The 123,783-nt window shown below is 36.5% G+C and overlaps 1 protein-coding gene across 3 annotated transcripts; it reads left to right on the top strand.

Annotated features, from left to right (window-relative positions):
* The first annotated feature begins 3,580 nt into the window (after positions 1-3,580).
* On the top strand, positions 3,581-90,586 carry Calcrl (calcitonin receptor like receptor). Of its 3 annotated transcripts, XM_034496374.2 has the most exons (16): positions 3,628-3,996; positions 20,306-20,373; positions 47,806-47,896; positions 48,062-48,181; positions 49,569-49,655; positions 51,591-51,720; positions 53,648-53,758; positions 54,023-54,135; positions 55,525-55,616; positions 72,837-72,963; positions 74,616-74,769; positions 76,202-76,262; positions 76,343-76,409; positions 81,576-81,794; positions 82,505-82,546; positions 87,483-90,586. In XM_034496374.2, exons 5-16 carry the CDS (start codon positions 49,602-49,604, stop codon positions 87,705-87,707), a joined length of 1,395 nt encoding a protein of 464 aa, XP_034352265.1. In that variant the 5' UTR covers positions 3,628-3,996; positions 20,306-20,373; positions 47,806-47,896; positions 48,062-48,181; positions 49,569-49,601; the 3' UTR covers positions 87,708-90,586. The 3 variants fall into 3 exon arrangements, with proteins under 3 accessions (XP_034352266.1, XP_034352265.1, XP_076785079.1); XM_034496375.2 differs by lacking the exon at positions 20,306-20,373 and having other exon boundaries at positions 3,581-3,996; XM_076928964.1 differs by lacking the exons at positions 3,628-3,996; positions 20,306-20,373 and adding an exon at positions 24,808-24,827 and having other exon boundaries at positions 87,483-87,853.
* The last annotated feature ends 33,197 nt before the right edge of the window (positions 90,587-123,783 follow it).

The raw sequence follows: 123,783 nt of genomic DNA, 5'->3' as shown, positions 1-123,783 counted from the left end.
GACATAACAGGAGTCAGGCTTTTTGAATAGATAAATATTTGGTCAATTCTGATAAAATTTGACTCTCTCGGGGAAACACATTATGAAACACTATAAGAAATGCTACAGGCTCATGAAATCACTTTATTATGGTGTGGATGAGAGGCTTAGATTGCTCACTTCAAATTCACATTTTTCACTTGTAAAAATCTTATGCACAGCAAAACTTATTAGAACATTATTATTTACCTTTGATAGATAATTTGGGTAAATGTAGTGGAAATTTGTCCTTTAGCTTTAGTAATGGCATATTCATTCTCAGGAGACGTGGCATTGGGCAGAAATTGTTTTACCAAATGCGATTAATTATCCTTTGCTTTGGAAAAACTCCTAACAACAGTTACTAGGTAAAATAGTACAATATGAAGTCAACTTATTTCCTTAATAAATTTTCTTTTTGGTGTAAGTGTATAAGAATTATGTGTTTCTCAAATAGTAAATTCTTATAAGAGATGGAGTACATTAACTTTGTAATTACATTAATTATTTAAAAATAAACAACAAATTTTTCATGATTAAAAACACAAAAAAATTGCTATTTCAGAATATTGTAACTGAACTTTTTCCCAAAGTAATTTTTAAAATACTTTCTTTGATGACTCTGGCACATTTACTAGGAATGGACTATCTATACCATGTTCCATGTGATAGTGTTTTGTTTTGGTTGTTTTTAAAGATCCGTGTTTCTAGGCAGTAGCTATAGAAACTCAAGTGGTCAGGTTAGTCAGTAGAAACCTAAATTTGTCACACATGATTTTGGATTTTTGTCTAACTTGTGAATATAAGACTTTGATTTAGCATCCTCCTGATTAATTGCCTTGTGGGGCAAGGCCCATTTCATTAGGAGAACCCATCGCTTCATTTAGAGACTTTGGCACCTTTGAGCCACATAAAGGACCACAATAGAGGGTATAAGTCCTGCGGTAAAATTTTAAAGTGGACAAATGTCACTGTTCCTCAAAATGACTTTCATGTATGCATCATGCCTCACTTTACAGAAACACAGACTTTGCATGGGAGCACTCTGAATGGGGGCACTCTGCATGGGGGCACTCAGAATGGGGACACTCTGTATGGGAGCACTGTGAATGGGGGGCATTATACATGGTTTATGTCCTGTGTGATTATACTGGCAGTATTCTTGTAATATTGTTCACTCTCCTTTAAACGGTCAAAACAGAGGACACTTCTTATTTAGTTTTAATTTCCTGAAAAAGAACTATTTTTAGTGTTCATCTGAAAATACAAACTTGATCACCACTAATCAAATAATTTTAACTAGCTTCAGTGTGTTCTGGGGAAAGATTACAATATAAAACACATGTAGACTATATAAGACTGAATGACTGTACTAACAATACCCCATTGACTCAGAATCCCCTAATTGATTTCTGGAATTAGTTTCATTTAGCTTTGCCATAGCCACCCAAACATTTGTGTCATACTAAAGCACACACTTGAGACGTTTCCTCAATCTTTTTACTCGTTCCTACATATTGCAACATAGTCTAGCTTCCCAGAAGTTCTCATAGCATGTATTAATATAGTGTGTATTCCTATTTTTCATGTTCATAAAATGGTAACTTTCAATGATCTTATTTGGAAGTATGTGTCCTTTTCTTTCTAAGAAAGGCATATATATTATATTAACAAGAATTATCTAGACTCTTCATGGACCACAGCCATAAGCCTATGTGTCCAACCAATAATTTATTCTAAATATTACAGGTTGTATTAAATTTTCTGTTTACAACAGCACCAGTGTATCTATCATACAGGAGAATTATGGCCGGGACTTGTGGTTTTTCAGGCATCATTTTAAAGAAAGAATTCCTATACTTACTAAGACTCTGCTATGTTTGAACAAATCCAATGAGTGAATCAAAAATGTTAATGTTTTAGTACTTACTGGAAATGTATGTAGCTTTGTATACACTAGTCTGTGTCTCAGAGGTCAGATAGTCTTAGAAACGGATATATGGACATATACAATGATCATTTGGAAGTTAAAATCTAGTATTTGTCTTGCCTGAACTTTAAGCTGTAAACATCATACCTAAAAGTTCTGTCAAGATTGTCCCAGCAAGTATAAGCGTCTGCACTGGGACATGATAGTCTCTGCTGCTTTCCTCATGGGTCCCTGTGCAGCATGTGACTCCACATCAGAACTCTGTAGTTTCACTCAAAAATGTTTTTGCTGTTTTTCTGATTAATGGGTTATTATTTTAGGAGGCAGTAGTGATTTACAGTGTTGACTTTTCACCTCATGAGCTGAAGGAAACAGCACAGGAAAATATAATTCAACAGTTCCCTATAGAAAGCAAAACTAGTGTTTACAAAGTAACTTCCCAGTTTACCACCGACTCTTAAAACTACATTGTGTAATTCAGCTTCTTACATAGAGTTTCCATTTTTAATTGAGATTGATTGAGATTGTCAATTATGTCCCATATTTTTATACAGATACATCCTATTCTATATACATTTACAGCATTAAAGATTCTGTAATACATTCCTCCACAGATCAAGATAGTAAACGTTGAAAAACAGGGCTCTGCCTTTCAGGAACATGATACTTGGATCTGCATCCCGTGTCTTTACTGCCATTGCGCATCTGCAGGGACTCTGAGCTCCTCTTTGCTACTTGGTAGTAGTAGCTTATGTATTAGTCTGTGCCTCCGAGCCAAAGCAGCAAGATTACAGTGGCTAATTAGAATTGCTTGGTCTTTAGCGTATCTTACCATTTTCTAAATGTTACAAAATATGTTGATTCAAAGTTTAAACAATGTAAAGACATTCAGATATTATTTTATCCATCTTTTCCAGTTTGTATGTGAGAAATTTGATACAAAGATCATGTGACTTTTAGTGTGTCTTGCTTCAGGAGTTATGATTATTGCCAAATCTCATAATTTATCATATTATATAAAGCTAACAAGTATATTTCACATTTATAGGCTTTTTCCCCCTGATTATACTCAATAATTTCTTATATTGATGATACAATTATGTTTAGAGGTAAACTTTTTTTAAAAATTGAAGTTCATTTAATGTATAGATTTTATTTTATAGTATCACATTTCCTTGAAGGTTATTTTGAGACACAAATACTATAATGTTTAGATTATATACAGTGACATAATTACATCAGATATTTAAAAGTATGCACAATGATTTCACACTCTATATGCAATCCGGCTTTATAGTACATACAACTAAGGAACTCTTAGAAAGGACAGCACAAAGCCACTTCATCTTCTTATGCAAAATTAGTTGTGGAGTTGGATCACATATTAGTGCTCAAAATTGAGTCCGAAGTAATTCAGATGCTCAAACTTCCATGCACTTTTAAGGAGAAAGATGTGACTGATAAATTGTTCCTGGTTGTTCTGTGAACTCTAACTCAACACACACCCACACCCACACCCCTAACTCCTTTGATTCTTTTACACTTAGATTGCCTTCAAATCACAGGCAGCAAGTTCTAACAGAACTCAGTCTAGGTGAAAGCCCGCCAGCTTTTGCTGGTAACAATGTGTTCATACAGCAGAGGATCTCTGTCTGTTCAGGCTGCTTCTTGCTCTTGTCAGAGTGAGAAGGGAGTTGCTGCTTCTTTCCTGGGGTAAGCTATTTGAGAAAGAAAGTAACCTAACACTAAGTGCAGGCGGGGCAGGGTGATGTAACAGGAAGCTGTGATGTTTCCCTTCTGCTGCTGATCGCTTACAATCTGACAACACTCCCCATCTACCCAGAACAAGCCCTCTCTTCGCAGCGGTGCACTTCTGCCTTAGGACCATCAGGCTCTGTTGCCTGAACCTCACGCTGCCTGCAGGACCACATTGCAAAGCTCTGAGTCTTCCACATCTCATCTTCGGGGAACTCTTCTGCGGTATCTCAGAAAATCAAACTCCCTCCTGAGACTATTCACACAGAATTTCCTTAGGAGCTGTGCCGGGGGTAAGTGTATTATTCAAAAGAAACATGTATTCTCAGCACAATTCTTAGGTAGTTCGACAATGTTTCTAACAAGACTTTAGTAAGTGGCATTGAAATAACATTGAAACCGCTTCATTTATTCTACATAGAGATACTAGAGAGTCTTATTCCAGAATGCATACAAAATCTAGTACTAGTGCATAAGAGTATTTATAGTGATAGTTTAGAAATTGAATTTACCAACTAATAACGACATGAATGGGCTATAAGGCAAGTTTTTGAACAAATACCTTAATCAGAAACAATGCCCTTTAAAGTTAGTTCTACTACTAGCTCAAGTCCTGACAGCTGGAAAACATTTGCACCCCAGGAAGGGTCTTTAAATTTTCCACATAATCAGTATTCTAAGGAAAGGATGGCAGAAGACTCACAGGGTCCCAGAGCCTTCCTGTGTGGCTGAACACAAATCAGGATTAAGAAGAAAAGCCACCGGCTTGGACTTCTATTTGCTTTTCTCTTCTTTTGACACTTACATCTCTAACTAGGGAACCAATGGAATTTTCATTGTTCTTTGTTGCTAGAGTTGTGTAAATAATCCCTTTTTGGTTTTCCTTTGTTTTTGTTGTTGTTTGTTTGTTTTGGGTTGTTTTTGGGAGGTGTCCCTGAACTGTTTCCAATGTATTAAGATCATGGGTGTCTTACAAATAAGGTAAGAATAAAACAAAAAACAAACCAAAACAAACAAACAATCCAACCAACAACCAACCAACCAAAAACTCCTCAACTGCCCAGGGTTTAGAAAATGTAGTAATTTCTGCATTACTTCATAATTTTTAAACTCTTAAGCTTAGAGTTGTGTTACTTCAACTATCCTGGAAACTTGCGGGGGAAGAGTGTGAAAGGAGTGTCTATAAATACATAAACAGAGACACGATAAGCAAGTGGATTAGCTCATTAAGCAGAGGAATTAAATTAGATTTTCTATGATGATGCTGAGATAAAGCATCTGCAGTGCTCTCTTGCCACAGTACAGACTGTCCTGAGAATTTAAGGAGCTAGTGCCTACTTAACAAGTGGTGGCTAGAGCCGCTTCACAAATTATTGCAAAGTAATGTAAGACATCAGCTTTGGATTCAAATTGTGCTTATTAGCATAATTTATTAAATTCTATGTTTTCTTACTTACGTGACATTATAAACTACAAGATGCATTTCAATGTTAGCATTCTGAGCTCAGTCTCCAGTAGTCTGGCAAATAAACAGTATATTACAAACTCATCCTGAGTAACTCCTCAGTGATTTTTTTTGGGGGGGCTCAGTTTTCACATGTTTTTTCAATGTAATGGAAACATTAATTTGTACACTTGTAATTTTTAAAAGCTTTGTAGCTGATTTATGTTTTCATTTTTTTCAAAAGATTATACCACTGAGTTCCCTGATGTGTAAAAATGGACCAGGTGTTTTTAAGATATGACTTGTTACAAATAGTCATTAGGTAACCGGAGAAAGAAGTGAAATCAACACATTAAATAACCCAATGTCATATATAGGAACAGAAATTAAAAAAGCATTATTTTAAGCCAGATTATTTTCTCAAATTAAGTATTATATTAATAAACTATTGTAAATTAGTACTTCACAAACTCTTCTGATTTTTATTGAATTAATGTTCCAAAGCATATAATCATCTTGTATAATTTATTTTAATAACCTCATCTATGTTAATAGCATCATTTAAAACAATCCAAAAGTCATAGCAGAAAAATGCCAGGCAATGAATATTGATGGTCATTAAGTAAAAAATTATCTGAGTTAATAACAAGAACATTAAAATAAGAATTTATATCATTCTACAGTAAATGTGGCTTTAAAATGAGTAAAATGAGTAAAATGAGTAAACAGTGTCTGAGAATCAAACCATGGTTTTATCCACAGCATTAGTTTAACTTTACAGGCAATATTTCCTTGTAGCATCAAAAAAAAAAAAAAAAAATCAATGGGTATTGTCTTAGGCAAGTTCTAAATATGTTAATTAAAAGCACAGAATTTACAATAGTCATGACCCCACGTGATCTGAAATACGTTTTACCTAAAATGTTCTATTTGTAACTCGATATATTTAGATAGCTATTTGGAGCCAGCACAATAATAACATGTTATCAGTTTTATCTCTGCTTACTTTTTGATAGTAACTATTTATTCAGAGTTGTTTTGAAATTTTGTAGATAAATTAATACAATTACCTTTAGAGTATCAAAAACCAATTCACTAAACAAAATGCATTTCATGCTTTATGGGCAACTTTGATTGAACCTAGTCAAGTTAATTCTGCTTTTAAGAGGTACAATGATGTCATCTTTCCAGGATACAAATATAGTCCAAGAAGCTAATTCCTTGTCTTTGTTTGGGATCTAGAAAAACTTCTAAAGCTTTAACATAAATTACATCTTACAATAGTGTTAATAGAAGATAGGAGGTCAAGACGGCAGTACAACTTCACTCGGACTTATTTTGAATTTTAGAACTCACCACTGAAGGTGAGTAACTGGTACCCAACTGATGTGAGAACAGACATTTCGGATGCAGTTTTGGAGTCGTCTGTGGATGAACTCTACACACATATTTTTTTTCTTGAATGTAATCTTTTTTTTAAACCAATGAAGTACACTACAGTATTAAATTATTTATAAATCTCATTAAGTATGTAGGAGTATTCTGATGCAATTGTGTAGAGACAAAACTTTGTGATACTACAAGTAAGATCTGCATACTAACTAGGTTTGCCAGTCATTTCCTATGAAACATTTCCATTTGCTCTCATGGAAATTCTCTTCCTGCCTAAAATCTTTCGTTAATGGCAGTTGCACAAACTCCAAGTACTTAGTTTGCCCATTTTAATTTTTGGTAACTGGAGAAAGAAGTGGAAACAATATGTTAAATAACTCAGTGCTTTTGTTTGTTTTAAATTTGTGTATAATTTTGGATATGTATGATCATAGTTGAATGTTAACTGGAACAATAGGTGGAATAGGTGGAATACAATTAATTGTAAAATTTGGTGAATTTATGCTTCAGGAACAATGAAAAACATGTGAATATAAGTCATAATAATATCATAATATTTATTTGACAAAAGGGTATTTTGTATTCCATTGCAATTCTTAGGAAAGCAGAAATTTCTCAATAAATCCAGGTGATTGGTTTAAGTCAAATAATCTCAATACTTTTAAAATTAATTCAGTTTTTAAATTAATAAGTTATTTTAGGGAAAAGAAAAATTTTAATTTCTAAAGTTAACTGAGTTAGGATTTCCTAGTTTGCTAGAATTATTATCATGTGATAAGTTATACACCCCCCACACCCCCCCCCACACACCCACACATACACCCACACACACACTCATAAAAAAAAAACATGTTTAGTTCATCTACACACTGGACTTGAAAACTCCACCCACAGAAATGTTTGTTCTCTCGTCAGCTGGGTACCAGTTACTCATCTTCAATTTAAATTCTAAAATTCAAAATAAGTCAAGAGTTAAATTTGTTTTTTTTCAAGACAGGGTTTCTCTGTATAGCCCTGGATGTTCAGGAACTCATCTGTAAATCAGGCTGGCTTTGAACTCACAGAGATCCACCCGCCTCTGCCTCCAAAGTACTGGGATTAAAGGCATGAACTACTACCACCCACTGACAAAGTATATTTGTACAGAACACATTTCTTTCATTTTTTTTCAGTTGGCTTCTTTATGTAAACATTGTGTTATGCAACATGAAACACATTAATATATTGTTTGAAAATATGGTCAAAATAGTGTATTGAGGTTTTTAAAAGTAAAGGATTTAATCAAATTGATACATGGTTTTAATAAAATAATGTGACATTTTTAGCCTGCTAGCCAATTAAAAGGACAAAACATTAAGCTCACCCAAAACAATACAAGCACAAGTAAAACAAATAATAAATTAATCAATTGCTTCATAATCTTATGATATTGAAATTATAACTATTTAATTGCAGTCTTTGGATGAAACCTATTTTTAAGAGAAATGCTTTTCCCTTTAAACTACACCATTGAAAAAAAACCCTGAAAGAAGCTACTTGTGTAGAGCATACACTGTAAAGAAACTATGACTATGACCATGTTTGCTCCTTCAAGAACTTAATTTCAATGAAGTTTGTATTTTAAAAACCTCTGCAAACACACCCTGATATGCTTTATTAAATAAGGAAAAATAATTTAATTGCTTTAGACATTCGTCTATTTTGTGTACCCACATGTAGCCTACAACATCCACATGTGAATTTAAAGTTTACCATTTACTCATTCTTTTCCATCATTTATAAATTTTAAGTGATAACCACACTGCTCTGTAATGTTTAGTGCAAAGTATGTGAGAAAGTATGAACAGATCATGTTTAGCAGAATATTTGGATACAAGTAGATGCTCAAGAAATTTCACAAATCATCTGGTTTTCTTGAAATCCAGCTGAAGTCATAATGTGCATCTCTACACAGGCTAATTCTTAAAACCAACATGTGGGCAATGAGAATATAGCTTACCTGTATTATGGGGCATAAGCAAGTATAGTTTACAACGATAGTATTCAAAGAGATTATTATTCTGCTTTCCCGTAGCATGCAGCAGAGCCAAATCTTAGTTACCCTGTCTACATTAACTTAGAACATAGCAAGGCGTGATGGTTTGTATGTGTAATTCTAGCACTCTTGAAGCTGGGGCAGGAGGTTTACCCAGGTAAGAGTCCATCTTGGGAAGATTGCCCCAGGTTAGAGGCCAGCTTGGGCTAACTAGTAGGCTCTAGTGAATAGTGTGAATTGAGGGTGAGATGCTGTCTAAAATAAAAATAAATTAATAAACAAATAGCTGTCAAGAGTGTCAAGAAAATTTGAGTTGTGGCTACTATAACATCCATAGTAACTTAAAATAAAAAAGTTATTGTGGATGACCCAGTAAACTCAATTTATGTAACTAGAAGTCTTTTTGGTTATTTAGGTTTTTAGACTGTCTTGTAATAGATATTTCTAATTACTTTTTAATGGTAAGCACATGTTTTCTTATGTATTAAAATCCCTCAAGAAGTCCTGTACAACAAGATGGAAAACACATTCTTGTTTTGAAAGATTTGAAGATAATTTGTTGTAAGAGTTTGATTTTGAGTATTTGTGAATTCTGGCCCTCTTGAGAATGTAGTAAAAGCTGAAGAATGCCATTCACAGAAACACATTTCTAAAAAATGCATTTGTAAGGAGTTCCTAGTCCCTCCTGTCTGATGGAGCATGGGTCTCCTCTGCAGAGGGGTTTCCCCATTTGCTTTGCTATCCAAATTAAAATCTGCTGTCACGGTGGCACACTTTGAGGCAGACATCTTCCTTCTTAATCTTCACATCATGGCTTAATCCCACAGGGAACACCTCTGTTATAACACATTTGACTATATAGTTATTTCTTTTAAGATATTAGGATGAACCTGCATGGCATTAACAGTAGAATTAAATAGGAATCTTCACTGCTGAAGTGTGAAAGGTCGGAGCTGTTCAGAATACCCTAACACAGGCACATGCAATGAGAGCGGTGTGGAATCCATTAGATTCCTTATTTTAGAGCGGTTACCTTCTCATGTTTCATCTACAGCCCAGAGCTGTCCAGATTAATGTGTGGATACAAAAAATACCTGACATGTCAAACTCTGATATTTTAGACAGCACCACACTTAGACAACTTGCCATTATTGACATCAGAATAGACTGAGTTCACACCTCTACCCGAGATATTTGGCTGTTGTCCAGAACAGAGGCCCTGTGCCAGGTGTCTTTAAAACTAGCATAGGGCTTTCCACATGATAAGGCCTTCTTAAGTTGAGAACCACGTTGACAACCCTTTGTTAATTTTGATATATTTTATTTGTATTGAATTTTGTTCTTTAGTAATACGTACTATGATTAAATGCCACATCACTATATTATAATCATTATAAGACTTAAAATGTGGAATATAGAATAGTATAATCATATGGAAAGTATATAACTAAGGAAAATAATATGAGAAATTGAGTTAACTAAAAATGAGACAAATGTTAAGATAATTTGAAGGCTCCAACACTGTTGAAATCTTACTATTTGAACAGACCTTATTTGAAAGCCTTCCCCTTCAAATTACTGATGTCAGTTTGCAAAGTTTTATTCTTAAGAAAATTAATCTCTTTAATTGCATCTATTTCTTTTAAAAATAAAATCAGTATTTTCATATTTAGAAACTCATATTCCATCCAACCTAGTTCTAGGACTATATGCATTAGTTCAAATTGCACATAATATAATTACCAGGTTTTATATTAGAGTTTGGCAACTTTTAAAAAGAATACCCATTAAATGTATAGTTTTCAAATGGATGCTAAGAGTCAATTTCAGAACTTCAATATTTTAAAGATCATGTTTTCCAACCCGTTCAGAGTACATGAACTTGTGAAGTTGCAGACCTGAGCACATTTTTAAAACTTACTTTAATGGACTCTTCCTAATTCAGAGATAGCCAACAGCACCCAAAGCTGTGTGTCTTCAGAAGGCTTTATGAGGTCTAGAGATTGTTTATGCTTGGAAGAAGGGCAGCTAGGTCTGTACACTCTGCAAACACATTAGTTATGAAAGCTCTACCCTACTCCTCATTACCCATGGGCACAGGATTCTTAGCATACAGACCTTAGAGTTCCTTCTTCCCTTTGTGGCGCTCCTCAGCTCTAGAAAATGGACTTCATGCCAAGACCTCTGGTACGAATCAACAAAAATTTAAGAAAGATAAGTATGACATCTAACTTTCTGTATGTTCCTTTTAATGAACATAAATGTTCTCCTCCCAGATATCAACATGTCAAAGTCCCTCACCTCCCTGTGGTATGACTGATGGTAGACATTTTGTGTGAGCTCTGCTCAAGTCACTGCTTTAAACCAACTAAATCCTTAGCCTACTACTGTCCTCTCATGCTTGCCAGCTATGTAGTATGGACTGGTCTTTTCCTATACTATCAAGCACCTTGCAACAAACAATTTATTGTAATGTACATTGCTATGCATGGCTTTCAATTTTGTGTATTCCTCTAACGTGTTCCTTCCTCATGTATATTTCACTAGTGTTCTTAAAAACTCTTCTAGAAATGCCTGTATGTCACGGCTCCTTAAAGTTGCTCCATGAAGGATTAAATGAATGGATTTTCTGAGCTGCTCTCCACATCACAGAACACTGTAAATTCACTTCATAGTTTTAGATGCTGGAGCTTCAATTCTGAACGTGTTAGAATTTCTGCATATATTTAAAAAGAAAAATGTCCAGAAACCAATGACTACCTTTATTATTCTTAGGTTAATCTAACATTTATCCCTACACTGTCTTTGTGAGGGAAAATAAACTGGTGAAGATGCTTTCTGTGATGAGTTTGGTGTTCAGGTTTCACTTGAATTCCAAGGAATGGCCCTTCCAACTAGTTAAATGAGAACGGAGCCCAGTATTTTGACAAAGTGTTGAAGCCTTTCCACAAGAGGCCAAACAATGGCTGAACTGGCAGAATTATTGTTGAAACTGGCAAACTTGCCAGCTGTTGGCTCCCGACAAAGCCTTACTCCATTACTTACTGCCTTTCTGGACAATGGAGCTAGGTCATGTACAAAAGCAAAAAGCTTTAGCACTGGAGATGAAAGAAAGCCAATCAAGCATTTGAAAAATCACGTGTGGGAGAAAGCAAATTTAGTTTAGCAGCAAAGGGTTTAATAGGCATTGAGTTATATGCCTGTTATTTGTGAACTGTTAATCTTTTAAACACTGATCAACAAGTATTAAATAAAAACTCTAATTCTCAATGCCCTTCATATGTGTACAGTTTTGTAGGTTTATTGAAGTTAATGTCAAAGCACTATTTTATAAACTCAGAATAGGCATTTATATGTACAGAAATAGACTCTGATGCGCGTGTGCGCGCGCACACACACACACACACACACACACACACACACACACACGGACTAAATAAAATGTTAATTTGTCACAATGCTCCATGTTAGACTTTCACCAAATATATTGTTTTTTGAGCTGATATAATTCACAAGTTACAAAGATACAACCAATCTTTTGTAATTTAGATTTCTCATTTGCTTGAGAGTCAGAGAGCTAACCATTCATTCATGAAGAAATAGCACAGTGGCATTTACTGAGGGCAGATATTTATATAATTCATAAATACAAAATTTGTGGAGGAAAAAGAGTGATGCCCATTATATTCAAATATAGACAACATATATTCAGAGCATAATGAATGGAAATATGCCCCGCAGTTCATGGTTCACCTTTGTTATCTAGTAGCAATAGTGGTTAGAGTTTTAAACCTTAAGTGATTAACTGCACTGGACTCCTTATGCTCTGCACTGATTAGGCACTGCTAAAAATCAAAGTTAAAAAGACTTCTTGTTGCTATTCTTTTCTATCATTTAATTCTAAACTTTCTGACTGCATTTTCACATCGCCATGATCAAGTACTGTATTTATAATTAAATTATCAAGTGAAGGGAAAAATCAGGTTCTTTTACACTTTAATCTTCACTAATGTGTTTCTAAGAATGTCCAGATCTCTGCTTGCTTTTATTTTGTAGTTTTAGTGCATATAAGACAATGCAATACCATGCAACATATTTTCTTCATTCTGGGTAGCACATGCCAGGAAATAGTAAAATAATCTGGCATAAATAATATTTTAAAAAGATAAAATTGCAATAATTTCTAACAAGTGGATTATATTAAACTGTACAAAAGGTACTTAAAAATCAATTAACCACAGGAAAAGAAATACTTTAAAGATATTACAAGTCACTTTTTAGTCCAACATTGATTAATTTCTCAATTTGGAGAGCCACTTCACTTTCTCAAGCCAGCACCAATCTTTACAGGAACAAATAAGTTTCCCATGTACTCATGTTCAGAACACTGTATTGAAATAATTCTTTCATCTAGATTCAACAGAGGCAACAAATACTTATGAAAGTCTCTAATAGAATATTACTTTTAGGTTGAATATAGTCTATTAAAATATTTAATACTGAATTACACCTGTGAAATTTGCTGTACATTTTAATAGTTCAATAATTACTGCAATTTGCAATTCATTGCATAGAGAAATTTTGGTACAGCGTAAAGTGGATGGTAAATCATATGGCATAGCACGTTTTGACTCTTCTTTATGCTGGACTCCCTTGACTTTCTAAAGCATCTCCTCTGCAGGAGGTTGGTAGTAGTATCAGTGTCTAAATAACTGCCTACAAAGAGAAACAGCATCTGGATCAATTTTGTAATTCATGATGTTACCTACAAACAAGTGTTATTTACAATTTTTGATAAGAATAATTTCAACTAACTCCTGTTGGGAACTAGTCACTTCAGAAAGCTATAGAAAAGCTTTAATATATATAATAGTTTGGTTAAATATTTTAAAACCCACAAACATTTAATAGAACCTAAAGTGTTTCGCTCTTGAGGAAATCCAGGACACTACACTTGCTACAAGTAGCAAAGTAAACGATGAGGCTGGAGACTTGTGTAGAGGTTCATGAAATTAGACACAAAAGGAGCAAAATTAAAGAGGGAAGTGTAAAAGTCACTTTTATTTTCTCAGATGGAAGGATGAAAGGATGGATGAGAGCTGTACCCAGTTGTGAGAACACACGGCTTGGGCTGAGCCCAGAGCATCTCCTTCTCTGTTCTAACTATCCCTAGGCCTAGGCCTGGAAGCTTCTAGCCTCCATACAATTTAACCTTCTAAGCTGACCAGTTCAAACTGGCTTCTCTTGGCTTCTCACTGGATTGCTTTTCTTGGCCTCAAATTAATTCTAGCAATTTGTTCTAAATCTTGTTTCCTTTTCATTCTCTGGCTCATTCTGTCTGTACCTGTGACCAGTCTCTGTAAAACTGTCCTGCTAAAAGTGTACCCTGAACCCTTCATGCTGCCCTATTAAGTTGCCTCTCTTTATTTTGATGTTCTCTTAAGTACTTCAACTTTCTGTGTTGAGTGTTGGGCATATCCTATCTCTGACTCATTCTGTTAAATCTTTCTCTGATTCATCACTTTGTCTACCCCTCAGTTAGATGTTACTTTCAAACATGGCTGCTTTCTTCTACAATAACCTTATCTTCAGTGTTTGGGATTAAAAATACATACTAAGGACATGTCTGTATCCCAGCCAGTGGGATTAAAGTCATGTCATTCTAGTTGAAATGCACAGACCTAGAAGGGCTTTGGATGTGATCCCTTGCCACAGCAGCCTTGTTGCTGGATTAAAATTCTTCTACAGGGAAGCACTAATCAGAACATTTCGCATAAATTAACAATAATTATTAAAGACTAAGTGAAGTCTGATATAAAATCAAGTTAAGAATAAAATTTGAAAGTAAAAGGAACTTTTATAGACAGGAAAAACATTAAATGAATTCAGCAGGTTGAATTTATACATTTAAATGTATATGTATAGTGTGTGTATGTGTGTGTGTGTAACAATATTAATGAAAGAATAAGAGGTCATGAATTTGAGAATGATTGGAAGAAAATGTGAAAGGAGTTGGAGGAAGAAAAGTGAAGGGGAAATGATGTAAATTCAGTATTAATATAAACTTCTCAAAAACTAAATAAATTGATCAAAAAAAAAAAAAAAAAAAGAAAGAAGTATTGAATTAAAGGAGCAAAATAATGGGATAAACTGAGAGGCTAGACCAGAAGATAAACTAGCTCATAAAACATATTTTAGTTGCCAGAATGATTATGAAATAAAAATCCAATCTCAAAGCACATCACTTAAGACAGGGAAATGTGAGATACATAGCCATGGATGACAGACGCTACCAAGAGTACTTTTTTAAAGTTAGTAAACAAGCATTATTTCTTGGTCTAAAATTGTGTTGGAAAAAACCCCTTTGTTTTATGTTTTTGTATACTTGGGGTCAAGTCTAAGTGTTACTGCCTCAGATAAGTGCTGAGCAGTGTCTATTAGGTTGTGAAAAGCACATAGATTTACTGTCTTTTTGTTCAAGGGATTGAACTCAACTGATCAAGATGACAGCTGTATTTCCAAGTGGTGGTGTCACAGAGTCTAAACTGTTGACACTGTCTAGTCTCTAAGGATAGTTTCTGAATAGATATCTCAGAACCTGGACTTTCTTAGTCATCACACTGGAAACATCAGGGCTATTTGGTACAATTCAAGTCCTTTTCACTAAGTCTATCAGACAATATGAGGTGGTTCAACTCAGCCAGACATAATGCTTAAGTTTCCTACTGTGCTCTGAAATTGTTCTGTTTACCGGCATCCTGCAGATTGTGAGAATATACTGTAAGAATATATTAGGTTCGAACTTACAGTAACAGCACATAAGGGCAAACAAGTCACATATGTAAGTGGTCATCTTTTTAAAAAAACACTCTAAGCTTTCACATCTAAATGCCAAAAATATTTCCAAAGATATGTACATATAAGACTTTCTTTTTTAAGCCTTGGCTATGAATAAGTAGCATTGTTACTCAGAGGCACATTTTCCTTCTATGAATCACTGTAATTTAGAACTCTGAAAAACTTGCTATTAATTTAAATTATAACTTTTCTATTTTCACTGGACTCAGAGGTAAAAACGCAGACATACATACACAGGTGCACACACACAGAGATAGGCATATGAAGGGACATACACACGCATGCACATATACATACATGCACATTCCTATGCACACACATACACAAGAAAGCACACATTAACTCAAGGGCTTTTCTTTTGTTTGCCATTTTTTAAACAAAATAAAATACAATAAAATAAAACAAAACAATCACATCGAAGTTGGATAAGGCAATCTAACAGAAGAAAAAGAGCCCCAAGAGAAGGCACAAGAATTAGAGACCCACTTGCTCACACACTTAGAAGTCCCATAAAAGTATTAAACTAAAAGCTATAATATATACACAGAGGACCCTAGTGCAAACCTGTGCAGGTCCTGTGCTTGCTGCTTCAGTCTTTGTGTGCATATGAACTTTGCTCAGTTGATATAGTGGGCCTCGCTCTCCTGGCGTTCTCCATCTCCTCTGTCTCTTACACTCGTTCTGCCTCTTCTGCAGGGCTCTCTCAGCTCTGAGGCCAGGGATTTGATAAAAACATCTCATTTAGAGCTGTGTCTTCCAAGGATACTCTCTCTGCATAATGTCTGGCTGTGGTCCTCTGTATTTGTCCATCTGCAGGAGGAAGTGTCTCTGACGGTGGTTGAATAAGCACTGATCTGAGTATGGCACAATATCTTTAGGAGTCATTTTATTGTTACTTTGTTCTTTTTGAATCTTTATTGTTACATTTTTGACCAGTAGTATTTGGTTTTACCCAAGGTCTCCGGGGATACCTAGTCTCTGGTTCTTGGTTACACAAGCATTATCAAGTATGGGTTCTTTCTTGTGGGGTGGGTCTTAAGTCAGACAGGGTTAACCAAACATTGGCTGGTTAGATGTAAGGGTTTCTCATCATTGTTAACCTAAAATTCTATCACTAGTTTCCTAGAAGACTCAGAGTATGAAGTAGATTTTAAAAAAATCAGATGGCTAGAATTCAGAGAAGTAAATTAAAGTCATTAAATTTGTTTTTATAACAATACTTATGAGCTCTCATGAATATTATAATATTTTGACTGTAAAAGGAAGAAAAAAATTCAATTTGTACTATGAGAGTCAAAGCCATTCCCCTCTGTATTCTTGCCATACATGTTTTGATTCAAAGATTCTGTTTTGATTCAAAGTTTCAAAATACACAATTCTAAGCAGTCACTACACCAACATTCTATACCATTTTCTTTTTAAACTTTTGTCTCACTTGCAGATTGTATCTATCATAAATATCCAGTTTATACATCTTCTCCCCCCCCCCCCCCCCCCCCCCCCCCGAGACAAGGTTTCTCTGTGTAGCCCTGGCTGTCCTGGAACTCACTCCGTAGACCAGGCTGGCCTAGAACTCAGAGATTCACTTGCCTCTGCCTCTCAAGCACTGGGATTAAAGGTGTTTGCCACCACTGCCTGGCTAATAAATTTCCCATTTAAGTAAACATCCTCTTACTAGAGCCTGGTTTGTTTGAACATCAAGTTCCTGCATCACTGACTCATACATATAGTCCTACCTGTAAACTGTTTCCTTATACTAGGCTTTAGACATCTAGAGATAACTTACCCAGGCATAACCTTTTACGTAATATATTATTTAGTTTTACTGTTGCAATTTTTCTGTTATAAAAGTGCACTCATGTTTTCTGTGGCAAATGTTTCATTCACATAGCATTGTAGTTTTTGTGACACATTACTGTTAGAGTCTGTTGTGTGATATATTATTTAACACTACTGCAGTATTCCATTGCATGAATGTATCAGAATGTACTTATTCTTTCTTCTGCTGCGGAATATTAGAATTGCTTCTAACATTTGACTTTTACAAGCCACAAAGTTATAAACTGTCCCCTACATATCTCCTCATAAACTGCATGGATTTGTTTTTTTTTAGAGAAAAGATTTATAAGACATATTTCTAAGCAACCCATTATAGTGACCCAATTTAAATTCTCACAAACTGTAAATTAGATACTTATTGCACTATAGCCTTTCTAAAACTGTGTATTGTTGTCTAACATCCTAATTTTTGCCACTCTGGAGGGTGTAACACAATATCTCATTGTGGTTTTGATTTACATCTCTTTGGTCATGAATCATAGTGAATTTGCTTGTTAAAATAATAAAAATTTTCCTCTTAAACATTTGTTTTGAATTAGGTAATAATTAGTTGATTTAGAGAAACTGTGACTAATCCACTTTATGTGGACCATCTATCATGATTTTTCTCTATTATCTATCTATCTATCTATCTATCTATCTATCTATCTATCTTCTATCTATTAACTCATCTATCAATCATTGGTTGATATATCATTTATCCTCTATCTGAGTTTTATTAACTATTGAAAATAAGTTAATAATAATAATATAATATGAATAATAACAAATAATATGAATAGAGTGTATCTCTTTCCTTACTGTTGCAATATTAACTTCTTATTCATTAAAACATCATGACAGGCACTGGGGTTTGTATTTTTCACGTAAGGTGTACGTTCATTTCTCTTTAGTTTAGTTAATATCTTCATATTAGTATCAAAACATTGACTTAAATAATGGAAACATTTCATGATGAAAGCTTATTTGCTGTGTGTACATGCTGCATTTCTTTTCTGTGTTCTCAAGATTTAGGTCATTTTAATTCCATTGACCAATCAATTTAGACATCATGCTACTGAACAAAATTAGTTTTTTATTTTTATCTAGCTGTTTTATATTTTCAGGAGGTTTGTGTAATAATACTTTTTGTACTTCATATTGGATATTAACTTACTTTTACTACACTATTTGATACTATATGTATTAATAGCTATCATATAAAATGAAAGTAAGTTTGAAAGCACTGGCTGTTCTTCCAGAAGACTCAGGTTCAATTCCCAGCACCCATATGATAACTCAACCATCTGTAACTCCTGCTCTTGAGCCTCCAAGGGCACTACACAGACACATGATACATATACAACTGACAAAATGCCTATTCATTTAAATAAATAAATATTAAAATGAAAGTATGTACATGGCAACATATACACCATAATTATGTTTATATATGTAAGATATTTATCAACCAAAATTAACTGCATATTTAAATTCAAGATAACCAGGGTAATTAGTTTTATGACCTAACTACTCAAGGGTTTAAAATACTCTTCCATGGTCACTTTGACTGGGATAAAAAAATATGAAAATTTTAGAATTATACTGAGAAAAAAAACCCCCACTAACGTTCCTCAGCTGTTTCTATTTCCAGTGGCCTTTTCTAATAAGTTGGGAAAATATTCAAAATAAACTTCAACTTTGAACCTGCTGAATTCCATGTGGGTGCCAAGAAAGCCTGAGGCTGAAGAGTTTTATTTTTTTTTCAAAAGCATTTTTAGAAAAATCCCCATTCTAGATTTAGACAGCATCGGTTCACATCTAAATAAATCTTAATATAACCAGATCTTGATCCTAATAAAAGCAAAGTTAGATTACAATTATACAGAAATTATGGAAGCATAAGTTTTTCTTAACTATAGAGTAGTATAACAAGATAATTAAAGTAAGATTTTGCTAACAAAATACTTTATTGCTTTTTAAAAAATAGTCTTCTTAATATGATTGAATGTTCACATAAGTTTTTGCCTTGACTTTATAGATATCCTTGACAATAGCTTAGATGACCATTAAAGCATAACAGTAGGTGAATAGATCACAAGGGCAAGATCAACAACATTTCTCAGATCACAATGGGAGGTAGACACATTACAGAACACAAACTTGACATCTTTGAAGTTCAGTAAATTTTAATGCAGTAAATTTTAATGTAAAGCAGTGAAAAATATATAATGATTTCATCTTACTCTCAACATTCACTCTGCCTGGAAAGATGTATACAAGCCAACATCACGTTTAGTTTATTTAGCAGTAGAGTCAAATTCATTTCTGACCCTATATGTCTCTGGGTTCCTCTTAGACCGGCTCTGAGACTACCCTTGTTTTCAATCCTTCCACCCTGACAACGCTAACCTTCTACCCATACCTTGAACCAGCCAAGTCATTCATGTCCCAGAACCATTATCAAGCCATCAATCTAGGACCAACCTCTCCCTAGGGCAGTCATAGCAGCCTCCCTCTGTCACCAACTACATCAACACCACCTCCTTGGAGACTTTTCTGGATAGCCACAGCCTTCTCTTTATACTTCATTTATTTGCTTTATTTTTCTTTGCTGCACTTATTACCGCTGGACTTTTACCTATCTAACTGTTGGTAAGCTTTCTTCTCAATAGCTCTAGCAGGCAGGGACTATGGTATCCTTAACTTATAGAGCAAAGCTACACTTATGCAGACGCTACCTCTTTCTAGTGCTAAGATCTCAAGCAATAGGAAACACCTGGCTCCATGTTTTGTCCCTCAGTGACCCTGTTATAAGGACATGTTGCCATGCTACAAAAACAAAAACAGTTTTTTTCCTTATTTCTGGGCTAGTTTAATGGTAACCTAAATGTGACAGATGTATCTCCTCTGAACTTCCTTTCAAACCCACCATTTAAAATGAGGATTTTAACAGAAAACCACACCAGTATATGCTTTAAAGTTAAGTTTTGTACAATTCCACTTTCCACTTACAATGTTACCAAATTCACAGGAATCTTCTTTTGTCATCCAGGGCCCTATGATGATACACCAACATCTTGTGCTACCAACTGTCAAAACTTTGGATGGTCTAACACTCAGGTATTGCATATATTTCAACAAAATATACAAACTAACATCTTGGGTTAGCAATAAAGTTAAGGGTATTAAGAATGCATTAAGTATAGGGACAAGAATTCCACAGAAGACTGCACAGTTTACTTCTGAATAAGAACCTTGAGTGGCAACCCAATAAACAACCAGAAAAGGTGGAATTGTATACACCTATCAACTTAAAATTATTTTCTTAGGACATTGCAAACTAGATTTAACCCTATAATTGTGTGTCTTTGGCTAGATGGTTAGGAATATTAAGTTAACTTTGAATGTGTCATATTTTTATTGTAGTGATTAAATTTAAATATATCATTTAATATATGTATATTACATTGATCTAGAGATGATTTTTAAATATAATATAGTTAGGTTATTCATTTGAACTAAATGTATGCTTTCTATAGGATTCTTTGTTTTCTTAGCCACATAATTACTGTTACATTGTATCTATGAATGAGGTGAGATAAAAGTTACTTATAATTAGAATATACAAGGTACCTTAATTATAAATAAAAGAACAGAAATATAGGAAATTGGGCTGTTTCACTATTTTGCAGTATTCCAGGTACTATTTTTAGGAATCCTTAGAAAACATTGAATTCTATTCTGTCAAAGAACAGCAAACATTATAGGTATTGGTGCATCCAAAAAGACACATGTGTTCAGCCATTACAGTGCTATGGCAAATAAAACAACTATGCATCTATTTGTTACACCTGATGGTCCCCATAGTATTTAATTAGATTTTCTTACCCTAACTTACTTTTGGTAAGGCTGAAGGGCTTTTAATAATTCAAAAATGATTTCCCTATTAAGGTACAGTAAGCATACTGAAAGTAAAAATATGCTATCTTAAATCCAAAGGTTTGTAAGACAGTTCCTTTTTTTCTGTTTTTGAGCTGTGCATTTCTTAAAAAAGAATGCCCAATCTTCATTGCTAGGCCCCAAAATAGACCATGTGTAATTGTTCTTTGTTCCACTGCCTATCTTTGGGAACTCATGAGTGCCCTGTCCCTTTATGTGTCAGCTTCCTCTGTACCCTGCATTTCAGATGACTCAGTGTTCCTCACAGCAAAGTCTGAACGCTCCAAATGCCAACATGTATGTGACAGCTGCCTCTGTCTTCCTGATATTATCTATGTGATATGAAGCCAAATCACTTCAAATCAAGTCTCCAATTTTACTTCACAAAGATATGTAGGGAAGAACCTATAACAGAAGATTTTTTTTTTAATAGAAAATAACTGGCTTTGGCTTCCCAATGTGTGTATCATAATTTGATATTGGGGAATATTATATACTATTTTAGAATATCATTCCAATGTGAAAATTATAGCATGTATTTAGTAGTTTGGAAGAAATGCAATGAAAGACCCAGATTTAAACTGATATCTCTTCAGTTGCCTTATCCCATATGATTTATTGAACATGGACAAGACAGTGTGTGAGAGAGAGAGAGAGAGAGAGAGAGAGAGAGAGAGAGAGAGAGAGATGCTAAATGTGCCTTTCTAATTATTTTTATTTTAATAATTAAGTTTAAGGTGCAAATAAGTTTAAATTCCAGCAATAAATAGATTAAAAAAATTATCCCTGTGGCGATGAAACATGTAACTAAAAGTAGGAATTGACTTCCATTCATCTGTTTGTATCAATGATGGTTTCATTTTGTCTAATAAAATAGGCCAGAGCTGAGACCAAGGAGACATGATGCCTGGTTTTAGCTGTGCCACTGTTATGGAACATACAGCAATTCATGAACTCCCTTGGCTCCCATGTTCTAAGTCTGTAAAGCAAGCAGATGATGCTGCAACATTTTCAAGTCCACCCCCAGTTCTGAGAATCTGGCTTATCTGATTAAAATGCTTTGACCTAAAGATGAGCTGAAAAAGCCCTCAGCATATGCATATCTCTCTAATAACAACATGGCCAGCTTCTGGTCTTCCAGCTTTAAGCATTTTGGCATGGTTAATCCACACAGTCACTCGGCACACTCTACAGCTTGACTAATGAGAGGTAGGAGGGGATGAAGAACAAACTCTCTGAGTACATTGTACTTTGAGCGGGATCTAATAATAGCTATCACTGATGTTTAATAATCTTGCTCAAAGCTCTTTGAGACACAAAGTGGTAAAAATATCAATGTTCTAATACTTTTCTATTTTCTAAGACTATTTCACATTTGAATCTTTAACAAATTAGAATTGAATCTAAGCTATTTTCCCACAAATTTAAGATACATGTTTCACACAGCTTCGTTACTTTATCCTGAGCATACTGACTAAAAATTCAGTTCAATAATTACTACAAAATTATAGTAACCAAGTTGTTTAGATTTTAGCTTCCATTTGCCTTTTAATATGAACACTAGAACTATCTGTTAATTCCATTATACTTAATGTTATTTTGAAGATCAGTAGCATTTTTAAACAATCTTGGTCTTGGAAATATGAATATAAATATTGGTTAATAATATATATTTTATTATTGTTTTATTTCCTATCTGGCTTTCATTAATCTTTTAGTCAAAGCATGTTGGTTACCTTTTATCAACTATAGCAATTTTGACCAAATATTTTCTTCTAAACTGTGCTGTAGTGAATACAATAAAATATAACTTTATTTATTTATTTATTTATTTATTTATTTATTTATATTTATTTATTTTGATGCTGGTTGTTGAACTCAGGATCTCACACATCTTAGGAACAGGCTGTACAAGAGCTACATACCTGCCTATCTATAATTCATGGATATCTATTAGAGTTATAACTCTGTTAGTTATTCACTTTCAGCCAGCTTTTTCTGCTGTGCTATCTTTATGTCTTTTAAAGGTTATCCAGTTTTTGCCTAATTCATCTCTTCAGTTGTAGATACATTCAGCATGTTACATTAATGTATAGTATGTTTAAAAATATTTTTACTGGCCAGTAAGGACACATGCAACACACATGCTTCTGTTCAAATGAGCAAGTTTCTACTTTAAACATATGAGAAATTTCTAGAACCTATGAAGAAACAAAGGGTATGTTTATAAAAGGGGCAGAGCTGTTCACTACATTTTTTTGCAGGAAGTTCCTGCTGTGGCTAAATGCTCTCTACTTTCTTAGACTATTATAGATATCTCACAAAGGAAAACCAAAGACAAATATTGGCAGCTGTTTATGTGCTGAATCTAAAACCTCCATCCAATGAAAAACAGACTTTGGATGTAAAGGAAAGTAAAACTATGACTCAATCAGCCTGCAGATGGAACTGCCAAGCCCTCGTTCCTGGGTTACATTCACAGTGATAGTTTGGAAAGGTCTATTTCATTGCAATCAGATCATTTTTATATTCCAGTCTATTATTATTATCTGGTATTATACACTATTTTAGATTTTAAGAAATGTCTATGAGTGTTTTATTTGCATATATATGAACCACATGCATGCCTGGTGTCCAGGAATCTCAGAAGAGAGTATTGGATCCAGTAAAACTTGAATTACAGATAGTTATGAGCCACTATGTGAGTTTTGGGAACTGAATCCAAGTCCTTTTCAGAAGCAACAAGTGATCTTAATCATTAATCCATCTTTCTAGCTCCCTAATATTCTGTCTTTTATGGTAAAATTCATATATAGACAAACATACAAACACATACACATATATATTCATACACACACATACAGTTATTTGAACTTAGGCTTAATAGTAAAATAAGTGCTATCAATTCACTCTAAAATAGGCATACATTTCATGAGACTTTCCCAGTCTTGTTCAAATTTGGGTTGATATCCAACCAAACAGAAAAATTACCCAAGCCTAAATATCACATTTCATTTATTCTGGGTATTGGTGTTACTTTATTTGTTGTTTTTTATTTGTGTTTTGTTCTTTATTTCTGCCATGTTCCTTTAAGTATATCATTGGAACATTAGTTTCTCTCTCTACACACACACACACAAACACACACACACACACACACACACACACACATATAGTATATTATATATATTAGTTTTTAAGAAAATTTCCTTGACACAGCTTTAAATCCATGTGATTCTATAAAATAAATGCACTTTATTTCAGATACAATAAAAAGGTATAACCTCAGTTCAAAAAGAACTTTTTTCTTCAACATTAGTCAATAATCATGCGTGACAAACATATTAATTTAAAATCAACATTTGTCAATAATCATGTGTGACAAACATTAATTTAAAATCTTTCTTAAAGCTGTGCATGGTAGTATATAACTGTTATCCCTACACTTTGGTAGCAGGGTCAAGGGAATCTAAATTCACAGACATCCTGGACTATACAGTGAGACCTTGCTACAAGCAAGCAAGCAAGCAAGCAAGCAAGCAAGCAAGCAAGCAAGCAAGCAAGCAAACAAGACCAACTAGTCTGTTTTCTGCTCATATGTGTGTGCCTGTGTTTATCTGTGCATGCATATGCAGGTATGTAGGACCGAAGACAACACTGAGTATTGTTCCTTAAGAAGCTTCTATCTTGTTTTATGAGACAGGATTTCTCATTAGCCTGGAGTTTACCTTGCAAGGATTTTGATTAGTTGGCTAGTGAGCCCCATACCTAAGCAATGCGCTACCATGCCTTCTTTTTCATGTAGGTTCTGGGGATCAAATTCAGGTTATCATGCTTTGAAGACACAACTTTACATGCCTACTTGAGCTATCTTCAAATCCTCAAACAGGTCTTATTTAAGAGAGAGAATATTCATCATTACTCAAAGTGTATTTGAATAGATCAAAATCTGTTCCCAGGTAAAGCCAAGTTAGCTAATTGAAGGACAGATCATAATCACTTTGTAGGGAGACTTTGGCTACTAGCAGCTCTGTGTCAATGAGTATAAGGAATTTAGTGCAACATTGTTACATTACAAAATGTTCTTCTAGTAGATTCCTTGGAGAATAATAGCACATTACTCCCAGTAGTTGATTAGTTATCATTCTATGGATGGAACATTGGGAAACTTGGTCTGCTGAAAACGTCAGAATCAAATGTTTTTGACCACTGTAAAAAGTAATGACTTTCATTTATGAAACACCTGACCTTTCAACTTTAGTCATAATTCCTGTTTACATTTCAACACTTTACTTTCTGTCTGCTTCCTTTTCATATATGTCACTGTAACTGTGTTAACTAGAGTCAATAAAGATAGAATTAGACTCATATATTTAATTACATTTAGTACTAAGATAGTATGCAAGTGAAAATACAGAGTTAGGGTTAGTGACCCAGCTCTGTAATCTTAGCTATTCTACCTGAAGGATGAGGCAGGAGACTTTCAAGCTTATGGGGCCATGTCACTTATTATGACTCCATCTCAGACTAAAAGACAGAAGAGAAAAACTGGAGGTAGAGTTCGGTGGTAGGACTCTTGCCCAGGATGCTCAAAGCCTTAGTTTTAACCCTAGTAAAACTATAAAAAAAATAGGCAACAGGAAGTATTCTCTGCCTTTTTACACGGTACTGCTCTATATCATTCAAATATTGTAGATATTTATAATCAGAAATGAGTAGGACAGAATGTTTCACATAATTTTTACTTATAAGCTAACCATTTTTAAATTTTATATCATTGCAGTTTTATAAATTGACAAATATGTAATTTTAGGTATGTACAATGTGAAATCTGGAAGCACATATACATCATAGGACTACTAAATCCAGCCAGTTAGTGCGTGAATCTTGTTACACCGTTACTTTTTTGTGGTGGGGACACTGCTGGCGTTTTTCAAGGATTCCTTATATCACCATTAATTACAATCAGCATGCTACTCAATCAGTGCATGAACTCATTTCTTATCTGTAACTAATTTTGTGCCCTGGACCACTGTCTCCCAAATCACCAACTTAATCAACTTCATAATATCTCTGGGGTCCGCAATTTACTATCCAGGTATGTAAGATCAACTCTTTTAAATTCCACATGACGGAGGCCATATTGTATTTCTCATTCTGTGCCTGGCTCATTTCTCTCAGTATAACATCCTTTGGGTTCATCGATGTCTTTCCACATAAAGAAACTTCCTTTTTCATGGCTGGATGATGCACCACATCACCCAGCCACAAATGATGAGGTAATGTGTGTACAGCACATTACCCCAGCCATTCAACAATTAGAGTACACTTAATTTGGTTCCATATCTCGGTTATAAATACTGTTGCAGATTTCATGTCCATAGAACATACCCAAAAGAATTATAGCTGGGTCCTAGAAGAGTTCTATCTTTTTAATTTATTATTTTTTAATTGGTTATTTTATGCATTTACATTTCAAATGTCATCCCCTTTCCCAGTTTCCCCTCCAAAACCCCCTATCACATTTCCTTCTCCCTGTTTTTATGAGGATTCTCCCCCTCCCATCCACCCACTCCCACCTCACCACCTTGGCATTCCCCTACACTGGGGAATCTAGCTTTCACAGGATCAAGGGCCTCTCCTCCTATTGATGCCGACAATACCATCCTCTGATACATATATAGCTAGAGCCATGGGTCCCTTCATTTGTATTCTTTGGTTGGTGGTTTAGTCCATGGGAGCTATGGGGGGTCTGGTTGGTTTATATTGTTGTTCTTTCTACCAGGTTGAAAACCCCTTCAGCTCCTTCAGTCCTTTCCCTAATTCCTCCATTGGGGTCCCTGTGCTCAGATCAATGGTTGACTGTGAGCATCTGCCTTTGTTGGGCTCTGGCAGAGCCTCTCAGGAGACAGCTGTATCAGGTTCCAGTTAGCAAGCACTTCTTGGCATCCACAATAGTGTTTGGGTTTGGTGTTTGTATATGGGATGGATCCCCAGGTGGGGCAGTCTCTGGATGGCCTTTCCTTCAGTCTCTGCTCCACACTTTGTCCCCATATTTCCTTTAGACAAGAGCCATTCTGGGTTAAAAATTTGGAGATGAGTGGGTGGCCCCATCCCCTAACCAGGGGTCTTGCCTAATCCCTGGATATTGTCTCTACAGGTTCTCTCTCCCCTTTGTTGGGAATTTCAGCTAATCTCATCCATGTTGGGTCCTGGGAACCTCTTGCTTTCCTGGCATCTAGGACTTGTGGCTACCCCCAGTTCCCCATTCCCCATTGCTACACACCTCTGTTCAATTTCCTGACCCTCTGTATATCATCCTATCTCCTCCCATACCTGACCCTGTCCCCCTTTCCCCTCCTGTCTTCCTCTTATGTCCCTCCCACCCTCTATGTTTCATATGTATTTTGTTCCCTCTTCTAAGAATGACTGAAGCATTCACATTTTGGTCTTTTTTTTGAGCTTCATATGGTCTGTGAATTGTATCTTTAGTATTCGGAGCTTTTGGGCTAATATTCACTTATCAGTGAGTGCATACCATGTGTGTTCTTTTGTGACTGTGTCACCTCATTCAGGATGATATTTTCTAGTTCCATCCATTTGCCTAAGAATTTCATGAAATCATTGTTCTTATTAGCTTCATTGTGTAAATGTACCATATTTTCATTACACAGTGAAGTAGTACTTCATTGTGTAAATGCATCATATTCTCTGTTGAGGGACATCTGGGTTCTTCCCAGCTTCTGGCTATTATAAATAAGGCTGCTATGAACATAGTGGAGCATATGTCCTTGTTATATGTTGGAGCATCTTCTGGGTATATGCCCAGGAGTGGTATAGCTGGTTCCTCAGGTAGTACTATGTTCAATTTTCTGAGGAACCGTCAGACTGATTTCCAGAGTGGTTGTACCAGCTTGCAATTCCACCAACAATGGAGGAGTGTTCTTCTTTCTCTACATCCTCACCAGTATCTGCTGTCATCTGAGTTTTTGATCTTAGACATTCTGACTGGTATGAAGGTTGTTTTGATTTCCGTTTCTCTGATGACTAAGGATGTTGAACATTTCTTTAGGTGCTTCTTGGCCATTCAATATTCCTCAGTTGAGAATTTGTTTAGGTCTGCACTCCATTTTTAATAGGGTTATTTGGTTCTCTGGAGCCTACACTGGGCAAGGGTTTCTTTTTCACCATGCTGACACATCCTTTCTCATTTTTCATGGATTTCATCGTAACTATTCTAACCAATGGGAAGTGATACCACGGGGGAAAGATTAGGGAAACACTGATTAAAGGATAAAAGATTCTGTGCATCTAGGGTGTCGTCACAGTATGGGGAGTACAGTTAATGACAATATATTTTCTTGACATATCAAACATTCAAATTCTCTTTTAGTCAATATTTTATAAAAACAAAACCTCAGAGTTTAGAATTCCTTTGTGGCTGAAAGAAAACAATGTCAGAGACACAGCAAGTTTCCTGCCATAGACATCCTGAGATGCTGATACAGCATGCAGGATGTCTTCGTGCAATTCAGGTCTGTATTTTTTCCCTCTGATTATTCAGAAAGATTTATTTCTGTTTTGCTTCTCAAGATTTTCAAGGCATTTTGCCTTCGTTTTTATTGTTGTTTTATTTTGCTTGGTACTCATAGTCTATGTCTACATTTGCTTGCTCATGTGCACAGTGATCTGAGTCTGCTCACTGTTCTCCAGGGTACCATTAAAAAGCTTTTGTTGAAAAGTTCAGTGACACACATTGCCAGCTTAAGTCCTTAGTCAGTGTCTCAACCTTTAGAAGACATTCATCTACGTTTGTCCAGAATAGAAATCTCTTCTCTTCTGTATCCAGTATTCCATCAGTTTATGAGTTCACACTCGGATGGATGCCACACATCAAAAATCTCTTTTTCACATGCTGCACTAGGACTTTGCAGCTTCATGCTTTGCCCCAAGCCTGTGACCTGTGATATTAATCAAAGAGTATTTACACAGTGCCATTTTCTATTTTTAATTAAACAAACTAGTTAATCAGTACAAATAAAAGAGGTTCAATCCCTAGATGTATGTGAACAAAAGTGTGACGGGGATAGATTATCTTAGCTGCAGGCAGAAAATGTCTTTAGCCAATTGCACATATGTAGTTTGTTTGTTTGTTTGTTTTTTTAGCTAGCTCTTTATTTGGTTTTTCGGAGACAGACTCTCTCCTTTTTGCCCTGGCTTTCCTGGAACTCTCTTGGTAAATCAGGCTGACCTCAAACTCAGAGACTTGCCTGCTTCTGCCTCCCAATGTGCTGTGATTAAATGTGTGTTCCTCCCCTCTCCAGCAGTATTATCTATTTTATAATGATAAAAATAGTTTTCTCATTCTCTTATAAGGTAGGTTGCTGATAATTATGTTTTTTTCCAAAACAGGATAGATTTCAAATAAGATGCTTTTTGACATGACTGTGATCTACATAGAGATATTAGCAGTAGGTTTAAAATTTGCTCACATTTATAGTCTTGTTATTTAAAGTTACTACTGGGTAAAACAGTTGAGTAGTATTGAGAAATCCAGAAAATTTCTTGAGCAAAAGTATATATTAATTGATTTTGTTAAGCAAGTACAATTATACAACTTTCCTATACTCAAAGAAAGATGGGAAAATTTTCTTCTCATAGGCAAACTTTGCATATAAATTATATAAATCAACTGGATAACACTATTCTTTCAGTTGAGATATGCTTTCCATTCTTCCTGCTGGGTTGGAGCAAGTAACCATATTCATTTTCCTCATAGTGATGGCTAACATTCACTGAATGCTTACCCTTTGCTAGAAAATGGTTTCAGTCCACTAGATGCTGGTCTTTTATTTTGTGACCACATGAGTATTATATAGAGCATGACATCATTATTCACATTTTACTTATGTAAGCACTGAGTTTAGAAGAGTTAAATATCTTTCCTAAGTTACAAGGACATGTACAGAAGTTTATATGATTAATCAACACAATTCATCTTCAGCCAATGTCTGCACTGTATCTGGTGCCAATTTCCAGTCCTTGCAAATATCCAATTCCTCCAGATCCAGGTGCTGGCAAAGCAACTTTGACTTACCCTCACTGGTATTTCATTGCTACTGAGACACAAATCACAGTTTTCTCTCTGTGTGTGTCCATCCTTTGTTGTGTTGTGAGGACCATCAACACATCAAGGTAGGGGCAGAATAAAAGGAGTATTTAAAGATCAGTCCGTTAACTATTAAAAACTGCAAATGGTATAATAATTTATATTATCATCTGGAGTGTTCCAAACCCACTTTTATCTTTTTGCTATGCTGATAAGAATGATTTAAATATTGTTAGAGTCTAACAACTTTCTTTTGCTTTCCTCCTGTGAGAAGATGGACAAGTGCAATCAAACTAACTGTTAAAAAGGAAACCCACCATCCATAGGGAGAGCAACAGTCAGACAAGCACAGAACCTCACTCGCAGGCTGAAAGCATCACACAATAATCACAGTAATATGACAACGTGCCTTGCTCCTGTTTTAGGACTTTGTTCATTTCGTTTCTTCTATTTGGAATCTGTTCTCTCTCCTAATTTTTCAATCCTCTATGTATTCTTCTTGGCCAAGTTGTTCCAGTCATCTTAGAGACCCACAAACAGAAAACCTTAGAATGATCAGTCTTTTTTTAATCACAGACTAAGAACAGGAGTCCCTTCTTGCCGTTGTTTTCCGTTTCCATGGTTTCAGTTATCCAGAGACAACAGAAATGGAACATTGCAAAGAAAAATTTTAACATTTTACACTTGTGCAGCTGCTCTGAGTAGCATGATGGAATCTTGGCTCTGTGCCATCTAACTCAGGATTTTAATCCTCCCTTTGTCCAGCATATCATACTACATATGTGCCTGGGCCTTGGGGCACATTCATCTGTTTAGGAGCTGCCATGCTTATCAGGACAGAAGTCACAGCAGTCACTGCTTCTGTTTGAGTTTTGCTTTATTTTACCTAAGTTCCTCAAAGCACAGGAGTAGCGATTCTGCCAATCAATTTTATTGCAGTATTTTGCTATAATTTTTTTCCATATTCTGTGTTATTAACTACTTTGATCTTATTTTCATTAACCATGAATTAAACTTTATCAAAGTTATGTATAGGTATGAGAAAAATCTACTGGTAGTATAGGACTGCACCCCAGGCAGATAGAACTATTGCCATTAAATGTTTACTATGTTTAATTTGCCTTCTGTGCTAGATATTACAAACTCTCAGAGAGCAAGGTACACATAACACATATACGAGCTATAGTCATGCTAATCGATAGAAAATAATCATTAAAAGTAGTTATATGGAGAATTACCTATTGAAACTTACCAAGTAACAAATACTAACTATGAAACAATACTTAATTTACCCACTTTATTTTACATTAAGCTTGAGGGTATGGAGGCTTGAATCAAACACATTCTTATCTTTGGATGCCTAAGTTATTAAGAGAAAGAATACTTAGAAAATAGATAGAAGAAAAGTTACACATTCTAAGTAGCTTAGAGAAGTGGGCCAATATATGGAGCTGCATGGCTACAGCCCAATAATCTACCATGCTAGGGGTAGGGACTCAAGGAAGAAAAGTACAGCTTCTCATTAAAGGAAAAATCATATCGTGTATCTCTTTAGCATGGCTTAGGGAACGCACTTCCCCAGGGTGGGTGGTCTCTTGACCAGGTGATTGACCCTTCCCAAATAGGATATTAGGTTTCATCAAACCAGAGATACGATTCTCTTGACTAGAACTTTTTTCCTTAAATAGATATAATAATAATAATAATAATAATAATAATAATAATAATAGATATAGTAATAGACCTTTATTGCTATTCTAACATACATGAGTGATATTCAACTTAATAGTAATTGCAATGTTTTTCTTTACCCTTCTCTTCCCCTTCTCTCTCTCCTTTCCTCCCTCCCTCCCTCTCTCCCTTCTTTCTTTTCTCCTTTTCTTCTTTTTCAGTGTATATACCCATGACAGTATTAGGACTGAAATCTTGTTTGCCTGCTAAACCTGTGTTCCATGAATTTACCCAAATTCCTTTATATATCTACTGTGTTTAGTATAATATTGACATTACACAATAGTAAACTATTGTAGCCAAGTTTGTCTCAATTGTATTAAGATTACCTATGCTGGAGTGTAGCATTAATTTGTTAAACTGCTTTGTGTTCCCCATGGGTCATGCTCCCAGCCACGCACCAGAGCCCTCTGGATTCATGAATGAAACACACACACACACACACACACACACACACACACACACACACAAAGGCAGAACAGTTCTAATACTTCCCACTGCTAGCAATCACTCCCTCCGGTACTCCTGAGTTAACATCTTTTGAAATCTGTATTTTATCTCTGTTACCCCAAACACAACTGGGGAGATGGCCACTATCCCTGATTCTCACAGGTCTTTAGGTCCGGTCTTTCTTCTTCCCTGTCATGGTGATTTCTCCTCCTTCCTCTCTTCCAGTTTGTAGACCTGCAAATCCAAAGGTCCCGCCTTAGTCTACCTGCCTAACCATTGGCTGTTGGATCTTTATTGACTGATCAAAAACCAATTGGGGACAAGAACCTTCAGCTTTTGGACACTGGTTTTGGGAGCCACATTAATTCAAAGCATTAGAATCAATCCCCAACACCATAGTCTGGGGAGAATTCTCTCACTGGGTAAGAGCACTTGGTGTTTAAGCAAAAGACTGAATTTTGATCCCCAGTGTTCATATAAGAAGCCAGGTATGGCTGTACATCCTTGGAATCCCTGTATGATAAGGAATAGAGACAGGAGGAACACTGGGTCTTGCTGCTTCCAGGCTAGTGGAAGATCTGTTGTCAAAGGAGTAAGGCAGAAAATGTCAGAGCGCACACATGCACACACATCATACACACAAAAACCCACTGCCTGGGAAATCATTTTCTTAAGGTAATTTTAATGTAGTACTCTCAGTACTTGTAGGGCTGTCTGAGTTCAAGAAGTGAAAAAGGCATAATTTCTGAAAGGAGAAAAAAATAGCCAAATATGCACTATAAAGGAACTTCTGCTCTTTAAATTTTTATCAGTAATTAAAGTTGATAATTACTTCAAACACCATTCTTTTATCAAACACCAGAATAAAAATCAATAGATTCCTCATTTAGTTTTCTTTCTCTAAAAATCTTTAGAATGCTACATTAGGAAATAGGAAGATACTATTTAACGATATCACACATTACAAAGTCTGAAATCCCACATCTACAGTGCTGCTATGCCCAAAGCAAAAATACTTACCGATGTCCACCAGGGTCATGGGTCCTTAACCTGTCCCCCTGTAAGTCTCTGGCTCTACCTTCTACTCTCTGCCTATAGAGTTCTTTTCCTATGAACTGTGGGGATAATATTCTCTTCCAAATCAGCAAACTTTAATCTTAGCTCAAACTTGGTATTTGCTTCTTCAAGGGTCCTACTTGGCTTAATCAATCCTGTATTCCACTGCCTCCAAGCCTTCCAATATCTCCGTGGTTTCCATAACCAGTGTTTCAAAAGGAGAGAGTAGTCAGATTATTACTTTGTTTCCATACGTCCAAGCTCACCAGAACTGTTGTCCTTTCCTCTGTACCAGTTTTTAAAGCTGGCTCAGGTAGTCTTTCCTAATGCTGCTCTGAATCTTATTTATTTATTTTTTTCTAGTCTAATTGTCTTTTGTATAGTCAACACCCTTATTCACATACATCCCCATTATTATTATAAGACACTGATGTCAGTCTTATCTAAAAATAGAACCCTACTCCACAAGTCCTCCCACACCTACCACTAAATGTCTTTCTTCTCCTTTTCAAAAGCCAAACTCTTCAGGAGGATTTTTCTTCAAGGAGGATTTTTCTTTCTAGTCGTCATCTTTCCTCACACCTAACCCTGCTGTAACCGACTTTTAAGGAACAATCATAAACCAAATAATTTCTCTTTTCTGGAACCAGATGTTTGCAGGTGTTACAGGGCACAGACCAGAGTCTGCAGCAAGTTTTCTGATTCTGAGTTCAGTGTAGTCTTACCTGCCTTCACAGTCCGTCTCACAGCGCCCTCTCCTTTGCCCTCTGCCCCACACCCTTCTGATAGGAGCCATTGCTTTTGTGTTTCTTAACAACCATCCTCCAACTGCAGATGTCTAGTGAAATACTACTTCCTCTGAGAAATCATCCCTTGAGGCACCGTATGAGGTCATCTCCTCCCTTCATAAGACTTCATTTGTAACTTTAAATTTGTGCTTCAAATTTATACTGCCTCTGTAGGACAACTTATGAAGAACTTTTATCTCTTTTCAATTCTTGTTATATTTCTCATATCTTGTCCTCTATCAGGCGCCTTCCTAATACTTGAGGAAGGAAACTCAGAAAATACATATTTTCATATAGATGATAGATTCCAGCATCCCCTTTATTGGTCCAGAGAGACATCCTTACTCTCCACCAAGGTTGTTCCTGAGTCACAATAAACAAGCCCTCGAAGCTGACTCAGAAGACTGAGGAAAAACTCACTTGTGTTGTAAACACTTTCCCAGGGAGATCAAGGCAATTATCCATCATTATTGGGCAAACAGGGTCAATTTAAGGCATTCACATGTAAAACATCCCTTCACAAAACCACTCAGCCCCGTGACAGCCTTGGGAGAAAGATGGTGATGCCAAGGACTCCAGACCTTTGAGCAAGAACACTTGCTGGCATTTTTGTGCTCTGAAGTCATTTACTTATAAATCCCATAAACACGATTGCTATTTTTTTATAACAAATAAATATAATACTTCCACAAATTGCTTTGAATACTGTTTAGAATATAAAGAGAAAATTCAATTAAAATGATAAGAGGGAAAAATAAAACCTGTGTCTTCAGTTATCAGAGGAATATACTTACCTCCTTTAACTTTTATGGTGATTAAATTACTTCTTTTACTAAAAGGTTATGGGTTACTTTCTAAACCATGCAAATTTATATATGCCTATCAATATAATAATAAAAAAATCTGGATTATCCCAAGAGTCAAAACAAAAACAGTTGCAGCAGGCAGGTTTTTTTTTTTTTTTTTTTTTTTTTTTTTTTGTTGTTTGTTTTTCTGTGTTTTTTTTTTTTTTTTTGTTTTTTTTTTTTTTGTTTTTTTTTTTTTTTTTTTTTTTTTTTTTTTTTTTTTTTTTTCTACAGTGGCAGAACACTTGGCCAGCACACATGAATCCCCGAACTTAATCCCAAACACTAAAAAGTAACGACAATAAAACTGGTATGATTCTTGTATTGAACATCTTTGAGTCTTATCACAAGTCTCGATTTTTCAATAACGCTTCAAGTAATCTTTAAAATATAAAGCAAATCTCCTTCAGAACATTTATTAAGGCCTTGGGAAGATAAATCTCACACTAGTTATAAAACAAAGGTCCAAAATTACTTTTCTACATCTGCCAACAAAAAAATTGTGTTATGTATTAAATTGTAACTTTTGTCTCCTGTAGCCTCCTTGTTTCTAGTTTAAACTTTTATATTCAATGTTTTTGCATATACACACACTTTGTTTATAATAATGTGATTATCAATAGATTTTACTTGGAACAATAGACTTGAAAAAGAGTCAATGACCATTAAGAATCAGGTACCATATCCTAGTCTGAATTAAAGAGGAAGGAAAATGGAGCCCATCAAATGAGAGATGGCACTGCTTACAGACTAAATACATAATTGTCCGATAACAGCCATTAGGACAGCACACAAAGGTAGGATCATTAGGAAATCTTTTGTACCATGCTCAAAATGCCTTAGGACCACATCTGTCATCTGTTCTAGATGCCATCTGTCTCCACTGTAATCCCTGGGTTTGGTTAAAATTAGAATCTGGGTTTCTTCATAGTCTAATGATTTTTTATTTTTTTCACACAACTAGTTACTTAGATGAGTGTCTTTGCAAAAGACAGCTGTAATGTCAGAGTTCCACATATTTATCCAAACCTCATCTCAGTACTTACTTTATTCCCAATAATTACTTTTCTCATTTTTTTTATTTTAAAATTGAGGTTTTTCTACTATGATATGAAAGTCAGTATTAGTATAGGCTTAGGACTAATAGGAAAAATGTGTCTCTAGAGGTTTGAAGTTTGAAGGTATGCTACAGATGAATAGAAAAAGACAGTTAAAAATTTTTCATACTTTTTTCATTTGATTGTCATGATTTATTTATTTCTCTTACTGAAAATAGCTTTTTGTCACACAATAGATCCTAATTCCAGTTACCCCTCCCTCTACTCCTCCCAGTCCCTCCTCATCTTCCTTTGGATCCACCCCTTTCTGTTTCTCAATAGAAAAGAAGCAGGTTGCCAGGATTTACTTTGTCTACTAAGTTTTTATGTTCTTCAAAGGTATGAGAAAATACTTTCTTTAGCAAGTGTATTGCTTTTTCTTATTTATTTTACAAATTAACAAGGTGAAACATCTTAGTAATTCATGTATATGTATAAATACAACTATACACACAGAAAACATACACAAAAGTCAGCAAGCTGTATCCTTTTTCAAATAGTTATCTTTTTAATACCAATGAGAACATGACAATAATTACTTTGAAAACAAATAGGTAAAAATTAATAAATTAATTATGGTTAAAGGCTAGTTTCCCAATAGTCCTTGCTGTTTCAAAAACTCTTGTCTCATTCATTTCCTTACTGGAAATTCCCTTTCATCTTGCAAAATCAGAATCCTCCACAATTTTCCTAGGCAAGTCTATTCCACAGAGAATATGTTTACAGCATAAATTGATTATTTTCTGTCATATTGTGTTTTCCTACAAATAATTTTCACAAATCAATCAAACATATACTATGATATTATGGAACAAGAAATTATTGGAATATTCCAGAACTTAAAAAGTCATCTCAAATGATACATTAAGCAATGCTTTTATTCTCATTAGGTTCTTCTGCCCCAAATTGGATATTAGTAGGGTCTGGTGTGAAGCTTTGACAAGACATTCCACAAATGGGGTGAAAAGTCTTATCTGCTTCACAGCCACCCACTGGCATCATGTAATAGGAATACAGGCAGCATTAGAATATCTACAATGATGAAAGCACACACACACACACACACACACACACACACACACACACACACACACACACACACCTGTGTACAGACTCATGCATACCTTAAATAGTACAGGTAAGAACATAAAAACAGCAATCTAAGTTATTCCCCAATTCTCAATGACAGAGGAACCCAATAGACATTCTTTTAAGTGAACCATTTTCCTTGCACCTCTTTACACTGATATTTCTCCAGCTAAAAACCTCCCATTATTTACAGACCACATTATCTGTCACTTCCACTTTCACTGGCTCGACTCTTTATCCAGGAATGGATGAAGCTAACAAAAAACAAGAGTCGATAGTGCACACTCAGAAGGCCTCTTTCAGTCTGTTGTGACAGTGTGAACGAATCCCCTTCTTTATATACTATCCTTTGGCAGAGAGAGAGAGAGAGAGAGAGAGAGAGAGAGAGAGACATACACAGAGTCACAGAGAAAGAGACAGAGACACTTGGGCATTACTATTTAACACTGCTCTTAGAGGACAGGGCTAACATGTATTTTTAAAGGCACCAACAGACAAAGTGAAGAGCAGCCGAGTCATGCACATACAGCCAAGTCATTTGATTGGAAACAAATGACTCAGACACAGCTCTCTCTCATCTCCACTCATTGTTGAATGTTGTACATCCCACCGTCTTCAGGGGCCCACAAAGTTTACTTTACAAAAGGCTGAGAGAGTTTGTACTGTTAAATATTCATAATTTATTTGACTTAATATTACAAGTCTTGTAACTGTGACCAGTTACAGAATGAGCCAGGATATACTGTTCTGCTCTGGGGAGAGCCCACCACTTGCTGTACAGGGTGCCTGTTCCAGGCACTGTGTTCAGCTGGTGATTATGGAGGTTGCCCCTGTGATTCCACTAGGTACTCATGATGCATGCGCTTGCTACTCCTGTCTTACAACTGCAGAAGCCTAGAGAGATGCTGCAGACTACTCTGCCTTTGTCCCCTGCCAGCAAACGTCCCTGTAGGTATACAGAACACTAGGCCTTCTACATGGAATCTGTACTCTCTGCCCTGTTGTTCACTTCTAGTGTATGCCTGATAGCCCTCCCTTCAAATACAAGACTTGTAGTGTTATTTCTAATTGTTTTTTTAAAATGCCAAATTGCCGTACTGTCTAAATAATCATTTTGACTCCTGCCCCAAAATGCCTCATAGGATTTCCCGGGCATGGCCACCACCAAAACATGGGTTAGATAGTGTTTATCTTTTGCTTATTTTCATCTATTTCCTTTTGAGATTGCCATTGTTCTGTAGTTTAGAAAGGCTTTTGTCAAGGAAACTGTGTGCGAGGAAGACAGACACGTAGCTGCTGACATATGCCGCCTTGCAGTTAGAGATGTTATCTACAAAGCAGCAGAGTCTTTCGAAACAGCTGAGGCAGATTCAGTCTATTCGTGGATATGTTTACATGCTTTTCAGAAACAACAAAAGATATTTAAAAAGAGATAAAGTGAAAAAGAGACTTAGTATGTATATTCAGAAGTACCAAGTGCCCAAAAAACCGGTTCTGGAGATTTGCATCCATTTCTTTATTGAAGACTGTATTTTCCATGCTGGTCTTCACTTCCTGGGTTTAAGAGCTCATCCCTATTCGGCCTCAAGGTGCGGAGTCTAAAAATAGCACTTCATTTTTTTTCTCTCTTAGGGTGTTTAAATGTTTACAAACAAGCTTTATTTTCTGTTTTGATTTTTTTCATTTGGAGCAAACCCTACTTGGGTATGCAGACTTTTTACTAGATACCTTGATTGAAAGCAGGGCTGTTGGGAAGGTGTTGCATCCGTTTCTTCCGGATAGTTTTTGTTTTGGGTAGAACACACCATGGGAAGATTCCCAGAAAGGGCTGGAGGCTTTGAGTTTAGGAAACATTTCAGTGATGTTAAGGCCTATTAAACCCTGTCAAGCGTGACAGGGCAGGGTTTTTTTTTTTTTTTTTTTTTTTTTTTTTTCCCTTTAACACATCCTGGTCCACTTAGAGCTGAGAGTCAGAAAAAGTGCTTGGCACAACGGTTTAGCAGGAAAGAAAGCTATTTTAAAAGTCTTTTGGGAACATGTTTGTGCAACAGGAAAAAACATACAATTGGGTTGATAATAGCAGCTCGTAAAGGTTAGAGCCACTGAAATGGGTTTGCCATCTTCACAGGGAACGTGTTGTTCCGCAGCGGCGGTTCTCACTTAAGCACAGCTTAATTCAGCAAGAAACCCCTTCCTGCTGGCTTCTTTTACACTGGAAAATCTATTTTTAAATCACAACCCAGACATAATCCCAGGAATTGATCATTAAATTAAGTAGTATTTGGGATGTGCAAAATTACAACAGCTCACAGGGTATCGTGAGAGCCTGTCCAGCTGATGCCGAGAGCTTCACATCCAGGTGTCCGCTGGTGAATTTTCTGAGTATCCTAAGTTCCTCACAGTGCCCTGTATCTCCAGTCACATTGCCTGGCTCGCTCCTGCTTCCTTGCCCTTGTGTTTCTAGGTCTTTATCCCTAGAAAGCTGGATGTTTTACACTCATACATATGCTTGCTGACTTTGAATTCATTACCAGTGCTTCTCGATCTTCCTAAATGCTGCGACCCCTTTAATACAGTTCCTCCTGTTGTGGTGACCCCCAACCATAGTGCTCATTGATCATCTGTCAGATCTTTGGCCATTTTTAAAAACTGAGGTTTTATTATCATTGTTATTATTATCATGTAGTAAAATTTCTTTTTTGTATTAAAGATCCTTTACCAAACATGTGATTTGCAAATATATCCCTCTGTGTTGGGTTGCCTTTTCATTCTCTTTTCCTTTGTGTGTGTGAGCATGTGTGTGTGTGTGTGTGTGTGAGTGTGAGTGTATATGTTTGTATGAGTGTGTATGTGTATGTGTGTGTGAGTGTATAAATATGTGAGTGTGTGTGTGTCTGTGTATATGTTAGGACTTTTCTCATTCTGGGTCACTCTTCTACCACTGAGATGCCCTCAGACCCTCACTTCCACATTGGCACCATTTGTCCGTAAGCATATATAATTTTGATGCAGTCAATCTACTTTTGTCATTGTGACTTGTACTTTTGATGACACATCTATAAAAGTATTTCCTAAATTATGGTGACAAAATGGCCTTAAATACTTTCCTTGGAGAGTTAGTTTTACCTTTTGAGTTGGATATTAACACATTCCACAGACACACTTTAAGTATTGATCATCTGAGAACAATCACTTGATAGATCCATAGGACTTAAAAGTGTTAGCTAAGAATTATTACCAGGGTGTAGAATATATTAGGCAAGGAATGATAACCTTTTACTTTGGTTTAAAAAAATCCTTTTGTATCTAGATTATATGATGGAAAGAAATGCAGTCACCTCATTTGGTAGGAATTTCATGCTAGTCAACCATAGCATGAAATGCGAAGCTTTCTTATTCTAAAATCTGTGAAATTTCTACTATAACATTCCTTCAAAATGTTTAGAAAACAAATCAAAACTTAAAATTCAATTTTGTATTCACATTGATGAGGAATTTTAGAATTGTAATGGACTTTAAATATGCCAGATTCAAGGTTTCCGATAATGCCATGGACTTCTCTACAGTGGGTGGTGCTTAGCTGACTGTCTCTACTTGGCTCCGTACTTTACATACTATAAAAGGCTGCATAGGAATGTTCTGATACCATGCCCTGCCTATTGTGCAGCTCCAGTCGAAAGATGTGCCATTCTGAGAATCCTACTAGAAGGAAGGATTCTGACTGTGTAACTCTGACTGTAGAACCTATGCTTCACACAGCCTAAATCAGAGGTTTTGCTTGTCTGACCAGAGTTCAGTCACATCTTACTTCAATTAATTCTTTCCACATCAGATGTTGAGTGCATCCCACAAGCACAGAGCTACATTTTCAAAGCTTCTTTCCACCTTTTACTAATCGGGCCGATATTGGCCACTTGCCTTTTCAAATAAAAAGAGTGTGGCTAAAATTACCGGAAAATGGCTAATTATGCCCACAATGGAAAAATTATTCCCATGAGTAAATACTCCAGAGTATAAAATGAAATCCCAAACCCAATCACAAATGAATCTCTCTAGCAGCTATTTAGTCTGGAATGCTCATTAGATAAGCAAGTCATCCACTGAAGTTCTTTGGCCCATGTTCTAGCACAGTGTCATTGAAGGCCATTCCAGCACAGTAGAATAAGGCTCCATATCCACCTTACTTTTAAAGTTAGAGAGTGTCATCATATATACAATGTCACTACTATTTCAATATACGGTATACAAAAATTGGCTAGAACTTCAGTTTATATAGCTCTTATCCAGCCCAATGCTCCATTTTAATTGTCAAATTCAAACGTAAGAGTCTTGAACTATTAGCAATTGGAGACCCACGGAGAATATTCTTAAGACACTAAAAACAAATAGACAAAACCAGTGTCAGGGGATTTGTTTTAAGGTTTTATGGACATATACCTTTTAAAAATGATTTATTTACTTAACTCTGTCTGTCTGTCTGTGTGAGTTTATGATTCTCACTTGCATGAAGGTGCCCAAAGAGGCTGAAGGGCACTAGATACCCTGGAACTAGAGTTAACAGGTGTTTGTGAGCTGCCTGATGTGGGTGCTGGAAACCAAACCTAGGAGCGCTGCAAGAAGAGGAAGTGTTCATTTAGAAAATAAAATTATGAATTATTTGATCAATATAATACATTTGGATCATATTCAGCTTTCTTCTTCAATCTCCTTTCAGATCCACCCCATCTCCCTGCCCGTTCAACTTCTTTCTCTGTTTTTCTCCCTGTCTCTGTAACCTCTTCCCTTCCTCCTTCCCCACCTTCCTGTCTCCCTATTGAGTCTAATTGATATTTTTCAAATACTCTTGAGTATGGGGCCAACCCTCAGAGTGAGGTCAACCTAACAGGGCCTATAAGGAAACCCTTTCTTCTTCCAGAAGCTGTCAATTGCCAAGAACTACCGAGATAGTGGTGAAACTTCTTGCCCAACTCCCCCTATTCCATTCTGGGGTTCTGTTAGCTTGAGCATGTGTAGGTCTTCTCCATGCTGTCACAATCACCGTGAAGTCATGTGGCTAACTGCCATGTTTGCTGATAGTCACCCCTTCTGGCTCTTGCAGTTTTCCTGCTTGCTCTTTCTTGACAATCCCTCAGGCTTCACGGTAGGGTTGTGATATAAGTACTGTATTCAAGGTTGAGTTTTCCAATCTCTCATCCTCTGCTTGTTGACTAATTGTGGGTCTGTATAATAATTGTCATTTATTGCAAAAAGAGTTCTTATAAGGACTGAGAGATACACTAATACATGGTTCTAAAGATAAGAACTTGGCGTGGTGGTGCAGTTTATTACTGTGTCCATTTAGCAGATTAATAATATTATTATTATTTCCTAGACAGTCATGAAATTTTAGCCCAATTTGGTACCAGGCAAGAGTTTGTCACTACTGTACCAGTGGGCATGTTTTGCCAGGACAGTCATTCTTGTAGCTCACAGGGTTCACAGCTGGTAAGGTTGATAATTTTGTTTCTTTTATGCTGATGTGACTTCCAGAGCTATGCAGTGATCGTGAAGCTTCCATGTCAGCAGCAGATTGATTTCTCTGTGTTCCGTCACTCGGGAATGTGCTGTGCTCATCAGCAAGGTCTTGCCATCATATTCGGAGGGTAATCAAGAACAATGACAATAGGCTGTTAAAGTCTTTGGTGCGATCCTTTGAGATCCCACAAACTTTTCTATTGGATTTGTTGCAACACCATATAGGCTATCTTGGGCCAGGTTCAGTTGTAGGCATTTTCGTGTCCTGACAAATCATGTATATATATATATATAGTCTTAATACTATGTAGGCTAATATATATATTATTTATATATATATTATTTATATATATTAGCCTACATATATATATGTTTTACATATATATGTTTTACATATATATAGTCTTAATACTATATTTTATATCTAATAGTCTTAATACTATATAATATAATATATATTAACCTACATAGTATTAAGACTATATATATATATATATATATATATATTTATAGTCTTACATAAATATATATGAACAAAGCATAAAATTATCCTGCAATAAGCCATGAGGAGAGTCCTCTTCAAAATTCATGAACTTTATGGAGACAGAAAAGGTTATTTCATAAGCGAACACATGGTAGGTTTAAAAATTCAAATCAGAAGGGTACATTATATAATGTAGTGACTGGCTACCCCGCTGTGTTTCAAGTAACTTCTGTTTTTATTTATTTTGTTGTTTAGCACTGAGAGTCAAACCTAGTGTCTTGCACAAGCTTGGCAAGTTTCCTCTTACTTACCTAATCTCTTCAACCCTAGACATCTGAGTTTTAAAACATATTTGCACTTGAAGACACTTTTTGTTTCTCAAAGTTCTTTCTGCGATGAAATAAATTTACTTGAAAATTTGATGGTTGGTGAGGAGAGTGAGTAAAGTATTTAGAAATGGGAAGGTATTTGTTCGACTTGCATTTAAGGAAGTCTGCTTTGAAAGAGAACCGAATTTTCCAGCCTTCTTTAACTTTGAGAAGGGAAAAGAAACCATTCATTCACAAACAATCCTTGAGACCGTGAGCTAGAATGAGGAAATGTGAGCGAGTCCTTCCGGCGCCATTGCAGTTACAGACTCAGTTGAGAGTAAAAACTTCAAACCTGACAAATGTCTTTCAAACAATCCACAGGGCACTTGGGGACTCTACCCGCAGACTTCACTGCTTACATCGAACCCCCTTCAGTGACTTGCTCTCTCCCCAAATCTGAAAAAGAAAACTACTTGACTCTGTTTCACAATGACTCCAGTTGTCAGTAAATAATTTAAGATCTGAAAGATCATTTGCTTAAGAGTGCTAGTTGATTAATATGGAATGCATTTTAATAAAAACATGCATTTAAATGGGTTAGGTGTAAATAAACACTTGCAGAGATGAGTCAGTCAGAAGAAGTGTGCAAAGGATCCATTTCAAAAAAAAGGGGGGGGGGAGGATACAGTAAATGGACTTCCCCTGGGTATCATCTTAAAAACTGCATCTACCAATACGAGACACAACCTAGGCTGATTTTTCACTTACATTTGCCATGGTGCTATCTAGTTACCCGCCCATGGTCCATCTGTGACTAACCTAAAAGATCCATGGCAAAAAGAGTGATTACGCCACTGTCCCAGCCGTTGCTTGTGACCATTGTCAGGGAACCTCAGATAAGAGCTTGTCAGAGCAGGTGACAGCCATGAATTGAATCATCCCATAGACTGGATACTGTTAAGTCTTGTGGAGAAAACAAGTGTTGGCTATGTGATGGATGACTATCGCACTAACTTGCTGCCATGATCTGGACAAAGACAGGGGTGATTTACCTGCTCCACTGGTTGGGAATGAGGTACTCAAGTGGAAAGCACCACCTTATCCCTAGGAACATGTTTTCTAGATCACTAAGGGGTGGCGTGATGAGGGAAAGCTATACAGTGGAGCCATTGCATTGAGAATATTTCTTTGGTTATTGTGGCCAAGATGACTTGGCAACCACTAAGATAAATCTCAGTAACATGCATTTTTAGACCTCTGAATTTGAAACCTAGTAGATAACAACAAAAATAAGAGCAGTGTCGGGTAGAATGTTGTGTTTGGGGAATTGCCAAACATGATTTTGAAGCACTTTGCCTTGAAGGGTTTAGCCCCAGGACATAATGAAGGAAATTTTATCTCACCTTGTGTGTAAATCATCAAATCACTGTTTTGCTAAGTCAGTTTGTTTTCCAAACAGAATAATATTTATTTATATTCTGATTCATATATATTTTTACATACATACAGATGACTACGAACTGGTCATCTTTTAAACATAGTTCCCAATGTTTTAAATTTGCTTAATCTAGATGCAGTTCAAACTTAGTAGGCTATTGCCTGTTTGACATCCTGGCTTCTGCAGTTTTGAAGACTAAATAGCATTCATGATCTTATTTTGTAAGGAAGTAGAGGTGCTCATATAAGTACTTTAACATTAGAATTTTATTGTCAATATAGATTAGTGGTTCTCAACTCTCCTAATGTTGCAACCCTTTAATAAAGTTCCTCATGTTTTGGTAACCCCCCAACTTTTCCTATATAATTATTTCATTGCTACTTCATAATTGTAATTGTGCTACTGTTGTGAATCATAATGTAAACACCTGATATGCAGGATATATGATGGGGCCATATGTCAGATATATACAGGTTGAGGACCATTGGTATAGCCTCACAATAAAAAGCCTTCTAAAATAAGAAATAATAATTGCTATTTAGGGTAAAAATTCTTGAGAGTAACTTTGGTTTTCTAAAATATTTCACTGGTTAATTCATTCATTATTTATGTATTCAGTAAATATTTATGAGCTTCCAGTCAGAAAAATACACAGATGACTCAGCTGTGGTTTCTGTCTTTGAAGAACCATACCAGTAAAAGAAAGAGAATAGGAAATTTACAGTAAGAATACACTACAAGAGATTATTGAAAAATAGATTAAACTTTTATCTCAGAGGACTTTTTGCAAGTGTAGTATTCTAAATTTATATAAATAAAACAACTCAATTATATTATTCAATGTTCCAATTATCCTAGATAAATGAAAAGTAGTATGATGTCTGAGAACAAATTATAAACAAATAAGCCATGAACATCTAAAAATTATTCTACACTTAAATATAATTTATTTTAAACCTTTTCTGATTGTCCAGATAATCAATTTAAATTCAACTATAAATAATATATAACTGTAGACATTTGAAGCCTGTCATATGGTTATTTGGGTTGAGATGACTATGGTTGCTTGTACATATCCTATTGTATGTGTGTTTATGTGGTGGGGGAAGGCACTTGCGTGGTGTATGTTTGGAGACTGGAGGACTATTAGCAATGGATTATTCTTGCATTTTCCCTTGTGGGTCATCATGTCATCTGGATTGATGGGAAGCATTTTTTACCTTTTCAGCCATGATTCTGGCCTTTTTTAACTTTAAAGAAAAAGATTCTTTAATACTTAATTACTTAAGATACTATGTAACTACCAAAAATAGAGGTTTGCAAATATAATTTTTACTTATAATTTATTGACTTATAATTCTACTTACAATTTAAATATTAAGCAGAAAAATGAATAGTCTTTCTATGGTTTGAATGATAAAAATGATGCAAAATTAATCATTATGAATAATATGACACTGGTTGAACTAATGAGGTAAAAGTAAGGTATATTCACCCAAGTAGAGAGATACAGTATCTACGAAGTTAGGTTCATATTAATCTAACACATTAATATTGACATCTTGCTTTTATGTCAGGTAATAACAGCCATACAGTAAGGCTGGAAGCAGGTCATAGGTCAAACTGCCAGGGCTCCAATGAATTATTAACTCACTAACAATTCCAGGAAACCTGGAGTGCTCCGTACTGTTCCCAACTCCAGATGAAACGTTACTTTGTGGTAGATGTTACACTGCTATAATTTCACCTTACTTAACCAACATCCGAATAAGTTATCATTGCCATGATAAGAAGAGCTTTGAAAAAAACCTACATGGATCTCTGCCTTTCTGTAATACCATGCATATATCCCTCTCCCCCCAGAAAACTGCTTTCTTCTGTTTTTTCAATTTTCTTTTAATTTTTTATTGATTCTGAATGATAATTGAAGTTTCACTGACAAGATTAGAAAATCACACCCACTGCCTTAAAGTTTAATGATTGACAGCACTTATAAAACCACACCAAGATAGGAATGAATACAGAAAAATCTACTCAAGTTATAAATACCTAAAGAAAATGCATTAACAAACCAATAAAAAAACAGGTAAATTCATATTCACGACAGATTTTTTTTGATTATGCTCTTTTGACACAGGGTTTCACTGGATAGCCCTGTTTGGCTTCAAACTTCTTGTGTTAGCAGGTTGGCCTTGAGCTCCGAGAAGTCTGCTTGCCTCTGCCTCCAGAATCCTGGGATTAAAGGCATGTGCCATTAGGTCTGGGAATATTTTTCTTGCGAATATAACTACTTTGAAAATTATTACTCATAGAAAATATGAAAATTTCTAGACCAATTGTGTTTTTCTATAATCTATAATTTATATTGAAAACTTTTATGCAGTGACTAACATAATCATTTTGTAAACAAAGTTTAAAAGTCAGGTTAAAGACTGTCCTTTTGGGGTTGGGGATTTAGCTCAGTGGTAGAGTGCTTGCCTAGCAAGCACAAGGCCCTGGGCAAGGTCCTCAGCTCTAAAAATAATAATAATAAAAAAAGACTATCCTTTTCATATTATTTCTGTAGTTCATTAAAAATTAGAATAGCTCAAGAATGTCTAATTTAAGTAGAGGTATTATATAGAAAATTTCAGTTTTTTATGGAAATAATTTTGTCTTGTTAACATCATATTAAATTATTTTAAATCGATCTATATTTTAGGTCATGACCCTTGTAATTAAGAAATTCTCGAAGACAATATTGAGCATGATTCAGGAGAAAATGTGATTTGAGTCTGGAGACAATTGTGCATGTAAGTATTTGAAAATAGGATTTTCCAGGGGTGAAATGTAATTAACAACTAAAATAACAACTTGTTAATTTCTAAACTGCAGAAGATTTGCTTCATAATTTTCAATCTAGCACACTATTTTTTTTTTTAAGTTGTGAGATTAATAGAGTCCTTCCTGATTTTCAGGTACTTTTCCTTAAGAACTTAAAAAAGAAATCCAGGGTTGTGGGTCACTGATTGATAGAAGAGAAACAATATTCAGAAGATTGCTTATTACTGTCAAGAACAGCTGCTGGAGCTACCTAGGTGAGTCACTGCGGGAGACCAGTGGAGCACATTCAATCCAGTGAGAGAGCATGCTCTCAGTGCCTGTCATCAAAAAACAGAAAACCTGGGGTCATGTGGAAAGGGGCTTTCTAATTTTATTCTGAAAATAGTTATGGCTTCTTTTCTAACAGAATTCCAACCAAGTTCATTGTTTAGTGGTAAATATCTACTGCAGATTGTTTTGTTTCCTTTGAAAAGTCATTGTTACATGCTAATTTAAATGTGTATTATGTTTAGTGGCTATATCATGATAACCCAGATGTATAAAACTAGTGTATTAGGGTATATTAGGAAGTAAGCTTTAGGGACATCAGTCCCACAGAGTGTTTCTTAGTTTTCAGCTGGCAGGTGGTGTTTGAGAGGCCATTTTAACCAGCTTAGAATGTAATCTAATAATATATATAAATATATATTTGTTCATCCCCAGTCTTATCTCAACAATGTAGAAGACTTTGAGAATCTTTTTATTTCCTAATTAGTTTTTATATTAATTACTTTTCTTATGGTTTTAACAAAATATCTGTCAGGAAACAAAGGTAAAGGAAGAGGATTTATCTTTGCTCACAATTTAAAGGTTTAGGCCGCGTTGTCAAAGAAAGCAGCAGCAGAACAGATTTGAGTCATGTGTTCACTCTGGGTCTACAGGAAGCAGGCTGCAATGACTGCTCCCATTCAGCTTAGTCTTTCTTATTGAGTTCATGAGCCCAGCCCACAGAATGTTGCTGTCCACAGTTAAGGTCTTCTCATATCAACTAACTCACTCAGATGATCCCTCAAGGTCATGCCCAGAGACTAACTTAATATGGATAATTCCTCACAGATGTGTCTCCTAGGTGATTCAAAATCTGTTCACTGATAATCAGTATTTTAATACAAATTTAATCACAATTTTTTTTATAGTGAAGAATTGAAAGGACATTTTTATGTTGTCTGAATGTTAATTCTCAAACAATTGGCCTGAGAATAATTTCTTTCCTTAAATTGAAGTCAGAAAGTTACAGATAAGTACTTAAAAAATAAACATAAATTATATATATATATGAAATGTGAAAGATAGTCATATAAAGTTATTTATGTTTATAGTTAAATAACTGTATTCCAACTATGGTAGAGGCAAAGAAACCAAGTTACTTTCTAGTCACTCAAAAATACATGTGTCAAATGTTTTATTTGTAAGTCAAATTAAACTAGATTGTATTTCACTAAATTCCGTTATACCTTAAGCCATGATTTTGTCAATATTTGTAACACATTTGACTACTATACAAATTTTTAGAATTAGTATAGAATTATAACAGATATTTTATTTAGAAGAATATGTTAATTTCATGAGTATTAAACTTTATTTCTTTCATTTTTATTATAGCTTGAACATACAGCACATTTCATTTGGACTCTAATGATGGATAAAAAGCATATACTATGTTTTCTGTTTCTCTTGCCTCTTAATATGGTAAGCATTCACCTTACATATTTATTTCATTAGTTACGACTATGCTTTACTTACATCATGCATCTAATTGGTAAAAGTTAACAAATACAAGTTAAAGTAGTTATGAGATTAGTAAGTTGATTTTATTTCTATATCCAATTTTAACATGGCAACAATCCACTTCCTTTTAGTTTTTTTTTTTTATACTTTGAATTTTTATAACCAATATGGTTTGTTGGGTCCTTGGAAGGAGGTTGGGATATCAGTGGATTCAAACGTGCAAAACTCAAAAGTGGTAAAGTTGGAAAATACTGGAATGACACTTTATAGTTAGTACAAACACACACAGCACATAAAATATGTTTACAGAGACACATAGATTCAGAATTATCTTGGAAAAGATTATATTCTAGTCTTCAAAATTTTTCATTTGGTTCACTGATTGGCATTTATCGATTGAAAATAACTAGGAGACACGTACTGCATTTTGTATTGGTTTACTCATTCATTAATAAATCACTCATTTAAATTGATCCTGATGCTAAATTTGGGGCAAGTATGTCTCCATATGTATGTGCGCATCTGTGTGTATCTCTCCATGCATGTGTCAGAGATGTGACGCCAGAGGCAAAGCCAGAGGATTAACAAAGCCCAAAGAGCTACATACCTCATAGTTTACTTCTTATTTGCAGTTTTGTTTCTCTTCATCTGTTTCTCTGCATTGAATTAAAGCAGTCAACGTTGTTCTTCTCTTTATATATACAAGAAACCCAGAGACATAATCTCCTCTAATTCTGTGCGCCAGCAAAGAATGTTCCTGTGGTGTTTCCAAGCAAAACCCTCAAAAAGATTCAAACAAAGGAATTAAAAAAAAAAAAGTACTGAAAACTTAAATGAACAAAAAAAGCAATATTCTATTTCTGTGAATATATGCACTGGAAAACACTTTCGAGTCTAGAAGCTGTCCAACATCTGCACATACAAGATGTTATCTTGGATAACTGACTAGACTTCAAAGACAGAACTGCTTCTTCAGCTAACAGCCCCTGTTAGGTGTGCCAGCAAGGTACATGGGTCACCACAAGCTCTCTGCAGGCAACACTGTACCATTTTACCAATTAGCATAGCGTAATATAAAAAACTGTGGCCCCTTCCCTTGAATTCATTCATGGACAGTGTGTAAATATATTTGGAAGTATTAATTCTAACAAAACGTTCTCAGAAAAAATGGTTTTATGTGTTTTTTTTTCTTCTAATATTGTCCTGGGATAGGCACAATGCTTGTTTAGCTTACATGAGGCACTAGGTTCAACCCCCAACATTAAAGAATAAAATCAAATGACTTAAAAATCGTTTTGCTGTTCTAGAATTTCATTTATTACTTCACAGGGTGACTGCTTTCTAAATATGTCAGGAAATTCAAGCCTACCAGAAAATAACAGTCAGTATTAATGCTAATTAGGCAATGTGATGGCACCTAGTGAGGAAATTATTATTTTGATATTACAAATGTCTGATTATTTTCGATGTGGTCAGTACTTTCTGATAACTGGATGCCATTTTCTACTGTTTTATGATATAAGAGAGAGTCTTAGAAGTAGTGGCACATAGCTTACCGACATTCAAAGGGCAGGTAAACCATCAGGGGACTCCCGATACTACTGCATTTTCGAACACATGTTTAGGCTGTGTTGTCAGCAAGTACCACACAGGCTTTGGGAGCCAGTGAAGCCTGTCAGTGCTGTCATTGGCAGCACTCCGAAGGCTGTTTGAAACCAGACACAGTAAGAGTTTAGCCTATGGAAATTGGCAAAGACTAAGTATTGGGGTGGGGTGGGGGGGGCGTACCTCGTGAGAATCATTTTGTATCCACGCACCACTGCTCTTGATGTTTTCCACCAGGTTTCTAATAAAGATTCCCACCATTCTAAAGCCTTTGTTGCTTTACTTCCTTAGGCTCTTGTCTCAGCAGAGTCGGAAGAAGGCGGGAACCAAACAGAGTTGGGAGTCACGAGAAACAAGATCATGACGGCTCAATATGAATGTTACCAGAAGATTATGCAGGATCCCATTCAACAAGCAGAAGGTTGCTGCAACTAACACTAGATGCACTTCATACGTATTTAAAAGAAAACTATCTATGCGGGTTCTTACATCTACTCATAAAAATTAATGAGTTGCTTGTTTTCTGGTTTATGTACAAATTTTATTATGTATTTGTGAAATGTGTTTTATGACATGACCCAACTTATTCTTCTTAGTAAAATTTAACAAATTACTTCATCCACTGAAGTTTTCAGAATGATTCTTTAGAAGGTGTAAAAATGTTCAAGATACTAACAGATATTAATATTAAAACAAGACAGGTCAATAATTATTTACCATCAGTTCATGTAATTTATAAATTTATCTTTTAATAAACTACTTTGCTTAGTGGAACTTGCCTGTGATTGCATACCAATTCTGTGTTAACTGGCATCATTTTATTTCATATTATTTTAAAACTTTTGAACTAACCCATTGCTAATGATCTAGATAAAGGTTTAAGTACTAAAAAATAATGTTGAACAATAGAAAAATATTTTCATAGTAAAACAATTCTGTGCTAAAAATAGTTCAGGATCACTGCTTATTTTATCTCAGATCTTCACAATGTGTTTTGCAATTTGTAAAAAATACTTTAATGTAGACTAAATACCTTAAAAAAAAGTGTTTCTGAAATCCATCTGAGTGAAGATACCTATCTTATTCTGACACCAGAGAACACAACTCTAAAACCAGATATTGTGATGCATCTCGCTACTCACGTTGAAGTGTACTTACACACAGACTTTTATAATGGCAACTGGCACATGTATGATTTCTGAAGCAATAAGAATGTTCTTCTATAAATCACAAAATTTATTTTACCAGTCATGTATGATGGGAAACATTTTAAATTTATTTAAGATAACAGGAAAGAAAGCTGTAGTTGTCTTAGTTGTTGTTGTTGTTTTTTTTTAAATATTTGTAATTATTTAGGGTTTTCAGATACCAGAATTATTATGGTTCCAATCTTGGGTCACAAGATGTTGTACAGATACATGATTATTAACAAATTTTTCATGCAGTAATGTTCTACTTAATTTTGATGACTTATAGATTGTTATAGATTTTTGATTAGATATTTTAAAACATTGATGAGTTAATTTTGTTATACATATATTATAATATGCAATATATATATAATATATTGCAAAAGCTTCTTTATTCTCACACTGATGAAAACATACAATAATTACACTTAAAATGTTAAAATAGTAATATTGACTAGAAGGTATTTGTTTCAGAAAATGCTCAAATACTTTAAGAATCCAGTTTCTGGCCTGCAGCACTGGCAAACAACTTTAGTCCTAGCACTTGAGAAGCAAAGGCAGGTTGATCTCTTTGAGTTTAAGGTTAGCTTGCTCTACAGAGTGAATTCCAAGCCAGGGCTACACAAAGAAACCCTGTCTTGAAAAAGCAAACAAAAGCAAACAGACAGACAGACGGACAGACAGACAGACAAAAATCCAAAAGATAGATAGATAGATAGATAGATAGATAGATAGATAGATAGAGAAAGAGAGACAAAGAAAGAAAGAAAGAAAGGAAGAAAGAAAGAAAGAAAAAAGATTTCTAAAATAAAATAAGCTTCACAAAAATTAAGTACAGGGTCACTAATTAACCACTGCCTCACGGTTAAATACAATCACCAAAGGTAGCCTGATTTATTGAACAATTGCTTTGAGGAAATCAAACTGAATCTGATATTTATGCAGAGTCATTTCTTAGTTTTATTTGAGTATCATTAATAATTCTTAATAGTTGTTGTAGTGATTACTTAGTGACAAAAATCGAGCAACTGTGGCTTTCATACATCTTCATTTCCAGGAGACTTCTTTATACCAAGGCACTGAGAAGCCTTCCTGAAGAGTTTATTCATGGGTAGCCACAGAGACTTGCTGACCCTTCATTTCTATTTCCCCTCTAAGGCCTTTACTGCAATAGAACCTGGGATGGATGGTTATGTTGGAATGATGTTGCAGCGGGGACCGAGTCGATGCAGTACTGCCCTGATTACTTTCAGGATTTTGATCCTTCAGGTAGATACTGGAATTTAATCACAGACCTTATTGAAATCTGTAGAGTGAACATTGTTATTTAATATTTATAAATGTTATTAAGTAGCAAATACAGGTTATTAAATGCATGTGGAACTTATTACAAAAGTAGTCTTGAAAGATCTGCAGTATATAACTATCCTAGTTTTAACTCTCTACTTCTGAATTCATTTAACCAAAGGTAAAAAAAATTGAACAGAAACTGTAAGTTTGTTAAATTCTTTTTTTTTCTTTTTATTATTAAAGAGAAGGTTACAAAGATCTGTGACCAAGACGGACACTGGTTTCGACATCCAGATAGTAATAGAACATGGACCAACTACACCCTATGTAATAACAGCACGCATGAGAAAGTGAAGGTATGTAACAATCGGAAGCTGAAATTTGACTTACCTTTTAAAATCAGAGCAATGCAGTATCGAGAAAAATAAGTCAGTGTTTCATTCCACAGCAAAACTATTTCCTAATATCATTTGAGAAGAACAATGAAATAAAAATTCTGTGGAAAAGCTGCTATTAATTCTGTCATTACACTAGGGAAGTAACCCTGTTAGGTAACTGTATTTACAAGTCAATGCCTCAGAATCGGCGTTTCAGATTTTCCAAAGAAAATATAACTTAAAACTGTAATATAAGAGAAAACTTTCATTCTTAGTGAAATTCTAGAATTACCTCAAAAATTGTCCTTAGGCAAACAGGATATGCTCCGTGGGGTCTAACCCCCCACCTGCTCCTCAGAAGAAGGTGCCCATCCTAACTGGCTGTGCATGCTCCTGCTTTGAAACTTAAAGTTAAAGCCATGGTTAAGGACAATATTCACGGAGTAAAGCTTGATTGAGATATTTTTATGTGTTTTCAGTTGTGTGTGTATATGATTAAAAGGGTGAACACTGATATGTGCTTCCTGTTTTGGCACTTTATCTGCCTCATGGCCATGGACAAGAAAACCCTCTTGTGCTAAACATGTGTACTTTCTTCCAGTGGCTAGGATAGTGCAATCACTCAAACCACAAGCTATCACTGTGTTGTATATCATGTGTGCTCTGCCTATTTAGAGGGGTTTAAGTTATCAACCCAAACCCAAACCCAAACCCAAACCCAAACCCAAACCCAAACCCAAACCCAAACCCAAACCCAAACCCAAACCCAACCAATCAACCATATAACCAAGTAAACAAGCAGGCAAGCAAGCAAACAAACAACCAAATAAACAAAACCTCTATAAATGGCATGTTAAAAGAAAATAGAAAAAGAAAGAAAGCAAAAACTAAGAGAATGTTAAAATACATTTATATAGATCAAAGGATCTTTTAAGTTTCCATATTAAGATCTGTCTCTGAGCCTCAGATTTGTGAAAAGAATTAGAAAACCTCAATAGGTAAAGAAAACCTTATCAGGTATTTAATTTTGAGCAAACCAAATCATTGAGTATTATTTGATTTTGAATATATAATGCTGTCCAGTATAAACTAGATAAATAAATGCATCACCTTAAAGATTCAATGTAACTTCTGATTTCTTAAATAAAAGAATGTATGGCTTATAAGTTTTTAATAACATTTGGTAAATTTGTAGAGATGTTTTTATTTACATATTTTTAAATATTTATTGGTTTCAAGCAAGTGATTGTAAATCTATCTACATGTGCTTTTAAAAGTAGAATTTATTAATTTGAATTTTATCTAAGTATATATGTAGATTTTAGATACATGGTTCATTCCATTTTTCTTCTTATCACACAATTATAGACAGCACTGAATCTGTTCTACCTAACTATAATTGGGCATGGATTATCTATTGCGTCTCTGATCATCTCTCTCATCATATTTTTTTACTTCAAGTAAGTACATTTAAATCTTTTTTAATTTGACAACTGTGGTGAATTCAGATTATGTGCATATTGAGCTCATGTGTGGACAAAATATACAAAATATAAGTAACAATATTAAGTTTAATAGTTAAAGTAAACTGGAGTATTTTTAATTTAATTTTATGAAATAGGTAGGATATGAATGGGCTAGTTTAATCCTAATTCTATAAAATTATTAGGTATATAAAATTAAAGTATGCGCTTTGATCATGTTGATTTAGGGAGCCTTATTCTCTTGCTATCCTCCATCACCTCTGGCTCTTAAACTCTTTTAGCTTCCTCTTAACTAGGGTTTTCTGAGTCCTGAAGGGAGGGATTTCATGGAGACATCCCATTTATGGCTTAGTGTTCCAAGTTCTCATTCTCTGCATAAAGTCTGGCTGTGAGTCTTATATTTGTTCCAATCTGTTGCAAGAAGAAGCTTCTCTGATAATGGTGAAGCAAGGCAATGATCTATGTGTATTACAGAACGTCATTAGGAGTCATATTATTGCTACTTTTTTTTTTTTTTTTTTTTAAATAGAACAGTTTAAGAACATTTGGTTTTGCCTTAGGTCCCTGGGCTATCTACTCTCAGGTTCTTGGTCACCTAGGTTGTGTCAGGTATGAGCTGCATCTCATGAAGTAGGCCTTAAGTTGAATCAGATATTGGTTGGTTATGCCCAGTCTTTGTACCACCATACCATGCATACCATGCAGGCAGGGATAGCATTGTAGACCAAGTGGCTGGTCTGGTATTTAATTTTCTCTTTTGGTAACATGCTGAGTGCTTTCCTGTGCCAAAGATGTTAGAGCATAGGGGCGAAGATTCTATGTAGGCACTTTATTGACTTGTTTATGTTCAATGAGTTGTGCAGATGTTGTATCCAACAATGAGGTCTTGCTGCCAGGTTGTGGAGAGCAATCTGTAGTCTTGGCAACAGCCTGGATTGTTTGGCGTTCCCATGAGACCCTTTTGGCCAACAACTCAATTATATGTAATCAGTCCCAGCACTGGAAACCTCATTTGGAGGCAAGAGATGGCTAGATGGGACTGCCTCCTCTATTCCTTGGGAACTTGATTTAGATCACCTTGTTATGTGTATATGTTTTAGGAAGTTTCTACTGCATCAGGTTTCCTTAATTGTCTCTCCTCATATTCCCTTCCTCTTCCCTTTTCCCTTCCCAAACACATTTGATCCTCCCATTCCAGCACCCCATTTGTCCAGAACTCTGTATTTTTTTTCCCTTTTCTAGTGAGATTTATTCCCACTCCTTCATGTCCCTCTTACTCTATAGCTAATCTCTGGTTTTATGAATTGTTGCTTGGTTATCCTTGACTTAACCAGCTAATATCCATATATAAGTGAATACACATCACATTTGTCTTTCTCAGTCTGGGAGTCCTCACTCAGAATGATGTTTTTCTAGTTCCATCCATTTACCTGCAAATTTCATGATTTTATTTAATTTTTAATCCATTATGTAGATGTACCACATTTTCTTTATTCATTCTTCTGTTGAGAGATACCTAGGTTGTTTCCACTTTCTGACTCTTATCAACTCAGCATCATTGAACATATCTGAGCACTAAATGTCTCTGGGATAGGATAAAACAGCCTTTGGACATATGTCCAAGAGTGATAAGGCTGGATCTTGGTGTAGATTGAGTCCCATCTTCCTGAGGAACTGCCACACTGATTTCCATAATGGCTGAACTTCTGATATATATATATATGTGTGTGTGTGTGTGTGTGTGTGTGTGTGTGTGTGTATGTGCTGTGCACCATGGGCAAGTCTGGTATGCATAGGGGCCAGAGGAGGCATTAGATCCCCTGGAACTACAGTTACAGACAGTTGTGAGCCTTTATGTGGAACTGGGAATTTAACCTGATTCTCTACAAGAGTAACCAATTCTCTTAGCCACTGATGCATCTCTCCAGTCCCAGTTTTTTCAATATATTTTTAGTTTTATTATGCAAACATTTTATATTTTTCAAAGCCTTGCAATTTCTTGGTCAAAGATATCCGTTTTTATGCTTCTTGAACTACATCAATTTAAAACTCTCCCCAAAGCAATATTCTCAGAATGAATTCATAACAATTCCAAACCTAAGATAGGTTTCTTAGGAACTAACCCATCTTCACTGATGATGTCACAATAAGCTCAGTTGCATTTGTCAGAAACTTAGTAATAATTTGAGAGTCCATTCTCCCTTTTATTTCTCCTTATAGTCCTTTTAATATCCATACCAAATCCAGTTTTTATCATGTCTGACACCATTCCTACTAAGTATGTTCTATGTAACTTTAAAAATTATTATTATTTCTTATCGGGGACTCATTGTGTAGCCACTGCTAGTCTGAAACTGTGTGTAGACTTGGCTAGTTTTGGATTCACTGAGATCCGTCTGCCTCTGCCTCCCTCATGCTGGGGTTGAAGGTGTGCACCACACCCAGCTGCTATTCTAATGGTTTTTTAAAAATCAGTTTCCTTTATTCAGCTGCTGACAATCTTTAAAAAACTGCATCAAATGCAGAACTTATTGGTTATTCTCTGCTTCAAAACATTAGAGTGCTTTTTTCTGCACCTTACCTGAACATAAAAGTATTAATGAATCTTGCTTACTGTCTTCTCTGCCTCCCTAGCCTGGTTAAATGCTTCATATCTGGGAATTTTACTTGATCATTTTCTCAGTGGACTCTTCCTGAATTCCTTACTGAAGCTGTAATTAATTACAGTGGACATAGTGTAAGCATTTGAAAGCATTTGAGAGATAATGATATCTTTAAATTAAAAACCATTCCAGCTGAGACTCTTCAGATTAAATTGTCTCTATTTTTTTTAATGTAATAAGCCAAAACATCCAAGGGCATTAAGTTTCTGAAGGCGATAAAGTTAATGGCAATTACATTGCATTCCAAAACCAGTAGTAAGAAAGAAAACAATGGTCTCCTGGAATTCTAGGCCATATGCCCTCATGCAATTTTGATTTAGCAAAGATGTCAGTAAAGTACCCAACAAGTGAAAAGCAAAGTTAATACTACTTACTCATGTGAAAAAAAAAATCCAAGAGTTAATAAAATAAATGCTCGCTGGGCTTATGAGGCAAGTGGAGCTGCCAAGGCAAACAATACTGAAGCCAAACTGGACCAGGAAAAGTATAGTATTAGTCTAAATCTCTAATCAGACGGCTCATTCATTCAGTTCTCAATGGAGAAACACTGTCATAATAAATAGGTTATCAAGAAGGTTGGGAAATTAAGGGAAACAATAGCTATGTTGACCAAATCACAACAGTACAAAGAATGTTGTCATAAAGGATTAGGCTACACAGAGATAGGAGCATAATATCTTAAGTACGAATAATTATAATTAGGAATAGAGTTTGTACAGTAACAAAGAGAGGAAATAGGTGGTTTAATTAAAAAACCCCTTAACAGCTAAACAAAATGTAGTGAACACCTACTTCTTTTTTTGTTTACTTCTTTTTTAAAATTTTTATTAGATATTTTATTTACATTTCAGATGCCATCACCTTCCCCACCCACCCCCAGAAAACCCCTATCCCATGCCCCCTTTTCCTTTTTGCTTTTATACACTTTTTAAAAATGTTAATCAAAGGCTTTATAAGTTTGGTAATGCTCAATCAGAAGTGTAACCCAATACCCAACCTAGATATATCAACTAATTGCCTCTTTCCACCTACAGACAAATTACTGTGCAGAAAAGGACACACTTGCAAATAGTCGACTGATTATATCTGCCTAGACAGAGTAATCAGCCCTTAATAATTCTGCAGCACTAAGGTCTGTCAGATGATCCTGGGTCAGAAGGCTGAAGATCAGATGCTCCAACGTTTTGTAGTATAGTGAGTGTCCAGGTGTTCAGCGGTTTCTATAAATTGGCTAAGTTTTAGAAGCTATGCTTTGTGCTTCCCATAATTATAGTTAACTCAGTCATTCTGGATTTCTGAAGGGGTTGAAAACTTATAGTCTCATAGCTAATCCCGGCTATTTACGTTGAGAGAAAAGATCTGAGTGGATGGTTTTCAGCTGACATTCATTCTAAAGCCAAGAAAAAAGCCAGGTTCAGAACTAAGTGCTTTAGTTAGGAGAAATGACAGAGGTTCTGGTTAGTCAACAAAATGATGGACTGGGTATTAGGACTATCTTGTACCTCACTGGTACAAATTGGCATAATTATGCTCTAATTGTATTTTGATAGAAAAGTTTTATTTTAACAGGAAGGGTGATATGTAGGAGGAGCAAAGGTGGGAGGGGTACCAAGAGGAAGAGAAGGAGTAAGGAGAGGAGGAGAAGGAGAGGAGAAGCTAGGTGATGAGAGAGAGAAAGAGAGAGAAAGAGGGGGGATATGGAGGCAGATGTTCACGTGTCTCCACCAAAGAACACCTAGTTCCTTTTTTTCTTCAATGAATCATAAAGAATTTTATCTTAAAATAGCTTTTTTGTATACATGTTATCATTTATAAAAGATAAAGGGCAAATTTGCACGCTAATGAGATGCATGTGCTTCCTTATTTTTGCCTAAAGGATTAAACTTTGACTGAATATTTGATCCAGCAGGATGCAGAGCACCGTTAGTGTCTTTTTTTTAATTAAAAAAATTTTTTTAAATTTTTTTTTTATTGGATATTTTATTTACATTTCAGATGCCATCCCCTTTCCCCATTTCCCTTCCCTAGAAAACCCCTATCCCATACCCCTTTCTCCTTTTTGCTTTTATACATTTTTTTTAATGTCAACCAAAGGCTTTATAAGTTTGGTAATGCTCAATATCAATCAGAAATGTAACCTAATACCCAACCTAGATATATCAACTATCTTTGACTGGCGGAGACATGTGAATATCCTCCTCCATGTCTGCCCCCCCCCCCTCTCATTGCCTAGCTCCTCCTCTCCTTCTCCTCCTCCTCTCCTTCCTCCTCCTCTCTGTACTCCTCCCACCTTAGCTCCTCCTTCATATCACCCTTCCTGTTAAAACTTTTCTCAAAATACAGTTAGAGCATAACTATACAAATTTGTGTCAGTAAGGTGCAAGATAGACCTAATACCCAGTCCATCATTTTGTTGACTAAGCAGAACGAACACCTAGTTCTTAAGAGACCTAATTGTCACTTAGACAGAAACCATATATTAACCCATCAAGAATATTGACATGGTGGATCAGAGAAATGACTCAGTGAGTAAAGTGCTCTCTACATAAGTATGGGGTCTTGAGTTTGGATCTTCAGCATCCATGCAAAGAGGTGGGAGCAGGAAACTGGTGCCTCCAATCCCAGTGCTGGAGAGATAAAGAACTCTATGGTCCTGCTGGCCAGACAATCTAGCCAAATTGGCAAGCTCCGGGTTCAAAGGAACATACTGCTTTAAAAAGTAAATTAGAGAATGTTTGAGGACAATGTCTAGTGTCAACCTGTAGCCTCCACATGCACAAACACATGTACACGTTCCCACGCAATCACAACATGCTGAGCACAGTCATACATATAAGAGAATATTATAGCCAGTTGCTCTTATTTTGGGTTCATAGCTGGAACTGAGGAATGACAGTGCTCTTTCAAAGCCTGAGAGTCTATGAGAGGAGAAGAAAATTTGTAATGGGAATTAGTATGAGTTGTTTGAGTTAAAATATGTAACAGAAGCTGGTAGTTGTGAAAATATTTTTGTGCAAAAGAAATTTATTAGGTAACTATCATTGATATGAATTTGAAAGAATTTCGGGCTTAGTGTTTTGATGTCTTTACTTATATCTGTTTTATTCTAAAAGCAAACATCATTCAACTGATATTTAAAGTTTAAGACTTAGAAACTCAAAAGTATCTATGGAAATCACTTTTTCAAAGCTTAACTCATATATTTATTGAAAATATATTAGTTTCAAAGATACAATAGGCAGAAACAAACCTTGTTCTCAAAGAGGTCAGAAATTTTGTATTGCCTCTAATTCTGTTCTAATGCTTTGTAAAGAAGTAGTTCATTATGTTAAGTCATAAAAGATATGTATGTATGTATGTGCATATATATAGCGTTATAAATATAACCCCTTGAGTTTAAATAATTAGGACTAGAGTTTGGATAATAAAAAATGAGAAGAATCCAGGCATTGGTAGTGCACTCCTTTAATTCCAGCACTTGAGAGTCAGAGGTAGGCAGGTCTCTGAGTTCAAGAAGAAATTATGTGGCTAATTAAAAAAAATTTAGGAAAAAGGACAATTGAAACATTAAAGATCAATATGTAATAAATACAAGTACTTGACATTTGCTAAAATTTTTTCTCTTAAAAATAATAATACATGTAGTGTGGGCTGGGAAAGACACCCAGAAGCCTGCCAGCCACGTGGCCCACCTGCATCAGGAGGCACTGCAGTGTGCAAGTATGTGGTGGACAGATGGGAGAGAAAGAGAAGCAGACATGCTTAATCATTGTGCAGAGAGGTGGAACTGGAGACTCGAGCATGGAGAGGAACTGCCAGATGGGAGTAGTCTGCCCTGCCACCTGAGGCCCTGGTGAAGTTATAGCTTGTGCTGACACTGAGGGTCATGTCAGAGTCTGTGACCATGCAGAAGTAAGGGTCTGTGTTAATTTCCATGAATCATATTACTACTAAAGACATCTTGGTCTGGGCTGCTGCCTGGACCATGCTGATGTCCAAGGGCTGTGCAGAGCTAGCCTGACCTCTCACTGGCTAAGGCATTCTGAATGGCTGGCCCACCTCCTGTCAGTTGCAGCACTTTAGAAAGGGCCCTGAACTTTGCATAGGCAGCATAGTAGAGCTGAACGTGGTGATGGGATTGGTGGTGACCCAGCCTGAAGGACATGAGCACAAGAGAGCTGGCCCTGTCATTCCTCTGCTGTGAGGTGGCGTGGGTGATGGAGAGATGCCCTACCCCTCACCTTGACTCTTGTTACCTGTAGCAAGCAAGAGAGTTGGTCCGAGGTCATGAGGGTGGGAGAACTGTCCCTGCCCCTCAGTGGCTGTAGCTCTCAGAAGAGCAGACCCTGCACCTTGCCTGGGAAGCACAGTAGAGCTAGCCCTGGTGGCAAAGGCTTGGGCAAGGTGGTCTGTGGGTGTGAGAATGAAAGGACTGGCCCAACCTTTCTCTGGCTGCAGCATTGGTTGAGCTAGACAGGGTAGTGTTGGAGACTTCGTCCTGGGTGTGTGACTGTGGGAAAGCTGGTAAGTTGGCCAACTCAGCTATCATCCAGGTTCAAATCCAGTGCTTTGAGTTGGCCCACCCCAACATCTACCTCAGGTATGAAATGCTGGAGTAAGTGAAAGGGCCAATCCTGCAGATCCAAAGCTGCAGGATCTCGATGACACAGGGTACAACAGGTTATCTGAGAGGAGCCCCAGTGAGGATAATGTACTGACAGTGTGTATCAGAAGCCAGAGGTCTCGAACCAGACCAATGACTCATTGCAATGAGCATTTGCAAGTAAAGATGTGTGGACAAAAGGGTGACATATGATGACACACTTCAGTTTCCACTGCAAGATAGTTTTTATGTTTCTTTTTTTTTGGGGGGGGGTAGAGAGGTTGCAGAGTTGAAAGATGGATATGAAGGGATGGGGAGATGAGTGGGATTGGGGTACATAATGTGGATCTCACAAAGAATCAATAAAAATTTTTTTAAAATTATATAATGTATATAATTAAAATCTTGTTAAATCAAATGAATCATCTAACAATTTAAGAAATTTGATTCTTGGCCTCTATAAAAATATTAAAAGACTGCAAATAGTTACTTTGCTTATATCTAATCTTTATACTAAAATTATAACGAACTGTTTATTTACTGGACTTTATTAAAAATTATCAAGCATCTTTTAATTGTGAGTTAGTATTACAGGCACACATTTGTATCTGGATATAATTTTAACAAATGGAGCAAGACTGTTTAAAAGCATGGACTATATTTTAATCTTTATATCAATGCTAATAGTATGCTCTTCGTCCAATTCTGGTTTTAAGTAAGCTCAACTTTTTAAAAAGTGAGCCATTGTAGACCTTTGTGTAACAAAACTTTTCCTGGGGAGACACTTCATATACATCTACTCACCCCCAGATACAGAGCTCATGACAGAGCAAAGTATGGATACCACTGAAGTCAACTTGGTGAACCAATGAGTTTTTATTGAAGTTACAGAAATATGGGTGAGGAGTTACTGACAGGAGCAGAAATGACTGACAAACAGCTGCTTCACCAAGGACTACATCAATATATGTGACAACCCACAAAGCTGGGAACCTGGAGCACATTGCACAGCTTTTTGGCAGCTTGGCAGGTTGTAGAGTTTCCCTTCCAGGTGCCTCATTTGATCTAAACCTCTTCCATGTAGTTGGGCTGGTTTCTGATTTTTCCAAGTACTGGGTATGATCTCAGAGTCTTCTTTGCATCTTGTTTTCTCTGAAGGTCTTTGAAATTTAGTTTCAACTAGTCTGAGAGGAACTCTTTTTGTTGCTTAAGCTGTCATGGAGGGGGCCTAGTGAACATGGTGAGTTTCATGGACTTCCTGAGGCCTTTCTAGTTGTTTACCTTTCTGCTTGAGGAGCTTCCCTGCAAGGTGGAATGTTTCTTGTAGTAAACTGTTACACATCATAGACTCACACAGTACCTGGCATTTATGAACTGTTCAGAAGCCAATGAGTTACTAATTAACTTGGAAACACAGACTAACTACATTTGTGTAATTACCCAGCATTGTCCACGTGTTATAATCAAGCAACTTTTAAAAGTATTAATGCAGGGCTACAAAGACCTGTAGGAACATGAAGGAAGAAAGGATCCATCTGACTCACCAGTCAGGGATTTGTGATATGATATTGCCACTGAAAAGTATGTTTCTTTGATGAACGGAATTTCAAAAGGTAGAAATTGTAAACCTGAAGGAATAAGATATTGTTTAGGCTAATTCCTTCCTTCATTTACTTATTTTCCAATAAAGAATTAACTTTCCTTGGTTCTTCTCAATCTATGATCTGTCTGTTTGACTTAGCTATTTCCTTTGATTTGAACATTCTTGAATTATAGTTTGAATGGAAAGAAACAAAATGAAACAAAACAAAAATAATTTTCTTTTGTTATTAAATAGGGTTTGTGTAAAATATGACAAAAGCTCAAGTAAGACAAGCAGAAACCATTTTCTTTGTTTCGGTTCTTCACGCACTCTAAGCCTTGGAATGGTATCTTGTACAAAAATTGACACTCAATAAACATTTGATGGATGAAGACATAAAGGCTCTGCAGTTTCCATCAAGGACTGACTTGTCTGTACCTTAACTTTAACTTCTGACAAATTCCTTGAGGTTTTCTAGTCTTTATTTTCTCCATCAAGAAAGAAAGCAATTAGACCAGGACTCTAAATTCTGATCTGTATAAGTATCCAAAGAAAATAAGATGGCAGACTGTAGATAGAAAAAAAAATGGGTACCTCAGAAATTCCTAGGTTTAAATGCTGCATGAAGCATGTTCATTGACCGTCAAGGATGATAGAAATTATTAGTTTCATGCCAAATAACCTGGAAACAATTTCTAGAGGAGCTGATGTTTTAGACAAAATCACTGTGTGGGAGAAAAATCCAGCAACATTTTCTTTGTGCCTCTTAACCCAGTTCCTTATATTGCAGCCTTCTTCAGTTAGTCTTTGGTAGAGGAAGCTCTCTTCCCCACTTTGGTAATCAAGGATCACTGACCCACCCTCATAAAAACCCAGAACTATACACAATGTTGATTTAGGATACTGTTTGTTATTTTTTGTTTAGAAAGGGAAGACAACGGTCCTCTACTCATCCATGCTTTAAATTAGAAACAGAGAACATGAAATACTGTTCACCAGATAGATTTGTTTTATATTAGAGCCAATTAAAGTAAAAAGTCAGAGCAAGAGAATAAAAGAAAGAACAGAAAGGGAGGGGGGAGAGACAGAGCCATAACTTTGGGGTTTTCCAAGCCCTTGGAGGCAATGACTTACTCATAATAATCTTTAGAAAAACAAAGCAGAACTCTCTAGATAAAAAAAAATAAATAAACTTTACTGGAATTAGTTACAAATTATGTTTTAATTACTGTGCAAAAGCTGAAAGCATAGCAAACTTGCCTTTTACTTTCAACTCAGATAAAAGGCTTGCACATAAAAGGGAGCATGCAGCATCTATCTGACTTGTCAGGGAAAACGCAGGTCTTTTTTTTTTTTTTTTTTTTTCAATTTTTTTCAATTTGCTTTGATTTCTTGAAAGAACATCTCTGCTGAAATTTTAGATTCTAATTTTAACTTCTTTTAAAGCAAGCTGCGTAGTTTCAAGCAGGTAGAAATGATCCTTCTAGGTTATTGACATGAGTTCCAAATAAAATACAGCAGGAAAAAAAAAAGATCCCATTGTGAGTGAGCATTCTCAACATAGCGAGATAGCCTTGCAGTGTTCACGCATGTGCTCATGTGGTTTGTCCATATATGTTTCAGGGTGAGTGACCCAAGTTCTTAACTTTGTTCCCAGATTCATATAAATATTTTCAGTCAGTGTCGTGAACTTCTGTTTTATTTGTCTGCACATTTCTCTTGAATTAAAGCGGGCATCGTTTTTTCCTTATAGCCATTATATTCCTACAAAAAATTATATACGATTCGGCCTTTAAGATACCTGAAAATCACAGGAATCCTATGTTGAGTCTTGTTTTACATACAAATTTGTCTGATAAACTTGGCTGGGAATCCAGAACCATCACTTAAATGTGGCCCAGTTAAGGACTTTTGACCTTGCCTTTGATCTGTACAGGAGTTTGACCAGAGCTGAGTTCACAGTCATCTAGAGTTACGTGACTGATGCCTGTCAAAGCCCACCTACCACATCTTTGTTTTCTAAACTCTTGTGATCTAATCATTTGTTTGCAAGTTTTATGTATTTAGGTTAACTGATGTCATATGTTTGCACCCTATTCTTCCTCTTGCTTAACAATGCATATTGTTTACCTAAATATGTTACTCTTAGTATTATTTATCAATTCATACTCAATTTATCTCCAAGTCATAGTTTAATCAGGGTTTTGAAAAAATGTGTTCCTTATATTGAATGTTGTGTGAGTTAAAACCAATTACATAACATAATATGAGTCAGGGTTGCAAAAAAATCTTAAAAATATATACTAAATTATGTAATAAGATTGCATTTCTACACTAGAGTAGTAAGATTTGGATAAGGGCAAAGTAGGGCAAGAAGCAGTGAATTGTGCTCAATAAAAACAATTTCAACTCTAAGATAACTGTTGCTAGTGGCTAACTGAGAAGAGTCTCATGTGTGAAAACAAGCAAATAACCATTAGAAAATTGGGATTCTTTTAGGAAATAGTTGTATGATTTGAAGCTACATATTTATGTTAAGAATATATTGATGTTTTATAAATATTAACTTCTTTATAAATATATTTTATGTAGTTTTTTGAAAAAGTAAACCAAAGGGTTATTTAATTGTGTCTAAATTAGAATGATACAGAATTATTTTAACTAAGTTGGTAAACCATTGCTTGGCATAGAACTATACAGTTATTTAAATGCATTAAAATTTTGTAGTTCAAAGAGAACATATAATAAAAGTAATTTTATCCCAGAAGTGAATATATGTTGTGGTCTGGTTTTGTAGTCTTGCAGACATAAATAATTTATTTTCTTAATCCGTGCACACAGATGTGACTATGTATGAGGAACTCAAAGTAAACCCTCCTTAGAATTGTACCATCATTTTAGAAGTTAGGAAACACAAAGCCTTTGAGAGACTAGATACTGTACTACTACTCTAGTTGGTGATTACTCAGATGTCAAAAACTAAGATGTTAAAGAAGATGAGGTTAATTAAAAAAGTAGAGTATATATATATATATGTGTGTGTGTATTATATATATATGTGTGTGTAATATATATATATATATATATGTGTGTGTGTGTGTGTGTGTGTGTGTGTATATAGTTTTCCATTAGAAAGCAGAAAAATAAAAATAACAATTGAGCAAAATTTTCCAGGATAAAGGAAATATTTTGTAAATTGATCTCTTTAATTTTCTTTACCTGTGCAAGGGTGCACTGTTGCCTTATGCTATCACTCTCTGGTCCTCCACCTCCTTCTCCTCCTCCACCTCCTTTTCCTCCCCCAACTCTTCCTCCTCTTCCTTCTCCTCCTCCTTTTCAGAACATCAACTCATGACTAAGGACATCTTCTCTACCTAAAATCTATGTCTCTGCTATTGTCTCTTGGTTGGGCCAGTCCTGAGTATGCCATTTAACTTTGGCCACAATCTTAATTTTTTAAAGAAGAGCACAAATATTAAGAATGACATCAGTTAATGTGTCTATTTGCTTCCCACTGTGATATAAATAACCTCTTATGCTTTTGCTCTGAGCAGTTCACAACTGTTTCCCCAGAATCTAGAAAGAGTGGCCAACAGATAAACAACAAATAGTTACTAATTGGATATAAAGTAAATAAAACTCATTGCTTCCTCCAAACTTTCTGGTTCAATAGGTCATCTACTACATGGATGTCCTTGAATAACTTTCTTCAATTTTATTAAAAGATAATGATATTTTAAGAGGTTGTTAAGATAATGACTCTAGTTTGCTTATGTACATGCCTGGGATCTATTACAAACTCACTAAACTGTGACTTTATTGCTACTGATTTTGCCTCTAAAATGTCTTTGCTTATTTCCGGAATGCAAGAAATACAAACATTCAAAAGAATGTTTTCTCTCCTGATGATTTCTTGCCCATTAGCAGGCAAGGGAAAGTACTTGTATGACAGTTCACAGATTGGAAGATCCTGGCTAGCCACATGAAAACACTGCTCTCTGTGTAGCCTGAACATCACTGAAGAGGCAGCCCTGATAAGCAAGGATGTGGAAGGAAGGAGATGATGGACGAGGGCCAACTCCAGGCAGGAATTTTTATTAAGCATTCTATGAAAATAGACACACATCTTTCAATGAATCTAGATGATCACAAGTAACCTCGTTAGAGATCGTCTACTCCTGACACACACACACACACACACACACACACACACACACACACCCCAAAAACCCAGACTTTCTGATCAGCATAAATTAATTCAATAGACAAATGATCAAAATATAGTCTATCCTTTTAGTGTATTCATTGTTTTCTGTCTATTATCTTTGCTAGTGCTCAGATTGGTATGAGTTGTCATATCAAATACATGACCAATGCTTTAAAAGGAGGTGATCTGAGCCCTCAGTAATTAGACAAACTGGAATGAGAAAGCAATGCCCTGCAGGCAAGGCCACAGTTGTACCACTGTGTCCCATCCATCTTTACTTTATGCTGATCATTATTAATACTGAGAAAAGTAGGTTAAAATTTTCTTTTCACCCAGCAAATCCAAATGGAAAATTAACGCAAGATCTTTGATCACATTGTCTACCAAATTTTGAAGATGGAACAGCAAAGTTGGATTGCCATGGTAGTGAACACAGTGGTTTGGAGATTTGTAGAGACAGGATGGAATTCCCTGGGAAGGTAGTTTAGGATGTTTGACCAATTGACATTTCACCGCATTGAAATATCTTCTGAATGTTCAATTCCTGTGGTTGTAGCAAAAACATACTTGACCAAGAGCTAGACTCATCAGAGCCGAAGGAGCCTCAATTGAGAGAAGATCAAGCTGCAAGGCATTTTAAAATTTAATGATCAGTAGGGGGAGGGCCCAGTCCACTGCAGTTGGTGCTGTCCCTGGGCTGGTGGTCCTGGTATTTATAAGAGTGCAGGCTGAACAAGCCATGGGAAACAAGCCAGTAAGCAGCACTCCTCCATGACCTCTGCATCAGCCCCTGCCTCCAGGTTTCTTCCCTGCTTGAGTTCCTGTCCTGACTTTGGTGATAAATAGCAGTGTGGAAGTATGAACTGAAAAACAAACAAACAAACAAACAAACAAAAAAACAAACCCTTTACTCTCCAGCTTGCTTTTTGGTCATGGAGTTTCATTACATCAATAGAAACTAACCAAACACAAACTGTTGTACTATTAAACCAGTTTTCTTTCTTTCTTTCTTTCTTTCTTTCTTTCTTTCTTTCTTTCTTTCTTTCTTTTCATATTTTTTCTTTTATTGGATATTTTCTTTATTTACATTTCAAAGGTTATCTCCTTTTTCTGTTTCCTGTTTCTCTTCTGGAAACCCCTATCCCATTTCTCCTTCCCTTGCTTCTATGATGGTATCCCTTAACCCTCCTACCCACTCCAGTCTCCCCGCCCTGGCATTCCCCTACACTGAGGCATTGAGCCTTCATAGGACCAAGAGCCTCTCCTCTCACTGATGCCTGACAAGGCCATTCTCTGCTACATATGTAGCTGGAGCCATGGGTTCCTCCATGTGTACTCTTTGGTTGGTGGTTTAGTCCCTGGGAGTTCTGGAGGGTCTGGTCTGTTGATATTGTTGTTCTTCCTATGGGGTTGCAAACCTCTTCAGCTCCTTCGGTCCTTTCTCTAACTTCTCCATTGGTGAGATAGAATTTAATGCTATTTATTTGTGTACAAAAAACTATTGACTGTGTAATTAAAATTAATCATGTGCTAGTGGTGCTAAAAAACAATAAATAGCATCAATAAGTGTTTCCCAGAGGTTAGAGGTTGTACTACACATGTCATGGTTTGTCACACATAAGCTTCAAGGTTTGATATGATGACCCCTCTATCATAGGTGAGGGATATGAGGATTAGATGCTACAAACTTGCTCAAATGCACACTGCAAGGATGAGCTCGGGTTTCAGAAACCTCGTCAGAACTGTGTGTGCTGACTCAATTGCTACCTGTTAAAGTTGTTCCAATAGACAGCTGAAATCACATGTTAGAATGATACTATTGGCACACTTGCACCAATTACCTATATAGCTCTGTTTACAAAAACGGCATCTTGAAATGATTTCTAAAATAGTTACCAGAAAAGAATATGGAATGGAAACAATCCAGACTCCCCAAACACATTTTCTGTCCTGTGGTTATGCTGTAGTCTCCAGGACAAATTTTATATGTATATATCTCAACATTTTAGCATGTTTCTTTAAGCAAAGCATTGATTTGCTTAATAATTGTATTTAAAAAGTCTCACAAGTTGATTTTTTATCTGCACCAATCTACTTACATGATTAATGACTATGTTTAGAAGGAAACAATACGAATCACTGTATAAATCTATGTCCTTTTGTTTCCACGAGCCTGAAAGAAGCTGTATCTCAGATAACATCTGTCTACACGTGTTTAATCTGTGCAGTGCTTAGAGGCAGAAATGAAAGAAATTAAAGCAATAGGCCAAAGTATTAGACAGCTGGGTATATTGTCACAACATACAGTGAGCTGATCTGACAGTGATCTACTTTATTGTAACAGTTTTAAGAGCTCAGCTGAATAGCAGGACCGCTAATGAAGACAGCTTTGGCTTCAGTTGTGTACATTGATATAACTACAATCATATTAGTTACTGTAAGAAGGAATTAAGTAGCCCTGTTCTATTTATTGTTAACAATCTTCATTGTTAATAATCAAAATCATGTTACTGCTATGCCATTGTATAGAAAATAGGCCAGCCTTTCAATGTTGCATGTCATTTTATTGAAAAAAAAAAAAAAAAGGCCTGTCTCTCAGTGTTAAATTGCTTTAAATGGCAAGAATAATGTACTCTTTAAAATTCTCAAAAATTCTCGTTTTCTGTGGAATATCATCAATACTCTGTAGGCCAGACTTTACCCGAGCCTTCCTCTAATTCCTCTCACGCCCTGTGAAATCAAGTCAAGTTCACTGACTGAACTATGAAACCAGGAGTTGTAATTCTTTCTATGTTGATGGATTGCAGATGGCTGCAAACACCTGCTATTAAACGACTGTCTCAACTACATCCAATGGTTATTTTTAGAGCTTTCACATCCATTAAACTTTTCTAAGTCTTCACTAATAGCACCGAGCACACACTGGCAATCTGTAATCATTAGTTTGGGTTATTTTGACTTCCTCATTCTTTAAAAAAGTGTAGCTTGTATATAGAATCTCAGAGCTACAGACATTTCAGAAGGCAAATGGTCTGAACTGTGTTTTTAAACATGGAAAACATTGATTTCCCCATTCTAATTCTAAATTTCAGCACACTCTGATTTTCTTAAGGTAAAGGAAAGTGAAAAACTGTACCTCAATTTTTCAAAGTAGAAATCTTGGGATTTGTGTAGGATGGTTTCTCTAGAAAGACTATCTGAGTTAGTTTTACTAGAATGCACATGAGGTTTTATTTTCTGCAATGCAGTGATGTATCACGCATTTCTACCCATGTGTTTAACATTGCCAGTCAGCAGTTGGCCTCAAGTAGGTTTCATTTTATCATTTTTCTCTGGAATCCCAAATAAAACCGTGTTCAATTGCTTCACGAACGAAACTGTGTTGGGATGTTCACTTGAATAGGGGTAAGGAAGTCATGCACTAAAAATCTAAGAGTGACTGAGGATTAAATCTGAGAAGCTCATTCATTCAATGGCAATGACATCATTCTGAAATCTACTATGTATGACCTCCCCGGGCCAGGTCTTTTTTGTTTTATATAAATGGTAAAAGGTCAGCTTCTTTTTATATCTCGAAGACATCTGGATCAATCAGAAAAACAGTGATTTCTAATTTTCATCCATGTAGCTAGTATAAAGGCAATTATATATTTCCCGTGACTGGTCGATATAAGTATAGTCATTATCAGTTCAACAAACGTGTCTGGACTGTTTAAACAAAGCAGACTGGGTAGTTTAGTTAGGGGCAATTTACCTGTGTGGGAGTCTTAGGTAAACTGAAGTATTCAAGTTCGTCGTTGGCATGGTTTTGATTATGTAGCTTCACCGAATCTCAACCGCCTCTTGCAGCATAGATTAGATATTAATTGTGTTCAGAATTAAAGAGAAATTAATGTAGAGTTTGCTCAGGCAAGTTCCCCAACCCCCCATCCTCATATTTCTGTGAAAGCAACTCATTTCCATCCGGTCTTTTCCCCAATTAAAATTTTTATCAACTGAAAATTATAGATAAACAAATTAAGGTTTCCAAAGTTAGAACGACCTCTATGAATTGAAAGCGTACTTTATTTGAAATTACGTTTAATTAAAATGTAGAAACATTTTTATAATATCAACACATTGTATTTCTTTTGCCTTCTAGGAGCCTAAGTTGCCAACGAATTACATTGCACAAAAACCTGTTCTTTTCATTTGTTTGTAATTCGATTGTAACAATCATTCACCTCACGGCAGTGGCTAACAACCAGGCCTTAGTGGCCACAAATCCTGTAAGTAAAACATAGTTGTACCTTTGAAGATTAGCAGGAAGAGACATGGGTTGGGGGTGGTTTTTGATATAGAATATGTGAATCATTAAATAAATGTATATGTAAACATACAGAAAGCATAGCTATGTTGCAGTCTAAAAAGGTAAATTTTCTTCAATAGTTCCAAAGCTTCAGTTCATGTCATGGCTATGGACTCCTGATGCTGACGGCCCATAAGACTATGACTAGACAATGTTTAACCCAAAGCAGTCTTTGCATCTGAGTACTTAAAGAAAAGATATATGTAATGGGAAACTTAAATAATGTTTGCTATCAGGCTTACATTAAAAATTATTAAAATCAGTAAGATAAGGATTTACATACTATGTATGTACAGTAATGTTAAACTCCATTAACATAAAGTTAGTGTTCTACCAATCATTGCTTCAAGAAGCACCAATACATTTTTCTTCCTGTAAGCCATAGTTTAAAAATATATGTTAAAATTTATATGTATATAAATTATCCATGATGTAAACTATACTTGGATTCAAATATATGTATATATAAAAGAAATCTTCACACTTTTAGAATCAGCTACTTTGACATTGTGGCAAGACCTTCAGTTTTGGATATGGATGTGGGGTGTGTGTGTGTGTGTGTGTGTGTATGTGTGTGGTGTGTTTGTGTGTGTTCTTGAGAACAAGTTGTGTTTTCTGAATTATGTTATCTAGTTACTGAAATCAGAGAAGGAAAGGGATTTCCACCAAATGGGTTAATAAATAACACGTTTGTATGTGCTTTATGCATATTTCCAGGGTAATTTACAAAGTTCTAAAGTTTCTCTCATTGTTTGCACATGTGCTTCCTGGTGGTTTGATCTTGCTTGTTCTTCTCTCTAAAGTCATCGAGGGAGGAAACAGGCCAGAATATAATTAGCACTATGAAACACGGGCTGGCATTCTGCCATTTAAGAATGAATTTTTCTTGGAGAATCTGTTTTGCTGAAACAGACACACAGCAAGTTTCTGACTCTTATGTAACCAGAAACACAAGGATATATATCTAATAGACAAAGTATACATTAAAGTATAGTGAATTTACTATTTGGAAAAAAGTATTTTCCGATTATGTTAACAGTGCCCTCCACAGAAATATTTTTTTCTGAGGTATATTTTTTTCTCCAATACATAGGTTCATTGGAGAATTACTTAGTAAATTTTATTTATTTATGCTTGTGGGGTGAGGGATACAAAACTTACTAAGGATTAATACATGTTTAATTAAGTACTGATAAGACTACCAAAGTTTTTCTGACAGAAAACCAGAATCAAAACTGATGTACGCTGGTGTATGTATCTACTGTTTATATTTAATCTAAATAAATATAAATAATAATTTGAACTCATTAGAAAAACAGATACCCAGTAAGCAGAGGGAAATTTTTTTTGTTTGGAATATCACATGATTCTTATGAACTAAGAGAGCACATAGTTAATAACTTTAGAAACATCGTGGGATGAGTGTTCAAAAGAACACTGTGTAACCCAGATTCCCTAGTGTGCACGTTTTTGTATGTGGGACAAGAAAATCCCATGGTTTCTGAAATAAACTAGATGACTTGCTTCCTATGTGGATTTCCTAAACTAAGAAACCACTGTTCCCCCTCACAGGTGAGCTGCAAAGTGTTTCAGTTCATTCATCTTTACCTGATGGGCTGTAACTACTTTTGGATGCTCTGTGAAGGCATTTACCTGCACACACTCATTGTGGTGGCTGTGTTTGCGGAGAAGCAGCACTTGATGTGGTATTATTTTCTTGGCTGGGGTAGGTGCCATTGTCATTACCTGCTTATTTATCTGATTAAGAAGGTTTTTTGCTTGTAGGCCACACAACTTATTACCAATCATTCTTTCCTTATTGCCATATATTGAAATATGCAAAGTGTCACAAGCTCACGGTTTCTCTAGTCTCATTTTGATTAATAATGTGTTAGTGTTTTTATATTTTGATATTCCAATGACAAGCTCATTCTAGATGAATGTATAGTGACTAGAGCAAAAGAATTAAGTTTACAAATTAAGGATCTAGTCTCTGGACTCTTCTGAATGTCCTCTCTTCTTTTCATGTGTAAAATGAAGACATGGTGTTAAATAGCTTTGAAGTTCCAACAAAACAAAACAAAACAAAACAAAACAAAACAAAACAAAACAAACAAAACAAAACAAAACACCTCTATGAGATCCCCCTCTCATTCTTTCTCTCTTGCTTTTCTTTCTTTTCTTTTTTGCTTTTGAGACAGGGTCTTTTTGGCTTAGAACTTGCTATGTAGATCAGAAAGGTTTGAAATCACAGAGATTTGTCTACATCTTCCTCCCGAGAACTGGAATTGGAGATGTGTGTTGTCATATCCAGCCCTGTTGAGATCTCCTTAAACTGTCATCTTATGGTCAAAATTTGGGGTGTCAATAATTGAACATAAGTATGAAAAAAAAATCTACTTCTTTTTACACTGTCTTGGCATAGTGTAACTCGCAAAACAAGCTATGAAAAATACTCTGTGTTTCTTAAGGTCATTGGATTGGTGTATGTGAATATGATACATAGTAAATGAATTTAGTAGAACTGACTTCCAGGGATAAAACAGAAATTTAATTTCTTTATTATCCATCAAATGAAGCTGTAGATATTGCAATAGATTTAAGAACTATGTAGATACGTATACATATTGTATTGTCAGTGCATTCTGATTGTCTCTATGAAACATGTCTTCACTTCAGTTCTTTCAAGATCTTATTTAAAAGCCTCATTGCATGCAGAAATCTTGGTATAAGGAACATATTTTTCTTTTTTTTCTTCAGAAAATGGCTTACTGTGAATCTGTCTTCTACCATAGAAATAATTATCAGTCTCAATATTTCCCAACATTTGACATTAAATATTAGTCAATTTCATCCCACGGAAATTATATGAATTAAAAAATTCTGCCAAGGATTGTGACTTAGGCAGCACAGAATGGATTAATCTCTGGAATCTTACTGATCCAAAATGATATGTGATATTCACACTTGGTAGTTTGGTCACACTTACCTCTTGACTGTACATATGCAATTACACAGTAAGCATAGGCATAGTTAGTTTTGGCTACTAAGTTATCTCTTCTTTCTTTTCTTTTTGTTTCTCTTTTTGATTTTTCTTCTTTGAAAATCCCTTTCAATAAGGAAAATGACCCATTCATTTGGTTTTGCTTTATTTGTAGGGTTCCCCCTGGTTCCTGCCTGCATCCACGCCATTGCCAGAAGCTTGTATTACAATGACAAGTAAGACATTTTCCATTTGTGACTCCCATTAGAACTAAGTGAAATGAAAATCTTTCAAATATCTTCACTTTATCCCCTAGTTGCTGGATCAGCTCAGACACTCATCTCCTCTACATTATCCATGGTCCGATCTGTGCTGCTTTACTGGTATGTAACTAAAACTCTCAGCTTCTCACTGTTGCTCTGATTTCCTGAATCTCCTCTCCAACCTCACTCAGGGTTGTTGCGCTGCTTCATTGAATCAGGTTCAGTAAAGGTGTTACATTTGCACAGGAAAGGTAAATTGCTAATTTGCAAGAGGTGGCAAAGCATCGGAGACCAAGGGTGAGAAGCTGCTTTTGTAGCTGAACTTAAAGTGAGGTCAAAACGGTTAGAACAGAGTTAGACAACTGCTAAGAGCAATGCAGCAGAAGCTCCCCTGGCTTTCGCTAGTGGAAAACAGTTGGTGCTCAAGTCACAGCCAGGCAGAGGGGAAGAAGAAGCAGAAACAAATGCTCAGACTTTTCTCTCTTCCTGTCTCTGATTTCTTAGTTCCTCTTCCTAGCCAAATACAGTAAATGTCAGAGTGTCAGAGTCTGACTCCTGACACCATGGGTGCTGCCTTCTGCACAAGGAGCAGAACACAGGATTGCTCTAGTAAGAAACTGCAACGCACCTATGCAAGAGTAACGGGCCAGTGAAGAAACAACTTTGTTTTGAAAAAGTATCTCTTATGTATTCTGTAATTACAACAATCACCATTTTATATGAGTGTAGCAACTGGGCATCTTTGAATGTGGTTGTGTTATTAGAAAGTTTGTAATTCCTCTTTTGGGTTCTTAGTCTCCTAACTCAAATATAGGAAAAGACACTAACAAAACAAAAACAAAACAAAATAAAGGACAATGTTATTACAGTTTAAGAGAAAAACAATAGGGCAGATAAGCTGTAAATCTTCCCAGCTGGAGGGAAGAGAGGAGGCTGAAGGAAGGATGTGCCATGCCATTTGTAAACAGCCATGTGGAAGAAGAAGGGTGCGAGCTTCAGAGAAAGCATGAGAAAACCTAGGGCATCATGAAAGTGTGCTAAGCTTTGAGGGAAAGAAGTAGAAAGCACAAACAGGAAAATTTACACTCCTCTGAGTAACTCGGAAATGCAGGTTTTCTCCTCATCTTACATAAAGAAGCTCTGCAAGCGTGTGCACGAGGGGTTTTTGGAAAGAATAAGTAGATTATTTATTTATTTATTTATTTATTAGCATGGCTTAAGATGAATCAGTGTTCTCAAGGGGTGGTATGTACCCAGGTGACTGACATATCCAGCTAGACTAGCTCTTAATGTATGTCATGTCTTCATTTTGAGAGAGAGAGAGAGAGAAAGAGAGAGAGAGAGAGAGAGAGAGAGAGAGAGAGAGAGAGAGAGAGAGAGAGAGAGAGAGAGAGAGAGTTCTTCTGTCCTGGAAGAAATAGTTCTCCTTAATAAGCCTTAAGAGAGCCCTAGTCCCCAGCCTCAGTGGCCTCCAAGAATACAATATTCCTAAATTAAGAGACCCTAAAATCATTTAGGAAATATGTTGAAATTGAGGAATACACACAGTCCATTTTCACAATGAAAATCTAAACATGCAATTCCAAAGCTGTTCATCAGAAGAAACTGGTGTCTGGACTAATTTATTTGTAATTTATTTGGATTTTGGGTCACAGCATTATGTATAGTCTGGAGTCAGGGATGGTCTTTTAGAAAGAATTAAGAAACTAGAGCTCCTTTCTGGTATTCTTAACCAGGAATCTAAGAATATTCCCTGCTTTGGTCAAGGATGAGAATGAAATTGTGCATACTGGGGTCCTTGCCCCTAAGGTGCCTGGCCAATCTTATGTCTTGTCCTTTTCAGTTAGAAGACAACAAACGTCACGTTTAGTGCTTTCATTATGTAACTTCAATGAGCAAGAAATTAATACAAATTAGTGTTTTTTTCCACAGAGCATGAGAAATCCTAAGAGTGGTATTTTGCAGCTGGCAAAATCCACTCTTCCCCACTTCCTCCTTCACACCCCATCCTCCTAGTAGGCATTGGTGAAAATACAGTACTTTCAGATATGGCTGAGAGATGATGCATTTAATTTGAGACCTAGGAGATGTTTAGGTCACTTGAGGACTTAAGTAAGAAATTACTGGCCATCCTTGTGTGAACGTCTTCCAATAGTGTCCTTGTAGTCTCTGTACTGGTTTGTTCTTCTTTCTTCTATGATCCTGGGCACTTTGGTAATATGAATATATCTTGTGATATCTACCAGCTATTGAACATCATGGCTATCATAGCAACAAGAGGTTTCTCAGCAGGCATTCATTATCTGTGACTCTTCATCTTTCCCAGGGATAAACACCAACCATTATTGACTAACCAAGTACTCAATCCGGTATATATCTATACACACATGAGCAACACTAAACCAACTAAGTTGGTGTATTTAGATATTTATATGTGTGCCTAAATATATGCATACATATAACAGTAATAATTAAATAAAAAGAGGCCATAGATTTGAGAGGGTGTGAGGATGGGGGTTTACCTGAAAGAAGTTTCAGGGGGGAAGAGGAGAGTTGGGGAATGATGTGAATGAGTAGTCATGTTACAAAATTGCCAAACACATAAGTTAAAAAGAAAACAGAAATCTGTTAATCAGGTCTGTTTTAAGTCAGAGGATATTCAGATGGGGTTCATCCAAAATTTAAAGTATTCTTCTAATTCTGCTTAAAATAATACTGATGTGGGAAACTGCATAGTGCATAGATTCCAGTTCACCCTGCCCCAGCTATATATATAGAGAAGCTTACATAAACATTAGCTTCCTCTTCAGTTCTAGCTTCATGTTTTAAGCCAGAATAATGGCTTTAACGAATAGCTCTGTATTTAACTGTTCTTTCATGGAAGATAGATCTAAGCTGCCACATTTCTACCATTTATTAATTAGTGTTTTTGTGTATTAGGATGTTTAAATACTTTGTAATATAATTCATATCTATAACTTATAAATGGATAAAAGGTCATTCATAAGTGAACAAAAAGCCATCCAACTTTTCCAGGAAGTGGTAGTAATTTTTTTTTTTTTTTAAGAAACTCCATCTATATGTTAGAAGGAACTCTCTTTAGAGGGTTAGAAATAGAACCAGCATGCTGGCTTGTGTCACTGTTCATGTTCCACCTGTCAGATGGCTTTCTCTATGTCTGTGTGCATTGCACTCCAATGTCTGTCTGTCAGTGTGTTCTCACGAATGTGTTCTCATCAGGAGTCTGGTTAGCTATATTATGTTTAAAGCCTGTGTTACATGGAATTCTTTTAGCAGTGGACTGATTTTGTGCTTAATTATTTTCATGACATATGTTATTTATTCATTTTTTCCCTTGATGGGAGATGGACTTCCATTATTTGAATTTATTAAGATGTTTGTTGTTTAAACATCAACAAAGAACAGATGTTATAGAAGTCAAAGATCCCAGAAAAAGGAAACAAATCAACAGTTTGCCCAATGTGACATTTCTGGAAAAAATGAATTGTTCATAGGAAATGGGCAAAATTTAGTTTGTATTTAGGTCAATATAGTGGTTAGTGTTAGCTGTCATCTTGTCAGGATCTAGAGTCACACAAAAGGCCTCTGGGCATGCTTATAGGTGATTTTTCTCAATTACCTTGATTGATGTGGGAAGATACAGTTTAATCATGGACAAGACCATTTCATAGCCAGGTTCTCCTGAGTAAGGTCAGCACTAGTATGCATTCCATGCTGCTGATTCCTGACTGAATATAGAATGAGGCCAACTGCTTCAGATTCCTGCTACCTTGGTAGATGCCGTCTTTACATAGACTATCCGTTGGGCTATGTGCTAAAATAAACTCTTACATTACTTTGTCAGAGTATATTATCACAGGAACAGGTGAAGAAAAAACCTAAAATAGTCAGTATAAAAGAAGAGGAAATAGAGTTTGAAGAAAGAGAAAGTGGATGAAAAGGATGGCAGGGTGTAGACAAATGGAAATTAATGTATTCATAAGACACATTCTTAATTGCTGAGTCAAATTCCATTTTCAGAGTTCTGTGAAACCCTTCAAAGACAATGCTATCTCTTGGGGAAAGTTGCTATGGCACAATAAATAGTAAATTGTAGTTACAGAGAGTTATTTATAGAAGTTGTATGGGAAGCCAAAGATTCTTTGGTCTAGTCTAGTTTGAATATCAGCTGGCCCAGTCGTGTAAGCTCTTTATCCACAAGCATAAAGAGAAATTACAGTACTATTTCAGGTACTTGCTATGAGAAATGTTCATATAGAAAGAGTCTATTAAGATTATTACAAAAAGAAAAACAGAACAAATATGTAAAAATAACTATTTTGGCACAATATACCCTTGGAGAGTGCATTGTATATTTCACTCATGAAGAGGTGATTCTTTAAAAGTTAACATTTGTTGAGGCTGGAGAAATGACTCAGCAGTTAAGAAGACTTGCTACTCTTCCAGAGGACCAGAGTTCAGTTCCCAGCCTGTGTGTTAGGCAGCTCATGACTGCCTATAATTCCAGCTCTCTGTGTCTGACATCTTCCTCTGGCTTTCATTGTTACACACACACACACACACACACACACACACACACACACACACACACACGTGCACGCACGCACACGCATGCACACTTTGGTAAAAGTGTTTATGACCTTGAATTGGAACAATAGACAAATCTTAAAATATTATGTACAAAATGAGCTTAAAATGACTCAAATATTTCCTAACTGAATATGTTCCACAATAATTTTAACATAATTTTATTTTTATAAAAATTAATTTCACTAAAATTTGTGTATTTTATGTATATTGAGATATTATATATAGATATATTTATATATCTATATATAATTATGTATAAAATTTATGCATTATTTTATAAATATACACAAATTAATATTTAAAAAATGTGCCTTTAGTTCTTATATATGAAATAGTTTAAGTTTTATAAAACTGGAGTTCTCATAGACTTCTTTCTTTTTTAAAAAATTTGTCTATCTATCTATCTCTCTATCTCTCTATCTCTCTATCTCTCTATCTCTCTATCTCTCTATCCATCCATCTATGTATGTTTTTGAAACAGGGTTTTTCTGTGTAGCCTTGACTGTCTTGGAACTCACTCAATAGATCAGACTGGCCTCAACTTCATACAGATCCACCTGCCTCTGCCTCCCGAGTGCTGGGATTAAAGGCTTGTCCTACCACTGCCTGGCTCTCATAGCCTTCTTAATATTAAACAAAAACAGATTTTCAGACAGTCTTTTATTTTCTTTTTAGGTAAATCTCTTTTTCCTATTAAATATTGTACGTGTTCTCATCACCAAGTTGAAAGTTACACACCAAGCGGAATCCAATCTCTACATGAAAGCCGTAAGGGCTACTCTCATCCTGGTACCACTGCTTGGCATTGAATTTGTGCTTTTTCCATGGCGTCCTGAAGGAAAGGTTGCTGAGGAGGTGTATGACTATGTCATGCACATTCTGATGCACTATCAGGTAAGGCGTGACTGCCTTCAAGTTTTGTATTGAGTTTACAAGTAGGTTTGGTTTTACTCTTGACTACTTGTATAACAGTGGATTATAAAAACATGAAGCTTTTCTGATTCTCGTGCCTTCACTTGGGCTCTTTTCCTTCTGTTGGTTCATCTTGTCCAACTTCGATGTGATTGTTTTTGTTTTATCTTATTATATTTTAAATGAATGAATGAATAAATAAAAAGAAAACCTAGTCACCAGGGTAAAGGTTAGTAACTGAACTGTCAACTGATACCTGCTGAGAGAGGGAAAATGAGTTTTCTTCAATGGCGTGACAATATATCAATTACTCCAGGACCAGCATCATGTTCAGAAGTAGATGACCAATATATAATGGACTCGACAGTGTGTGTGCACATGTGCATGTATGTGTAGGTGTAGGTGTGGTTTTATTTGGTTACAATTTTGTGGTTTTTGTTTTCTTTTGGGGGGGCATGGTTTTATTTTGTCTCCTTGTTTTGAGGGGTTGATGATGTTTTGGTTTTTTGTTTGTTTTTGTTTTTTTTTTGAGAAAGGACTTAAAGTTGAAAGGGTAAGGAGGGAGAGAGGATCTGGAAGAACTTGGGAGAGGGAAAGAATATGATCAAAATATTTTAAATTAAAGAATTGTTTTAAATAATAAGGGATATAATAAAAAGTAGACTCAGATAATTTTATTTTTTTTAAAACAGGGTCTTCTGGTGTCTACAATTTTCTGCTTCTTTAATGGAGAGGTATGTCTATTGATTTTACTATTTTTTTTTATACAATTTCCTTTTGAAGCAAAGTGAAGTTATAAGCTTCCCCCCAAAACAACCAATTTTATCACAGAAAAATTAAATAAAATTACTTTTTTAGGCACAAATATCATCTCAAAAATGTGGGTAACAGAGTTGCATGGTAGGGAAAAATCAGTCTTACTTCAAAATATTCCAATGAATAGCATCTATTCAGTTAGCCCCTTGACCTACCATTAGAATGTACAAAGTCTGGATGTTGCTCTGGGAACATGGCTGGGCAATCTTTATCTTCCTAGAACATGTCCTGTCACAAGAAACAGAATCTGTTCATTATCTCTGTTCTCTTTTTCAATAGGCTCAACTATATGCTCTTTTGAAAGGCTTTATTATAGATACAAAAAGATTAAAACAAACTAAAGTAAAACAGTAAGTTAGGAAAGTTAGGCTAGAACTCTCACAATCAGCATGGGAATGCGTTATTGGAGATTTCTAGGTTTCTGCCTAAGGACTTTCTACTCGAGAGGCTTCAGTAGTCTAACTGGGTGGATACGCCTAGTCATATGGATACTGTTACTACTCAGTTGTCTGAGTGTCATTGACTTTGCTTTTTATTTGTTCCTGATCTACTTGGCCAGTTTTCATCTAAAGGGTGCTAGCACAATTGAGCACAGCATAGAAATCTAGACAGCAACTCAGTGAGACATGGACCCTGTGTAACTGAGAAACTCATCAGGAAACCTCAGATAGGGAACACATGGGCCAGCTGGCACAATTTATGTGAATATTTCCTATAAAATAAATCACTGGAAATTACATGTCTCATAAGAAACTACAAATTACTTTTTCTTGGTCTAAGTAAATTCTACTTTTTTTCTCTTTCTAAACAATAAGCAAACAAATTGTTTAGAGTAAAAATTAAAGTATATGTAATCAAACCTATAGCTATTACATTACATTTATCTATAGCACTGTATAACAGTGGGATAGAAGACTGTACTGTCAAATGAAACTATTGAGTTGTAACTTAATGGTGTCTCCATGATTCTACATTATACATGAGAGTGACTATTTTCCTCGAGTTGATGACACTTTTAGACAGAGAATGAAATAAGAGGGTACAGATAAATCATTTGTGTTGACAAGGAAACTCATACAACCTTTATTACATATGCATACAGATGCGCTGACTTAGGCAATCCTTTATGTTGCTAATGTTGGCTATAACAATTAGATATTGATGAGCGATATGAACACATGTCAAAAAGCATGCATGAAATATGGAAGATGTCTTCGTATCTATAGAAACAGATTAGTGTGTTTTTTTAAATATTTAAGTCATAGTCACTAGTAAACTAGGTGTTGCAGTAGGTGAATTAGGGTAGGAGGGGGTGGGGAATGAACATAGTAGGACTTTTAAAATCCTGGGGATGCTTCTTTCTTCCTAACATTTGTATTTTAGGAAAGACTTGGAACCAAGGAAAGTGTATTTGCCTTATAAAAGGGAAATAAAAGCAAGTTATTTATACTTTTGTTGAAAAGGTAAATTCAAAGTTTTCATACAATGCCCCAACCTCACCACATCCTGAGTATAGTATCACTTCATCGCTGTGTTGATCAAATAGCTCATTGTTTTAATGAAAAAACCATGTAGAAATGGGAACATTAATCACACTGCAAGCTAAATTTTAAATTGGCACTTTCCTTCAGAAACAGTATCCAGGGAGTATTGAAGTTAATGCCTTACACTTCTGTTGTCCTTTATCTGTGTAAACAAAAGAGACACAGTACCTTGTTCTTCTGCCATGCCTTAAATTGAGAAAATTTTTGGCATTGTAAAAATTTAATAACAAGAAAACCTTTGAACTCTGTTGTTGCCAAATCCTCAGTTCATCCCAACATCTTTAATATCTCTCCCTTTTCCTTCTGCTCGGGAGACTGTCGATTTGAGCATGCCTCAGCCCAAATCTTAAGAAATGCTGTAATCTCTCCTTTTCTGTCTCTTTGCCTCTTGGTTTTTCCCACTCTTGTAACACAAAGAAAAGCTGCCAGATTCAATTTGTGTGGTTCCAACTATGTCATGTTTTTGTTAAAATGCTTTGCTTGGTTTTAGTTTCCTTCTTGTCCTTCATATTAGGTCAAGTGACTTGCTTTTGCCTAATAACTGCGCTTGCATTTGACCCTCTGCTGAATTTTAGCAAACATCTATCTTCCTCTTAGCATTTCTTGCTAGTTAACTGTAGGTTCACAAGTGGTCAGGCCACTTTCCTCTCAGCCCCATTCCACTCAAATAAAAATATGCAATGGTAACCCAAAGAAGGGGCTATGGTCATCAGAAGGACATATGCATCAACAATGCACTGTACATATTTTTTTATCAACTAAACAAAAAAAAAATGTTGAGAAGCCTTAACTCATATTCTGTAAAGAAAACTAAATATTTTTCTTTGTATTTAGTTTATAGTTATATCATACTCTTAAAAGTTGATTTAGATTAAGGAGTGTTATTATTTATCCTTATCACATGCTAATGAGCATATACCATGCTAAGCATTTGATTTAGCTGCCTGCATAAAGCTCTTACATAACCCAATGAAACCATATTCATATCTTTAATAATACCCATATTTTTCATTTTTCCTATTTAAATGTCTAATTTAACACTCTGTTAAATAATCATGATCTTGTCATAAAACAAGCATGATCTTGTCTTTAATTAGGTTCATTTTTTTAACTTTGGTAAATAATAGCCCACACTTCAGGACATTGTCTTTTCATTATTTCTCTGATGATTTATTCACTAAGAAGAAAGAAGTTTGTGATCATAATCACAGATTCTTCAAGAACAAACATCTAACAGTTCATACTTATTTTGATTTCCTGGGATTTGGCTAGCTTTTCTTTTAGAACTGTCTATCAATCCAAGGGCCTAAAGATGGGTATCTTGTTGACATCTCTTAACATTAGTCTAGAATATTTTATGGGAAGATAATCCTACTCCCATTCAACTTGAAGCTATGTAGTTCCAGTTTCTAACTAGTCTAGCATTTATAATAAATGAGAATAAAATAATTCTCACCCAAAAGAGTTACATAATTGTTCAAAAGTATTTTTTTTTTTGTTAAGATCTCTGAATATTTACTTAAACATACCATGTAAAACCACTGGCCTGCTGGGACCCCACAGAGCTAATGCAGTTATCATTTGCTTACATGTTTGAACACATTACATACGTAAATATTAGTATATTACTTTATTTTAAATACCTTCTTTGTTGGTTTAAAATTAATAAAACCATGAGAGAATCAAATAGTAATTTTGTGCAAGATAAATACATATATTATCCTATAATTCCTTTATTTCTACAGTACTATTATGAATATATATTAGCTTTTGCTACCAAATACAAAGAAATGGTCCAAAAGCTGCTGAACTTCTTAATAACATATTATGTAACTGAGTTTCTAGCATTTTGCTTATATAGTGTTTGAATTACTGAAAAATTAAATAGACATTTTATTAATTAATTTTGAATTACATTTAAAAAATGGATGGCTCTATTTTTGACCATTTCATTCCTTTTCCTTTAATACTAAAACATGAAATAAGACAGGAAAACTTTGTTTTTATCTTAAGTTTTAGCATGTAAGATACTTAAAAGTACCCCCCAAACTGTGGTCTCCTTAATAATAAATCATTATTGTTTGTAGAATGTTTGGAGAAGGCACAAGAAAAGAAACAAGACAGATCTTATAAAATATTTAATATGGACGTTACATGAATATTTTGAACAAAAAGTTAATTATATATTCTTAATATCTGAGGATGTTAAGAGTATATGAATTGCTTGGATTTTTTTTTTAAATTCTTAGATTCCTTTTGGGAACGGGCATAAGAACTGGCCAAAGTATCAGATGACAGTTTGGGAAAATCTATCTAAACAACAAACATTTAGGCAAGAATATATTACACCACAGGAATGGGGCAAATGTTTTATGACCTAAAACTGGCCACCCTCTACTCAGGTTGCATTCAGGTATCAGACTATTAGTATAAAGATGTTGGCATCTAAGACTGAGGTGACTATTTTTATTTGTGTTTAAAGACTCAGCATGAAGGACATCTTTCTAGTGTCCTAACTCAATCAAAATAAAAAATCATTGTATTTGACACAACTAGTCAAATCTGTAATTTTAGTCAGGAAGAAGGCATTAAACTTCACATTTGTTTTAAGAAAGAAAGCTACAGGTCAGAGGAATTTTAATCCAGCAAAATGACTGCTTTGGCAAGGAACCACATCCAAAAACCTTCTAGGTCTCTGTGATCTGGCTGGAATGCAGACAAGCCTTTGTAAATGCCTTTAATCCCAAACAATACAGGTAAGATTAGTTTATAGAAGAAAGCAGCCATGTTTTAAAGTAACATCTAATTGAGGGATAGACAAAGTGTTAAATCAGAGAAAGATTTAACAGAAAGATTCAAAGATAGGATATGCCCAACTCTCATGAGAACAGTATAGGAAATAGAATTTAAGGCATCACAAGTACTAAGTGAACAATCTACCAGGAGCTAATTCATTCTCTCTCTCTCTCTCTCTCTCTCTCTCTCTCTCTCTCTCTCTCTCTCTCTCTGTCTCTCTTTCTCTCTGTCTCTCTCTCCTTTACTTTTTGTTTTGATACAAGATACTAGTAAGATATTTAGGCAGGTCTGAGCTTCCTCAATACTAGCATGCAGACAGGTGTTGACCTTGCAGTATTCCTGCCTCAGTTTCATGAGTAACTAAAATTATAGATCAGGACCATTTTGGTTTTCTTCTTACTTTAAAGAATAAAAGCTTTTCTGCCAAACATTTTGAGTTTGATGCCTCAAATAGAATATTTTCATCTCAACTAATGGGCTGTTCTTGCTGTTTCTGTTTATTGTTGATCTATAGGTTCAAGCAATTCTAAGAAGAAATTGGAACCAGTATAAAATCCAATTTGGAAATGGCTTTTCCCACTCTGATGCTCTCCGAAGTGCATCCTACACAGTGTCAACGATCAGTGACGTGCAAGGGTATAGCCATGACTGCCCCACTGAACACTTAAATGGAAAAAGCATCCAGGACATTGAAAATGTTGCCTTAAAACCAGAAAAAATGTATGATCTAGTGATGTGAAAATACAGAAATCATACCTGTTTTGTGTCACTTGAACCTATGATTTTATAGCCAGAAGATTGGATAGCCAGCAAATGGATTTCTTGAATACCATGAAGAAAGCCCTCAAGTGAAATGGGAAGTGTATGGATAAATGTTTAACAACCCTCTCTCTATGGGCGAGAAAAGCCTCAATTTATGTTGTTGGGCAGTAAATACTCCTACCATAGCTGATGTCAACTTACCAACCTGACATCACTGAATGTGGAAATGGAAAGAAAAGAAGCACAGTCAACTCTTGGGAGTTGACATGGTCTGGAACATGCACAACACTGCATGCTCTCACAGATGGATGCCTGTGCACACTCATGCCCACACTGACCAGATCTCTGCTCTTCTCTGAGGATACCTCGCTCAGTCTTACAGACATGAAAGGAAAGTTTGGTTTTTGTTATAAAACTCCTCGTCCTTTTGTAATTTGGTGGTAGTGAATAGTTTGTCCAGAAACACTTTAACCCTCTTTATAACTTCTCCTGTAGACTAGACAAAGTTCATTATCTCTGTCATCTCATGTTCCTTTCTTTAAGCAACTGAGCAGAATTCCCATGGGCTTCTCAGTTGCTGCTACATATTGTTGTATTCTGTGGCATATCCATTCTGAATCACTAGGGAGACATACTGGTAGAAGCTACAAACATTTTGCCAACTGCTTCTCTCTCTCTCTCTCTCTCTGTCTCTCTCTCTCTCTTTCTCAATCTTACTTTAGGAGTAGGAGGAAATCAGTTTTCCTGAACCTGTAAATAGAAACTTTAGCCTTTGTATTTCTACTGTGTAGATAAGTGATCAACCATTTTACATGAAGGGAATCAATGAAGAATTTCTTTTTATCTTGGGAATCTGAGAGAGAGAGAGAGAGAGAGAGAGAGAGAGAGAGAGAGAGAGAGAGAGAGAGAGAGAGAGAGAGAGAGGAGGTTGTTGTACAAATGAAACTGTAAGTACTCTGTCATTTTATTTTATTGTTTCCATTCAAAACACAACCTGGGTAACCATTTTAAAGCAGATAGACAATGCAACATTATATGCAACTTAGTATCTGATACTGTGTCTGGGCTGATTTATTTTATAGTAAAATAGAGTTGCGAATTCTATAGTTCGTAAATATATTAAGGACAAACAGATACAAGCATCAGAAGTTTGAGAACTGAAAACAAACCCCAGAAATATCAATGATAGGATATGAAATATTTATTTTAAAATTCAAAGCCATAATTTTATAAGCACGTTATCTTTGGTGTGCTGACTTATTGCTTCTTTCAATTTGATGATGACTCATTTAAATTCAGAAATTATGAACAGCTACTGTAAGAAATGCTAGTCTGCTACATTTATGGACTTTAATTCACCAAAATATAGCTTTACTGACTTTTACTAAATGAAGATATGTGCTTTTGAAAAAGACCCAGGCTAATTTTTTATGAACCACAGAGGAATTTTCTCTATATAATATACACTGTTTCAGTATTTCAGTAGACTACTGTGGGTGGTAATACAAGCTATGGGAAGACTCAAATTTAGCATACATTGAGGATAAGACAGAAGAAAGGTTTGCTTGTGAGTTAAAGTGACAGTTTAAATGGATTTAATTTTTCTAATATTGCTTTGTCTGGACTTTCTGAAGAGCAAGATTGACTTCAGTTAGTAAAAGTCAGTTTGGGGACAGTCACACAAATCCATGGTTTTTGAAGTGTGCCCATCAGCTTACAGTGGATGAAAGGAATGACTCAGTCCTCACTCATTGTGTCTTAAGCTACAATAGATAGTATTGTTTGAAACTGTCAAGGAAAATAATTCAAATTATCAAGCATTGACGTATTAGATGTTCTAGAAAACATATTTGTAATTTATCTATATAGGCAAAGGTGTTACTAAGTTACTTTCAACTTTGTGGATTTTGTGCAAACCATCATTAAAAAAAAAAACAACAAACCTCAGGCCGTTCTGAACTTTCAACTGCCTAAACTGTACAAACTTTCCTTTTAATACATTTAAACTTTAGCTATTTATTATTTCAAGGTATAGATTCATATCTTAACTGACAGTGTTCATGTAATTCTGCATTCTTCCAAATAAACTGTCAAGTATTAACATTAAATGAAAGTACAGAATGCTGAATTACCAGAGAAAATCTTTAAAAGGTATTATAATTTTAAATTTTACTATTCTTTTATTATATCAAGCATAGCTGAAATTTCTTCACTGCCAATATCTACTGTGGTGTCATCCTCAGCCATAGCAGTCTGAGATTAGTCAGTATTAGTTTTGTAATAATATTTTTGAAGTTAGATTTCCTTAAAGCTGACGTGCCAATTAAAATATTTCTATATTTCTTGTAGGAAAAAAACCTAAATTTTTTGAAAGAAAACTTCTCTGGTGCCTAAAAACTAACTTGGGGGAATTTTAGCTTTTAAAAGTTGCATCTATCATTTTTCTATAATTATTTGTTAGAGTCATAGCTGACATTTGTAGAAATGACTTTGTATTTTTTTTTTGTTGCTAAATCATCCATCCTGGAGTTAAGTGTTTGTTCAAATATGACAAACTATGTAGAGTTTAGTAGTAGTCACAGTGTTATACTTACTGTTTAGATATTTTAATGTGAATCTATTTTAATTTCCTTTGTGTTTTAACTTGCTCATAGAAACATCGGTAAAACACATTCAAGATGTTCTAGTCATTTAAAAGAATTCATGTTGTATCGACTTAAAATCTCTATTTAGGTTTTATGAAAGTATTAAAGTTGTAAGTTAACATTCATTTTCACTTACCTTCCCTGGAGTACAGAACAATTGAATTTCTCACAAAATTCTTGTAGCAATTAAAGAAATACTTTGCAAAACAAATGATGATGTCTTTATTTCTCTTTTTAAAGACTTCAATAAACTAGTAAGTGAATTTAATAAATTAACTTAACAAGATATGACTTTGTTTTCTGTGCTAAAATGCTAACATAAACAAAGTCTTATACCACAAGAAAAGGAAAGATCCTCTCAAACAGGGACATTTTTAGGGAATTTTCCTCTTTTCTGCAGTATATTCCAAGGAGTAGCTTTGTGTTAAATACCAGAAGTAGAAGGAATAAAAATACATAAAGATTTTTGAAAAGAAAAACATGGCCAAAACCTCAGACAAATAAAAATTTAAATGTGTCAAAGATTTTATTTAATGAACGATGGAACCAGTAATAAGTCATAATTGTTCAGAAGAGAATTTAAAATACCACATATGCTTTAGAATATAAAAACACTGAGTGAACATACAAAATATTGTGTTTAAGAGTGGTAATTAAAAGCCCAGCGTGATGGCACATACCTGTAATCCCAGCACTCAGGAGGCATAGGCAAGTGGATCTCTGTGAGTTCGAGGCCAGCCTGGTCTACAGAGAGAGTTCCAGGATAGCCAGGGTTGTTACACAGAGAAACCCCTATCCAACCAACCAAAAGCAATCAAATATGATTTATGATAATAATTAAGCAAAAGACTAAATATAAATACAATTAGACTATACACTCAGAAGAGATAGGATGACATTAAAATAACATGCTAATATTTAATATAGAGTTAAAAATAGCAAAATTCTTACATAAGAGAAAATGCTTACAACATTTTTTTAAATTTATTTTTTATTGGATATTTTATTTACATTTCAGATACCATCCCCTTTCCCCATTTCCCCTCCCTAGAAAACCCCTATCCCATGCCCCCTTCTCCTTTTGGCCTTTATACAATTTTTTAAAATGTTAACCAAAGGCTTTATAAGTTTGGTAATGCTCAATATCAATCAGAAGTGTAACCCAATACCCAACCTAGATATATCAACTATCTTTGACTGGCGGAGACATGTGAACATCCGCCTCCATGTCTGTCCCCCCCCCTTTTTTCTCTCTCATCATCTAGCTCCTCCTCTCCTTCTTCTCCTCTCATTACTCTTCCTCTTCCTCTCTGTACTCCTCCCACCTTAGCTCCTCCTACATATCACCCTTCCTGTTAAAATAAAACTTTTCTCTCAAAATACAGTTAGAGCATAACTATACCAATTTATGTCAGTAAGGTGCAAGATAGACCTAATACCCAGTCCATCATTTTGTTGACTAGGTAGAATCTCTGTCATCTCTCCTAACTAAAAGACTTAGTTCTGAACCTGGCTTTTTTTCTTGGCTTTAGAATTAATGTCAGCTGAAAACCATCTACTCAGATCTTTTCTCTCTCAAAGTAAATAGCCAGGATTGGCTATGAGACTATAAGTTTTCAACCCCATCAGAAATCCAGAATGACTGAGTTAACTGAAATTATGGGAAGCACAAAGCACTAAAACTTAGTCAATTTATAGAGACTGCTGAACACCTGGACAGTCCCTATACTACAGAACGTTGGAGCATCTGATCTTCAGCCTTCTGGCCCAGGATCATCTGACAGACCTAGTGATGCAGAATTATTAAGGGCTGATTACTCTGCCTTGGCAGATATAATCAGTCGACTATTCTGCAGGTGTGTCATTTTCTGGACAGTAATTTGTCTGTAAATGGAAAGAGGCAATTCTTGCCTAGTGGCTGTCTCCCCACAACTGGAATAACTCCAGAGATGCTCAATTTCTTCTTAGAATCCAAGACAGGAAGCTGTCAGGAGCAGACAGGTCTCTAATCAAAATGAACATTAATACAGAAATGTTTGTAATGTCAATTCTGTGGATTTCTGATATTTTGAAAACCAACTGTCCATGTAAAGTAATCTGGACTGTTGTCTGTTAACTCTTCTCAGCTATTTCTAAATAAAATATAGAAAACACCTTAACAATAAACTCAAAGCCCTGAATTTGCTATAGGCCCTTACCTCACAGTCTAACCATCTCAAATCAGTTAAAAAAGTTAAAGAAGGACTGGGTGTAAGCCTTGTATTCCTAAATGTGTTATATAGGCACAGTGCCTATGAGAGTAACAATATTCATCTCACTTTTATATCAATAAAAAGCTCATACCAATTAAAACCTTAAATTTGAAATCAAAGTAAATTTTGTACCATTTAAGAAGTTATAACTTCATCTTAATAACAATTATGCGTATTTCTACCAGTAGGTTATGGCTATGCAATAAATCCTAGCTAATCCTCTCTGTTCCAACAAAGCCACTATTTTTCCCTCGAAAGACAGCCCAATATTAACCACCTCAGTACCCACGCCCAGGGAATAGGGGCACCGACTCTTCATTAACTTCTTCAAGCTGATTATGGGTGTTGAGATATTAGAAGAGGGGTTGGGGGAAGAGTAAATTGACAAGCCTCTGATACTGTGTCTTCACTGCATCCAGCTGGAATTCCAGGACATCAGAGGCTCGAGCAGGTCTGCTCAGCTTGCTTGATGAGAAGATATCTGCAATATACAATTCTCAAAACAAATTTTAGTATCAAGATAATTGTTTGTTTGAATTCTGGAATTTAGTCTTCTGGAGGCCTGCCTCTGTCATGTCTAATCTATATAATTCTGGGAGTTTCTGTGAGGGTGTGCTCCCACCATCCTCCCATTTTCGCCTTCCTGCTCTCAAATTTCCCAACATCAGGGAATGCAAACTTTCGGGCACCTAGGCCCTCTACTTCCACTGATGCCTAACCCCTTACCCCATCTCCCCTCCTCCAATTACTATGAGGGTGTGCTCCCACCACCTTCTCATTCCCGCCTCCCTGCTCTTGCAATTCCCCAACACTAGGGAATCCAAACTTTCAGGTACCAAGACCCTCCACTTCCACTGATGCCTGGCAAGGCCACCCTCAACTACCTATATAGGTGGAGCCACGAGTCCCTCCTTTTGTGTTCTCGGGCTGGAGATTTTAGAATGGCTACTCCGGCTTGTTTCTTAGGACCATTTGCTTGAAAAATTGTTTTCCAGCCTTTTACTCTTAGAGTCTGTCTTTGTCACTCAGGTGGTTTCCAGTACGCAGTAAAATGCTGGGTCCTGTTTATGTATCCAGTCCATTAGTCTATGTCTTTTAATTAGGAATTGAGTCCATTGATGTTAAGAGATATTAAGGAACAATGATTGTTGCTTCCTGTTATTTTTGTTTTTAGAGGTGAAATTATCTTTGTGTGGCTATCTTCTTTTGAATTTGTTGGAAGGGGATTACTTTCTTGCTCATTCTAGGGTATAATTTTCCTCCTTGTATTGGAGCTTTCCTGCTATTATCCTTTGTAATGCTGGGTTTGTGGAAAGATATTGTGTAAATTTGGTTTTGTCGTGGAATATCTTGGTTTCTCCATCTATGGTAATTGAGAGTTTTGCTGGGTATAGTAGCCTGGGCTGGCATTTGTGTTCTCTTAGATTTATGACATTTGTCCAGTATCTTGTAGCTTTTATAGTATCTGGTGAGAAGACTGGTGTAATTCTGATAGGTCTGCCTTTATATGTTACTTGGCCTTTTTCCCTTGCTGCATTTAATATTCTTTCTTTGTTTTGTGCACTTGGTGTTTTGATTATTATGTAATGGGAGGTATTTCTTTTCTGGTCTAGTCTATTTGGCGTTGTATAGGCTTCTTGTATGTTTATCTCGTTCTTTATATTAGGGAAGTTTTCTTCTATAATTTTGTTGAAGATATTTATTGGCCCTTTAAGTTGGGAATCTTCACTCTCATCTATACCTATTATCCTTAGATTTGGTCTTCTCATTGTATCCTGGATTTCCTGGATATTTTGTGTTAAGAACTTTTTGCATTTTCGTTTTCTTTGACAATTGTGTCAATATTTTCTATGGTATCTTCTGCACCCCAGATTCTCTCTTCTATCTCTTGTATTCTGTTGGTGATGCTTGTGTCTATGACTCCTGATTCTTTCCTAGGTTTTCTATCTCCAGGGTAGTCTCCCTTTGTGATTTTCTGATTGTTTCTACTTCCATTTTTTATGTCTTGGATGGTTTTCTTCAATTCCTTCACCTGTTTGGTTGTGTTCTCTTGTAATTCTTTAAGGGAGTTTTGTGTTTCCACTTTATTAAGGGCTTCTACCTGTTTACCTGTGTTCTACTCAAATTCTTTGAGAGTGTTATTATGTCCTTCTTAAAGTCCTCTATCATCATCATTCGAAGGTATTTTAAGTCTAAATCTTGCTTTCCTAGTACTACAGGGAATTGAGGACTTTCTAGTGTGTGAGAACTAGGTTCTAATGATGTCAAGTACCCGGGGTTGCTGATGCTTATGATCTTGCGCTTGTCTTTTGCCATCTGGATCTCCTTAGTGCTACCTGCCCTGTCTCTGACTGGAGCTTGTCTTTTCTATTATCTTAGTTACATCAGAACTGTGTGGGGTGGGTATAACTACTGGGTAAGAGCTGGGGCCCAAAATCTGCTCAGTGCTCAGGCGCAGACAAGATACTGTCCTTGTTAGAGCACCTGGGAGCCCTGCTTCCTCTGGGTTCTTAGAGAATGGGGGCAGAGCTGCTGCCCAAGATCTGCTTAGTGCTTGGACCCAGACCAGAAGGAACCAGTGCTCCGAGCCAGGAGTGACTTCCTGTGTCCTTGTGGGTCCCAGTTATTCCCTGTTTGGGGCGGGCGTTACTGTCCACTTACCTAAGATCCTGCATGGGTTACAGCTCCTGGGAGCCCTGTTTTCTCTGGGTTCTATGTGATTGGGGGCAGAGCTGCCGTCTGGGATCTGTTCAGTGCTTGCCCCTAGACCGGAAGCATGCTTACAACATTTAGGAAAAATGCAAAAACAAAAATATCTTTGTAGTATTTTGAGCTATTTAGCCATAAAGGTTTAATATGGCTATTAAACTAGGCAGGTCAACATAATGCTCAATGCATTTTGAAACTACTACCTCTAAAGTTAAACATTTGTAAAACAAAAACAACAATCAAACCAAACAAAACGCTTAGTGTGATGCCTAATAACAAATGCTAATACACACATAAATTGAAGTTAACACTGTTGTAGTTGAAATTGCGTTATTACATAATAGAATAAATTTAAGTCTACCAGGTATTCTAAGCATATACTTATTGTTCCTAAAACACACAGGGAATACTACAGTATGAGACATTTTCTCCAGACATAATTACTGTTTACATGGGTATTTGACAGTCTAATGTCTTTCAACTATTTTTAATTAAAAATTTAAGTATCATACACAGTGGTGGGCTTAATTTTCAAATAAAAATTTGTTTTTGTTGATTCTCCTCTCCCATAGTCTTATGCACATTCCTGCCCACCCACCTGCTGTGCCCTCCCATCCACCCTCTGTGCCCTCCTGTTCACCTTCTGTGCCCTCTTATCCACCCACTGCGCCATCCCGTCCACTCTGTGCCCTCCCATCTACTCTCTGTGCCCTCTTGTCCACCCTCTGTGCCTTCCTGTCCACTCTTTGTGCCCTCTTGTCCACTTTCTATGCCCTTCTGTCCACCCCATGTGCCCTCTTGCCCACCAGTGCCCTCCTATCCACCCGCTGTGCCCTCCTGTCCACTTTCTGTGCCCTCCTGTCCACCTTCTGTACCCCCCCATCCACCCGCTGTGCCCTCCCATCTTCCATAGCCTCCTTTGCGCTTTCATGTGGCAAGTGTGTTCTTGTCCCCTTCCTGGACACTTCATTTTTTCCTCTCCATACCGTATTAGTTTCTTAGTCTTTATCCACACTCACCCCTATTTATACACATAGATGTAGACACCATAAGCTAAGATTTGTGCGTAAAGAATATGTGATTTTTGCTCTCTGAGTTTTGGTTACCAACTCAATGTTCTACTTTCCAGATCTATCAGCCTCCATTCAGTCATTTCCAGGTCTGTCAATCTGACTTCATTATTTCATGTTTCCTTATAGCAGGATAAAATTGAGTTGTGTGTATACCCCTCACTTTCTTTTTCCACTTACCTATTAAAGGGCAACTAGGCTATTTCCTTGCTATTATAAATAATGTCATCAGAAACATAGATACATAAGTGCTTCTGATAAGGTATAGGGCCGTTTGGCTGTTTATCAAGAATGGTATGGCTGGGTCACATGGATATTCTATATTTAAAGTTTTGAGAATACTCTATACTGATTTTCACAGTTCTGTGCCACGGCAGTGCACTCCCACGGCAGCGAATAGGGGCTCCTTGTGAGCACGACCGTCTTTGCACAATACTGCTTTGTTTTGAATTTATGAAAACTACAACTCAAACTCCACAAGTGAATGTACAACACGGTTCATAGAAGCAGATGCAGTTATTTGAAAAGTTGTTGAATTAAATCCGGTTTCATCTCTCTTAATTACAAAATGAAATGGCTTGTGTTCCAACTGGAGACCATTTCAAAATCCCTCAGTTGACCCAGAAACAACCCCTCCCTTGGAACAAAATTAACGTGCTAGTGTCCAAAAGTCTTGTAAACATTTACCTCAGCTTATGGCTTGGAGAAGCAGAGGATGAAAACAGAACCAACAGCGAGGCATAGTTACTTTTGTCTCATTCTGTCCCATGTGGCACGTGCACACCACTTGTTCATGCGTGGCCCTGAGCCTCCGTCTGCAGAGCTCCAAGAGCTGCATGCTTCTGGTTGGACGTCCAGGCTACAGAAGGAAAATATACCCAGCGAACAAAGGATTCATGGTAGCCCAAAGACCCAGAGAGTCCCCTTTCCTTTGCTTTCCTTCACTTTTGTTTTTTTCCATTATGCATTTTGCTGTTACCATTACTACTATTGTTGTTCTTATTTTATTTTTAATTACAAAATACAGTGCTTGATGATCCACGTCTATATGCCCAGGGCAGTTTTGTAGATTGCAGTTTGTGTTTTGTAATTAACACGTATTCCTCAAATTCATAACCGTAATACTTTAGCTTGTTTAAGGATTCAGATGTGCTTTCTTTTCAGCCCTGGCATCAATTCCCGGTCAGCATTTGGAGTTCTAGCATCCCTGGGAAGAGAAAATGGTGAGAGGGTCTGCCTTTTGTTTCTGCATTACTGTTCTCAACTCTGGCATTGCTTTGACTTGGTGTTTCTTCCTGTGATGAAAAGTGATCAGAATCAAGGAAACACGTCTCCCTAGAGCTTAAGCGTGAACTGCAAGCCTATCCTAGACCACTGGGATTCCAAATACTCCAACCCAGTGGCCTTTGTTCTTTTTTTCTTAAAATTCTAAATTTGAAACTAATTTTCTAAGATGTTAAAATTATTTGAAGATGAGAAAATAGGAACTTATTGAATTGCCTTGTAGAGTTATTTATATACTTTACATCTTTTAAATAGCTAGGCTTATAGTCTCAACTAACCCGGACCACCCCACCCCCACCCTCCTTCCTGCCCCAGATCTCTCAGACACTGAGCCTCTAACCAGGCAGCATACACCAGCTGATGTGCGGCCTCTGATACATACACAGCAAAGGACTGCCTGTCTGTCCTCAGTGAGAGAAGATTCACCTAACCCTGCAGAGATTTGAGGCCTCAGGGAGTAGGGAGGTCTGGTGGGGTGGGAATTGGGGTTGGGGACATCTTGGAGACAGGGAAGGAATAGGGGAAACAGTGGGGGGAGAGGAATAGGATGAGGAACAGTCAGAGGCTGTTTTGGAAAGTGGATAGTGACTGGACTGTAAAAAAGATTAAATAATAATAATAATAATAATAATAATAATAATAATAATAATAATAAAATAACTAGGCTTATATTTACTCTTGCCTGAGATATCAATCCTAAGGAACAGCCTTAGTACATGTAAGATAACTGGACCTTGGTTTTTATAAAGCATAAGCACTCCTATAACTTCTACTAATCTTTTCTTTTCCCAAGTTGAAAAGAATATTAAATAGTTAAACAATCTTTTATTTAAGCCATAGTTTTCCATGACTTTAATATATATCATATATCAAACTTCACACATGTTGTTTTCAACAGGTCAAATGTCAAAATTCTTACTGATAATATCAAGCTTGCTACTATCTCACTATTTTTCATGCTTCAAATAGTATATTCAAATAGTATATTCAAATAGTATACCTATGAATCTTTTGAAACCGGTTGAAGTCTTTAAAGTATCTAATTCTTTGTGACTTGTTAAATAAAGTTACAAGATTCCCTGCAGAAATCATGAGCCTTTTCCACAGTCGTACCCTAAAGTCTAGTTACATTGCTTATTCAACGATCATTTCAGATTCTTTTTTTACTTTAAAACAATAAGTACATGTTTTATTCTTAAGCTTTAAATTAAATACCAAAGTTTATATGTCTTTTTAAAAAACTCACCCAGAAGATTTGCCTTACCCAAAGTGCAAGAATCCTGCACTCTCCTGTTTCAGACCTTCCCCTCTCTGCCTTCATCCTACTGTCCAGAGGTGGGTTATCACATGCGACTTACAAAAGCAGACATAAATTGAACTCCTCTTCCTCCTCCTATCAAAGTGCAGTTGGGTTTGTTACACAGCAGACAGATCATGTTGACTTCCATCTTTCTAGAACTGTCCATCTGTTCACCTGTTTGCCTCCTACAGCAGAACCAGATGGAAAGCTCTCAGCATCCTATGTAACATAAACAGATGAATTGATTCCTGCTAGAATTGATTTTGAAAACTCTTAAAAGGTGCCATGGGGTCTCTCTAGCACAGTGTGGTTTCTGTTCACCTGATCATAGTCAGTTTCTGGTACCCTGACTACTGGGTCATTCAAATGCTCATTCAGCTTTCCTAGATCCGCACCTTGTGTTACCTTCTTTCTTGGCTTATACTGCCTGTTCTATTTGATGAGAGCTTTAGACATAGTACGTATTCAATAAATAGCTGTTTTAGTTCTCTTATCTAGCAAAACTATATTTGAATCTGTAGAGGAATGCAACTCCTAAGAGGTAACTCATATTGAGCTTTTGAAAGTTTTAGTTCATGTTACACTGTTACCAAATTATTAAGTTAGTTAATTATTAGTTAATGCCCATTTCAGGTTCTAATTGCTACAGAAAAGAGATAAAATAGAAGAAACATAATAAAGCTCCACAAAGCACTTCTTACTGCCTTATCCAGAATTTTGAAGAAAGTACCCGAAAAAAACAGAGATCTGGAAGAAAAAAAACTCACATGGTTTTAAAATAGCTTCTGGGAGAATAAATTGACAAAAGTGGGGGAGGAACAAACAAACAATTACTATACAAAGCCACAAACAATTACTGTACAGTCACAAAGTATAGGCATTTCCTTTTCCTCACTGTCTATTGTCTCTTTGTTTTTGTATTGAAAGTAGTTCGCCCCTTTCTACTCTGTTATTTCCTGTTTGGAGAGTCTGTCAGTAACTGAGAGTGAAAGAAACTTTTTTCTGTCCTGTTCATTCATCTGATACCACCATTCAGCCATCACACATGGCTGCCAGATCTGTTTGGCTCCTTGCCTCTCTGGAGCTATAGCCAGCAAGGTCAGTGCATAGAACCAGAAAATGGAGCAGAGTGGAAGTCATGGTTGGAACTGCACAATGACCTTGACTTGTTTTTGTGATCCTCAAATATGCATTTCCTCAAATGGGGGTTGGTTGTTACAACAAAAAGGAATGTCCTGAAATGCGTCCTTTCTGAGAGGTTCTGAGGTGTTGACGAATGTGTAAGTCAACAAGCCAGGATGTGCGAAGCACATAGAAAGAGATTTAAAGCTGAAATGAATAGAACTTTGAACTCTACTGGACTGCTTGTGATTTCCAGGGAAGTGTTGTGTCAGCTAGGCTGCAACTGTCGTAGGTGCTCCAAGCATGGGGGAGGAGAGTTAATTCTATATCTTCCAGAAAACACGGGATTCACATCCCGTCTTTTCTGTTGTATCATAGAACCATGTGAACCACATTTATCAGATTGCAAGAAAGAAGGCATCTTTTACATGTTTCTTGAGAGGGCTCCCCCACTCCCTACAGACCAGTGGATTGAAATAGAAGATTCCATAAACTTGGATGCAAAGAAAAATCAAACAATTGTTCTCCTTTATTGGCTAAAATTTAGGACTCCTTCCCATTGTGAATATGGTCATAAACTAATAAACTACAGTTGTACCAGTATTGGTTAATTTGTCATTTGTACAAACCACAGACGTGGCTGTCATCCCAGAGTGATCACAAATGTCCTTCTAGAATAACTTTTGATCATCAGCATTTCAAAACAATGGCAGTCATTAAGCTGGTCCACACATTAACTGGGTTACAGAGGAACAGAAATGGCATTGTATCACAAATCTGTTCTTAGTATTTCAATGTTATTTATTTCCTATTTTGGTCATATAAAAATGTAATGCACCTAGGCTTATCCATACTGCCAAATAGGAGGGATCAAGACAAGAAAACAGTAGAACCTCAGTTCTGTTTGCTAACAGAAACATGCGCCAGACTCACCTGTACAGCTTGTAGGAGATGGACTAATTCTGTCAGTCTAGGTGAATGAGACCTTAAAGTTAGAAAGTTCTCAGATGCCACTAATATTCCTGATCCAGGCACAACATCTTGGAAGTGACTGCAACAGCATTGCTCAAAAAGGGTTAGCGTCTCTTAGCACCAAGGCCCGAGGCTGTTTAATTACTGTCATGCTCACAAGGGCCAAGGCAGCAAAGTTTCATTCACACCCACACATGCTAAAATTGCTTGTTTTCTAAAGAGGCTGAGATACTTACAGAAAGGCCCCTGACTTAAAAGGCTGGTTCCTTATGATGATAACACTGGAAATAGCAGCAACATTGTCAAGGATAAATCAATGTATCATAATTTATATTGATGCAGGACAGAAATATAAAAGTTAGGATATCATATTCAAGGAATCAACGAAAGGTGAATGAGTTACTTTCTCTAAGTGTACCATACATGTGAAGTCTCACGTCTGACTAAGGGGTGATCCATTATGACATCAGATATTCATTCTAGTCTCTTATTCCTACCAGACACACTTTGTAGAAATCTTGCTAAGATTGACAGATCTTGAGTTCCATTATTGAAATATTAATGTAAACTGATGAACAGTGAACATGTCTTTACATCTATATTCAATTTAAAATCTGATGTTTTCCCACGATTCAGTTAGTTCTCCTCCAAATTTGATGAATCTTTCTTTGCCTCTTGGACATACCTATTTCAGCCCAAAGGATTGGAGAAAGTCATGTGGTGATAGACTCTTGTCGTAATTACAGCTTTTCCCCCCAGTGATTATGGATTTGTAATTAGCATTAGCTCCTGAATTATAATTCTGAATGTTAATGGATTAAATTTCAAAATTATCAGTCTTCCTAGGAAAATGGAAGAAACAAACCATGAAGGTAAAAGTAAAAATAATTAGTGAGTCAGGGAATCACTACACGTGTTATTCTCTACTTAAGTTCTCGAATTCCACATCCTGCTGGGAATTCTAGCATCATTCCACTCTTATGGATTAGTGCGTACCTTTTAATGTAGCCATGCCATTTAAACTTAAGAGCCTATTTTATGAAAGAAAAAAAAAGCCAAGTGTGTTGGTGCATATCTATAACTCATCCACTCTGGAAGCAGAAGCAGGAGGTTCACAAGTTTAAGTCCAACCAATGCTGTGTAAGACCACGTCTCAAAAGGAGGATATTTGACTGAATATAGAAAGCCCTAAAATATGAAAAATATGGGAAAACACACTAACAAATATTAGGTGAAGGGAAAATTGACTAATCAAAATATATTCCTAGAATACTAGGCGTCTGCTAGAGGTCAGTGTGTAGCTACATTGCCAAATAAATATAAAAATCAACAATCAAATGGGTTTAGAGAATTTAGTGGTCTGACCAAATTTAAGTATAGACATGTAGAATGTAAGAATCTTGACTACAAAGCCCCTTTGATTTCTCAAAGGATAATGCCTACACCATCTCATTGTTAAACTTGTTATTTTTATTTGTTCATGCTTTTTTTTGTTTGTTTGTTTTTTTGTTTTTCGAGACAGGGTTTCTCTGTGTAGTCCTGGCTGTCCTGGAACTCACTCTGTAGACCAGGCTAGCCTTGAATTCAGAAATCCACCTGCATCTGCCTCCCAAGTGCTGGGACTAAAGGCGTGCGCCACCACTGCCCAGCTGTTCATGCATTTCTTAAGGGACAACAACAGAAGTAGGGGATGACTGAAGTACAGTTCAGCCTGATGCTAATGTTTTAGTTTTCCTTGTGTCAAAATAAATTAAAGCTTTAAAAATTAACATCCAAGCTCTCTAAGGCATTCCAATATTTATTCTAGTTCAGCAAAGGGAAAAAAGCATCTGGAAATTATTGATAGGAGGTTGTCATCTTTCCCCCTTTCACGAATCCTTGGGACCAAATAGTAAAGGTACTAGGGACCAAACAGTAAATGATAACACATAATCAGTTTGTTCTTTTGATGTTCTTCTGTTTTACATGAAAGTGCAGAAAAGGATTGTAAAGCTCGGAAATCAACCTTACTAGTGCCTCGTTTAGTTATCACACATTTCTTCCACTTTCCTGTCCTTGAGATTCACTTTTTAAAGTGATTATTTTCAGTTTTGGATAAAAGAAATCTCAGTGTATCTAGCAGGAATGGAAAAAGTCTTCATTCATTGGAGCGGTAGATGTATACAAATTTTTTAACAAAGCTTAAAAAAAATCATAGGTAGTCCTGGAGGAATCACAGGTTTGCATAACACAGACGACTGCCTGAAGTCTACTTTCCAAGTAACAGCTTCTGGGAGCAAGCCTATATTGAAGGACTTTTTCGAGAATCAGTTGCTATCCGGGTGTATGGTATCAATGGGAAAGACAAAATTTAATGGACAGAAAAAAAGGATGGAGATTTTCAGAAGATGCAGGAAGCATCATGGGCTGTTCAGTTTGCCAGGATCCTGAGTAGGAGAGACTATCAGTGTGGCAAGAGGCTCATGGCCAAGGAGAAACAATGATTCACACGATGGATTGAACAGAACTAAACTAAGGCAGTAGAAAAAGAGGACAGGTCAAACAGACACAAGATGACCTTTATTAAAGGTCAGATCTTAAGAATCTTTTTGTTCACCTCTTTTTCTTATTGCAGATGATGTATCTACTAAATACTGAACGGAGAGGGACAGTGGAACACCATTTGGGAAACGAAAATGTTCTGTTTAGACATTTGTCTTTCTCCAACAAAGTCACTGCACATTGCTTATTCAGAGAAAATATGGCGGATGAGGCCATTAACTTGAGAGATTGTCTAGGGCCATTTGGAGGTAGGTACTATAGGGGATAATAGTACTTGAGGGCTTTGAGAAAGTGATCATGGTCATGTGGTAAATAATTTGAATTCAAGGATGGCTGAAAAAAAAATCAGGAAAGTTGACAGAAAATGATGATCTCCGGGGTAGAAAAATGCAGTCAGGCTTTAGAATGCAAGGCGAGTTTAAAGTTCAGTTGTTAAAGTCTGCAAGCCTGCAGATGCAGAGAGTGTTGGTAATCTTGGAAAGAGCAGTTCAAGATGGAGTGTGCAAGACTGGCATGCATCTATTCCTTTACTCACTCTTGAGAATTCTTAGCTTACAGCACAAACGTGGCAATTTCATACTATCAGGTATGCCACATTGAAAGAAGGCTACATCTATTTTATACAGCAAGTACTTCATTCTGTGGATGCTGTGCAGCTTAGATTAAGGTCTTACACCTCAGTCTTCTAAGAACTGTATTCTATAGAGCATGCAGTTCATTATTTAGCATCTACCACTTATTGGTTCACATCCTCATGTAATGAATCAAAGACATAAAACAGCCTGTTCTTTATTAAAACAGTTACTAAATATTTATATTTGAAATGAACTTCATTGAAAATTTACCCCAAGCATCTCTGGTTTGTTTTCCATAATCATATAAATTATCATCAGCCAGACATCGTTACTTAAAATGTCTGGATAGAATACAAATTGAGTAAGTGAATATTAAAACTTTCAAGTTAGACATACAGACATTCACTACATATTTTAACTATCAGTTTTTTAAAAATAAATGACATATTCAGTTACAATCAATACAAAAATCCAACAACTACAGTCTATTATTTTTCCAACTAAAGTCATAAAACTCTCAGACATTCATGTTAATTTTTAAAGTTGCAAATAAGTAAAATGAAATTACAATACCTGCCATGCAGAGTTATGAATTAAGAGTAAACAAATTTAAATATAATAATTAGTTAATAAAGAGATTGGTATGTGCAATTTTGATATTGTTGCTGTGTTATTAACAGACCTAAATTTGAGACTATGTTCACAGAAATATCATTTATTTTTTTAACCTTCTGCTGCAGTGTTTAAGACTCAGAATATCATGGTCATTATTGCAAGACCCAGAGACAAAAAAAAAAAAAAAAAAAGTGCCGAGTCCTAATAAATATTACTGACTGAATGATGGAAAAACAAATGAGTTTAGATTCAATATTTTAAGCAAGTTGGTTACAGTAGAAAAATTTACAATGAAAATCTGTTTGCAGACTTTTCATATTCTAATAAATTATATTTTTATATTAAATCAATACATTTACTTATGCACAATTTATGCATTTCTGGTGCTATTTCTTCATAAGGACATATTTTATCCTCTCATTTTTTTCTCAGAAGTTTTGCTTCCATGTCATTGTGTTTATTTCTTAATAATTTCATTTCTATCTCTTAGAACACTCTTTGCTCTTATAATTGTACTCATTTCTTTTTATTTATTTTTTATATTATAATGTCATTCCAATGTTTCTCTCTTCCCTTTCTTCTATCCAAATATCCAAGCTCTCCCACGCTGCCTAGTCAAGGGGCAGGGCTGGCTGTGCACAGCCCGTGGATATCAACATGGCCCCAGGAGGCAGCTCAGACCTGGGATGTTCTCATCGCCTTTGGTGGTGACATGGACCACAGAAATGGACACAGATCCCTGCTGCTGCAGGGCCATGGGTCTGGACATAGCCAGCAGCAGCAGCAGCAGCAGCAGCAGCAGCAGCAGCAGCAGCAGCAGCAGCAGCAGCAGCAGCAATATCGCCATGGCTTTAGGAGGCAGCCCAGACTACTCAGATCAGGCTATTCCTCATCACCCTCTTCTCCAGTTCTGCCATTGTTGAATTAGTTGGATCAGAGCCTATAAACACACACAGACACACACACACACACACACACACACACACACACACACACACACACACAAATTTTGTTCCTCTAGAAAGAACCCTGACTAATTCAGACTTTAGTATCAGAAGCACAAGTGGTTTTAGAGCAACAGAAGTATGAGGATGTATTTTTAAAGTATCTGGAATAGGTTTTCCAACTTGCCCACATCTACAAGTTACTGAAGCCTCTCCAGTTACTGTTTCTCCTGGAAGTTTGGAGAGTACTGAAAGCCCATGATCGAAACTATTTTTACATATTTAAGGAGACAAGTGCATTTGGTTGTCTTGTTTCATCAATTGTGAGGGGCAATGAATCTGGTGTCTCCGTATATAAAACTTTTGACAAAGGCCAGGCGGTGGTGGCACATGCCTTTAATCCCAGCACTTGGGAGGCAGAGGCAGGGGGATTTCTGAGTTTGAGGCCAGCCTGGTCTACAGAGTGAGTTCCAGGACAGCCAGGACTACACAGAGAAACCCTGTGTCGAAAAACAAACAAACGAACAAACAAACAAAAAACAAAACAACAACAAAAAAAACCCTTTTGACAATTTGTGGGAAAATAAAGAAAATGATGGTGCTGTTTGGTTGTTCCTAGCATCTCTGAATAAACTGACAAAGGATAAGAATAAATTCAGTAATAAAATTATCTGTCTTCAGACATGCATGAACAGTCTAAAGATACCTAAGTGTTCCTTGGAAGAGAATCTTTTCTTCATCAGTCAAAGAACTCAAGTTGAGGAGAATCAACCCAAAACCTTCATTATAAGGTTGACTGAATTACAGTGAAAACTCAAGTCTCAGCCTCAGAGGGTACTGTCAGTTAAAGGACATTTATTGGTAAAAAAAAAAAAAAATGGGATCCTATAATTTGGAATGGAGATGTGTGGGAGTGTTGTAGTGAAGCTTAGAACTTTGAAACCTCAGATTTTTAAGAGTTTATCTCACCAGAGGTAGTCTCTTCACTTTCAGAACACGCAATAATATCTCAAATCCTGAAATATTGTTTTTTCCACTTTTGACTGAGGAAATAAATTTGTCTTTGCCTGCTAAACCATCAGTGATTTTCTCTAAAGAAAACGCTAGGCAAGACAATAAATGATTTCCGTCAGAGCCCATGAATAGTTGTCTCTAGACCTAGAACCAGATTTAAGGATAATAAGGCTTATAGAGGGAAGATAGAGAATGTAACTCATAAAGAGGTACACTCCACTACTAAAAAGATGAATGGGTTTTCTAATTCATTTAAACAGAAATCTAAGGAATATGTGTGGGAATAGATCTTATGAGTGTGAGAGCCTCCCACACCCAGAGACAGCCTGTCTTCCAGGAGCTATGTCATAACCAAGCTCACAGATGAGAACCCCCAGCCCAATATCTGCCCTAGCTGGGACCCCCACAGAGCCCAGTGGACACAGGATCTATCTGCTCTGCTGGAAACACATCTTCTATCTGGTCTGCTACTCTGCTTGGAGTACCTCCCGTCCCTATCCCTCACCCAGAGAGAGCCTGACTCCCAAGAGGTCTGCTGTAACCATGGTTACAGGAAGCTTGCCCTAAATAAGGACACTGGAAGCTCCCCTAACCAGAGACAGCACTGTTTGCCTACCAGAAGGCCTCCTCTAACACAGTTCACAGAGTTCTACCTGCCTACAAGGAGGACCAGGCTTCAGTCAAACACAACAAGGCCAGTTAACACCAGAGATAACAAGATGGTAAAAGGCAAGCACAAGAACATAAGTAACAGAAACCAATGCCACTTGGCACCATCAGTTCTCCTAATACAGTAAGGTCTAGATACCCTAACACATCTGAAAAGCAAGATTCTGACTTAAAATCCCATATTATGAAAATGATAGAGGACTTTACAGAGGACACAAATAACCCCCTTAAAGAAATATAGAAAAATACAATCAAATATAGAAAAATACAACAGGTGAAGGAATTGAAAAAAACTATTCAGTACCTAAAAAAGAAAATTGAAATAATAATGAATTCACAAGTGGAGGCAACCCTGGAAATGGAAAACTTAGGAAAGAGATCAGGAGTTACAGATGCAAGCATCACCAAGAATATAAGAGATAGAAAGAAGAGAGAATCTCAGGTGTTAAAGATATCATAGAAGATACTTGGCAGAAGCTTCCCCTAATGAATAAAGATTTCAAGAGACCAATTACTGGGCAAGAAGGAGGTGGGACATCCAGGTCAGAGAAAGGAAGAGGGGAGGTAGGAGAACAAAACTTCCTTTTGGACGGGAGAGAGCACCAGGCACAATGTAAGTAGCCTGAGGCTTCTGATTTAGGTTGCGAATCTGCTGGGATCCATCCCTGGAGGATGTATAATTTAGAATAGCTTACAAAATGAGGATGCTAGTTTCTGTGCCCAGCAATTGTGTTACCTGTTGATTCTAGACTAAGATTGTGTGATGTTTTCCTTCACACAGCAACTCAACTGGGTTCCAGAGAAAGGTCTGACAGCAGAGTGTGAGGTTGTGAGAAGTGCACCCCAGCTAACTATGGAAATTTGGGAGTGTGGATCAGATTTGGTGGCAGCCAGTCTCAGGGAGGAGAGAGATATTTCAGAGCTCTGAATCAGAGTGTTAATCGGGCCGAGAACCTGTCGATCGGCCTGTCTGCTGGGCTGAGAACAGGCTGGCTTGTCCACCTGGTGCCTTGCCAGCAGTAGTGTGGGTGCTTTTTTAGTATTTCACACAACAGATACTGACACAACAGTCAAAGAAAAGACAAAGTGCAAAAAGCTCCTAACCCAAAATATCCAGGAAATTCAGGATACAATGAAAAGACCAAACTTAAGAATAATAGGAATAGAGGAAAGTGAAGATTCCCAATTAAAAGGGCCAGAAAACATCTTCAACAAAATCATAGAAGAAAAATTTCTTAATCTAAAGAAAGAGATGGCCATAAACATACAAGAAGCTTATAAAACACCAAATAGATTGGTCCAGAAAAGAAAATCTTCCCATCACTTAATAATCAAAACATTAAATACACAGAGCAAATAAAGACTATTAAAAGTGGTAAGGGAAAAGAGCCAAGTGGCTACTCTACCCAGCAAAATTCTCAATCACCATAGATGCACAAAACAAGATAGTCCTTGACAAACCAAATTTAAACATTATCTTTCCGCTAATCCAGCCCTATAGAGGCTACTAGAATGAAACCTCCAATACAAGATAGAAAACTACACCCAAGAAAAACCAAGAAATTAATCTTCTCACAACAAACCCAAAAGAAGAGAACCACATAAACACAATTCCACCTCTAACAACAAAAATAACAGGAAGAAAACAATCATTGGTCTTTAATATCTCTCAATATCAATGGACTCAATTCCCCAATAAAAAGACTTAGGCAAACAGACTGGATACATAAACAGGATGGAGCATTTTGTTGCATATAGGAAGCACACCTCAGTGACAAAGACAGACACTATCTCAGATAAAAGGCTGGAAAAAAAATTTCCAAGCAAATGATCCCAAGAAACAAGCTGGAGTAGCCATTCTAATATCCAATAAATTAGACTTTTCAACCAAAAGTTATCAAAGGAGATGGGGAAGGACACTTTATACTCATCAAAAAAAAAAAAAAATCCACCAAGATGAACTCTCAGTTCTGAACATCTATGCCTCAAATACAAGAGCACCTACATTTGTAAAACAAAAAAACAAAACAAAACAAAAGTTACTAAAGCTCAAAAACCACATCGAACCCCACATAATAATAGTGGAAGAATTCAACACCCCACTCTCACTAATGAACAGGTCATTGAAACAGAAACTAAACTGAGACACAGTAAAACTAATAGAGGCTATGGAACAAATGGATTTAAAAATATATATTCAGAACATTTCACCCTAAAACAAAAGAATACACCTTATTCTCAGCACTTCACATTACCTTCTCCAAAATTGACCATTCTGTCAGATCACCAAGGCTAATCTTCAATAACAACAAAAACAACAGAAAGCCCACATCTCACAGAAGTAGAACAATTCTCTACTCAAAGATAACTTGATTAGGGAAAAAACAAAGAAAGAAATTAAAGAATTTCTAAAATTTAATGAAAATGAAGGTACAACATACTCAAATTTATGAGACACAATGAAAGTGGTGCTAAGAGGAAAATTCATAGCACTGAATGCTTTCATAAAGAAATCAGATTCTACACTAGCAGTTTAACAGCATATTTGAAAGCTCTAGAACAAGAAGAAGCAAACACACCTAAGAGGAGTAGACAACAGGTAAAAGTCAGATTCAGGGCTGGAATCAACCAATTAGAAACAAAAAGAACTATACAAAGAATCAGCAAAACTAAGAGCTGGTTCTTTGAGAAAAGCAACAAGATAGATAAACCCTTAGCCAAACTAACTAAAGGGCACAGAGACAGTATCCAAATTAACAAAGTCAGAAATGAAAAGGGAGATATAACACTGAAACTGAGGAAATTAAAAAAAAAATCAGATCCTACTACAATACTCAACAAAACTGGAAAATCTAGATGAAATGGATGATTTTCTAGACAGATACCAGAAGTTAACCAAAGTTAAATCAGGATAAGGTAAACTATCTAAATAATCTCATAACCCCCAAGGAAATAGAAACAGTCATTTAAAGTCTCCCAACCAAAAAAAGCCCAGGGCCAGATAGATTTAGTGCAGAATTCTACCAGACCTTCAAAAAAGACCTAGGATACTCCTCAAACTACTCCACAAAAGAGAAACAGAAGGAACACTACCTAATTTGTTCTATGAAGCCACAGTTACGCTGATACCTAAGCCACACAAAGATCCAACAAAGAAAGAGATCTTCGGACCAATTTCCCTTATGAATATCAATGCAAAAATACTCAATAAAAATTTCACAAACTGAATCCAAGAGCATATCAAAATGATCATTTACCATAATTAAGTAGGTTTCATCCCAGGGATGCAGAGATGGTTCACTATACAGAAATCAAACAATGTAATCCACTATATAAACAAACTCAAAGGGAAAAAAAACCACCTGGTTATCTCATTTCAAAGGCTGAAAAAGCCTTTGACAAAATACAACACCCCTTCATGTTAAAAGTCTTAGAGAGATCAGGAATTCATGGCCTATATGTAAACATAATAAAAGCAATATATAGCAAACCAACAGTCAATATCAAATTAAATGGACAGAAACTTGAAGCAATCCCACTAAAATAACAGAAGGCTGCTTACTCTCCTCCTAGCTATTCAATATAGTACTCGAAGTTTTAGCTAGAACAATAAGACAACAAAAAGAGATCAAGGGCATACAAATTGGCAAAGAAAAAACAAAAGTATTACTATTTTCAGATAATATGATAGTATACATAAGGGGCCCCAAAAATTCTACCAGAGAACTCCTACAGCTGATAAACAACTTCAGCAAAGTGACTGGGCATAAAAATTATTTCAAACAAATGAGTAGTCTTCTACACAAAGGGTAAACAGGTTGAGGAAGAAATTTGGGAAACAACACTCTTTGCAATAATCACAAATAATATAAAATATATTGGTGTAATTCTAACCAAGCAAGTGAAAGATCTATATAAAAAGAACTTCATGTAAGTCCCTGAAGAAAGAAATTGAAGAACTCAGAAGATGGAAAGATCTCTCATGCTCATGGATAGGTAGGAGTAACAGTAAAAATGGCCATCTTACTAAAACAAATCTACAGATTCAATGCAATCCACATTAAAATTCCAACCCAGTTCTTCACAGAGATAGAAAGAGCAATTCTCAACTTCATATGGAATAACAAAAAACTCAAGAGTCAAAGCAATTTTCAACAATAGAAGAACTTCTGGGGGGAATCACCGCCCCTGACCTCAAGCTGTACAACAATGCAATAGTGATTAAAAACTGCATGGTATTGGTACAGAGAGAGACAGGTAGATCAATGGAACACAACTGAAAATCTAGAAATATATCCACACACCTATGATCACTTGATCTTTGACAAGGAAGCCAAAATCACACAGTGGAAAAAAGAACATTTTCAATAAATGGTGGTGGTCTAACTGGTGGTCTGCATGTTGAAGAATGCAAATTGATTCATTTTTAACTCCTTGTACAAAGCTCAAGTCCAAGTGGATCAAGGACCTCCACATAAAATCAGATACACTGAATCTAATAGATAGTGGGAAACAGCCTTGAAAACATTGACACAGGGAAAAATTTTCTGGACAGAACACCAATGGCTCATGCTCTAAGATCAACAATTGATAAATGGGACCTCATGAAACTGAAAACCTTCTGTAAAGCAAAGGACACTGCCAATAGGACAAAATGGCAACCTACAGATTAGGAAAAGATCTTCACTACATCTGATAGAGGGCTAATATCCAAAATATACAAAGAACTCTAAAAGTTAGATTCCAGAAATCCAAATAACCCAATTAAAAAAATGGGTACAGAGCTAAACAGAGAATTTTCAACTGAGGAATCTCAAATGGCTGAGAAGCACCTAAAGAAATGCTCAGCATCTTCAGTCAACAGGGAAATGCAAATAAAAGTGACCCAGAGAGTCCATCTTAACCAATCAGAATGGGCAAGATCAAAAACTTAGGCAACAACAGATGCTGGCAAGGACGTGGACAGAAAGGAACACTCCTCCATTGCTGGTGAGATTGCATTGTTGGTGAGTGCTGGTACAACCACTTTGGAAATTCATCTGGTGGTTCCTCAGAAAATTGTAAGTAGTTCTACCTGATGACCCAGCTATACTACTCCTGGGCATTATATCCCCCAAAGGCTCAAAGGCATGTACTCTACTATGTTTATTGAAGCCTTAGTCATAATAACCAGAAGCTGTAAACTACCCAGATGTTCCTCAGTGGAAGAATGGATACAGAAAACAGAGTACATGTACATAGTGGAATGCTACTCAGCTATCAAAAATGAGTACTTCACCAATTTTGCAGGCAAATAGATGAAACTAGAAAATATCATCCTGAGTGAAATAACTCAGACTCCAAAGGACATACATGGAATGTACTCACTGATAAGTGAATATTAGCCAAAATTGTCAAAATATCCATGATACAACTCACAGACTATATGAAGCTTAAGGAAGGAAGGCCAAAATGTGGGTGCTTTAATCCTACTTAGAAGGGGGGAACAAAATAATCACGTGAGGCAGAGGGAGGCAGGCACCTGGGTGAGAGAGGGGAGGGGGCAGAAATAGGGGCAGGATCAGGTATGGGGAAAGACAGAAGAGAAGCCCGAAGGGCCAGGAGAATGAGTAGAAATTTGTAGCAGTGGGGGTGGGGAACTGGGGGGGGGGGGTGACCAATAGAAAGTCCTAGACACCAGGGATTCGAGAGCCTCCCTGAACCCAGTGGGGATTACATTAGCCCAAATGCCCAACAGTTTGGAGATAGAGCCTGAAGAGACTACTTCCAGTAGATAGACATGGCCAACCACCCATGTCATAAGTTTTAACCCAGAATTGTTCCTGTCTAAAGGAAATGCAGGGACACAAAATGGAGCAGAGACTGAAGGAAAGGCCACCCAGAGACTGCCCTACCTTGAGATCTATCCTATGTGCAGACACCAAACCCTGACACTATTGCAGATGCCAAGATGTGTTTGCAGACAGGAGCCTGGCTTGGCGGTTCTTTGAGAGGCTCTGCCAGAACCTAAGACAGATGCAGATACTCCTAGCCAACCAAGGGACCACAATAGAAGAGTTACAGGAAGGATGTGAGAAGCCTAAGGGGATTGCAACCCCATAGGAATCAACTAACAGTATCAACTAACCATACACCTCAGAGCTTCCAGGGACTAAGCCACCAACCAAAGAGCACACATGGGCCAGTTAGTGGCTTCTGCTACATATATAGCAGAGGACTGCCTTATCTGGCCTCAGTGGGAGGGGAGGCCCTTGGTCCTGTGGAGGCTTGATGCCCTAGAGAAGGGGGAAGTTAGAGGGGTGAGGGTAGAGTGGGTGGGTGGGTAGGAGATCACCTTCTTAGAAGCAAAGGAAAGGGGCAATGTGGTGGTGGTGGGGGGTTCGTGGAGAGAGGACTGGGAAGCAGGACAACATTTGAAATGTAAACAAATAAAATAATTAAAAAAAGAAGTTGGAAAAAAGAGTGTAGGATAATGGTGGAAAGAACATGAAACTAGATTAGGTTGAGTTTATTTATATGGGCTCCCTGACTGGAGATTTTAAGTCTAATATATGAAAGCTTGCGTAGTTTAAAAAAAAGTGTCAAATTCTTGTCTGCATGTTTTTTTCAAAAGATAGCCTACTGAGCAGGAGTTGTTGATGACTGGCATTTCTTGGCTTAGTGTTGATGAAGGATCTTTTAAAGGCTCAGTGAGATTACAATGCTATAGTGCATACACTGTGTAAAACTTACTCTTCCACTCTGGGAAAACCCAGAAGACATGCCCTTCATCAATCCTATAAGATGCAAGATGGTGAGAGGGGCACCAGCACATTTGGAAAGCGTTTCCCTGTGCTAGGCCTTAGGGTTGGAAAGACTGCTGCTCAGTTGGATGAATTAAATGCAGTGGGTTCCATTGGTCCCTGAGGTGTCAGGAGCCAGATGGCAGGAGCACTGAATTGCCAAAGGCAAGGTGAATGAACATAGTTATTGTAATAGGCAGTATAGACAAAGCAATGGCCATAATGGCCCGATCCATATCGATCAGCACAGGCAAACTGAATTTCTGGTGACATGACTTATGTGGACCTTTGGTACTGGCTGATCAATCATGGTGTTTCCAGGCATGAAATAGATAAGAACTCCACTACATTTTTGTTTGATCTATATAACTGGAAAACTCAAACAAGTAAAAGGAAGGCTACATTGAATTGTGGCAAAAGGGAACCTTCTCTCACAAACCAATTTCCATACTTGAGCCAGTTTGCTGATCCAGATCTGATGCAGGAAGAGATGGCTTGGTTCTAGTGAGGAAGAACCTTGATAAAATAGCTAAAAAATTTCTACTATTAGTCTTTCTCTAGTCCTTCCCAGAAGGACCTATGGCCTTTTACAAGGGTAACTATACACTGGAGGAAAGGAAACAATCAGAATTTTCAGGTCTATTAGTACTGGTTTTGAATTGATACTGATCCTGGGCGATCACAAAAAAACTGTTAAACCCCAGTTAAAATTGGGGCTTATAGAGGCCCCGTGATTCATAGAGTTCTGGCTGAAGTCTGACTCAGAGTATGTCCAATGAGTCATTAAATTTATTCTATAGTTATTCCCGCAGTTCCAGAATGTATAAGTCACACCCTACCCATATATATGTATACATCATTATACACACACACACACACACACACACACACACACACACACACACACACACACAGATTTCTCCCATAGGTTCTTGACCTATAGAATGAGGGCTATTATGGTTAGAAAGGCTAAATGGAAGCCTTTAGAAATAGCCCCTGTCAAGTAAAAGTGTGACTCAAAAACAGTATCGCCTCCCTGGAAGAACTGTAGAAATTAGTAGCTGTCAAGGATTTGAAAGATGCAGGGGTGGTAGTTCTTACCACATAACCTTTTAACCCTACTCTCTGGTCAGTGCAGAAGACAATGGATCATGGATAACGACAACTCAATTAAGTAGAGACTCTGATTATAGCTGCTGTACCAGATGTGGTGTCCTTACTTGAGAAGATTAACATATGTGGTACATACTATGTAGCTATTCATCCAGCAAATGCCTTTTTTCTTGGTACCCACCCATAAAGACTATCAGAAGCAATTTGCTTTCACTTGGCAAGATGAACAATATATTTTTTCAGTTTTTCCTCAAGTAAAACTGTACTTTGACATATACCAAGTGATTTGGAAATCTGGTAGCTTTGTGTGGGGCCTGAAACAGAAGTATCTTCAACAGGTCCATGCTGCTGATCAGGCTGTTCTACCACTTGGACCATATGATTTAACAGATATGATGATACTTGAGAAGTCAGTGGTAGACAGAAATGCTGTTTGGAGCCTTTGGCAGGTCCCTATAGGTGAACCACAGGAGACACCTTTGGGATTTTGGAGCAAGGCTCTATCTACTATTGTCTTAGTCAAGGTTTCTATTCCTGCACACACATCATGACCAAGAAGCAAGTTGAGGAGGAAAGGGTTTATCCAGCTTACACTTCCACTTTGCTGTTCATCACCAAAATTAGGACTGTAACTCAAGCAGGTCAGGAAGCAGGGGCTGATGCAGAAGCCATGGAGGGATGTTACTTACTGGCTTGCTTCCCCTGGCTTGTTTAGTTTGTTTTCTTATAGAACTCAAGACTACCAGCCCAGGGATGAAACCACCCACAAAGGGGCTCTCCCACCCTTAATCACTACTTGAGAAAATGCCTTACAGCTGGATCTCATGGAGCCATTTTCTCAACTCAAGTTCCTTTCTCTGTGATAACTCCAGCTTGTGTCAAGTTGACATGAAACCAGCCAGCACAATTGACCCCTTGTCAACTTGGTATACAAACACATCATTATTAAGCCTCAACCCTTACTTTCTTATTCATCCCCAAGATCTAAATAACTTTAAAAGTCCCACAGTCTTTGCAAATTCTTACATATTAAAATTTCAATCCCTTTAAAATATCCAATCCTTTTTAAAATTCAAAGCCTTTTTACAATTAAAAGTCTTTTAACCGTGGGCTCCACTAAAATACTTTCTTCCTTCAACGGGGAAAACTGTCTGGGCACAGTCACAATCAAAAGCAAAATCAAACTCACAATCTTCTGGGCTCCTCCAAGGGCTTGGGTCATTTCTCCAGCCCTGCCCTTTGTAGCACACACCTTGTCTTCTAGGCTCCAGCTGCCTGTACTCCACTGTTGTTGTTGTTCTTGGTGGTCATCTCATGGTACTGGCATCTCTAAAACACTGCTGTCTTCCATTGCAACTAGGCTTCACCAATAGCCTCTCATAGACTCTCTTCATGGTGCCAAGCCTCAATTCCTTTGTATAACCCCTTCAGTCTTGGTCCATCAATTGCAACTGAGGGTGCATCTTCACCAGTGGCCTTCTGAGGCCTCTCACAGTGCCAAGCCTTAGCAGCTGTCTATGATCCCTTCATGCCTTCAAAACTAGTACTATCTGGGTGACTGTTACACATTACCAAGTCCAGCCACAGCATAAAGTACAACTTTGGTTATCTCTGGAGCACAGCCTCTGCGCTCTCAGAAAACACTTGCCAGAAGATTTCACTGCAGTGATGCTGGTCTCTTCTTAATCACCCCTAATTTCTTAGCTCCAACTAACCAGCATCAATCCCAGTAATGCAAAGGTTTCAATTTAGTAGTTCTGGTATCTTGTTATTCACAGCGGACTCTTCAGCACCAGATAACCAAAACCACAGAATCTTCACAATCAAAACAGCAACAGCCCCGATAAGAGTCTTTAATCTTCCCTCTGAAAATTCACAAGCCAGGCCTCCATCTTCTGCACTGTTCTCAATGTTATCTTCCAAGCCCCTACAGAATATCTCACAGAGACCTTAACATCCCAATGTCTCTTCTAGCTCAATGTTCCAAAGTCCTTCCACAGTCCTCCCCAAAACATGGTCAGGTTGTTACAGGAATACCCTACTCCTGGTACCAACTTTTCTTAGTCAGGGCTTCTATTCCTGCACAAACATCATGGCCAAGAAGCAAGTTGAGGAGGAAAGGGTTTATTCAACTCATGCTTCCATGTGAAAACTATGGCTAGTTTAGTTATGGTTTTGTATGTTATGCAGGCATCACCAAGAAGTGGACAGATTCAGCATTCCAGTTTTTTTCTGGGACAATCCTGAAAGACACTGGTGAAGTCTTCACAGTGGGCAAAACTTACAGCAGTACACTTGGCCATGCATTTTGTTTGGAAAGAGAAATGACCAGAAATGTAATTGTTCACTGACTAAAGGACTGTAGTGATGTTCAGGGACTTGAAAAGCAGATAATTGGATAATTGGTGAGAAAGATATTTGGGGAAGAAGTATGTGGATAAACTTCGTCAAATGGTAGAAGGATGCTAAAATACTTGTGTCCCGTGTAAATGCTCATCAAAAGGTGACTTCAATTGAGGAGGCGTTAATAATCAAGTAGATAGGATGATCAGTGTGGACAGTCAGCCTCTTTCCACAATCATTCCTGTCAGTCCAATGGGCCTATAAACAATGTGGCCATAGTGGTAGAGATGGGAATTGTTCATGAGCTTGACAATGCAGACTTCAACTCACCAGGGCTGACCTGGCTATAGTTGCTTCTGAGTACCAGATATGCCAACATTAGAAAACAACACTGAGCCTTAGATATGGTAAGTTTAAAATTACACACACTCACAAGTACATATACATTCACATATACATCCTGTAAGATACTGGACAGAGTGAAATACTGTTTAAAAACACCAAGAAATTATGTATCAAACTCACTCTTGTCATCATGATCTTAATTTTCACAAATCATTAGAAATAGTAATAGTCAAGTCAAACATAATGAACACTTACAGACAAATTTTGTGAAGGTGTAGCTTTTTAATGGAGCCCCATGTACCAGGGTTTTGTGAGTTTATTTAATAAATTAATTGCAGCTTCTTTTTACTAAAGTTACTTCCTGATAAACAGCCAACATGAAAGAATAAATAAATATAAGGCAGTTTTTGACTTCCAGGCTTCTTGGCTAGTCACAATTGGCATGTTGTTATATTGGCTTGGTGACAATAGTTATAATTACCTTTTACTAAGTGTGTGAACTCAGTCCAACTTTGAACGTCACAAGTTTGTAGTTTTGTTAGGGTAAAAATTAAGATCAGCATTGAAGATGGAGCCAAGAGCAAATACATTTCCCAACCCCTCCCCTCCCTCAGTTTCTTGTTTCATCAAATTGGAATTACTCCCAACTTTAAAGAAATCACAGAGTGAATTGTGCTTTCCCGGCCACTATTTGTTCAGCAAGTTAAACAAACACATCTGCAGCTAGAAAATATCCTTCCTGGTCTATATGTGGTATTTTTTTGTGTATTAAAATAGTGTGATGTTGTTGTGCGTGAACACTATGATGGTTATATCATTATGAATCTACGTACACAAGCTAGTTAGCAGTGTCTGAGACATGCTGAACTAATGTGATAATGATTACGTGCTTTGGATTTTCCAAAAAACAGATTGATTTTTGTATCACTTTATTTCAAAATATGCTAATTCAAGGGTATAATTTAGACTACAGTATATGCTATTACTAGTGTAAATGGTTAATAATCTAGATACTACTTAAGATTATTGAATTTATAAAGACCGGCTTCAAAAGGAGACTGTGCAGTGCTGTAGAGAAGGATGAGAGGGAAGCTGAAAAACTGGAGGCTCTCAACAATGACTTTCAAATTTCAAATATATGGGAATCTGGAGATTTGAGTGGAAGAGATTTTTGTTTCAGTTGATGGGTGGGAAAAAAACCTTGGACAATGTGACTAATGCTCTCACCAGGGATTCAGCTACAATAGGACAGATAAGAGAAGACAAATGAAATCAATTTTCCTTCAAGAGATTATTTTGCAAGATTTTGATTATGAAAAGACTGAGAAAGGGAGGCGATGAGAAAGAATAGAGTTTCATGCCCAAGGGCCTGGAAAGAAGATGGTTGAAGTCATATGAGGAAAGGGACAGTCAGAGAACAGTTAAAGGAAAACAGATGGTTGAAGTTTGAGCATCGATAACAGTCACAAAGGATGACTTGTTAATTCTCCTTTAGAAATAATACATACATGTGTACATATTTACAGTGCACCTGTGATAGCCATGTCTCTGCAATCATGTATCTGCATCTGACTTGACTTGGAAGAGGAGCAGTCGTTTAAGAGCATGAAGAAAAACGTGGTCACACAATGTCAAGTACATGATCAAAGTCAGGAAGCAATGAGAACCTTAATTCCACTCATGTAGAGTTACTTATAGTCCAGATAGAATAATAAGATTTCTAAAGTTGTATTTTTTAAGTCTTCACAACATATTTGTAGATAAGAATCATGCTTCTATCTTGCAAATGAGAAAACTGAGATTCACAGATTGTTTGTAACTTACCCAAGTTCGTGACTCTAGAAAAAAGCAGAGTTAGTATTTGTCTCAGCTGTGACCCAGCGGAACCACTAAGATGTTCAACCTTAGTAAAAGCCAAGAGGCTGTTCTGCTTTAGTGGCAAAATAGAAATTACTTTTTTTATTCACAATTTAAAAAATTATAATTCAAATCTTATTTCATCACCTCTCTCTTCTCTTTCTTCCCTCTAACCCCTCTGTTTCCATTTTCCAACTCCTCTCTTATACTCCCACTTTCTCTAAAATGATAGCCTCTTTTTCTTTGATTTAATTGTCGTACAGACATATGTGTGTGTGTGTGTATACACATATGTATATACACATGTATTCGCAGGTGTGGGTGTATTTGTGTGTGGGTGCTTGTGTATGTCTTAGGCCACTCAGGCTGCCAATGCTCACTTAAAAGAGGTATAGACTATCCAACAAAACTCCCAGTAGTTGGCATAAAAAACCATCATTCAAATTGTTTGTTAGGATAGACCAGATGACTTCCCAAACAATATATGTAATTGCTGATGCCATTGAAGGTATCAACTATATAATTGAAGGTAAGCTACTATTGCTTAAGGCACTGCACACTTTGGATTTGAGAGATTCAAGCTGTATCTAACAAAAGCTTTCTTCTTGTAAGCTAGCTTTCATAGTATTAGAAGATGCTGTCAAACGGTCAAAAGAGGAAAACAATATTTCTCTCTAGTTGTGATGCCTATGCACCACAACATTGACCAGCGTGGCAAGATAGCCTTTAACATGCAGTGTGTCAAGACAGCCTTTAACATGCAGTGTGTCAAGACAGCCTTTAACATGCAGTGTGTCAAGACAGCCTTTAACATGCAGTGTGTCAAGACAGCCTTAAACATGCAGTGTGGCAAGACAGTCTTTAACATGCAGTGTGGCAAGACAGTCTTAAACATGCAGTGTGGCAGTAGTTAAAAGAATATAGTGTAATTAGGCAGTTTTCAGAAGTTATATTTGTTAAGAATAATGATAGTGCAATAGAGCTGTACTGCATCTCTGGACCCTGTGTCCAGAGTCAGGCCTTCTGATAGTGAGCAAATCAAAAGCCGACTCACCGCACCCACCATGGTTTTTAGTAGCTTACCTAGATGTGGGCTAGAAAAACGTTCACCATGTAAAAGAAAATATCAGAAATTTAAAAACAGCAAGGACTTACATTTCTGGTTGAAGTTTACAAAATTTGACATGTATTTATAGACTTACATGAGATGTACTTACAGTCTTATACACACGTTTTGTGTAATTTTGGGGATATAAGGAAAATAAGAGAATTTGAAAACATGAAAACAAAGAGCTGTTATATTAAAAACATAGATACTATTATTTTCTGGAATTTTTGTTTGATTGGACTTGTTTTATTTTGCCTCCTTTTAAAATATTTCTAAGACAGCCTGCAGTGTTGATCTAGAAGAACTTCAGGTTCTTCGATCTTCCAGTCTCTGAATTCTCAACTAGATAGAACTGTAGGAAGATTCTACACAGTCATGGAGATTGTATTCCTTAGCACTGCAATCTTAAGAGACTGAAAGAATGCCTAATTTTAGACATTTGAAGTGCGTGAGATCCAACCTACATATGAATATCAGACAAATATGAAAGGGGGTGAAGGTAATCTTCACTTACTTGTTATTGTGTCAAGAACTGTAATTCCTGAAAATGAGGATAAATGAACTATTCTTGGATGTTTAAAAATATCCTAAAAGTGACGAGGTATGGTTTATGCTTAAGTATCATAAAATTTCATAGATTTTGGCCAGCTGATGTTCATTCCTTGTATAATTACATAACATTTTGAACAACACTAAGAAGTTTTCAATTCTTACAAGGTTGCTTGGTATAAATACATACTGGCAGAATAAAAATGTGAGAGACAGCATTTGGATTTTTATCTGTAGTTAACAAAGTACAAGAGCCAGACAAAACACCACACGGAAATCCATTCAATCTCTCTGAGTTCAGCATCACTGGCAAGTTCCTATCATCACTTCACAGAATTAAAACTAAAGTTCTCTGATGTTTTCAGTTTCTAAAATGCATTAAAGTGTACTGCCAGGGCTGGAGAGATGGCTCAGTGGTTTAGAGCACTGGTTGCTCTTCCAGAGGACCTGAATTTATTCCCAGTACCCACAGGATGGCTCATAGCCATCCTTAACCTCATTTCTAGAGGATCTAATTCCCTCTTCTTGATCTGCAGGCATCAGGCATGTGGGCGGTGCACAAACATACACGCAGGTGAAGTTCCCATGTACATAAAATGAAAAGTAAACAAATTTACATGGCACCTTTTCTTTTACTCACCTTGGCACATGATAAATAAATTAAAGAAAGTATAGTATTCTAATTTTAGCTGTGAGCTAAAATATATTTTGATCATGCTTTCCCCTTCTTCCAACTCTTCCCAACTTTCTACTTCCCTACCCCCACCATTTCAATAGGCTCTCTCACTCTCTCTCTCTCTCTCTCTCTCCCTCCTTCCCTCTCTCCCTTCCCCCTTTCCTTTACATCCTTCTCTGTGTCACTTTATCTCCTTCTCTCTTCCTCTCTCCCTCCCTCCCTCTCTCCCTCCTTCTCCTTCCCTCTTCCTCCTGGTTCTCTTCTCCCTCCCTCCCTCTCTCTCAAACCAAAAACACAAAGAAACAGAGAAAAATGAAAACCAAACCAACCAACCAACCAAAACCCAGTAAGACTAGAGTAAATCCAGAACTGAAAAATGACAACTGTGCCTGTTACTTCAGGGCATTCACCTGGAAGAGCCTGCCTGACCAACTTGCTTCCAGTCGGTCAGCCCCAACATCTACTCTATCTACAAGCTGGGTGGACTAGGAGGAGGAGCTGGTGCCTCAGAACCAGATTCAGGAGCACTTCTTTGCTCCCGAAGATCAAAACCTAAAGCATGACTGTAATGGAAGAAGTCTCAACAATGGTCTGGTAATTATGGTGCTTCAGAGACCAGAGGTTTGAACTATACCAACGACTTGTAGCAATTAGTATTTGCATGTAGTGCTGTTTGGGAAAAAAAAGCTGGGTAATGTACTAGCCACTGTAATAAATGAATTTTCAATGGAGAGGTGGGAAGGATGGAGGAACAGAGACAGCTTGGACATGTCAATGTCCAAGGCTTGAACTAGTGTCAGAGCCATGTCGCATGGAGGTGCAAGAATGAGGCTGTGTTGATAGCTGTGCCTGTGCTCCCCTGACGCCATGTTTAGGTCCATGGTCCTGATGCTGTATTTGTAGACTGCATGGCCCATGTTACCATGAAAGGCCATGCAGAACTCCATGGTCCATGTTCTTTCCGGGGACCATCTGAATCTGTAGTCCTGCTGCAGCTGGAGGTCATGCTGATAGCCATGACCTATGTTACCACCAAAGACCATGTGGATGTACTGGAGGCATTTGGATGTCCTGATCTGTGCACTTGCCAGATACCATGTAGAAGTCCATGATCTGAGGTCCTGCTGACTATAAAGTAAGCTTCTTCTGCAATGTTATTGAAGACTACAACATAGAAGGCTTCAGTGATAACCTCTCCCTTTCCATTCCTAAACGTAACAACCTAGACAGGAAGCTCTTGAAGTCAACTAAAAGCTTCTAAAAGCTGTGATAAGGATACTGAAGTGTAGCTCACCACAATAGATGGCTACTGGCGGGAGTGTGGGTGGGTGGGAAAAGATTCACTTTTCTTTTAGGTGCTGGCCCCTGGGAGTTTGACTAGAGAGACAACACAGATTGGAATTTTTAAAAAATGTTTTCATGAGAGGGTAGGCCATAGGGATCTGTGAAGACTTAGAAAGTAAGGGTAATTGAAGTGCATTATGGGAAATTCCTAAATAATGAATAAAAATATTATGTTAAAAAAGAAAAGGATGCCGGGTAGTGGTGGTGCACACCTTTAATCCTAG

Source organism: Arvicanthis niloticus, chromosome 2, assembly GCF_011762505.2.
Source record: "Arvicanthis niloticus isolate mArvNil1 chromosome 2, mArvNil1.pat.X, whole genome shotgun sequence".
Classification (NCBI taxonomy): domain Eukaryota; kingdom Metazoa; phylum Chordata; class Mammalia; order Rodentia; family Muridae; genus Arvicanthis; species Arvicanthis niloticus.
The sequence above is the reverse complement of the archived record's forward strand: the minus strand, read 5'-3'. Positions and strand labels throughout refer to the sequence as shown.

What these genes read in the sequence shown, in the direction of transcription:
- Calcrl (XM_034496375.2), top strand. Translation starts at nt 49,602, where the DNA reads ATGATGGATAAAAAGCATATACTATGTTTTCTGTTTCTCTTGCCTCTT. An exon ending in TTCTCTTGCCTCTTAATATG is followed by an intron (nt 49,656 to 51,590) that starts GTAAGCATTCAC and finishes TTACTTCCTTAG; the next exon opens with GCTCTTGTCTCAGCAGAGTC. An exon ending in TCTGCTTCTTTAATGGAGAG is followed by an intron (nt 82,547 to 87,482) that starts GTATGTCTATTG and finishes GTTGATCTATAG; the next exon opens with GTTCAAGCAATTCTAAGAAG.